The sequence below is a fragment of the Eleutherodactylus coqui genome, chromosome 2 (assembly GCF_035609145.1).
Source record: "Eleutherodactylus coqui strain aEleCoq1 chromosome 2, aEleCoq1.hap1, whole genome shotgun sequence".
Lineage (NCBI taxonomy): Eukaryota > Metazoa > Chordata > Amphibia > Anura > Eleutherodactylidae > Eleutherodactylus > Eleutherodactylus coqui.
Genome location: NC_089838.1, coordinates 147,748,228 through 147,870,556, shown reverse-complemented (window position 1 = coordinate 147,870,556; position 122,329 = coordinate 147,748,228). Strand labels below are relative to the sequence as shown.

At 43.6% G+C, this 122,329-nt stretch overlaps 1 protein-coding gene across 2 annotated transcripts; it reads right to left on the bottom strand.

Moving 5' to 3' along the window:
* Positions 1–1,398: 1,398 nt before the first annotated feature.
* Positions 1,399–62,819, bottom strand: PRICKLE1 (prickle planar cell polarity protein 1). 2 transcript variants are annotated; one of them, XM_066591733.1, is made up of 8 exons: positions 62,704–62,819; positions 9,641–9,816; positions 8,219–8,332; positions 7,033–7,170; positions 6,274–6,477; positions 5,510–5,696; positions 4,017–4,880; positions 1,399–3,333 (listed from the first exon to the last, which is right to left on the bottom strand). In XM_066591733.1, the coding sequence occupies exons 2-8, from the start codon at positions 9,764–9,766 to the stop codon at positions 2,474–2,476; spliced, it is 2,493 nt and encodes an 830-aa protein (XP_066447830.1). In that variant the 5' UTR covers positions 9,767–9,816; positions 62,704–62,819; the 3' UTR covers positions 1,399–2,473. The 2 variants fall into 2 exon arrangements, with proteins under 2 accessions (XP_066447830.1, XP_066447831.1); XM_066591734.1 differs by lacking the exon at positions 62,704–62,819 and adding an exon at positions 14,918–14,935.
* Positions 62,820–122,329: the final 59,510 nt, after the last annotated feature.

Sequence of the window (122,329 nt, the reverse complement as noted above, 5' to 3'; positions counted from 1 at the left end):
TGTGATACGGGCGAGTGCCCCGGCCAGAACCAGGTCTTATGACCGGAATCTATGGGTCAGGGGACCTGCAGTCAGGTAGGCACACTCGCCTGTATTACAGACAACGTGTAGCTGGAATACACTTGTGTCTCACTGTTCTTAAATCAGACAAAAATCTGTTTTTCCAACTTGTCTGCTTTTAATTATCTTAATAGGAAAATGATCTTTCCTATTAATTACTTTTTGGGGGGTTGCGGCTGCATAAAGCGTACACGATCATAAACTCTATAGTCTCCTAAGGACATAATTAATGTGAACAATATTTGAAAGCGCTGCGGAATAAGTTGGCGCTATACAAATAAAGATTATTATTATATTATTATTATAAAATATACAGGAAGAGATTTATCAAGTGAAAAGGACATAAAAAAAAGTCAGATTTTGGTGCAAGACCATTTTTCACCAAAATATTCTGTTTAAAAATGGCCATTGCTCGTGGCACTTAAGTGGACGTGGCCTGATGGGAGAGAGAAGCTGCCCTGCTCCATCGGATTTAAGCAGAAGTTACTATTGCTCTCCACCTTATCTTCAGTGTATGAACGGCAGGAACAAACACGGATCAAAATGCTTTGTCGATCTGTGCACATTTACTGTTGCCCGAAAATTGTGTATTGTTAAAGGACCATTCTAAGTGAATTATGCTGCAGTATACCAGACAGTAGTAATGGACAGTGTATTGCGGTATCAACCTCACACATTGGGGGACATTTAGGAAAACCTTATTATCCAAGAATGCAACTTTAGTCTAAATGACGTGTGCCTGATTTATGAACCTTGTGCGCCTGTTCTAAAGGATTTACACCTGGTCACGTCATTTTTTCGGTCTACGTTTGTGGGTGTGGTTTAGGCGGCGCAGCATGGTAGGATACATTACATAGAACTTTTTTTAAAGTTTCATAAAAAGTCGCACACAAACTCCAGTGTGGAAGATGCAACTTTTTGGCGCACACTTTCACACCATGGAGAAAGGTGGTACTTGCACCTAACAGACTTCATGCAACAGTTTTAAGAATTAGGCGCATCTTCGCCATACGTGGCAACAAAACTGCGCATACAATAACACTCTCCCTTGTTCCTAATCTCAGACAATCCAGACCTGCCACGCCTTGTAGTTCAGCTGATGAACTGTGTTGCATCTATGGCCACAATGTTCACTTTTTATAAACCTATTCCTGCTGGAGATATCCTGCCCCACACTTTATGGGGAACAGATAAAAATGTGCAAATCCAAAAGATCATATAAAAAATAAATAAATAAAAAAGTCAAACCCGCTTTCCAGGAATAGAATCGCCGTTAACAGAAACATAAAATCTCCCAGAATTCCCCTAATTGAAATAAAAAAAACAAAAACAAATGCAGAATGTTCTATGTTTTTTTTATTCACAAAAATGTGTTAGCCTTTTAGAAATATCAAACAAGTGATTTATAGAATCTAAAACATATCCGACACAAAACTATTGCTGTTCCAACAACTTTTCTCTGCTAGTCTGCTCTATAAATAAAATCTATAGGTTACCGAGGTGCTACAACCTACACCCCTGCAGTGCCCCCTATAAGGCCCAATAACTCAGGAGACGGGTGCGAATACAAAGACATATTCTTCCCAGATACAGTTGGGGTTTGCTTGCCAAACATTTTATAATTGCAAAACCCACAGAAAGCAAATAAAAACTTTTTCTGTTGGACCCCAATTCAATGAAACTTTGCAGAGAATATAAAAAACACAACATGTTCTACATTTGCATATACAATATATACACTTATTATATGCACAGTTAAATTAGGGCTAAATTTGTTTAAAAACACATTATAAATAACTTGCAGCTAAATATTTCTACACTTCGCATGGCCTACAAGACTTCAGACAATGTTTGCAAATGAGAGAATCTGGTTCTGCCTGTACGGGTCCGTGTAATCACCTGGAACAAAAGAAGAAGTCTTCGCGTGACGGGACATACACCTCCGATTTAGTCGTGCAAAATACAAACTATTACGAGGAAACAAGCTGCATTCATATGAAAACATATCATTCAGAAGTAAATGACGCTAGTAAGCTACAAATGGAAGTGTTAAAAATGACAAGATGTCTGCCTTATAAAAGGAGTTCCAGGACTTTGGTTCGCCAGTGTGATGGATCTATAGCACTGGATGAAAGGCATATGGTGCACCGTCTAACTTCTAGCCTCAGTATTGTGTGCAAAGCAATAAAACAAAGCAAACCTGAACTGTAAACCTGTGATGGGCTAAGTAAATCATCTGCTATACGCAATATTTTCAATAGCAATTACACATTGCAAATACCAGCCGGCCTGTTTTGGTACAAATGGCAAAGCATTAACAAAAAGAAAAGAAAAAGGAAAAAAGTTCAGCAGACCTATAAAAAGGAACTGTCTCTGTGGATTGAGAATGGAGAACGAAAGACACTTACAAGTCTTAGGAAATTATACAGTTTTTGCCTTTGTGTCCCTTCTTTTTGGATTTAGTGGTCCTTTGGCCAAAATGACTACTTGATAGTGCAGATGTGGGACTGGGCAAGTCATCTGTAAAATACTGATATCTTTGTGGTCGTGGCTGAGGAATAGGTTGTCCAAGAAAATACCCCTCCTCTTCCGAGTCGGAGGAGGAAGAGGAACACGTTGAACACCAAGAGTCATCATCCTCACCGTAAAGACCAAAAAACTTATCCATAATTTGGCTTTGCAATCCATAGTCTGAAGCAGCATTTGCATACTGCCCAAAAAGTTCACCGTTTTGAATATAGGCTTGAAGCTGTTGAGGAGACTTGCTCTGAAAGACTCGGTCATAATCCTCTGAAGTGTAACATCTAGGTTTCTCCCGTGCGGCAGGTACTTTTTGGTCTGCTGCAAGATGGAGTGCGTTTTCAGAGCGCGATTTCCTGCTTTTCCTACGCCGATGATGGCGAGGTCTTTCGTTGCGTTCCTCAAAATTATAAACCCTTCTCCGACTCCTCTCGCTCATTGGTGGCTGCCGGACTTCAATGCTACCATAATCTCCATTATCAATTACATCATCTGAAAATTTGACTTGTGGTCTTGTCTGTGATTTTGACCTTCTCAGGGCAGACATGTGAACAGGTTTTTCTTCTGGAAGTGGCTTTTCCTGGCAAATTTCCAAACTTAGACTTTTCAAAGATTCAGCACTCCTGTTCAGCATAGAAGAATTAAGAGTTCCCATATTGCTCATTTTCTCACAATCCCTTGTGTCCAAGTCTTGAAAATTGGGATACGAAAAGTGTGAAGAATGTGGTTTGTTTTCCCCATCAATTGAAGCTCCTAGGGAATAGAATAGATCTATTAGTCTAAAGAAATAATCACACCATATAAATTTACAAAACAGGGGAAGTTTACAGACAAAAAAAAAAAAGTTCTCGAAAACAAATCACTTCCAAGATCAAAAAGTAAGTAAAACTATTAAAGCCAGCAAGATTTAGATTAGAGATGAGCGAGTATACTCGGTAAAGGCAATTGCTCGAGCGAGCATTGCCTTCATCGAGTACCTGCCCGCTCGAGATGAAGCGTTCGGGTGCTGGCGCGGGGGAGCGGCAGTCAGCAGGAGGGTGCGGGGGGGGGGGGGTGGGGGGGGGGGGGGGGGGGGGGGAGGGAGCGAGAGAGAGAGATCTCCCCTCCGTTCCGCTCTCCCCCGCAGCCCCCTGCCCGCCGCCGGCACCCAAACGTTTCATCTCGAGCGGGCAGGTACTCGATAAGGCAATGCTCGCTCGAGCAATTGCCTTTACCGAGTATACTCGCTCATCTCTAATTAAGATGCTTTCTTTCTAATTCAAAGCAAAATGCTCATATACCTTTTTTGGAGAAAATGTGCATTTTCTAGTAATTGCAATTACTTTGTACTTTTAGTTTGTAGTTGTTGTATACATGATCTTTTATAAACCAGCAAAACATTTGATCCTTGTCGGAACTATAATGTAATCTACATAATACAGAATAAAAGGCGTTACCTGTGATGTTGGACAATGCCAACGAATCCATAGAGTTGCATATGTTTTCAAGCTGTGGTTTGATATTATCAGACAAACATTCCAACGAGTCTTTATACCAGGGTAACTTATCATGTTTGTAGCCAGATGTTCCATGATCCAAATCCAGCTCCTGTATCTTCCTGCTGCTGGCTGGCCCCGGGTGACTGCCGTAAGCAGAGTCTCCAAGACCATCTTGTGACTGCGCCCAATACATATCAGTCTGATACTTTTTACTTGCCAAACTCTGATTGCGCCCGCTTCTTTTTAAGTCACTACACATTTTGATATTTTCTGAAATCCATTGTTCAGTAGATCGATTATCTTCAGTAGGCTGCTGAAAGAGTCCTTTCTCGCCAAACTTTATAAGTAATTGAGTCATGTAGTCATCATGCTCAGCCCATTCTTCATGATCCTCTGGAGTGTCCTGCTCATCTCTTCCTTTCCAGAAGTCATTATGAAAACTGGCACCTTGCCTTGATAAGTTGAGGTCATCCATCTTACGAGACAGTGTATCATCAGCATTGCCAGACAGTCCTGGGAACTTGTAATTTAATGCTGGAGACAGCAAAAGCGATTGCCTACATTGATCTGCAGATCTGCTGCTCTTTCCCATTCTTACACTTCTTCTGGACTCTCTAGACCTGGCAGACTGAAACGCTGAGTCAGAGGAATCGGAAGCGTGGATGTCTTCTCCCAAACTGCAGGTTTTTGAGCAATAGATTCGGCCCTTTTTTGGCAGAAAAGGGCATCCAAGTAGGGAAACTTTGCATTGTGCACAAGAAAAACAGCTTTCTGTTGCATGCCAGTGCTGGCCGTCATAAGTCATCTGGGCATGGTCAACACCTAGAACAAACAAATGCAAGAGGATATCATATTAGGTTCTTGTTTCAAGACTAGAATTGAGAACAGCAGAGTTAAAAGTGTGGTTAGACACATTATATATAGTTACCAAAAGCAGGGCACCAAATAATTTGCATACATATGTGTATTTCTATTACAATGGTCTAATCAGCACACTTAAAAATGGTTCTATTCTAGTTCTCTCATCAGAACACTTCATAAAGGCCCATTTACACCAGCATATGATCGCTAAAAGATTGCTTAAACGACAGTTTGAGTGACAGCTTTGAGCGATCATTTTTCATAAGTAGCTACTCAGCTACTTAAATACCAATTATGTATGCAAATGAAGCCTTCCCTGAAGGCAGTTAATGGCAGGAAGGCTCTTATCTGCTCTCAGATCCTTTGTTCTCCAGGGTGAAACAATGCTATCAGCACTCCCCGTGGAGAACTTCTGATAAGAGTGAAGGACGATTTTTAGGTTGGACTGAATTTAAGGATCAACCAGAAATGCCTGAAAAGTGGACGATGGGCGCACATTTACACGCACCGATTATCGCTAAAACGATCGCCGATTAGTGTAAATGGGCCTTTACACATTACAAGTGGTTACAAGAAAAGTTTCACATTACCTATATGTTCTCCACAGGATTCACAGTATTCTGCATAATGGGATTCGAAGCAGCCACAACAGAAGGGACGACCATCCTTCATGATATATCTCTGTCCTCCAAGCACAGTCTCACACTCATAGCAACAAAAATGTTTCATATGCCAGTGACGCCCTTCAGCTTCGGTGCACTCATCAGCAAATATAATCTACAAGGACACAACAGTTAGGACCACAAAAATTAACATATTAGAAAGGGTTTTTTTGTGGAAAATGCTACTGATTACCTATCCTAAGGCTAGGTCATCAATAGTTGATCGGCTGGGGTCAGTCGCTCGGGTCTCCGACCGATCAGCTGAGCGGGCGCATGCCGTCAGCGCCGCAAATATACAGAGGTCGGTGCAGAAGTCTCCACACTGACCTCTGTCTAGTGGCCGGTGCTTGTAACTGCAGGTACGACTATCACTGAGATCAACGTGAGCTATCCCTGCAATTACAAGCACCGGCCACTACATAGATTTCGCCTCCAACCTCTGTGTATTTGCAGCACTGACAGCATGCGCCCGCTCAGCTGATTTGTCGGGGTCTCGAGCGACTGATCAACTATCGATGACCTATCCTGAAGATCAGTCAGTAATATTTTCCACGGAAAACGCCTTTAATAGTTTAATAATTACATTCGAACTTTTGTACAAAGACCCAATATTTACGTAATGAACATCTGAAACAGAAAGAGCAGAACAAAGTTGTTTCTTCAAGAAATGTATTGTTGCATGGGTTATATACCTCATCACATGCTGAGCATCTTGGTTTAAGTAGTTCAGCATGGTGCCGGCCACAGTGTATTTTTCCATCTTGGTAGAAGTAGATTAGATCGACCAGTAGCTCGTTACACGTGGAACATACGAAACATGATGGATGCCAACATATCCCAGGACCAGCCCTCGAAACGAAAATGGCTATTTCACCTCCATTAATCTTGTCGCCGCACTAGAGAAGAATAAATGAGTTGTATGAAAAGTCTGCTCTATACGATGCTGATAGAAAGTTGGCACATGTAATGCCGTACACATTAAAAGGAAAAATACTACTTCTGACATAAAACTTACAGGAATTTAAACACCCATTTAAAATCCAAAAAGGGAGAAAAGTCCAATAATCCCCAGCCATAAACTGATTCCAAACCAAAAAAAAATATTGCTAATGTAAAGTAGATATTTAAAGGACCACTTAAGCTGGTTTTCATTATTTGAATGTGGTTTTAATAAAAAAAAGTTAGCCATCTGGCTACAATTTGACACTTCTCCCATAAAGAAAGCACAAGTCTGTACAGGCACGAGGGATGTACACGTACACCGGCAGACTAGCTGGAGGGAATTGTTATACGAGCCAGGGTGAATGGAGGGATGACACTACTGTGGAGGTTCTTACAGAGACGCTGCCTACAACATGACCGATGTCATGCAGGCTTGCCCTGTTCTTGTATGTTCTGTACTGCGAAGAGGACATAAAATGTTCATCCTAGATAGAAGACATTCCTATTACCTGCTCACACACAGCATGCATCACGGCCCTCGACAAGATTTTAATATTGCCTCTCCCGAGCGCCTCTTTTTTACGCTGAGTACTGAACAACATCAGTTCCTTCTTCTCTTCTTCACTTAACGACTGGCAATAACGTACCTATGGAAACAAACCATTTTGTCAATACCCGTTATTGGCAGACTGGGGAATTATTTGACACTTGACTGGCATTCTCCAGAAGAGTAAACAAACTATATAGCTCTTACAGGTATACAATGAAAAATACGGTATGAGGCTATAAAATGGTACAAACGGAGCTAAAAGGAAAATATATTAACATTCAAGTATGAGGAAGGAGAAAACGCTTACATAGAAAACAGTGTAAAAATGTCCAGAATGTAGGATAAAAGATGATGTAAAGTGCAAACTGCAGTACAATGGAGCTTCAGGGCACGTTCACACTGCCAAGCCACAGCAAATTACACCCTTTCACATGAAGGGGTGAATTCTGCTGTGGATCCACACCAAAAAGCGGAGTCCAGAGCTACACCAATGGTGCAGATTTTGACGCTTTTTTGGAGCAGAACTTGACACAGATTTTGGTGTAGATTTTCTGTACCAATTTCACTACTTCTGAACGTACTCTAAAAAGGTAACCCATCACGTATGATAGAGGCCATAAACTAAGGTATAGTGCTCATAGGACAGCAAACTGAGTCCAGGGGTGTACTTTTTATACTTACGCAGCTTCCTATTCACTTACTGGTTCCGCTGGAAGGCAGTGCTCAGTCTGAGTGCGACGCTTCTCTTCACTCAGTGCATCCACACTTCCATATACAAAAGTGTGTTGTGCACGCACTGACTGAAGAAAGTCCTGCTCACAGACCAAGCTCCAACCTCCAGGGGGGCAATAAGTGAACAGGGAGCCAGGTAAATCTAAAAAAAGGACACCCTGGATTCCATATTCCCGGTCCTATAAGCACAATAGGCAATAATAACAAGCAATAATAAGGGCTCATTCACACGGATGTATTGTCACCGCGCATTACACGGACGTATTTCCCGTGCGTAACAGGCGGTGAATGGAGGCAAAAGTCTATGGACTTTTATTCTTCCATTCACACATGCGATGGAGCTGCTCATGTGAATGAGCCCCAGTAGTCAAGGCATCACGTTCTACAGCAATATCAAACACGTTTAGTCTTACCTCATTATCATGCGGGGGGAGCTGATAGAGGAGCTGTTTGATGCGATACTTTTCACCTACACTGTTCACATAGGGAACTTTTTCTTCTGGCAAGCAGGCAAAATATAGCTGAACCTACAGAATAAACCGAAACGATTTGTGTATGGTGAATGGGAACAGTTGAAGACATTAATGCAATGTATGCCATTTATTTATAGGACATGAATATCTGCTGTAGAGAATGGACGTCTTTGTATTCCAGATGCATTAAAGAGAAGGTAAACTGGAGGTGAAATGGCCAAGAAAAGCAAACAACGCACATTAGGATTGAGGCAGCTTTAGGGTTTATGTGATAATGAGCACCAGATGAGCCAACTCAGCACCAGTAGACGGGCAGTTTACACCCAGCTGCTGAATTGCTTTTCTGGAATGCAAGTTGCAGCGCCTATTAGAGGGCACCATAAATTATGCCCATTTAATGTGGCCATTATACCCACCTCCTCTACCACTAGTCATCAAGTCCATAGAAATTCCAGCATTTCTACCTACAATTACTTTGCATAACGCGAGAAGCCATCTAGAAAACGGCCCCTATAAACAGGTTTAATTTGCCTCTTGCATTTTACACATTGGTGAGACAAAAGAGGCTTTGTCAACCCCTGCTGGTAGGTTCATCCCGAGCCGCAGCTTTCATTGCTTCCATCTGAGCTTTTTCCAGAGGACCTGAAGTCAACTTCATGGGAGGGGTCAAATCCAAACATGTTTTAACCAGATGCCAGGTTCGACTAAAGAGGCACAGTTTAACTACATCCTTTTCCAAACACTATGCCAGATAAGCAGTTCTGTCCTTATGTGCTTAACGCTAGGTCATAACATTACAGGGCAGCCTGCTTATCTTTATTCAGAGGTTTCGCTACTGTGTGGAATTACTAGACAATGGAAAAACATACGGTATTGTAATATAACCTATAGAATACCTATTAAAAAAGGCTCGGCACTACCATCTCCAAGCCTTACGTATGAACATATGGAGTGTGTAATAGAAAATAAGGTAAAAGTCTCCTGGTGCAAGCATAGAGTCGTGACCAACTCCTAGAGTGACGTCACATTGTGACGTTTTCTTGGCAGACTGTTTTTGAGGGGTGGTTTACCATTGCCTTCCCTAGTGATCTTTACTCCCCAGCAAGCTGGGTACTCATTTTACCGACCTCGGAAGAATGGATGACAGAGTCGACCTTAAGCCAACTACCTGAAGCTTGATAACTCAGTGGCTACCATGCGGGGATTGAACCCACAAACTTCAGGTTGTGAGCGAGAGCTTAGGACTGCATTCTGCTGCCTTAACACTCTGCGCCACATGAGGCTCTATAATATAAAATAGTACATACAGAAAAAGGGTATATGTTGTCAAAAACACATGGACAGCCATCACTTTGTTCCTACCTGTTCAGGACGAAGGCCCGGTGGAACCCAAGTGTACTCCTCCATAGCACAACCAGAATCATCATCCGATGTGGAGCTTCGCTGACACCCGTAAGTGAGCTTGCTGACTTTCTGCTCCATCGCCATAGGCAGATAATAGAATGTACTAGTTCAAGAGGATTCAGTCATTAATTGCTCTAAGAAAGAAAAAGAGACAAAAGAAAAAAAAGTCAACACTTAATTTAAATCCAAAGAGCGTCATGCTGAGATAATGTTTTACAGTATATTTACTTTAGAAGAAAATCTATACCCATGCAGCTATGTCAGAGGCCCACTTTGAAATGTATACATGCCATTCAAGGCACCAAAAGCCAGATCCTCAGATGTCACCTCTGAAGAGGGGACCTCAGTGGTCTGGAAAGTTCATCTGCAACATCAGCAAGTCATTTTCTCACCGGTTCACGGGTGGGAAATTCTACAGGCCAAAAAACAAGGCTTTGGGGAGAAATTCTGGCAGAATGACATAAAGCTATAGTAAAAATACATTTATTGAATCATTAATACAGATGTTCCCAGTTAGCTTACAGTGTATAAAGCTGTACTACATGCTTTATTTGCCAGCACAAAATTACTTCAACTGTATCTTCTAAAGATGAAAAAAAAGGAGCACATAAGCGAACCTATAAGAGTTTAGGGTACGATTGAGAGCACGACAGATGAGAACAGTCCGGCTTATCGGGTGATAAATACTCTAGTTCCCATATTTAAGTTTGATACAATACAACATCATCGATCCAAACACTGAAGATGTCCTTAGTACATATCTAATCATAGGAGGACGAGGCATCAGGAACTTGTCAGCGGTCTCCAGTCTTAGCATTCATGTATTTTGGAAAGCTTCATTAATACGCTCAGGTCTTTCGCCCCGATGAATCATGCCAGTCATATTTCACGCCTAATCAGGATGCAATTCGAGCGGCGGGAGTAACAGATTATAACCACCGATGAGCCGGAGTTCCTCTTTTGCACAGAAGATAGAGAGCATACCAACAAAGGAAGCTACAGTTTAACCCTACAGGGATTATAACCTTTTGACCCTGGATAATACAGAACATTGTGCTGATCTTTCCACTAGTAACAGTAAAACAAACGTTCCCTTCAACAGGTGCAGATCTACTAGTCACACTAGCCAACTGTTCACAAGTCACTTGTAACATCAACTAACCTCTAAGCCCCTACGCCATGACCAGCCTCTAAGCCCCTACGCCATGACCAGCCTCTAAGCCCCTACGCCATGACCAGCCTCTAAGCCCCTACGCCATGACCAGCCTCTAAGCCCCTACGCCATGACCAGCCTCTAAGCCCCTACGCCATGACCAGCCTCTAAGCCCCTACGCCATGACCAGCCTCTAAGCCCCTACGCCATGACCAGCCTCTAAGCCCCTACGCCATGACCAACGTTTACCTTCTATTCTGCAAGACACCTTTCAGAAAAGGCAACTGCCTCAGCGAACCAGAGTATATGACAGTTACGTCCTCCAAGTTATTGCCACTCACATCCAAAACGATAGTGCATATAGAAAAGTACTAGTTCTCACTAACCGGAGTATTGCAATCCGCTTCGTACTTCTAGGCAAAACTTATACTGTTCTCTTGCTGGACAAATTTAAAAACTTGAATTTGGTACTCTAATTGCCCAATAAATTTGACTACAGAGTTAAAGAAGAAATTTAACAATATTGGCCAACTTGACCAGCTTCAATAATTCAATTCAATCAAATCAAAATATGAAAGTCCTTATTTATGGATTTCCAGAAAGCAATGACTCATCAAGTATAAGTTACATTTGGAAAAAAGAATCTAAACCTGCTTAAAATTATAAAGAGGGAGTCACTATACGGGTGGGATGGGAACCAAAGCAAAGAGTCCGAAATTTTTTATATGAAAATATGTTTTTTTTTTTACTGAGCCAATTCAGATTTCTGGGGGATCCAACGGTGGAGACATCACCTTGGCAAAGGCAGTAAAGCTCAACTGTGTAACGTTCTTAGACTCCGAAGCGGTTATAAAAGACGGTCTTATCCATATGAAACATGATGGTTTAACCAGACTGAAATATTAGCATCTGCATACAGTACAGACACTGTGATACACACATAATGGCAGAGCTGTCTCCACAGCTGCTCACTCGCAGGTCAAGGCTTAAGCTTTCCAACAGACATCTTAAAGACTCCACCACACATTCGGGATGCAATAGGCAGAGTCAAATTATTCTACAGATGAGTGAGAAGCATTACTTCGAATAAAAATACACCGTTCAACTACCAAATGTTTTTAAAGTGTTTTCATTACAGCCATGGGATGTAAAATATATAAAAAATAATAAATTCAATTTAGAGGGCAAGCTGTTAACACGCAGTGAAGGGGGCTAGTTGTGTTATAGCGAAAAGGAAAAAACATCTCTAAAGCAGATGTAAGAGAAGTGTGCTGAAAAGATCATAAATACAGCGCTTTACAAGTATTACTGGACGGGGCTGTAAAATGTAATGCGCTTTAAAGGGACTCCGTTAAACTCATTTTCTAGATTATCCATAAGGAAATGTGTATTAGGGATATTCCTCTACTGGTCCTAGTAAAGTAGTCGGTGACCAGAGTTATTTTGTTACCGATGGGCTACATTCACCGGTTGAGTGCAGTATCGGGCTGAGAAACTTGGCCCAATATCGCACATGCCAATGTGCGTTTTTCGCACAGATACGAGGCATTTTTCATTCTAAACCGCCTCACATCTCTTCTGTGAAACTGCAATCCTCAGGCTCAAAAGGATCACAAGAGTTTCCCCATAGGTTTCAATGGGAAACATCACATCACACCACATGCAATGTCTTTTAAGGTCCCATTGGAACCAATGAGCGAGTTGTTCCAACGGAACGCCAAAAGATGGAAGGTGCTGCCATTTTTATCCTTAAATTGGTTTTTGTAACCATCACACATTGCAAGGACGGATATCAATAACTGAAAAAGCAGAATTAAAAAAACGGCCCTAATGAACAAACTACAAATGGAGTATTGCCTAGGAACCCACTACACGGAGTAGTCTGCCGAACTGAATTGTGGGTGCTGCAGCCGTCATACATATAAATGCTTTTACAGTTGTACATGTTCTTCAAAGGAAGTGGTGAACTGCTGGCCATGTCAGTGACAGTCAGCATGCAGAAACCGGCACGGCAGCTGTAACAACTAATCCGATAGAAGGCTATTTTAAAGGCAAAAACGGCAAAGTATAAACAAGATTCTGTTTTGTGAAGTGCATGCTGGCATTTTCTGAATACCAGTAGTACCACGATGGGTTAATCTTCCAGCTTAACTTGGGGGGGGGGTTGAAGATATGTTCGGGTCAGGATTTCATCATTTTACAAAGGGGCCAAGAGTTCCATCTGCAAACAATTCTTATTGATCCAGGTGGCGTATACTACCAAGACAGCAAAACAGTAACATTCTGGACCTCACAGACACAGCAAGTTACTGAATAAAGGAAGCTCTATGGTGCCTTCAGAGTATACAAGTTAGGGCCATGTCAGGCAGTCCAAATGACCGAATGGAAAGCAGGCATTACCACTACATTTATGTGCCCGGATCCGAGTGCATATTGAAACTTGTGACCCGTTACCAAGTGGACGGCCAATCATGCTTCAGAGGGCCCTTTTAGAAGAGCTGAGTGACGTCATCGGTGTCTCATACACGCTGTTTATATAGGCAGATATATAGTTTGCTCATTCAAACGAGAAATCGGTCACTCATTCACAGAATAAGCTGAGCGCAAAGTGAACAATTGTTTGTCATTCGGTCTAAACACAAGCCAACGACTGAACGATCGTGGTTCACTTTTGCTCATGTGAACAATCATTGTTCCATTATGCATTTCCAATCCATTGCCCTTGTTGAGAGCTCCCTAACCATCACCTATGGAATCTCACTTTTTATAAAGACAGATGTCCAAAACAAACCATAGAAAGGCCAGTGTACGCCATCCCAATAACCCCATGTCCACCCTACTGATTAATTTTTCATTTACAACTAGGCCTCTTGTAATTAAGCTGTATAATTAAAGACTTGTCCTCTAATACCTTGTAGTAAATCATCCACATTTCCACTTCAAAAGAAGGAGTGAAGTTATAGAAGTCCTGACGCCAGGGAAGAGGTGGGGCAATAGAAAGATTGATTTGAAAACCACAACAAGAATTCGTTAAGCCGGCAACAATAAAACTTTAAGTAGCCATCATTGCCTGGTTTCTGGGATCTGTCCTGTGATGACCTCTGGGAAGCCACAATCCGACTGCCCCACGGGTATTTACATCTCACACCGTCACCTGCTGGACTGAACAACACCCTTTTGTGTTTTATATTATGGGACTCATTAAAGCAGGTTTTCAGGAGAAGGGGGCATCCACAAGTTAAAGGCCACATAATAGCCCATGGGGGAGAAAAAAACAAAACAAAAACACAACAAAAAAAACAAACAAACACAACACTGTATAAATCCAAAACACAATCATGGTTCTCCATAATGAACATGGTGAGAAATTACCACTTGATTAGCAATATAGCACATAAATGGCATTCCAAGGCACCAGAGCATTAGCGGATGGTGAAAGCCTATACCAGCAATCCTTTTACATTACCAGAGTGAACAAAATCCATGCTAAGAAGACTGATGAAATCCAATATCAGATAGACCATCACATACACAGATTACATAAAACATACTTCTATGGAAGCTTTTGTGTGGCCAGACGGAACGTATCAGGAAACACATCATTCCCATGAATACACTGCTGAAATTTAAAGCGCCCCCAGACCACCTGCAGATCAGACAGGCCAGCTGACAGCCAACCTGCACACGCTACATACAAACGCAATGCTTGTTCCATAAAAGGGATCAAATGTGGGGCCATGGTGTGTGTCATCTAGAACAGAGGCACAGCCAGCGGACCCGACCCTCTGCTACAGCTTCAGGCAGCAACATCCAATTAACCTCACTTATAGAGCCAGCAGATTACGTGTCTGAGCGCCAGTCATATGAAAGCCGCAGGATGGTGATAGTACTCTCGTGCGGTATCTCCATATGATCCTAGATTTACTGAAGCAATATCAAACGCTAGGTTATAAAAATCAATAGCATTAAGAAAAATTGAAAAGAGGTGGATAAATTCTAGAGAAAAAAAACTAATAAAACACTCAAAATTACAAAAAAAAACCAAATCTATTACTTAAAAAGAAGCCAAGTCCTGCCCTTACCTCTTCAGTGGTTAGATGAGAGAATAGTCCCAGTGATGTATAGCACACAAGTCCTTTGGAGAGGCTTCAGCAGCAGCTATACACATAACTGGATGTGACTGCACTTAGTTTGTTTCCATTCTGAGTGAGCTCTGCAAGCCATACCTACCTGTACTTAAAGGGCCAGCCCCTCTATTTATTCATGCTGTCACTGGCCCAACCCCCCATTCAGCCTTTTGATTACACAAAATTCCAACACCACAAAATCAGATGGCCAGCAGGAATTCCAGCTGCCTTTACCCAAAGGCCATATGAGCTCTTCTCGGTGCATCAAGGCAGCAGAAGCAGTCCTTGGCCTACTGTAGGATCAGCACATGAACAATAATCGTGCAGTGTAAGCAGCCAAACGATAAAGGGTAATTCGTTCACTTATTGATCAAGCATGAGGCCTCATGCCCAAGGCCGGGTCGGATTCCAACTGCAAAAATCACGCAGTGGGATCAGACCCGGCACCCCCCAGGAACCCAACACTCACTCTCAGGATCCGCCGCGTGCGCCTCGCCCGGTGAGCTGGGACGCATGCGCAATGCATGATGCGCCGGCACTACGCTAACACAGATTCTCATAGTAATTCCGCAGTGCCCAATGCGCGGAATACTGTGGGACGGTCGGCTTCCATTGACTGCAATGGAAGCAATCCGTGTGATTTTCCATGCAGAATAGAACATGCTGTGATTCTCCTGTGAGTGGAAAATCGCAATCGATTTCCGCTTGTGGGCAGGGGAGACTTTTAACCTAGCATGTCTAAGGAGGGTCATTGCTGTAGAATTCGCGGCGAGCGTCTGGCCGCGAATTCCGCAGTGATAATCCGTCCATTGGCTCGTTCGCTAATCGTTCAGTTTAAATACCGATCGTTCACTCATTCAGTTACACAGCGAATGTGAACGACTAAACAATTTAGTGAGTGAATGATTTACCTGTCTGTATAAACAGGCAGCATAAGCAAACCTTAGTTCATCAAATGGAATCCCTTTAAATCCACAATGACTATGAGGGTCTAGGCTCTTGTGTAGAGCCAATATGATACAGGGATTAAGGTGCTGTTAGAACAATTTGTTGACCACTATTGTTCCAACAAGTGAAAGTGAATGATAGTCGTTTGCTCTAAATGTGAGCCGATGACTGACTCACTACTTCAAAATCATGACTTTTTGCTTGTTAATTTAATGCAGGTGTAAAAAAAAATAAATAAAAAAACAATTGTTGGCTCATTCACTTATCATTCAGCTTAAGTAGTGCTCATTAGAGATGAGGAACGTACTCGGTAAGGGCGATTTCACAATCGAGCACCGCGATTTTCGAGTACTTCACTACTCGGGTGAAAAGTACTCGGGGGCGCTGTGGGGCGGGGGGTTGCAGAGGGGAGTGGGGGGTAGCAGCGGGGAACAGGGGGGAGCCCTCTCTCTCTCCCTCTCCCCCCCACTCCCCGCTGCAACCCCCCGCTCACCCAGAGCGCACCCGAGTACTTTTCACCCAAGTAGTGAAGTACTCGAAAATCGCGGTTCTCGATTGCGAAATCGCCCTTACCGAGTACGTTCGCTCATCTCTAGTGCTCATGCATTCTCACGCACACACAGCGAATGTGAAAGACTGAATGATACTGAAAGATGCTCATTTGAAGGCGCCAACGATGTATCTGCCTGTCTAACTAAACAGCTCTTTCGATCTCGTACACTCGCTTGTTCACCCGCCTCAATTCACAGTAAGCAGTCTTTACAGTCTACACTGAAGGGCTCGGCATTCAGTTTTTTGCATACAGAAACTAAAAACTGGAAAAAAAAGCTTCTTCAGTCGCTGCATGCATTTACACGGGACGATTATTGTTCAAATTCCCGCAGGAGCGCGGGCGTCTGAACGATAATCGTTCTGTGTACAATGGCCATTACTCTATACACTATCTGCAAAACTGTTTAATTAAAAGGAAAGCGCCCGTCAAGCGTAGCCTATTGTTCACTTTAACATTATACCTTCATAGCGGGTGATTGGAGGGGGTTGTCATGCCTCTCAAATGCATGGTTCTTGTCAGTGGTCCGAAATCTACGTAATTTGCTAGAATGTTCTTTGACTCAAGAGTGTTGCATTTCCAAAATGACGATGTGAGTGCATGAAACTAGAAGTGTCAATTTTATTTCAGATCGGCATAGTCGCAAAACAAGTTTCCTTAAGAAATAAAAAGGGCGAGGGTTCGTTTAAATAAATAGTCGTCGGAGATTCCATTTAGAACCCCAGTCGCCGATTTCCACTAGAAAAAAAACGGGTTAAATGGTGCTGTAAGCTGCGTTATTTTGTCCAGCAAATTCCATCAAAATGCCAGAGTTCTTGCTGGAAACCAAACAGACATTACAGATTCCCTTATAAAGGCAGAGTCCAGGAAAGCCTGACATGTTGTGGTATGCCCATTGCAGGGACTGAGGCAGCAGTGCAGGACTTCTATCTGTGCCAGCCCTCGGCTCCTACAAAAGATAAGATGCATCAGGTTTTCCTGAATGGTCCCTTTATAAGCAGAGGAGCAGCCCTTGGGCATAGCTGTGCTTCACATGTTTGGGGTAAGCAGAGGGAGGATGGCGGACCATAGACACCTGCAAGGCAGCACTGCATATCCAGTAGAGTGCATGCAAATACTGTTGGCTACTAATTTACATATTAGTGGATACAAGGTTTCCACAACTCTATGCATTAGTCCTTATCACATTAGCCCTCTTCTAGATCACCTTCTTGTTTCCTTAGTAGGAAGGAGAACAATTTGAAAAGTTATTCCTAAAAACACACAAAATTTGTTACATAAACTCCATGTTTTCATCGCTCAGAAACGGAAGGCGATGCACAGAATGGGGGCATTTTACACCTGTAATTACGATAAGAATTTTCTCATTTACAATGAATGGCCACATTATATCCATGGTCGTCTATAATTAGCGATAGAGACTGTTTACCTTCCTGGCCAGCCATGAAGGGGAATGATTGAGTGCCATTCCTTCGGCAGACTTCCTGCGCTGGCTTCTCGGGACATAAGTCAACAACACAGAAGGACTCTGCTGGTGGTTTCCAGTATCCAGTCATTTACAGTGCTCAGCCTTGTAAAAATCAAATGCGGCTTCAATAATCCGGGCAAAAAACACATCACAAAACACTTCGCACCACTGAAGCTGTAACTAGCGGACAACATGCATATGTATGGTGTTTTATGGGAACAGGGATTATTCAGGCATTTCCTATAATAACCTTATTCAAGGAGGTCTATGTATCTCACACCGGAACTCTTAAACTGCTACCAGAATACTAATCGGCCAGGAGTTACAAGCTTCCATGTCCACTACAGTAAAGGAGCTCACAAATAAAGCAGAGAACAGCAATAGTAAAAACATACTAATGGCAAGAAGAAGAAAATCTACAAGCATGAATTTTGGGGTTTGCCCATGGTGTGTATGCCTGTCTACAGAGTCCGAATAAGGAGGCAGCCTGCAACAGAACTGTATCCAGACACAAACATCTGACAAATAGGACAATTTTCTATTTTCCTCATGTAAGTAGCACACACATTTCATAGCGCTGTAGGCAGATTGTCACAGTGTATATTTACATATTCGTATGTTATTGGAGTGTGGGAAGAAACCAGAGTATGAAGAAGAACCCTACACAAACACAGGGAGAACATGCAAACTCCATACAGATGTTGTCCGTAGCAGGATGAACCCAGAACCCCAGCGCTGCAAGGCAACAGTCCTAACCACAGAGCCACCGTAGTATTCATTTAGCTGAACCGGATTTATGGCCATACTATAGAAAAAATAAAAGTTTGATTTTTTTTTTCTTTTCTTACCAAAGCATACATAGGGTCTTTTCTGTTCACATTAGGTTTGGGTTTTTTCATCCTTTTACATTTGTAGGAATATGGAAAGCTAGAAGCATCATACAAAACTGTAATATTGATAATTCATTAAAAACTAATGCTGAGCAAAGAACTTACGAAGGCCGAACTGAGTAAAAGACCAAAACGCTTACACATCACTAGTCAATAATCTTCCATGCTACACATAGAAGGAAGGTCCCAGGAGAACATGCGATTATACCAGAAACCCCTTCGTTGACTGGGTGAGTTAAGGCCATACAGGTCTTCTATACAAGGTAAATACCCCCCCCTCCTCCACCTTCATTTTACAGTAACAGAGTGGAATGTGGAACTATTGTGTGTACAGAGGAACACTGGAGATTCCACATCCTTCATAGCCGGTAGACCCAAGGCATGATGGAGGGGAATGGAAGCAGATGTGGGCTTTTGCTTGCACATTTATAGTTTGTGTGCTAGATATACAAATGGTCTTCTACCCAAACAAGCAGCAGGTCCCCTCACAATGGTGCACACCTGCAGCTTATCTACAGCACTCATTCTACAAACCTCAATAAATGCCTGCCAAGGCTTCAAAAAGGTGCAGGATGCACAAAAGACGGCAATCGCCATCATTACTTTATAGGAAGGGATTTGATCAATGACCACAAAATCTTATATGAACATCCTGTATATCACTGACCATAGAAACTAGTCACCCATAAAATCTTTGGCTGACCACCTACAGAAGTCACAAAGGAACGGAATATCAAAATATTAGTCAGCTGACATCTTGGATGACGTTCAGCTTGTGTGTATGAGAAATATTCAAGCCAGACAAGTCTTATCAGTTCATGTTGAACATAAAACACATTAGTGCCATGAAGGGACTACGAAACATCAACTTAATGAAAACCCTTAAAAAGGTAAAGAGTGGATTAAACAAGAAAATGGTGAGAGAGTTCTCCCCTTTCATTAGCCTGTTGCCGGAATAACTATACCATAGAGGTCTGTTCTTCATGTGGATAGACAGAGGTTTAACCACAACGCAGACACCGGCCAAGTCGTTGTAATGAATACCAAGGCCACCTCCCAGAAATGCTACTCAGAAAGAAGGGAACAACACGAGAGACTTCTTGGTGACTAATGTGAGTCTGCTATAGTGCCAACCCCAAACAAGTGAGCTACTGCATCATTCCTACTCCGGCATTAAGTGTCCACATGGGCCAATATGAACGCAGGGGCATCAGAAATAGCTTCAATCAAAGCCACAATCTGCAATAAAATCGCATGCAGGTTTTGATGTGCAGCTAGACTCCCACCACGACTGCACATCATCGTGAATACACAAGTGTAGGACCAGCGTTTTATAGCTACAGACTGCCGTCACAATCAATATTTGATAGCAGCTGGGAGAAAAGAAGTTGGACATCCATAGTTCATTCCAATTTTTTACGTGACCAAAAAAAAACGACACATTTTAACACCAATATTTATTGAAGTATGGCCTATTGTCAATGTCATAGGAATAAGTGTTTAACCCTTTCCAATCCAATTTGTATCCCGCTTTTCCTAGGGGGCTTACTCTTTTTCTGCTGTTATACAACGGCGCTATCTGCTGGCTAAAGCCAGTACTGCATGAGGTGACACGTTAGATAGGCTCCAACAGCAGAGAGGCTGGCAATATACAGTAAGAGAACCCCGACGGACGTCTACCAACATCAGTGCTGTACAGCCTTAAATCATGTCTTCAGACGTCAGACAGTGGATTGAAAAGGGTTAATAATTGGGGGAAATTTCCTGCATCAGGAAAGTCTAGGTCCAAAATGTACACATTTACGTATATACCGGTACATGCACATACTGTATATATAAACACACACAAAACCAGGAATACTAGACTGCTGGAAATCAATTCCCTGCAATTCGGCAGTCTTGCTTTTCTGGAACTTTAATATTGGTTCACATAACTAGTAAGGCCGCCTGCATTTGAACGGGTCTGATTCTGCATGCGGGAGCCCACAGCGGAATCTGACCCACGACAGCAGCCGGCGTCCGTACGTACCCGTTTTTTCTTTATCTGTACTGCGGATGGCTGCGGCGAGCTGCTGTCAGACATGCGCAGTAAAGATTTTATTTTTTTTTTAAATGTTTTCTTCCTGCACCTTCGCTGGGCAATGACGTGGAATCTGCAACCTATCTGCAATGTCAATGGTGGAAGGGCTACGGGTCGGATGGCTTCTATTGGACAGCTTCAGTGGAATTTATCCGTGTGGAATCCACACTAAAAGGGAAAATCCTGCGATTTCCCCTCTATTACATGCTACGGAAAAGCATACGAGCGAACGGTATTTGCAGCGGTTCCACGATGTGGACGCCGACTGCGGATATCGCAATGCAAATCTATTAGTGTGCAGGCGGCCTAATGGTATATACGCTGACAGTTAAGATAGATTAGGCAATTCCAACATGTGTTACTAAAAGTTTACAATTATTAGTCTAAATTGCTGTAATTAAATAAATAAGCGATAGAAAGACCCATCTAAATGTACTTTCCAATCAACAAAACAGGCATTGAGTGTCTGGAGGAAAAAAAAAAAAGAAGCAAAACTTTTACTATTATAGGTCACTGCTATCCATAGGAACGCTCACCACTTAACTACAGGAACTATTTTAATAATCGTGCTTCTAGACACAACTATTATCGTTCAAAACAAATCACCCAAACAAGAAAAAGTGAATGATAACAATACAGTCTATACGCAACCAAAAGACAGAATAAGAATCGTTCACTTTTCCGTCGTTCATTTTACACAGGCGTGAAAAAAAAATAAAAGAATTGGCTTGTTCACCAATCGTCCGGTTTAAACAGCGCTCGTCCTCATTCACTTATATGGGGACTGAACGATTCGTTTCAAAGAGCCAATGATGCATCTGCCCATCTAGGCTGAGCAAAAGCGAACGAGTTAGCGGCGACATCACTCGTTCAAAACAGGAGTTGGTTCGTTCAAAAGGACTCTTAAGACGATACTAAACCATCGACTAAATAAGCATCAGCAACACTCATCAATATAGGCAATTCAGCAGTTTTGTCATCATAGTAATTGAACCAGGACGGAATTCTCAGAATTACATGGGTTATGCTGCATTATATAGACAACTATAATCAGCAAAATGAGCTAAACTAAACGAGATCATTCACTTTAAATGCAGCCAACGAGCAAGAATGATGCGGTTCGTGTTAGTCATTTAGTTTCAGCTGGTATAAAAGCCAGCACCGGCTCATAAGCATATTAGTTTAAACACTGAATGTTCAGGGTTTCACATAGCAATGTGAAAAACCGAATGATTATTGAAGAACTGCACGATTCTCAAAATCGTTCAGTCTTAACAGGCTGCCTAAGCTCAAGCGAGCTGGCCATGAAGCCATCAGCTGGTTCGCCAGGGCAAACGAGAATCATGAGATGTGTAAAAGGGGCATTACTCTGTAGCTCGACCCTTCACAGGATGGGATATAATAATGTTCTGTGCTATCAGGATGGTGTATTTAGACTTTGAATACATTTACAATGGAGGTTGTGTTAAGATAAGAGACCAATATTTTTTTTAATTGGTCAAGATAACTTTCTGATGCGGAATATCACAATCACGCTAAAATGTGTTGCATCTATACATTATACTTCCTGACCATTAACCTTAAAATGAGTCTATTCTAAAGCAAGAATCTAATGTCAGGGGACAAGCCTGCTACCATTATTTCGGGTGGGCAGGCATAAAGGTAGTGCCACCCAATTAGCATTCTTGCAGGTTTCCTTCCTTCCTTGAATGTGTCACCTTTATACAAAAGGTCCATGAAATAGGTTACATTGTATGGGCTCTGCAGCAAGATGTGAAGTGGCTACATAAACTGACACATTGCTCTTAGGAATGTCTCCCCCATTTGTAGTGAAGGTGATCTGACTGGAAGCAGGTGGATGTGTGCCTAGGATAACAGGGTTTTAGCAGCTTTTTGGGAGATTTGCATTTGTTAAAGAAACACTCACCTTCCCATAGTATAACAATAGCCCCGTCACCAGACCCTAAACATATACACAGACATTACAGATCCCCTCCTTTAGATCACTTCCCTTCATGTCAGGTCTTGTCTCAACATGTCCAGCTTGCCATTTATGTATTGGATAAAGCAAAGATCAAGGTGCAGAGCTCAGCAAACCAAATCCCCAACAATCAGATTGTACAATATCTCTCCAGAAGTGGGAAAAGCTGCAATCTTATTACTGAGAACTCCCCATATGCATCCGAGCTGTCCTCTATCAAGTTCTTAAAAGTTTATACTCAGCTGTGCGAGTTATGTTTAACCAATTCTGGGTGTTATTCCAGCACTCTCAGGGGATGCCATCTAGCGTTCCATAACCCCTCTACGGGGAACTGTAATAATCACACGAGTGCTTACACCTAGTATTGTGCAAACTAACACTTAAAAACTATGGACACGATTAGAGGCAAAGCTCATTTTTCCCCCTTAAATATAATTATGGGCCGCCAATGTTGCAATGGGGGTTTAGTTTAAAAATGTGCGCCGTATATATGCACTGCATATATTTGCACTCATTGTATATAGACACCGCGGTCTAAATTTCAGCAGGATTTCGTCATTGAAGCTGGACTAACCGCTCAGTTTCCCTTTACACTTTTCTCCTAAACATTCTTATTGTTAATTTATGACCATAAGAAACTTGTTATGGGCATAAATTAGCTGCTAAGAATACACAGGAGAGAATTGATAAGGGCTGTAAATTTAGTGTCCTTTTACATGGATGACTGTCAGGCTCTTAAGCAGTCATCCCATCGTTAAACGCTCCTGCGCTTTGACATTGGAGCAATGATAGAGGAGCGAATTATGTGGGGTGAGCTGGAGATCACTTCCGCCCACCCGTCTCCATTCGCAGTCAACAGGCCGACATTCATAGATGAACAACTGCCTATTTACATGGGTCGGTCGGCCTTTGATTTAGCACTCAGATTCCCATTATTGAGTCACTGACAGCATTTACATTGAGTGATTATCGTCCAGATCCCTAGGATCCAGTGAGAATCTGAATGATAAGTGATCACTGTAAGAGGGGCTGAGGGTCACTTCACATGTGACAACTGTCGGGTGTCCAATTGTCCTTCCAGTGTCTATTGCTCTTGTTCTTTCATGCAGGGGCTATAGTCGTTTAGTGAATGTAAGCGGAGCGCGCCAGAGATCTCTCCCAGCTGCCTGCCTCTATACACCGTGAACAGGTAGTCATTCAAAGACAAAACAACTGCATGTTTACACAGTGAGAAGTGTACTAGTCGCTTTTTCAGCAAGCTCAAACGAAGCAACTGAGTGATTTCTCGCCCAGTAGCCTGTTGGCCGTTTACATCTACAGCTGAAAAATAGATTGCTCATTTGAGTAATTCCTCGTCGGCCAGCTGTCCCATGTATAGCCACCCTAAGCAGTTCGTCCAGATTCACTACTCAGATCTAGATTGTAGTATCTATATACAGCGATCAAAGCTGCAGAAAACTGCTAAATGTCTCACTAAACCCCTTTGCAAAACAGGATTGTCAATATAGGCATTTAAAGTGAAAAAAAAAAAAAATTATCCCCCCCAAAAGGTGACCATAGCCTTTAACACAGGTTTCTATTTGTTGATTGTCTATTCACCCCATACAGAATGGTGCAATGTAATATCTATGAAGCTTGACAAGACCTTTTTCAACAGCTACCACTGGGGGTATCAAGGATCAGATAGGAGAATGGTTTACTTTGAATAAAAACAGCAGCCAGGATATCAGTCATCTGCTCAGGACCCCTGATTTACCGAAACATTTGGTTTTTAGTAGAGCCAAATATGTGGCAGTCCAAGAGTTGGCCAACACTTTTTGGGGGCTACAGTTATCCTATGTCTATGGCCACCTTATAACAGCACGTACTGCTGAACTGAAATTGGAGAGAAAAAACAAAAAAAAAAAACGACTTATTGATATATTTAGTAAATCCCAAATTGTCAAGACCTTACAACTTTTACATGCCATAGGAGCCTTGCTTCCCTCAGACATGGCTTTCATGTGAACCATTCACTTACCTTGTTAAGAAAAGGCCTGACGAAAAACGTGTCTATATCAAGATTTATACAAGCGCTTTGGTGACCCAGCTCGGGTCTTTATGAAATATCAGTGACCGTTAAATAGCTTCCAGGTTACTAGCCCAGCACTAGCCATCTGCTCAGAGCAAACAGTCAGCGGTCCACAACCAAGTAAAAGCAGTAAAACCATGTGAGAATGTTGGTCCTTCCTCGAATACTTGACATGCCTTGTACTGGCTTCTATCGCACTTTGTCTAAAGCGTTGAGTCAATGCCGCATTCGCTGTACATGTTGTCTGGCCACATTAACCAGGTGGCAACCTGCCATGTAGTGAGCCAGACTATGCTCCACAAAGGTACACTTCTTTGGCTGCAGTAATTAAAATCTATTTTAAGCCAAGTCCGTTCTTACATGTTATTCTGAATTATACATGTCGCATTAACCAGGTCTCTGTAAACTCGTACTTTAGCATTTGAGGGTGAGGTAAGTGGGGGCAGCATAGTCTATTCCCATTAACATAGATGGCTAGGAGTAGTAAAGAAAAGGATAAAAAGGAGGCACAAATAATTAAAAATTGTAGGAATTCCATGTCACAAGAGCAGCATAAACATACAAAAATGTATGCAGTTTTCAGATACTGGGAAGATGGGAGCAAAGGGCATGTTTAACACCAGCCACAAATACTTCTTGGAATAACTGCCCTGGGGATTGTTGGTAAACAGACTGGTGATGTCAGGGTATATATGACAAATCAAGCAGAAGAAGAAAAAGTAAAAATTCAGTTTGGCGTATAGGGAAAAAACAAAAAAGAAGCTATAGGCCCCTTAGCTAATCCTTGATGCCCTCGTTCTGCCTGTACCCGACGCCCCTCGCCGCTTCTCTCTTCCAGCTCCAGCAGTGTTGGCATCCAGACTACAAAAGAGCCTGTGATTGGCTGAGCGGTCACATTTTCCAGATGTCGGTGAAGCCATTGCTTTCTCGCTGCAGCTGGAAGTGAGGGCAGCGGGGAACCAGGCACCGTTAAGAGTAGGACTTGGTTTTCATGCATTCTAGACAGATTTTCTAAATTTTCTTTCCTGCAAGGATAACCTCTTTAAGCACACCATATATTGAGAAACCTAGAAAGATTCCAACATTATGGTGGAAAGAAGCATCCACCGCTTTGCAGACCAATTTTTATAAAATTGATATATCCTGCTGCTGAACACTGGCAAAAGTTGAGTATCCATTGATTGATTTACTACAGCGAGCAATCGCTACATTGGGAAAACCTACTCAACGGTTTGGTCCACCTTTTTGGATGATCACAGCTTTCAGACAAAAGGGAATAGATTCCACAAGGTGGCAAATATTCTCCATACTCAATCCATGCAAGTCATAGCAGATCCATCAGCTGGTGCACATTTTGTGAATAAGTGGAAGCTTACCTCCCCTTTCCAGTATATCTCAAACATTCAGTGTCTCAACAGTGAGTTTGGGGGACAAAACAGCATGAAGAATTCAGTCCTGTTCCTCCAACCACTTACTAGTGATATAAGCTCAATGACACGAGAGCATTGCCCTGCTGAAAGATGGCACTGTAGTCGGGGAAGGCTTCGTGAAGACATGGATACAGATAGTTGACTATCAGGTCCCTGTAGCATTCACCATTTAAGGATTGTAGTATGACGATAAATGGTCCTCGACTATGCCAGAAAAACACTCCCCAGATGAGGACACCGCTACCACCAACCTGTTGCACCATAACGGTGTACCCATGGGATACGACCTCATGCTGTTTACACCAGATAAGGACCCTGCCATCTATATGGTTCAGCAAGAAAAGAAATGGCAGATGACCTTCAGCTGTGAGTCCAAGGTCCATTGATGTGTTTACTAGGCCCATACGAAGAACTGTTGGCAATGACATGGGGTCATCAGGGGCACCCTTTCCGGTCTTCCACAATTTAACCAATCGATGCAATGTACGCTACATGGTCAGGGTGGAAATTGGTCCACTGTGGTAGGTCGTTGCCAAGATACCAGACATGCCACCAGACTTTTGCCTCTAGAATCAACCACACGTGGCCTGCAACCGTGTGATTGTCAGAGGTCTGTCCATGATTCAACCAGTCTTGATACACTATAGATTACGGCACAACTATCACGTGTTACCACATTACTGAACACATGTCATGCGCCAGCTGTTCCTGAGGCAGCGATCCATTCTGGACCACTGCAGATAGGCCGGAGTTGTGGTTCTTCCAGCATGCTGCAGCTCCTTTGCATCAACTGATTGGCTGAGATGCTGGACCCCCAATATATTAACAACTTATCCTAAGGATAGGTCATCAATGTTACAAGACTGGAAACCCCTTTAAAGAGTTTGTCCAGGACTTCAACTATTCTATCCTCAGGAAAGGTCATCAATAGTTGATCGGCGAAGGCCTGCCTCTCAGAATCCCCACCGATAAACTGATATCTGGCTTGCTGTCATTGTGGACAGAGCCAGAAGCATACAGCTCTGTCTATAGAGCAGCAGCTAAAGGCCCATTGAGATGAGACAAATGTCGGGCAAAAGATGCCCGACACTCATCCCTGCACATACTCGCTCTCGTGAGCCTGCACGGGAGCTAGGATCGCTGGCTCACAGCGAGGCGGCTGGAGATTTCTCTCCTCACGCTCCTCTCCGTTGACTTAACATAGCGGCTGTTCAGTACTGAACGGCTGCTGTTTACATAGAGCGATCAGCGATCTGCTCATCGTCCATTGTTTATGCAGCATAAATGATGAACGATGAGCTGAACGATCATGTTACGTGAATGGAGAGGGGCGGGGGAGTGAGGTGAAATCTCCTGCAGCCTCCCAGCCCCACTGCTGGCTGCTCTGTGAGCGAGCCAGCACTACTAGCTCCCGTGACACAGCACAGGAGCGAGGACACACAGGGACGAGTATCGGACATTGTTTGCCCAACATTCATCCCATCTAAATGGACCTCAAGGCTGGTGATTGCAGGCACACCTCCCACTGAATTCAATGGAAGCTGTGCCTGCATTACCAACCCAGGCTGCTGCTGCACTATGAACAATGCTGTCTGCTTCCAGCTCTGTCTTCAATGACAGTGGGCCAGATATCAGCTGATCGGTGGGGATCCTGAGTGGAATACCCCTACCAATCAGCTATTGATTACCTATCCTGAAATTGGGACATTACTATTGATGACCAGACAACCACTTTACTGAAGGAAGTGCTGGGATAGTTTCCATTTTTGTGCATTTCTAAGTTTAGTGTTTCTATACAGAGAAACAACCTGATCTTCCCCTACTTTACTGCTGCTGTATCCTTTTTCTTCAGCATGAGGTCCGTGGAACATCCAGACCATCCAGCAATTACAGACTAAATTTGGGATAAAAGACCAGAAGGAGTTCCATACAGTCAGCTGCCAGGGTGTTTATTTTGTATGGTTTTTTTTTTTTTGGGGGGGGGGGGGGGGGGGTTAATTTCCCTTTATAAAACCTTACAGCGCACCATTTTGTCTGGTAATGCAGAGTAGACTGAAGACATGTGGAAGCATTTACAATAAGAGAACTAAAAGAATTATCCACTACAAACCAACAGATCTTCAAAGGCCGGCTACTTAGTGGTCCTTTTGATTGCAATGAGATGTTTCATAGGAAATATTTACAACTTGATCCAGTAGTAAAACGAAAAAACAAAATATCTGAAAATCTGCTCTTCTAGAACTTTACATACCTTGCAATAGATTAGCATGCCAATTCCTAATAAAACCCACACATGTATCTCTATGACCAACCTAGTAATTCCATTTCCTCAGAACATTTTGGACAACACCCACATCTGTTAGTGATAATACGGACAACCAGAGCACCACGAAAAAAAAAAAAAATACCCAGATACTCCGGTTTAGCAACAGCAGTAGTCCGCTAAATTCCAGTTTGGCACTTGAAACTTTGGTATAAATTTCATAGAGGATATAAAACTGCAGCTTAGCATATAACTACTTTTACAGAAATATTGAGCTGTTTAGCTGTATATTCAGACTACCAGTTTACATTAGCCTTATTAAAAACACATGCTTCCTGAAGGGGGCACAAATCCCTTCCAGCCACTTCTGATGAGCCTGAACTCTGCTGTAAGCCAACTGCAGGAAAACGTCAAGGTGGGAGGCATGGCCGCTCAGATATCCCTTTCCCATTTGTATTCATGTAACCCCCCTGTAAACAAGCCCAGGTTCTGTCTGCTAAATTGAATATTTAGTCTAATAATTATTTCTATGCATGCAGAAACTTTGCATTCCCCACTGTCATGTCTGGACAACCCGACCGGGTTACAATGTGCAGGCCTGATAGAAACCCCATCTGGTAATCTGATTATTTACTTGATACAGTTGAGAAATAAGCTCATGACTTGTACAAAGTTTTGGTGACAGTTTCAGTTTTCATCAGTCTTCTTGAAGGCAAACATTATTCTACTCCCGCTTTCTTTATGTGCCACAGCGCCCTCTACTGTTGAAGGAAGGGAAGGCTACAGCTTTAAAACCTAATTAACCAACAGGAGAATACCCACCACATAATTCATCCAAGCTGCGAATACACGATTTAGCAAATTGAAACTCATACATCATCTAATAAAAGGCATACGACACGTGATGAAGTTAATATAATACATGGCGAGCTCAGTTCGTAACTTGTTACAGTTGATTAAACAAATATTAGGTCATGAAAACGCGATGCATGGTGAATTCCATAAATCAAAATCCTAACATTTATAAATGTTCAAGTTATGGTGGAGGCCAAAAGGTGGAACTTGGAGAGATGGAAATAGACCTATTAATCTTTTTATTAAACGAGAGGCTGGCTCTGGCCTGCTACAGAGTCTATGGAGCTATTGTTTGCCAGTCCTCCTCAAAAAGGTGGTTCACCATGTAATATCACACCAGCATGACCAAATCAATAAGAGGTTTGTTAGTGGTCCGAGCCCTCCTGTATGGTAGCCACAAATAAAAATTAAAGTCTCCCAAGTATAATCAACCTCATTATTTCACAACAAAGCAAGCTGTATTTGTAGATTTCATTCCTTGACAACCAACATCTTTAATGGCTGCTGGAGACAAAGCATTACACATACGACCAATGTTTGCATCCTCCAAATACTAAAACTTAATTAAAATGGATTTTTAAATGTATTCTTTATGAGTGCAGCAGTTTTTCCCTGGCTGTTCCAGAACATTTTAGCAGCAAAAAAAAGTTTTGATGTTGATTTAAGAATTATATTAAAAGTTCTACAACTTTTAGTTCAGTAAGTAAATAAACAAAATTGTATTCTGTCCTCATTCATAGCACATCTACCCCAGATGAATTAAAGGGCGTCTATAGATTTACTTCGATTGCTCCGCATTACATACTTGACTTGCATGGGCCTCTGTCCCCAATAGAGCTCCCAATCTGACTATGCTTTTCTGAAGCACTTAGGCTACCAACACACAGACGAGCGTGTTAGGGGGCCGTAAAACACGGCCTGATATCGCACTTGTGAGCGTGTGATTTGCCTGCGGATGCGAGACGTTTTTCAAAACTACATCGCATTGGTGAAATTCTGATCCTGTAAATGGCAAACCACGCATTGCACGCTCATGCACGTTGCACAGCATGAGACAGCCATGCAATGCATTCAAGGTCCCATTGAAATCAGTGGGCAACGCGCTTTATTAGTTAAGGAGAACAATTATATTTGCGAGCTTTAGGAGCACGGAGGCCCTTCATCAGAAAGGTTCCCAAATGAGGAGCTGAGAGAAAAGAACATTTGATAGTGTTACAATGAGATATTTTACATTGATTGGATCATTAAGATAAGCCAGAATAATAAAACTAGGTTTTCGAAGGGTAAAAGGTGATGATGGAAGAGTTAAGAAACCGGGACTCAGCCTGATGTGTGCAAGTGTCCATGTAATGAGTGAAATCCAGGCATTAGTTTCAATCCTTGTGTTGACGAGGTCTTAAGTTTGAATTCTCAAATTTATCTGTCCTTGTTCTTATAAGCTAACTATCAATATTAAAGTGATCTTCTGTGCCTGGAGAAATAAAGATGGCCACACCAGTTTATCCAACTGCCTGATGCACATTGTACATTGTTGTTAGCTGTTTAGTCGTTCACGACCCTCTGCGACTCTAAATGCTCCCTCCCTCCCTCCATGTCTTTTGGTTTTGCACAGCTTCTTTCAGTTGTGTGATATCCATGACAGCATCAGCCGTCCGCGAGTCTGAGCGCGGTCATCTTGGCCATCCGCGAGTCTGAGCGCGGTCATCTTGGCCATCCGCGAGTCTGAGCGCGGTCATCTTGGCCATCCGCGAGTCTGAGCGCGGTCATCTTGGCCATCCGCGAGTCTGAGCGCGGTCATCTTGGCCATCCGCGAGTCTGAGCGCGGTCATCTTGGCCATCCGCGAGTCTGAGCGCGGTCATCTTGGCCATCCGCGAGTCTGAGCGCGGTCATCTTGGCCATCCGCGAGTCTGAGCGCGGTCATCTTGGCCATCCGCGAGTCTGAGCGCGGTCATCTTGGCCATCCGCGAGTCTGAGCGCGGTCATCTTGGCCATCCGCGAGTCTGAGCGCGGTCATCTTGGCCTCCAGTGATATATCAGGTCTTATACGGTTCAGGACTTCTCTGTTTGTTACTCTCGCCATCCAGGGCATACGCAGCAGGTTTCACCAGCTCCACAGCGCAAATGCATCAATCATCCTATCAGCTTTTATTCCCCCACAGTCCAGCTTTCACATCCATACATTGCTATGGGGAAAACAGTTGTTTGCACTATCCTGCGTTTAGTTGCTATACCGATATCTCTACTATTCCAAATTTTGTCCATGTTTAGCATTGTGCTTCGCCCCAATGCCATCCTACATTTTATCTCTGGCATAGATTCTCCAGCGTGGTCAATTTTTGAACAACAGAAGATGAAGTCTCGCACGGCTTCATTCGCAATTTTGATTTGAATTCAGCAATTTTTTGCAGTTGTCATGCTTTTTGTCGTCTTTAACTTCAGGTAGAGGTCCATTTTTTCACTTTCAGTTTTAATCTTCCATATCAGCTGCTTCAGACCTGCTTCTGTTTCTGCAAGCAGAGTTGTGTCATCCACATAATGGAGATGGTTGAGGTTTCTGATGTTTGAGGATTGTGATGCTAATGCACACTGTACATTAGTCTCTGTCCAGGACTGGGCAGTCAGAGCAGCATGTAGTATCTTATACTACCAAATAAGGTACATAGAACAATACTTCTGCAGCGCCACCTACTGGATGGCAGCATTCCAGCAGATCAATGTAAGACCTTCTAAACAATTCTTTATAACCATGATTGGGATCATTTTATTAATTGGGAAAAAAAGAGTTTTTAACGTGGTATTCTACCATGTTTTTGTGCAGTGTTTTCGTACACATTCTACAGCACGTCTGTGAAGCCCCATTGAAATCAATGGGAGGGTTTTACAGAGTTAACATTTAAAAAAACGTCACACTGAACGATGTAAAAAGCGGGCTGTGTGAGGGCAAGATAATGGGCAGGCACTATTCAATCCTTTCATTAAACATATTTTGTAAAGCCCTGATGTAACAGATTCCAAATATGACAAAACACAACCAACCTTTTCCCTTTACCAGAGAATTGATGAATTTTGGGTGGTGAATATGAAATGAAAGCAAACAGCAATATCGTCACCATCTCTGCTGTGTGTTTGTCTTAAGATACAAGTGTAACCATCTCTCCATGTCACACAGCCATGCACACAGGGCTGGAGGAAGAATGGCCTAGCCCCACAGTTCAGCATCTGGTTAATTGCAATCATTTACTTTCATTCAGAATAGAAAACATCTGCTTAATGATAACGCAACACTGTAATTACTGTGGGGAAAATGTGATACAGTCAGCATAAAAACACAGGAAGGAAACACGTTAGACCAAAAGAAAAAAAAAATAAAGTTTACAAACTATTCAATACTTCCATTCTGAAACATGCGCTTCACAGCGGAGCGCTAGAACTAATAGAAGTATTCTATTTCTCTATGTTGCCCTCACAAGGAAGAATGGCATATTTTATCATCCATCATCAATGCATGTGTATAAAAGCCTTTAAAAAACAAACCTAGCCTAACATGCATGCTTTTACGTGGACATTTTAAACCCAAGTACCCCTCCCCCTGCCAAAAAAAGAAGAGGAAAAGCTTTTTATAAATGACCATATCAGTAAGAGCTTAATGATAGACAATCAGCACTGTTAGCAGATGTCAGGACTCCCAGATAAGAGGGCAGCTTTTGTTGCAATTCAGACATTGCTTCATGTACTTCCTCTTAAGGAGTCAATGCAATCTCCTCTGCCTTACTACAAGTGATGGCCAGTTACTTATAAGAACTGTCCATATCATTTCCATCTAGATGTTCATTATGTATTAAGCTTGAGTTTTAGTAGTTCTGCTTTGATAACCATTTGTATTTCCTGGCGTAAGGAGGGAGGGGAGTGACCACAAGGGTAATAGTGCATCTTGCCTCCACCGAAACAAGGGGTGGAGACACACGTGGGCCAGGTACAGTAGTAGGTAAGGGCCTGGTGAGCAGCAGAAAAGTGGATTGGCTGCTGGACACATTCCTGCTGACAGCTGTACACGCCCCTCTAGCATGTACACTCCCCGCCAGACTACAATCTCCACTCCTAGCGCCTGTTTCACAGTTCCTGGCTGCGGCATCCCATCTTATCTCCTGGCGACCCTGTCACTCTCCCCCCCGCCAGGGTTGCCATCTCCACTCACCACCCTCCTGTGTCTTTTCCTGCTGGTCTCCCATTATTCCCTTGCCGGCTGCAACTCTTCCTGGAGGTCTCCCTACTCCCCTGTGGCCTCCATTGCTGTGACTCTCCCCACCTCCCATGTGTGCTGCAATCTGTTATGCCATCCTCCGTCCCCGCTGAAGCCGCCCCCCCCCCCCTCTCACATGGATGGAGGCGCCGACTACTGTCACTCCTCCATGTGGCGCTCTGCTGCCTCCTTGCTCATAACGCCGCTGGTCACGACCCTGCTCTGCTACCTCCTCTGTGCATATAGCTTTTGTAGTGAAGCCGCTCCTCCGTCCCCATCATACTTATGGTTCCTGCGGCTTGCAGCTAAGCCACTCCTCCGACTACATTGTGGCAATGCTACTCCTGTAACCCTAACCCTCCAGCCATGGCAAACCATCACCCTAGCCAATCAGAAGCTTGGGGGCGTTACAAGGGCGTATACATTCAATCACTGTCTCCACTCATACTTCTGGTGGAGACAAGATGCACCAGTACCGACCTCAAGTACCAGGCATTCATATATGCTTTAATTTGCTCTATATTATGGCATGCTATAGTAAGTCTTCCTCAAGGTGTCAATTTTAGAGTTGATCATAGTCTCTTGCACTTATCACTTGGTAGGCAGCAAAAATGCAAATACTGTTTAGTCTGGAAGGTCTTCATATCTACAGTCCAAAGTTGTAAACTTACTTATGTGCACATGAAAAGGTTATCGGAAGCATTGACTAGCAGGCAGGTAAGTGAAGACAACTATGTGACAGCAGGGCTGTCCTGTCCATGTCGGTAGGTTTCCCCTAGGGATACTGTTGGTTTGCACCTCCGTATATAAATCTGTCCGCTTACTGGGTGTCAGACAGCTCCCTTCCCAGGATCCCTGCAAATCTCAAACAAATCTGTCCTCCTATTGTGCTACAGACAGTTCTAATATCGGAGAGTTTTCTGCAAAGTCCTTTGCTTACATAAGCAGATCTGTGCAGCAGAGACAAGGTATGATATCACTGCACAGCTATTCATTCTTGACCAGACAAAAAGCACGCAGCCGTGTAAGGTCACATGAATATGTTGCTGCCTTGTCAAGGCTGCCAACTCTTCTTCCTGGAAAGCTGCCCGTTTCCATCTCTCCCAGAGGTCTGGATCGTCTCATGGGGAGGTAGATTAAAAGGATAATGGTATCATAGGATTTAACAGGAAAAAGGTGCCCAGTTACAGATCATCTACAGCTGCAGGGCAAAAGAAAAGCTGCCTGACAGATGCTTGGCTCCCTTGGTAGAAGTCTATCCCATGTGTGTCACTGATTGCCTGCAAAGTCTTCATGAACACACACCACAATATTGGATTGGGTTTCAGCAAACAGAAAAGCCACCATTCTCATACAGCGACACAAAAGCCGCAGTATAACACTGGACCACCATGAGCGAGCCGACCATCGCCATGTACCATCTTGGCGTGTATGCGTGCACAATACCTGCCAAGATAGACCATGCTGCGATTTTTCTGTAATTTCCGCAACATGTCCGCCTATGCGATATTGGTACGGTGTATTATGCTCACAAAACGCTTGTGCGAGACAGCCCTAAGAAAGCCTTTATTTTGTATTTAGGAAAATTAAGCCATAGCAGACTACTTCAAAAGTCGATGTAGAACACGTGAGTAAATGGTTAATAACACATTTTTAGAGTACTGAAACCAGATTTTCTTATGAAGTACTATAAAAAAAACTAATAACCATTTTTCACCATTCTATTACCTATGACATGCTATAGTGATTCCAGGTAATATTGTGTACCAGATTGTGACTCAATACAATGTACATTTAAGATTAGGAGCTTTTCTTCATCTCTGACACACTTAGGGCCAATTCCCACGGACTGATTTCACGTGGCAGAAATCCACTGCGTTTTCCCACAGCTATTCGGTTCTATTGAACTTAATAGCTTTCTGCCTTTCAATGTTCACGCTGTAGAATTCTATCGCGCAATTCCGCAGCGTGAAAGAAGAGCGCGCAGCTGGCTTCCATTGTAGTCAAGGGAAGCAGTCAGCCATGCGATACGCTCACTCTGAGCACAGCAGAAGTATCGAGTGATTATGCGTTACCGCCCACCACACCATGCGCGCCGGAGAGGACTCACGTGGTGGATCCGGAGAGTTGAGTATGGGGTCTTTTGGGGGCGCCATGTCGGACTCAACTGCGATTTGCCGCTGGAAGAGTCTGACATGGCCATGGGGCCTTATAAATAACAGCATTGTGGAGAACATTATACAGCAGTACAGATGTGATTTCAGCAGCTGCAAGACAGTAAATCACTTACTATTAGCTGCAACACATCTGTGAATTTCTGCATCCCCCACTCTAGCAGCTTCTTCTCCTTCCACCCCCCTATGTAGACTTCTATGGGTAAAAACACACCCTGCTCACTTCCTGTTAGTCGGTGTCTTACTAGAGACAAACTTCACTCAAGCAGTTATGAACAGCAAGTTATAAAAGGAAGCGACACCCCAAATGGCCAGCACTATAGAGGAATCCTTCAGAACAAAAACTATTTTAGGTAAATAAAGTGATTTGCGCTTTTGGTAGCCATTACATAAGCACAAGTTTAGTCAAAGTTGGGCACATGAGTATGTTTTGTATGATATGAACACCATTGAGTAGAGGCTGTGAATGGCATATAACAGCTTTCCTCAATAATGGAACCCATTTCAAAAAGTACATTTGAAGAATAACTAGTTTACATTTGTCATGCTGGCAGGAGCTACATTGTTAAACGGATTATCTTAACGCTACTTTTAGAAGGGAAACAATAGGTTTACGTTTGTCTACATATGGCTTTTGGCATGTTCCTACTTAAACTTAATTGGCAATACTTTAAGCTTCCACAAATGTCATGTAACATTATCATAGCGGCTAATTCTGTTTATTCTAACAAAGAAAAAAAAAAATCTTTCCACAATACTTTCTCTTTTCAATTCACTTTTTTTCTAAGGTGTTAATTCAATCTATGCAAAGTTAGAGACACAATGAAAAGTATAGCTTTTCAAGGGAATGAGCGGCCCCATCAGTGACTGACAGCCGCTTCTATACGTACAGCTATACACAGCTGCCAGTCACCAATAGGACCGCCCATTGGACTGTTCAGTTCAAGATGTGCAGAGGTTTAATTTGAATACAAGTTCTACTGAAGCTTTCCCCATAAAACTATATATCAATCTACTTGGCTCCTCCTGTTCCATAACATGCCTGCAGTTTGGACAGCAAGTTTGAGCGGACACTTGTCCTTAAAGTCAAAAGTGAAGCATCCATTCTAATGAAAACCCCATGAAAAATAGTTGGACATGTATAAAAATACAAACACAGAAACAGATATATTTGTTAATACTGGTAATGTAATACTTTGGGGGACTGCATAACAACTCTAAAAACCCACGAGTGGCAATCTAAAAGCCTATAGGTAGTTTAACTGATTGGTAAAAGAACCTGTAGATTTTTGTAGGACCTGCAGCATGTGAATGGTCTACTGCTGGTCACTGATCAGACTCAAGATTGCTTGTGGTTCACAGCTATGTTCCGATTCCCCAATATACATGAATGTTCAGCTCAGTCCAGCTTATTTCAACAGAAGGAAATGGAGAGCGGCTGACAGATACCTATGGAGAGCGGCTGACAGATACCTATGGAGAGCGGCTGACAGATACCTATGGAGAGCGGCTGACAGATACCTATGGAGAGCGGCTGACAGATACCTATGGAGAGCGGCTGACAGATACCTATGGAGAGCGGCTGACAGATACCTATGGAGAGCGGCTGACAGATACCTATGGAGAGCGGCTGACAGATACCTATGGAGAGCGGCTGACAGATACCTATGGAGAGACTCCTTTCCACAGAGACAAATACCAGGCAGCTTAAAATCTATTGGGTGGCCATCAGAGTATGCACATATACCCAGACTGTCAAGTAGACCCAGTAGAAACCTACAAGAGCTAATAGCTACAGAACAAGCAGAGTGCTCTTCCCATAACTCAGACTTTAATGGAGAAAGCAGCAAGCAAGCGTAGCCACCTCCCCAGTGAAGCCGAGGTGTACTTTGTATTAGTAAATGGGAGCTATGGGCACTCCAGAACTGCTTAAGATCAGAAGACAGCACAGTGTGAAGGAGTCCTTAAGCTGGCTATAAACATTCGATGTATAATGGCTCAACTAGCAGATTTTGGTGGGCTTAGGTGATCTAATATATGTTGGGCTAACTCTCCCCCCAATGGCAGATATCTGAGGATCATAAAGCCAATTGCCATTGGCAGGATCCTTCCCAACAGTATAGAGAATGCTTACACAGTATATATAAGATGTGTTTATGTAGAGCATCTTAATATTTAGGTTTGGCTGTTCAGGGCTCATACTTTTATAACACCCGCATTATTCCATGTGTTTCATGCCAAAAAGGATGACCTTGGTAATTTCTGCTCTATGAGAACGCAGACAAACAAGAAAACCATCTTTTTACCAAGTGTTTTTCATCCACTTTACAGAAAAAGTTGAGTTACGCCACCTAGTGTCAAATGAGTTAAATGCAATTTATCTCTTTCATCTGAAACAAAGAAATCTATATACAAAAACTAAAGGGGTGAAGGAACCAGTGACCCTATCTGGGCATGCATCATTGTTGTGCCATCAGCTACAACAGTAAGGGAAATGGATTGTAACGTCAAGCAGTCACCAGCAAAGGCCAACAATATGCTGAAGGTCATTAATGCAGAAAGCTGTAATTCATTATCCTTTGTTGAATATAATTAAATGGTGTACCCAAAGGCTACCTCATGCTGGCTACTTTGCTGTGACCTCACTGAGGTCTAGATGGATAGATAAGCACAGAGGAAGAAAACACACATTAGCTTTTTTCCTTCGAACAGTAATTGCCCAGCATTGGAAGTCAACAGCTGAGGAATGTAAAGTTAGAGAAGGAGATAAATGGTAGAACACAAACTCAGAAGTTCTACATTTCACTTTCAGGTTCTTAATTTACAGGAAAAAAAATACTGAAGAGTTTTAGTAACACTTTTTCACCCTTGCTTTACAAAGACCATTCCAAAAGCTGGACACGGTCAATAGAAAACATAGAAAGTTGTTTGGACAGCCGTTGTAACCAACACACCTTAATATTTGGCTCTGCAAAACACTTAGTATCTCTGATACCATTACTTAGAGGGATGGAGAGAAAATATAAACAGTGGATATAAAGAGTCCACACACCCCTGTTAAGGGGCCAGGTTTTTGTCATTTTTTAGATTTCAACCTTCAATGTGACCCATTATTTGTCCAATTCCTTTTAAAAACAAACTGCCATCTTTTAGGGTGGATTAATAAAAACAAAACCAAAACGTGGTCGCGTTAAGTGTGAGCACCACCTTATATTTGTGGATGTGGTTGTGTTCAGAACTTACAAAATCACATTTAACATGTAATTATTTACAGGGATTACGATTTATACCAAGTTCAGCTGTTCTAGTAGGATTTTCCTGATATTTTCTTAGTTGGAGATTACAACACATCAAAGGGATCGGATTGAGGAAAGGCATCAGTCAGGAGAAGGGGACCAAAAAGTTTCCAAAGGATTACGCATATCATGGAACACAGTGAAGACGCTCATCAAGAAGTGGATTACATTTGGCACAACAGCGACATTACCAAGAACTGGATATTCCTCAAAAATTGGTGAAAATACCAGAGGAAAATTGGTCTGGATGCCAAGAGGCCGACAGTAACATTAAAGGAGCTGCAGGAATTTCTAGCAGTGATGGTTGTGTAGCGCATGTGACAACCATCGTGTGACAACCACTGTGTGTGTGGTGTGTGTGTGTGTGTGTGCGCGAGTGAGTGAGTGAGGTGTGTGTGTGTGTGTGTGTGGGGGGGGGGGGGGGGGGGGGGGGGACTGAAACCTTTTCTTACAAAAGAAAAACATCCAAGACTGACTATGTTTTGCCAAAACCTACATCAAGTCAATCAAAAGCGTGTGGGACAACGTGTTATGGTTTCCAAAAGGTGTTCGGTACAAATCCAACACTGCGCATAAGTAAAAGACCACCGTACCCACAGTGAAGATGGTGGAGGCAGCATTATGCTTTGGGGCTGTTCTTCTGCTACCGTAACTTGTAGACTTTTTATATTCACTGTAGAGGATCGCCAATTTTGTCTTCCAAAAAAATGAATTCCCATCAGGTTCTGTTAAACTGGCTAAAGCAGGCAGACTATCTTACACATCTCAGCAGAAGTTACAACGCTTCCTTGCTCAATTGAATAGTTACGCTATTTCTAGGAAGTGAAGACTCTATAATTTGATGGCTTAAAATCTGTCCTTTTAGGTTTTCCTTAAAATTACAAAGGGAGGGTTAGGCCTGACACTACACAAATCCTCCCAAAAGGTCAGTGGTATTCACCAATACAAATCTCACATCCATGCCTAGCTTAAATATTAGTTTTAAAACTTAAAAAAAGTTGAAACAAATTCTCCCTTTCAACTGCATTAAATATGTGCATTACCACCACCTATAAAATAATGAGGCCATCCCCAAAATATTGCATAGTACCGGTATCACCCTGCCACCATACGGGCCCTCTGGGAATGAGTCAGTCACTGTTATTTTCTTCCTTTTGGGCTCATCCAGCAGTTTCATAGATTAAATATCTAGCGGCTATATACTACAAGTAGTCACATTTTTTGGAGGAAGCTACATGTACAAGCATCTCTTTAACATGTCCTTCACAGCATATGAATGCCACCTCTGTGCCTCCAAGAAGACGGTAAAAACTTTTCCATTTAAACATTTCCATGTTGTACAATATCCAGACGTCAAGTCTCACGTCAGAATCAGAGCTTCGCAGTCAAACATTTGTCAAAGTACGACATATTCTTCTTCACCACCTTAATAAGAACTAAAAAAAAAAGTGAAAAATGTATAAGCAAAACATGCGAGGGGGCCCAAAGGAAAACACTTGTGATGAACTGGTTTAGTGCTTTTCTGTCACATAAATCCATTGCAGCTTTATAATTGCTATAAGAGATGTTTCTGTGTAAACACGGCGATAAAGAGCCAAAACTGTTAAATAGTCTTCAAAGTACATTATAGAAACCAGATCTTATTTTATAAAGGAAATATAACTGAGGCTTTTCAAGGCTGCAAGAGGGGGAAAAAAAAGGGAAGGCGCAAATGGATAGGAAAACCTGCAAGACCATAGGGATGGCTTGCAGTCGGTAACCATGGGGGCACATAGGCCTGCGTAGGAGCTTAGAGGCCATGTAACCGAACCAGCTATAAGCATTAAGATCTGTGCTTGTTTACCTCGCCTTCCACAAAGGATGATGATCCTTCATTCATCCCAAGCTCACTTTAATAGTGTTGTCAGCACATCCCCCGTTCAGATAGCGAGATGTGCTGTCAAGAACAAGATTTCTTTAGATTTTGTTTGTACATTTATCGGCTGCTCACTGACCAGTTCCTTTAGGGCAACGATAGGGGACAGGAGTATTCGAATGAACTCTTGTTCACAATCATTGTCTCGTGTAAAAGAGGCTTTAGGATCTGTTCACACATCACATAACTGTTGCAGAACTTTGGCTGCGGCACGCACACCAAGATTCGACAAAGTACAGTACTATGGATGCCACCGGAAGCTAGGGGTTTGACAGGAGGAATGTCCCTGTCACACCCCTAGCTCCCGATTGGCTCAAGAGGTGAAGGTCCTGCAAGGAGCAAAACAGCATTAATGCTGGAAGCGCCGTAGTGAGTGAGTGAGCAGGCGTCTGTGTGTGTTAGCCGCCGCTCTGCTCCAGCGCTGTTACCGCAGCTCACCACCTGTCCCCCAGCCCTGCTGCTGTGGGCTCCCAGCTGTCCTCCTTCTGCTGTCTGCAGCTGGTGCCTACAACTCTAAGCCCCCCAATGATGTTGGCTCCCTGCTCTCCTAAAGCAGTGTGCGGGGGACGCATGTCAGAAGGTGTAGCGCGCTGCTGTAGATTGACAACCTCTGTCAGATTGTGGAACCCCGATGCTGTGTCCTCCCTGTAGCCAATCACTATGTAAAAGACACCTGGGGGATGGGGGAAGCGGCTTTGCTGGCAAAGCCACTTAACTGTGCGTTCCCTCATGACGACCCCCCCCCCCCTGTGCGCTTCTACACAGAGCGGGGTGTAGCCTTCTGGCCCACCAGAGGGGAAGGGGCTTTCAGCTGGAGCGGGGGCCGGGAAGGAACGGAGATGCAGGCCGGGCTGGATTGCAGCTGCAGCATTACCTTACTGGGTTGGCAGGACCTGCAGCCAGCCCAACTCTCCAGCTACTCACGTACAGGGCGCGTCAGCCCCCTATCAATCTTGACTCCACCAGGACTTCCTGGTGGCGTCAAGATACAATAGTACCCAGTACTACACATGAATGGGGTTTTTAAAAGGGACCCTCCAGTCCTGGACAAGGATAGCTGAATTGCTTCTCTAAAAACCTGATACACTATGTACATTAGTATGCATTGGTAATCTTAGATTGGGTTCTCACAGGGCGGAATCCCGCCAGAAATCTCACGGTTTTGCCGCAGCGAAAAACCGCAAGATTTCCGCCGAGAAAGCGCAGCTTCAAAATCCGTGGCACTTAGCTGTGGGTTTTGGAGCGACTTGGCTGCACGTTTTTCCATTGTAGCCAGCACTCAAACAGAGCTGCACAGCTGCAAAAAAAAAAAAAAAAAAAAATTAGATATGCCAAGGAATCCGTGCCGCAGCGCCGGCTTCTGCCAACTTTGCCACGACGGATTGGCCGTCTGTGTGGACGATACTTCTGGCAGATCTCGTCCACATGGCTGGCTAATACCGGGATTAGAGGCCGCAGGAGGATTTGTCGCAGCAAAATTCTGCACAGAATTTTCGGGACAAATCCGCCCTGTGTGAACGCAGCCTAAGACACAGTACATTACATCATACTGCATTCTGACAGGCAGTCTATCCAGCCACCCCACAGGGATGGCTTGATAGGCATTCTGCCATGACAGCCCTGGGGCCTTTCAGAAGGAGCCCGGCTGCCATGACACCTGCATGTCTCTGAATTCCATGCTGCATGTAGGTTTCCGGAGTAGACAGTCAGCGTTGTGTGAACAAGATTTTTGCAATTCTCGTCCAGTTTGCTGCTCAGGCCCAGGTTTAAAAATGCATGCAGAAAGTCCGCAGCAATTCAATCCCTTGTGAGCCCAGCCTAAAGAGAACCCATCACCTCTCCTGACAGCCTTGTTGTAGTACATACTTGTATTCTTTACAAAGTAACATTTCTGAAGAATATTTCCTTAGATCTATGCTGCTTCGTTCCTCAGTTATCTCTCCTAGAAAAATATGACTATGTATAAGGCAACTGACAGCAGCACAATGTAGTCCTGTGTCATCGTAACCCAGAAGATGTGAATGAAGTCAGCTTGGGCTCACAAGTTTCTGCGAGCCAACAATTGCAAGGAATCCAATCCTTCTGGATTTTCTGCGATTGGGTCACTGTAACTTGTTAGCCACAACCCAAGATCATTCACATCCTTATATGAAAGGGCCACACTACAATCTTTGGTCATGCAACTGGTCGTGGCAAAAATCACCATGCAGACATAGCCTAAATTGACAATTGGGCGTTACCAGTTTGGGGTGGGTTCTCACACAGTCTCACGCTATCAAATCAGTGGTAACAGTGTAGGGTCACACAAACCTCTACAGAGCAAAAAGGGTTAACACCCCGTTACCAATTTATCTATAATTAACTGAGAAATAACAGCGAGAGTACAACAGAGTTCTAAGAAATAATGCTTGAGAATGGCGAATCCAAGTATTCACTGAACTTCAACATCGCTCTATAGAAGCTAGCTGGGATTATGAAGACAGCCAAGAACGACTGCGCTACACCATTCCGGAAACTCTCATAGAAGTCAATGGAAGTTATGCAAACAGCATAGCAGAGCTTGTGGAGTTACGGAAACAGTATATGGGAAGACCTTCAAATAGTTTCTATAGTCCCGATCGCCTCGTACAGCCGGGTCGGTTGTTGCGCAGAGCAAAACAGAAGACCAGTGTGGTTCCTAGAGGTGGGATCAGTACCGGACTTCTATGGCCTATCCTGTGGCTTGACCATAGGAGTCTGACCTGAGAATATCCCTTTAAGTAAATGTATCCTAACAAACCTACCATGTAGGCTTTGAACTGTATACAGCCTGTTAGACCTTTGCATTTAGCATCTTTTTGTGTGATCTAGATAAGCTGAAGAGCTACGGGGACACACCGCTTGTTTAAGGTTTCAGAGCGGAACATTCCCTCATCCAGGACTGCTTTCCTTATGTTATCCTAAGTAGAAAACCAGCATTCCTGCAGTGGGATGGTAATGCTAGGCCTCTAGAAATGGCTAAAGGCTCTGCAGCTGTTAACAGTGAATCACACATTCGCTAGAACCAAAATATGTCTGGCCAGCTGTAAGAGGGGAAAAAACTTAAACCGTTCAAGTCCACCTTATATCTACTTCAGAAATAGCCCTGGTCCTATTACTTAACCCCCTAAGGACCAGTGGGTTTTGGTTATAAAAGGAAATTTTAGCTACCAAAAATTATTTTTGCTGTGTTTTTTTTTCCGTGACATAGTGCTATATTTTTATGAATTTTCACAGAATTTTTATTTTTATTTTAACACACTTTGTATAACAATTTTATTTTAGCATCTATGTTCCCCATGACGTCATACAAGACTTCTGGGGGTCACTCACTTCCTTCACTTTTCCATAGGAGAACCCAATTACATAGTAACATAGTATGTTAGGCTGAAAGACAATAATGTCCATCCAGTTCAGACCGTAAACAGGGCAACACATCCTCTGTAGGGACAGTAGTCACTGGCAGAGGTGATCTGGGTCTACCAAGACCCTGTAGTTCTGCCATGCCAGTGGCACCTGGCAATCACCAAGTCAAATAGCAGAAGTGGCACTTCTACTTTCTCTATTCACTACATAGCGCTCATTGAGCTGCAAAGACAGATTATAACTGCTTCTGCCTTCTCCTCCGGGTCTTCGGCCATGACTAACAGACAAGGACCCAGTTTGCTCCTGGTATATTGTAAGAGGTTGAATCCTGCACCATATACCCAGGTTAAAAATTTAACAAGAAACAACTAACTGATATGACAAAACAGTCACAACAGATTTCTTCCAGAATTTTTTGGAACGTCTTAAAGTGGCTGAAGACGGAAGCAAAAACCTTACAGCGTCCTGCTCAGAAGCCACCACCACAGAAGACCCAGCCGGGACATAAGGAAATACAGCCACTACATAATCATATGTATGAAGCTAAGAGAACAGCTTTCTCCATTACCCAACATTTAACCTGTTATTTATTCTGAATTTTAATCATTATGTTGCAGAAATTAACATCTTAATGTGCATAAAAGTCGTGCTTTACAACTGCAATAATTACAATTTAACATTTGTTTGCAATATACTTATTGAGAAGACAAAAGTGCCATTTGGAATTCTGCTATAAACTACACAGGCCGTAATAAACCAGTCACCAATAAACACACTGCAGGGGGCTGGATGGAAGGTACAGATGGGTTTGTCCTGCGCTTCTCTCTTGTATTAAACTTCAGTAAACAAAGACTACAAGTACCAATTTGCCTTCTCCTAAGGCGAGACACAGGGAGTATAGTTTAAACTTTGGCCAACACCATTTGCTGGTCTTTGTATGAGTGTTATCCTTGCTTTAAGGCCCTTTTACATAACGAGTATAGTTGAAAAGCAGTAATAGTGGTGTGTAAATGTGTGCTCATTGTGCACTTTTCGTCCATCGCTGAGTTCAACTTAAAATCCATCGGGACTGATAAGGGGGACCGCACGCCGAGTGCTCTGTGGGCAGCGCTGATGACATTCTTTCAGCTGCTATCCCGCTGGAAAATAGTAGTGATGAATTTAGAGAGCAGACCATCCGCTGTTCTCTAAATACATGCAATGGGAGTTCTGTAGAAACTGTTTGGGTAAGAATACAAGGAGAGAACAACAGAAAGGACACTATTATAGGCATTTACTATAGGCCACCTGGACAAGAAGAAGATATTGATGAACTGTTTCTACATCAGATGGCCAAGCTCTCCAAAAAGCATGACATAGTGATTATGGAAGATTTTAACTATCCAGACATTTGTTGGGAATCTCTCTCAGGTAAAAGTAATGGATACAACAAATTCTTATCTGCTCTTGGCTGACAACTTTATCTTCCAAAAGGTAGAAGAGAAAACAAGGGGATCTGCTATCTTGGACCTAATTCTTACCAACGGGGAGGGAATGGTTGAGGAAGTACTAGTGGCTGGGACCTTAGGAGGCAGTGATTATGCTATCCTTGAATTTTGGATAAAAAGGGCAGGAAGACCTGAGAAAACTCAGACCTGAAGGTTGGATTTCAGAAAGGCAGATTTTAATGGACTCAGAAAGAGGATAGAAAGAATCCAATGGCTGGATGTTCTTAAGGACAGAAATGTCCAAGAAGGTTGGGAAATATTGTGAAATTAGATTCTTAAAGCACAATCGTTAACAATCCTAAAGGAAGGAAGAATGGGAAGCATTTAAAGAAACCAGGATGGATGAACACAGAACTTGCACACAGCATGCTTGATAAAGGCTGCTTTTAAGCCGAAAAGCGGTGCATACCTTGAATAAACCGTCACTTTGGAACCTTTGAGAACATCTCTATCATCTGTCTATACTACATGTCATCTGGGATTAAGGGGGGCCGCGGACCAGGCACCCCTACAAAGTAAGTCATCCTTTCTTTCCATACCACTGGAGCATCAGGTTTTTTTTTCCTTGTTGTCTAGCACTTAAAAAAAAAAAAGACAGACAAACTGGAGCAAATTCAGAGAAGAGTTACCAAGATGGTGAGCGGTCTGCAAATCATGTGCTATGGAGAACGGTTAAAGGATCTGGGAATGTTTAGCTTGCAGAAGAGAAGTCTGAGAGGAGACTTAATAGCTGTTTACAAATATCTGAAGGGTTGTCACAGTGCAGCGGGATCAGCCCTATTCTCATTTGTACAAGGAAAGACTAGAAGCAATGGGATGAAACTGAAAGGGGGAGACATAAATTAGATATTAGAAAAAAACTTTCTGACAGTGAGGGTGATCAATGAGTGGAACAGGTTACCACAGGAGGTGGTGAGTTCTCCTTCAATGGAAGTCTTCAAACAAAGGCTGGACAAATATCTGTCTGGGATGATTTAGTAAATCCTGCACTGAGCAGGGGGTTCGACCAGATGACTCTGGCGGTCTCTTCCAAATCTACCACTCTATGATTCTATGAAATGAAACTAGTTAGCTACTAATGGTCTGATTAGCCCATTAGTAGGGAATGCAAAATGATCGCTCAAAACTGTCAGTTTTTGACAAATGTTGAGTGATCATCTGTGTGTGCAAATGGACCTTTACTCAAGACTATAAAAAGGTCCATTTAGACAATGATTATCACTCACAATTCGCTCAAAAGCTATCTTTTGACCGATAATCGTTGTGTCTAAATGTGCCCATCTTTCACTGTTCAGCCGAACAATGGTTTTCAGTTTTGCTTGAAAACAGTCTTTGAGCACAACAGCTGATGAGCAGGACCGCAAGCTGTGTTCTGCCGCAGAGAGCTGATTACAGCTGATAACATTGTTACAGCCCTACCAGAAGAACAGCTGATAAGCAGGACTGCAGGCTGTGTCTGCTGTCTATGGTGCTGAATTCTCCACGGGGAGCCTGTGGCTGAACAATGGAGCTAGTTACAGAGCTCAGACTTCCTGCTGAGTTCTATAACAGCTCCCAGAAGCTCATTTGCATGGAAATGAAGATAATAAAGTATGAATAGCAATTAGTGCCCATTAGTACTTTATGCAAAACGATGACTGATATTTCAATCTTTTGAAAGATATCTGTGTGTGTAAATGGGCCTTAACTACCATTAGCCTCAGGTTACAAATAAGCCCTAGCATATTCCTGGAGTAACACTTCACGCCTCCGGATTAAGTCGAGACTTTACCATAGGCGAAAGAGAAGCTGCAGCCATAAATAATTGGCCGGGTACTGGAGGTTTCCTGCCAGCTTACAACATGGCAGTGACAGAGCTTAGCTCCCAGTCTCAGGGCCCTTTTACACAATTATCGTTCAGATTCTCACTAGATCATGCACATCTAAACAATCATTCAGTATAAAACGAATGATAAAACTATGAATGATAAGTAAACAAATTATTTGTGCAGAGACATAAAATCAAGTCAAATCTAGATGCCCATCTACGAACAACAGCCTGTTTAGTACGAATGGAGGTGGGCGGCTGAAGAGATCTCTGGCACGCTCCACCTCCATTCACAGGGCGAGCACAGGAGCAATAATCACTGGGCACTTACGTGCATGACGATTGTTCCGTGTGCAAGAACCATTACAGTCTGACCTTTCAACAAGCGACCTTAATGAAGGAGAACATTTTACAAAGAATTCAAAAGAGAAGTTGTGAAGTGGGGCACACTGACACTAGACGTCTGTTAATGGAGGTCACCAAGTTAAAAAGTAGCCATTGATCATGTCATTCACTGGCAGTTGCTTACTGATCGTTGCAGAAACAGGGATTCAACAGGATGAATTTTTCCTGTTTGGTAGCCGAATATTTCCTCCTGCATGCGCTTGAGCCAAACAATCTGCTGATAGTTATATCTGTGAAAACCTTGAACCAACCATCATACTAAGAAAACTTGAGGGCCCTTTACACGGAGTAATCACCACTCAAAAATCATCCCAGGTCAGTGCAAAAAAAGTTATTTACTATTCGTTCACTTCTCAGCAAAAACAAAAAAACAAAAAAACAAAACACTGGATCGCTGGCTTTTCGCTGTGCAAACATTCCCCGATTCACAAGGAAGGTGAAGCTCTGAGTGAGAAGCCCACAATTCAGCGGTGAACTTGATCAGCCCAATTGCTCTGCATAAGCGCCAACGACCTTAGTGGCGACGTCCGTGCTCGTGCACTCGTTTAGACAACGGTCATCCTGTGTAAATAGGGCCTTAGTAAGGATATTTCTGTCAATTGGAGAATGAGTCACTACACCCACGACCACCATTAAACACGTAGCTTTTTCTTTTTTACTTTTTTTTTATGCCTAAATATTGCCAGATTAAACAATTTTGATGTAAATGGCGACAAGAGTCAACATAATTTCTCTATACATTTAACATCTTAAAGTTTAACTTCAGTAACCCCCTAAACTTGTCAGAAGTACCTTGGACTCAACTACACTACAAACTAGAGTCCTTAATTGACAAAACTATTTCTCACCCTAGATGCCACAGGGGAAAAAAAAAAAGTGAATCACCATGGGGTCTGCCTTTAACCCTCAGGCAGAGAGTTGAGTAATGTAGCAGATTTTCTTCTTTAGTCAGTTTTTTACCATGACTACTTTCTCACTACTGCACCTTCTGGGCAGTGCCAACAGTTTACAAAAATGGGCACCATGCCCACATTATGTAATAGAAACACTCTATACAGGTCATCTGCTTAAAAGAGAAAAAAAAAAGTGTGGTAAAATACATCAGAGGGAACCTTACAACAGACTTTATTAAACTCTAAAGCAATCAGTCTAGCAGGGAACACTTGAAAACGCTTTTGGCTTGCAGCTGTCTTGCGCTGCCAATAATGAGTGTAACTGGAAGCATTTCAAACAGAATTGTTGCTAAAGTCAAATGAACATAATTGTGATCTACAGGATATTTGCTTCAGATAACAAAGGCAGCGGAGAGAGAAAAACATCTGCACAAAATAAAAGTTCAGACACACCAATATTATGGATCATACAAGCATACGCACTTTGGGAGGGTTTTCATCGTTTCGCAATTATTTCAGGGAACCTATACTGTTGTACATACAGAGCAGTGGGCAGCCCGTTATAGTGCTGGAGGAGGAGATAGATATACCGAATATTATACCACAAAACTAGATCCCTGGTCTATGTTTAGGAGTCCAATCGGCAGTCATATACAGTGATCAACAGTTTCAGCATCTCTCTGCAGTCATAGGACCGCCCACTGGACTCCTAATCACAGCAAGCAGGGATTTAAATGAATACATGACAAGTTATACTCCTCTTTTCCTACAAAACCGATCGACCTGCTCGGCTCTTCTTGCTATACAACATGCTGCCTGCAGATGCGGAAGTGGAATCACCGGACCAACGCTCAATAGAGGCTGCCAAGGGGTCTGTGCCAGGGTGAGCTGACAGCACCATGTATTCGGAGGTGAGGGCAAGAAATATAGCTACTAAAATCAGCTGCAGACACTGCCGATTCCTGGTAAAAATCTGCACCTACCGTGTAGATTTTGACAAGAGCTTTTAATGCAGAAATGCTGTGGAATTTGCAGCAGCAGAAATTTTGTAGTGTTTGCACCCCATGTGAACTTAAACCAAAAGGGCACCAGTCATGGCATAGAATCAACAGGGTTGGCTGCAACACTTTAGATCCACAGCCCCACATATTATTCCCATTTTGCCTTTTTCTTTAAATATTCACCTTTTCCTGGATGAACTCTTCATTGTAGTGCTCCCGGCTAATGGCCCATTTACACGGAGAAATGAGCTAAAAAGCAATCATTTGAGCGATAATCGTTGTGTCTAAACGCGCGGCCATCGTGCACTTTTCGGGCACTGCTAGCTGATCGTTAAATTCAGTCCAACCTAAAAATCAACGTTTGGCCTTATCAGGAGTTCTCCACGGGTAGTGCCGATAGTATTGTTTCCCGTCGGAGAACAAAGGAACTGAATGCAGATAAGAGCCCTTGGGCTTCATTTGCAGCTAAGGCTTCATTTAGCTAAGGCTTCATTTGCACACTAAATTGCTATTAAGTAGCTGAGTAGCTACTTGATTGTTTATGCAAAATGATCGCTCAAAGCTGTCCCTCAAACTGACGTTTGAGTGATTTTTGAGTGATCATCGCTCTGTGTAAATGGGCCTTAACTCAAGGTGTCAAAACGGATGGCTCCCCACCACTCACTGTGAATAGGTGACACCAGACTGTCAAATCGAATCCATTGTCACCCATATAGTGAGCAGTGGGGAACTCCCACTTGACACATTTAAGTGCCGACTCCCAGCACACTCAAAGAGCTTGCTCAGGCGAGGAGTAAAGAGAAAAAATATATATATAAATTATATATAGAGAGTCAGTGGAATTGTGACTGTAGAGTGTTGGCCGTTTTGCAGTCAACCTTGCTGATTCTATGTCTTTTCTTTAATCTACCACTTTTTACCTCCTGTAATTCCTAACAATCTGGGATGGGCAAGATATTGTGGAATTTGGAAGCCAGTTAGACCATGCCAGGCGCCAGTTTCACTTTAGCATCCCACAATAAGACATCCCATAGATAAACCATAAAACAACCCATAAAGTTAGGAGGAAGCGGCAGATGTCTAGGTGTATTGTCTCCTGGGCTCTTAGGCGTCATTTAGTTCTGTTACTGCCTTGTAGACATCTGCAAACATAACATTTCCCATTTACTACATCATGCTTCCAGAACATCAAAACTGAAGAAACTGTTCAGGTGACGGAAGTCAGACGAGATCTTAGAAATGGTGGCACTTTAAAACAAAAACAACTGAAACAACACACAGTTTTTGATCTGCCGCCTCCACCAATAAACTCAGAATACAGGAAGACATGCTTGGCCGGCCAAGGATGTGATCACTTTTTTCCTTTAAACATAAAACCACTAAAAAGTTAAAATAAAGAAAAGACTGCAAAACAATCTACAAAAACAAGCAAACACTGGACATAATCTGCAACAAACTATAGAGAATAGACTATATAACATGGGGTGATCACCAATACCCAAACAGATCTTGGAAACAGAGCATTACATGAGCCTTGAAGTCATTCCTTTGTGTTGACCAGGATTTCTAAAGCAGCCCATATGCTACATTAATTCCAATGGACCCCGCAGATTTTGGTGGGATGTATGAAAAGTACTGCGCATAGAGACCTCATGACTTTCCTTCAACAGCAAACGTTGGAGCAAATGAAAACTGGGCATGTCAAATCCATTGTCCACTGAAGTTGATGATCGACACATAGATGCAATAAAGAATCTGTTGGGAACTCCTTATTTGTAACTGCCCGTTTACGTTCAACAATGGGCGTTCAAAATTTGCTCAAAGTAACGAAAGTAAGTGATTATCGTAACTTCTAAACGCGAGCTAATGACTGAATGACTAGCGAGAATTGTGCACTTCGTGGTCGTAGTTTCAGCCGGCATGAAAACCCATCAGCAGTTCGTTTGATTTCGTCACGTCTAAACGCTTCCCGCTTGATGCTTCACATAGAAATACGAGCTCTGACCGAGAAGTGATCGACTCTCAGCAACGATCTGCCCATCTAAACAATGCGCACAAGTGCGAATGAGTTACCCAGGACATCACTCGCTTGTGCGCCCATTAAAATGAGAATCAGCTCGTGTGAAAGGGGCATAAGGTAGCAGATTCCTTTTTGGTCACTGAAGTGCAAGCCCTTGATGTATAATCTGAAATGGTGTGGTCAATATGACATTTTATCACGCGGCATACTTTCCTATGGTGGTTGAGCCAGGTTTAGAATCGTGCACATTTATTGAACATTCGATTATTGTTAAACAGTAACATCAATTACTGGATTGCTTATACGTTTTAAATGACCAAGTCAGGTGACATTGTTTTGATAGGGGGTAAACCAGTCCCAGCTGAAGTAATGATCTGCTCCCGGTGCATAAAGGCATTAATTATGTAGCAGACACCGCAGGGCTTATAATCACACAAGGGCTGGCTCTATGATTATACTAGGATAAACCGTGCATTACATAATGCAGTCTATTGAGAGATGGGCACTGGAGGGTTTCGAGCAATGCCCTTTTTTTTTTTGCTTAGGTTATGACTTTTGGGACACAGCAATGTAGGGATATAATGGACTGCAGTCTTCTTTATAGGGCGGATGGGAGAGTAGGAGTCCCATTCCACGAATAACGCTGCACTCCAAACTAGACTGGTTTTATTAAACTGGCAACCCAGAACAGTAACGTTTCCTACAGTATAGAAATGTGAACCTTAATCCAATATGATTACCACTAGTATACAAAAAAAGCTTTTTTGGGGAGATGGCTGTAGGTGCAGAAGGAATAACGTCAGTCAGAAGGTGCCAGCCCCAAGTGAGCCAAGTTTATGAAGAGGCATGTGCCTTTTAATACATTTCGCACAAGTCACACCAACAATTTCTCCTTTTAGACTGACGTTTCATTGCCAGTCTTTATACATCTGCCCCAATGTGTAGAGCTGCTAAAACAACTTTTAATTAACCATAAACGCCAAATTCCTTTTAAACAATCTTTTCACAATTGTAATCCCGTTCCTGAGATGTGACCAGTTTTAGTTGGATTCCAGCCTGTAAATATTATACTACTGTAGACTAATCTAAAGATCCAGCCTGACATTTGTTACAGCGGGGTTTACATTATAGTCAGACCTTCAGATAGTGGCTATACAAGCACTCCATCGTGGGATGCTCCGTGTGCTACGATATTACTATAGCTGTAAATGACTGACAGCAGTATCTACAACTAATATTAGAACAATGGTATCTGCACCACTTAACCCCGGAGGCTGCTATTGGATTAATGGCATCTAAGGCCCATTTAGACACAATGATTTTCGGTCAAAAGTCACTTAAAGCAGTCTTTTGAGTGATAACCGTTGTGTCTAAATGCAGACATTGTGCAGTTTTTGTGCACGAGTCGTTTTAGTTTTCTTGAATTAAGCAATGGCCTCTTATCAGCGGTGCAGGCTGTTATCACAGTTGGCAGCACTGATAAGATTCTTACAGCCCGTGTCCCGCTGGTAGTTCAGCAGGACACCAGCTGTAATCGCGGAGAACAATACAGCTGTTTGCTTATGGAGAACAGCAGTATTGTTCGCCGGGTGATAGCGGTGGCATCCCGCTCTGCCTGTGCATAGCTCTTTAGTAGCTACTTAGCTACTATAAACTATGCAAAGAAGATTGCTCAAAAGTGTCACTCAAACTATCGTTTGAGCGACTTTTGACCAATCATCTGTCAGTGTAAATGGTGTCTAACCAGCCCTTACTGATGCACACACACAATCAAAGATAAGAGCTAGTAAATCCAGACGGCACAGACAGAAAACAATACTTTCTAGATAATATACACAATAAACTTGTCAACAATTTATGCCAACATAATTGTCAGTCATTTGGCAAACAGGTCCACTCAAATATCGGAGGAGTATAATCTGAATTAGGACTCATTCACACGACCGCGATTGTGGCACATAATACACATGCGATGAACGGCCGCGTGGTGAATAGAGTCAATGAAAGTACATGGACTTTCATTGATGCTTTTTAGATTAGTGTATAGATACGTGTGTGAAAAATATTGCAGCATGATCTATTTCACTTCTTATCACGCAGGGACTGCCCTATATTTTTGTATGGGTTGCGTATGCAACACTGTCCATATGCAGTACATTGCATATGGGGGACGATACAAATGCACCCCCGCTATGAGAGAGCGGAGAATCTAAAGAAAAAAAAACAAAAACACAAAAGTCACGCTGCGCATGACATGGTAAGTAAGATCATGAGGTACGCCATCGGGCGCAGTGCACTATCTGCCATATGTGATTATCGCTGAAAACAAATGGCGATGGGGGTGCCATGTACATGTGGCCACCAACAAGGCACTGAGCGAGAAATCGCTCACTTGATGATTAGCTCACCTAAAAACCAAGCCACTATTGGTCCACTATGCAGTCATTCTTCTATGAGCGACTCCTGTTTTCAGTAAATGGGTGAGCGGCCAGAAGAGATCTCCAGTCCGCTCTGCCTCCATGCTCTATAGATGACCATCGCTTCTGTGTGAAGCAATAAGTCAGTTGGGTGGCTGTTAGGCACTTATACACCTGACAGAAGTTTCATGTAAAGGCACCTTTAGGCCTCGTTCACATGAGCGCTGTTTGCACGCATTAGAGACGTGCACAGAGAAAGCTCTTCTATTATAACCAATGGTTTCCTATAGAAGCGTTCACATGAGGGTATTTTGGTTGCGCAAAAAGCTCGTACCTATTAAAGATAGGACATGAGCGGCAAACTCACAGCAAAGGCCCGTGGTGCAAGAAAAGATAGGATCTGACCTCTCTTTGATGCGAGCTTTCCATAGACTTCTATGGGAGCTGGTAGACACATCACGCATCTTCAAATAGCTGGAATTCATTTGGTCACACGATCTTTATCGCAGTATAGCTGTGATCTTTTCACACGCCTATACTTCGCACCAACAGCGCTCGTGTGAACGAGCTCTTAGTGATAGAGCTAACAGAATGGTAAACTTCTGAAGGAGTCATCCATACGTGGGTAAACTTGAACACACAACCAGTATTGCTGTCAGTCTAAGGACTCCTTCACATTGGCGCTTTTGGGTTCAGCTTTCCTGCTCCACAATGGAGCAACACTGAGCGCCCAAACAGAACCACTATACGCCAGAATCAACTAGCAGTGAACGGACCCCACTGATTGGACGTTTGGTTTCCAGCCAGGATTCCAGCATTTTTTTTTTTGTTTCCTTTTTAAAACAGAACTCAGAGACGAGGTTCCAAGTCAAGCCTCCAACGATGATGTGAACTGGCCTTTACTCTTGTCCGATACCATCGTGAAGAAAACTATATTCAAAATTATGGAGGTTAACATCGATATATCATATATCCTATGCATTAGGTCACTGAAGTCTTTACAAATATATGTGCAGACATACTATTGCTCATAAGGCAGTTTCATTTTTTTCAAAACTTTGGCTAAACCTTGTCCAAGTTATATACAATCCAAAAAAAAAAATAAGTAAATCGGCACCAAGAAGGAGTTGCCATTTTGCTGCAAAAATTGACATGTAGTTACATCTTTGGCGGATATGCAAATAACTAGAGTTGTGGTGTGATTTGATGAACAATCTTGCCATCCGAGGCCCTAAAGGTGGTTCCACACTTGACTTATAAGGTGGCTTTCAGAGGCTGCTTGTGACCTCTTATTCTGCCCATGTAGAGCTTGTTGGCCACTATGGTGCAATAGAAGTGATTTCACCACGTTAAGAGTCCAAGAGTGATGTATTATTGGAATGTGAGAAGCTGGATGGTCGTATCGACAAACTGCCCACAACTTGGGCTTTTCTGACCAGACTGATAGTGGATGTGTGAGGGCCGACCGGGCTCGGGACGTCATCGACAGATCACCAGTAGAGGACAAGCACGAGCAGCTTCAACTGTTCTGTTGTCCGACATCCAAAGACAGATGGCATCACCGTTACAGGCCTCTGTGTCTGTGGGAATCATTTCCAAGTGCTTGGCTGAAGGACATTTGGTCTCACAGAACCCATTACTTGTTGAAAACCACCCAGTGTCTCCTCCGTTTGCAGTGGTGTCATGAACAAAACTGGGCTGCATAGAATGGAACTGGGTTGTCTTCAGTCACGCATCCAGGTTTAGTTTGGACAATCTTGTCTTTTCTGTTAAGCGGCACACTGACCCCATTGCTAGTGTGATGGTCTTGGCAGGCCATTACATATGACAGTTGGTCACTCCTAGTAGTGGTACGAGGGACAATGACAGCTCAGCGATATGTTCAGAACATCCTGCAGTCACATGTGTTCCTCTCATGGCGGCTTCCAAGAGGCATTTTCCAGCAGGATAATGCTCGGCCGCACACAAGAAGCATGTCACAGGAATGTTTAGACAACATTGTCACACTTCTGTGGCCTGGCTGGTTGTCAGATTTATCGCCAATAGTACATGTATGGAACCATCTAGAATGTAAATTTCGACAGCCTATGAGTTTGTATGATCTAGAGCAGAGGTGGACAATTCCAGGCTTCAAGGGCCCAAACAGGTCATATTTTTAGGATATCCTATAGTAAAAGGACACATGTGCCAATGTCTGAGGCACTGAAAAGAATTACATCTGTGCAATACTGAGAAAATCCAGAACACATCACCTATTGGGCGCCCCTGATCTAGAAGCTCAATTAAAGCAAATGTGGAGCGATATGTCGCAGGATACCACACAGAACCTGTGTGCCTCCATGCCAGCCATATCACATCTTTCATCCAAGCTAATGGCAGACCTAGAGGGTACTAGAGTCTCCATGCCCACCCGTATCACATCTTGTATCCAAGCTAGAGGCGGCCCAATAGAGTACTAAAGCCTCCATGCTGCCCGTATCACATCTTGTATCCAAGCTAGAGGCGGCCCAATAGAGTACTAAAGCCTCCATGCTGCCCGTATCACATCTTGTATCCAAGCTAGAGGCGGCCCAATAGAGTACTAGAGCCTCCATGCTGCCCGTATCACATCTTGTATCCAAGCTAGAGGCAGCCCAATAGAGTACTAGAGCCTCCATGCTGCCCGTATCACATCTTGTATCCAAGCTAGAGGCGGCCCAATAGAGTACTAGAGCCTCCATGCTGCCCGTATCACCTCTTGTATCCAAGCTAGAGGCGGCCCAATAGAGTACTAGAGCCTCCATGCTGCCCGTATCACATCTTACATTCAAGCCAGATGCAGCCCAATAGGGTACTAGAGCCTCCATGCTGCCCGTATCACATCTTGCATCCAAGCTAGAGGGGTACAACTGGGTACTACAGCCTCCATGCCTGTCCATGTCACATCTTGTATCCAAGCCAGAGGTGATACATATGGGTACTAGAGCCTCTATGCCTGCCCGTATCACATCTTGCACCCAAGCCAGAGGCGGCCCAAGGGGGTACTAAAGTCTCCCTTCACGTTTTCAGTTTTCTGCAATAAATTATCTATTTGCTCAGACATTGCAAGCACTTCTATCAATCTTACAATCACACATAACAAGTTTCATTTACTTCCTACAACTCCTTCTAGGTGCTTGATTTTTTTGGGGGTGTTTTACAATGACTGTACATTTGTGCACGATTACACATCTGTCTGAAAGAAATGCTGCTTGTCACCATAGTATCCATCAGTGGTCTCTACTGTCTAGTATCAAAACAAATATGGATAGAAAATACATTTGGTCTCTGAATTTCTGAAACAATTAGAAGATAACAGGAAAAGTATTAATAAATATTTGGGCACATGTTGGTCTCAGCTGTTCCCAGACCCAATATTAATAATCATTAGGAATGCTGTCAGCTAGCAGATAGTTATAAGGGCAGCAAGCTATGTGCTCTCTGAATTAGGCCTCCTGTCCACGAGCATTGCGAAATCCCACGGCGAATCACCGCCATAGGAGCCGCCACCCAGGAGCAGGAGCCAGCAGGCAGATCTGACAGATAGGCTGACCGCAGAGAATCGAGGCAATTCGCAGCACGCTGCGAATTGCCGGCCGCAAGCGGAGAATCGCTATAATTCTCCACTCGCGGACTGGGGGGGGGGGGGGGGCTTTCCATAGCGTGCATTGCATTCCCTGTGGCTGGATTATCACTGCGGGGAACACAATTCTAAAACGCCCGTGGACAGGCAGCCTTACATGGCACTAAGGGCCGGTTACACCAACCATGCTGCCGATCCAGGTTTAGTTAAACTGATCAGCTGTTCAACCAATACTTTTTGATTTAAGACTTGCAAAACCAAGTTCACTTGATCTGTGATCAAAAGGTTGAACCTTAAAAAAAGTACATCACGCACCGAGATTGGCAACTGTAGTTAGGTGATCTTCCCAGCATTCATAGCGACTGTAATAATATGCTGCTACCAGCAGGAAATGTGGGTGTAACTTCACCACCCAGGGAAAGCCTATCAGTCTAGTCTGCTGTCTCGGATTTCGGCTGCTAAACTAAATTAATCTACTTTGAGCCACCAAAATATCGGGGGATCAAATTAAACCTAGATTTGAACCAAGATCACGACTAAACCATGCGGGACAACGTTTTTCTACTTGATCTTAGATCAACACTTGTTGATCTCAGATCCAAAAAACTTTGGTGCAGCCATCCCCACGACATTCACACGTTCACTCGTTACATTTCTGCTGACATGAACATTTCACGACGAAGAATTCATAGTCCTAAAAAGGAGTAAAACAAAATATGTGGGATTGCAAAAGGCCCCATGATTAGCCAGGACTGCTCTGGCTGCTACTAGGGAATTTGCCATAAATAATTACCTTCGCTATGAACACAAGCCCAAAGAGTACAGAAGTCACAGACTAATGAAGGTTTACGTCTCAGCCCTGTTCCCTATGGGACATTGCTGAGAACAGACTTTCTAAACAAACATCTGCCTCTAATCTTAATAACGCAACTATTAACCATACAGAATTATATTCCTCCTTGTGTGGATGATGCTTGTTCAGAAAAACTCAATTCCTATTATGATCTTTAAAAAAAAGAAAAGAATAAAAAAAAACAAAAACACACCAGCTTCCTATACATCAGATTATAAAAACGTGATAAACTGTTTTCCTTGTCTAGGCTTTCTGTAGCAGAACAGATTGCATCTGTCACTGGAGGTATATAAATTGCTTCACCCCCCCTTAACAGAGTCCTTTAAACACTGCTTGGTTCAACCCTAAGAACAGACACTAGAAACCATAGACAGGAAAAATGTGGATAGCATTGCTGTGCAACCAGCTACTTCCAGGGTTCTCTACCAGCCACTAAAAAAAAGCATCATGTCATATCAAGAGTTTCTAAATGTGAAGGTTGATACAATTCATGTATCTAAATGTGTTAAAGATGATGTAACATATGTCCCAGCCCTACCTAGCCAGCCTCTCATCCCACAAAACCCATCAAGAAAACCCTTCTAGCGTTTCCTGGCTCTGGGCCTGATTGCAGAATCACTGTAGCATCACCCACATCCTCTTCCATCAGACCCCCAGCAGAGGTATAATGACAGATCTGTCCACGGGGCAAAGATAGTCACCAGAGTACACTGTAGACTAAATTGAACCAGGCATGACAGGATGATTAATGGTCCCTGTTTAATACCTCCAGCAAGAGTAAATATTGCTTAAGAGAGTAGACTCAATCATTCTCATCCCACAGTTCTCTTCACAGGCAGACAAGTCCCAAAATCCACTACAAGTACTATAATCCCAAGGAAGTGGGCTCTGAAAGGCAAGATCCCTAAAGTCTCCAACTATATAGCAATTTAAAAAGTAGTGTCTGCCTATATGTAATAAAGATGGCCAAACGAGGTTGAGGTCTCCCAGTGGGCTAGTAGATTTTCTTTACAATGGCAAGGGGCTGAAACATTGACACCTAGTTAAAGAAAATGGTGAAAGCAAAAGCTTATTGGGATTGGACCAGTTGTCACCAAAGTGAGAGAACAGCTGAATTCCCACATCTGGAGTCTCATTTGGGCAAACGCTCTGAAACTCACACCCTTTTATAACATTGGCCTGCTAAAGAGACAGATGGAAGCTCTCTGCACTAAAACCCCACTGAAGTCACGTATGCAGATACAGAATCAAGCCTGCACATAGTACTGTTCTAGATACATACGTCTGGAAGTGGTCCCACATTCTGTACACCCGGAGAAAGAAGCACAAGTATTGTACTGGTATGTACAAGTTTCAGACGTTGAGAGCAATGGGAAGCAGAACACATCGAGAGAATGGCGCACATCCACCCCTGCTGCCCCTCCTTACTCCTCTGGCTTATAATCAATCATGTTGTTCCAAGACTTCACTAGCGCTAAGCGAAAATCAATAAAGGAATTAAAATGCATTATCCCCACTGAGAGGTCACAATGTGCATAAACATCATAGAACGCTCAGATAGTTATCTATAATTGGGGAGGCTGGATCCAATCAACACACAATACAGCCAGAGATACAAAGCAGCACTCAGCTGGGAGGCTCTACTCGCTCTTCACAAGGGAGCAGCCCCCAAAAACTTTGGTACCCTATTAGAACAAAAAGTAGATTTTAGATTATTTTGTCACTCTAAAAAGGTACCTTTACACAAGGCGATTATGGACTGAATTCTTGCAAGAGAGGCGAATTTGGGCGAGAATCGTTCTGTGAACACCGACAGGGTACTAAGCAAAGAATCGCTCACCTGTCAAGAGTCGAGTGGTTTTTAGCAGAGCTTAAAACCAAAGTGTTGGGCCGTGTAAACAGGAGCTGCTCAATTTTTGAGCGACTCCCATTTATTGTGAATGAAGACAGGAACAATCCGCGCCATTTAGAGAATGACTATCGATCCGGTGTAGAGCATAGAAGGAACAGCCGTACCGTGGAGATAACCAACATTACCGGATGACCAAGCACGGACAGCACTCGTGACGCAAGCGTCCTTTCACACCACAAGATACATTAGAACGAGCAACCAGTGATGACGCAGAAATCGCATATTTTCGCTTCATGTAGCGTTTTAATCATTTATTTGAACATACCCACAAGCCTCTAGTCAGCCTGGCGCTGCTTTCTATTCAGCAAGTTGTTACAATGTCTCCATACACCAAGGGATTTGCAGCAGATAAACCATTTTTTTAGATCTGCATGAAAGATCCAATCCACAATAATCAACAATATCGCTGCAGGCGTTTACACTTCTTACGCAGATCACTCGATCTAATAATTACTCCAGCGATAACGGATATCTAGAAGAGCCCTATTACACGGTACAACCTGGTTGCAGAAGCCCAACAGGTCATCCCAGGAATGAATGTACCAGAGCCTTGGCACAGGCATGATCACCACTAGTGAATGGAAGCGAAGTGGGTCGCAGATCGTTTTAGCCCGCCTCTATTGACAGTAAGCAGGCAGTCATTCATAGGTTAACGACTATCTGTTTACACGGGCCGATCAGTTGTTCAGTTTTATGCATGCAGGAACCAAACGAATTCTTGTTCGCCGTTTAGTCGGGGCACGCATTTAGACAGAACGATAATCGTTTGGATTCTCGCTGGATGCGGAAATCTGAACAGTTTATCGGCCCATATAAAAGGGCACCCAGTCTGCATGGCATCACGCGACGTAGCTACTCCATTCTCTCCCGCAGACGACAATTGCGCAGCGGTCTTGTACGATCACAAGAGTCACATCTGAATTCAGTCCATAGTCACCTAGTGTAAAGGTACCTTTTAGAGTAACAAAATAAGTTGCGCTGCGCCTTCCTATGCGATGAGATGCGGCGCCTCCGGTTCACACAATGGTCTGCTCCGCGCCGGCCGCGCTTCTGCGGCATCTGCTTTTCCTATCTAGAGGGGCTCCAGCCCAGCATTACCGCGAGTCTTCTAGAGACTTATGTCTCCTTTATATCTCCTTGGGGAAAAAGAGTTTCCAACAAGAGAGGATTTTCCAGCTCATTCCCTCCGACACGTTTCCAGGACACGGGATTACATTGATTTCTGAGCGTTTTCACACAACTTGGCCATATAGAAGAATGACAGCCAAGTACAATAAAACAATCCACATTCTTCAGCCTTGAACCTTTTAAGAAATCAGCCCCCGCTTCCCTAAGGAAATGCGATTTATTTGCTGTAAGATCAGCAGCTCCAGTCTCTGCTTATCACTGGAGGCTGCAGCCCCGGGAGAACAGCCTTGTGCCCCGCCGGCCATAAACTAGTCACTCCAGACCCACAGCAGCCGATCGCACCACTCATTCTATACAGCCCGGGCGGACAACTCAGGCAGGAGCGCTGTATCCACGTGCGGCCAGCAGGGGGAGCTGCAGAGCAACATACCGCGGGACTCTCCGGAGTGAAGGGTTAATGTAGCAACTGGTGCCCAAACTGAAGTAGCCGGGTGAGGGTCTGCTGGGGTCTCGGTGACAGAAGCTCGGGGTGGCGGACATTCCTCCCGCATCCCCCCGCAGGCAGCAGCCGTTCACTAGCACCGGCAGCAGCAGCACCAGCACCGACAACAGTTACGGGACCTGTAAAAAGCGCATTCCTAGAAGTGAGGCGGTAACTAGCGAGTACTTACCGCTCCCCGTCGGTAGCGTCCTGTCAGCGGCACATTGATGCCGTGGCGCCCGGGCTCCTAGTCTCCAGCCGGCTGAGGCGCACTGCTATCCCCGCCGTAGGTGAGCTCTCACTGACTACTACTAGTGTGCGCCCGCTCCCCACACTGCTAACATGACAGGGCTCTCCTCGCCGCTCATTGGCTGCGGCGCACGGCTCTCAGCCAATCAGCGCGCAGACTGATAGGAGACCCAACGCAGTCAGGTCTCCCGCAGCTCTCCGCGTCCCTGCAGGGGGTGCCGTCCGAACAGTGCGGGGGCTGTGAGCCCAGTGCAGACTTGTCACCGTGCGGTCACCTCCAGGAATGTCGCCGGAGTGCAGCGGTGCAAGACTCCTAATTACCTTCTTATGTACGGCGAGAACGGAATGCCCCCACGCGAAGGAGCAGGAAGGAGACTCGTCCTTCTAGATCAAACACAGTGATGAAATCCCAGTAGAAGCCACCTAGGTTACATCTTGTGGAATGTTCCAAGTGTAGGTTCAGAGTTCTTCTACTTGAAAAGTCGTGGAATTGACTTGCTGCATTGAGTTACTTGTAGTTCTCCTGAGTACCACTGGTAGTTGGCCAGTTTCAGGCAGGTATGTTGTAAGTTTGTGATGCAGGTCCCTGTTATAGACCTGAAAGGCCACTTTTTAGAGAGGTATGTGTTTAGGGCTAATGTAAGTCTATAGGAGTAATCACACGGATGTATTCTTTACGTCCACATTTTGAAAACCCAGTATGAGCTATTTTTTGGGTGTGTTTGTCTCCATATTTGTATTATTTTGTGTTCGACAAATACGGATTGGTAGAAAATAATAAAAATACGGAGTCAACTACAGATGAGAAATTAATGACATACAAAGGTAATGTCTTTTGAAACACATCCGCAATATGGATCCACATTACGGACATGTTTTTATATATTCGCCTGCAGCCAGTCTTACAGATGTCAGCAGTGTTTCATCTGTTTTTACCTCTATATGTTTTATTTTCTGCTGGGCAAATAGTAATCCTGCCCTGCACTATCAGGTGATGCACTTTTGGCTTCTTTTTCTGTAAGTTATGTCTTTGTACGTTTTTTCCCTCACCTCTGGGATTTTATTTGGGGCGCTTTTACACTGGCGAGAAAATCGTGCGATTTTCTCCCACTGCGAAAGTGAGTGAAAACGCATGATTATGAAACCAATGAATTTCAATGGTTTCATTCTCATTTGCAATGTTTTCACTCCTGCGATGCTGCAAGAAAAAAAATTGCAGCATGTCCTTTTTTTTTTGCAATATCGCCCATTGTTTTCAATGGGGCGGTTTGCAGCAGCGCCAGCCCCATTGAAAGCAATGGGAGAAGATGGAGATTCCCCTGCTGCAGCCGTGACAGCTGCAGCAGGGCATTCCTTCATCCAGGGGTTTCACCTTGTTTTCAGTGGGGCTGGCGGCAGCAGCATCGGCCCCACTGAAAACATAGTGAGAACATCGCGAGTGTGCAAGAGCTTTTAGTTAATAGTGAGATAGCGTGGGTTCTAATGGAGGCATGGTGGCCTTGCCGCAGCCCGTCAGCTGATGTGTTTTGGCCAAAACACTAACACCCGTATTTATCAGTATTTTTTTGCGTGTGGTCTGATATAGATGCTGAGGCAGCCTGGGGTGTCATGCCAGTGTGGCGCACTGTGGCGATGCAGGGCAATCCACTGCTTTGCCAGTATGGGTAGTAATCCTGTATGGTGTGGCACACTTATCTATGGCTGACATCTCTGGTATCAGTTGACATGCAGACTGTTTTGTCTGCAGTCACCCTTCCCACAATTTGGCGGAGATGAAACATTTTTAGGGATGAACAATTGCATGAATGATTATTCATCCCTCATATATTCTGAATCCGCCTGTGTGAAGGCCAGACAAACAAAAAACAATGTTGTTGATCGGTGCTGGTTAGGGTCCTTTCACAGTCTAATATTTCCGCAATACGCACCACAAGACAAGAAAAGTTCTGCACCAAAATCTGCACGGCTTCTTGTGGTGTGTGGAAATATTCCACTCAAAAGCATTCTTAAATGTCTCAGATTGAGCTGTGTGGAGTCTTTTGTCCCATTTAGATGGGGTGAGAGCTGGCAAAACGACTGCATGAGTGCTGACGTCACCACTAAGGTCGTTACCACATGTGCAGAGCATTTAGACAGGCAGCGTTCACCACTGGATAGTGGGCGTCTCGCTGGCTTCTTGCTCACCGCTTCAACTTTTATGTAAAGCGCTGAGTGGGGAACATTTACACTGAGCGAGAATCCTGCGATCCAGCAATAGTTTTTATGCTGACTGATAGTCAGCAATAACAAGAAGTGAACGAATAGTAAACAACTAATAATTACTAGAAAATTATAGTACCAGTGTGCTACATGGTACATCCATTATGATCCCCACACATTTCACACACAGCTTTACTACATCCATCCTGATTCCCACACATCACACTCACAGCTCTACTACATCCCACCTGACCCCACACATCACACACAACACATTACACACACAGCTCTACTACATCCATCCTGACCCCACACATCACACACAACACATTACACACACAGCTCTACTACATGCATGATTCACACATGCACAGCTCTGCTATTCCACACATTACCAGACTCCTGGATACAGTGATCACCCCTGGTCATGTGACTCCTGACTCCACCCACACATGTGATCACATGACGGTGATGTCATCACAGACCCTGGTAGCTGCTGTCGGTTTATCCAGTACACCGTACTTTTTCCCAACTGCACAATGGCCCCTCCCACAGCAGTGATGTCACCACAGGTCCTTTAGCCCACTGAATCTCTGTGGTGGCGGTAAGTCAGTGTCTTCTGTCAGGACCGCTAAGTCGTGTCTGAAATAAAAACAACTTAGTTGTATTCTCATTTTGTTATTTTTGTCCTCCCCTTTTCAAGAGCCCTAACTTTGTTTTTCTTCTGCAAGTCAGGCTCTGTGTTTTATATATGTTGTAGGACCTTCAATAATGTCACCATGGGCGGAGCATGAGAAAGCACTCACATACTAACTGACAAGTGGTTGTTAGTAGTTTGATTCTTTTGCAGTTACGCATAACGATTAGTGCTCAATTTTGTTTATTTGAACAAATTTTGAGCGATAATTGTTATGTGTAAACGGCCCCTAAATCTGTAAAATAGTGTTCAAAGGGATCTAATTAAAGAATTCCTAAAATAAAGTGTGATCTGGAGTTTTCAGATAGAAAACCTGTGGAAGATACATGTACATATAATCTTCAATCTTTCAAGCAAACAAATCCAAATGTATTTTATCAATGTGTCCAACAGCCTTCTGGAAGGACGCCATACATAAGTAGATAATTTCTTACATATTAGCATGCACTTTATATTGCTGGTGTAGGCATTGCGCAAATTTCCAAGACACGGATAACATTTCCTTCCTTGCCTCAAATGCCATTGTCTTGCTGCTTCTTCTTGAAAGACAGTAATGTGCACGGCTGGCTTAAGGTCTACACCATGTTCACTTTTCAACATCATTTTATAGTTCTATATATAATCTATATAAAAGTGTAAGAACTTCATAAATACATCACATCCAGGTTTTTTTGTTATACTGTACTGGTCCTGATTTATAGCCTGTATCCTAATTCACAATTCATATATATTACACTGATGAGCAGGCTGCCTGCATTTTGCTTGTGCAGAAAGCAGCAAGAAAGTAGAAAACTCACACCAGAACAGCTCCGTGAATGAATATGCCCCAAAACCAAGCTCATAATATAAATATAGCACCAGACCAAAGCTCATAGCATAAACACAGTACTAAAACCAACCTCATACAGTAAACACAAAACTGGAACCAATCTCATAACATAAATACAGCACCAGAACCAAATTCATAATATGAATACAACACCACAACTAAGCACATAACAAAACACCAAAACCAAGCTCATGATATAAACACAGCACCAGAACCAAGCCCATTACATAAATACATCATCAGAACCAAGTTGACATCATTTAATGGCTGTGATTGGTTAACCCAGCGCCGGCTTTCATTGGCTGACGTGAGACTGGATTAACCAATCAGAGCATTAGCTTGCTGGAGGTGGGGCATTCGATCCCTGCATCCAGAAAGCAATGCTCTATCGGAGTGGAGGAGGACGTGACAGCCTGCAGCAGCGCCACAGACCATCGCTAGAACTGAAACGCCGGCGATAGGTGAGTATTAGACCCCCCTGAGCCTCAGTTTGCAAGCTGCTTGACTTGCAAGCAGGCTCGTAACCCGGGTTTTTGCTCTTAAATCAGAGCAAAAATTCGTGAGAGAGCCTGCTTGCAAGTCAAAAAACTCACAAGCTGAAGCTCTCGCATCCCGAGGTGCGACTATATTTAGAGAACAGTGGGCGGTCTGTTCTCTAAATACATTGCTTTTGTTCTGCTGTGGGCTGTCAGCTGCATACAATGATATCAGCGCTGCCCGCGGAGAACACAGCATGCCGTCCCTCTTATCAGGAATGATGGATTTTATGCTGAGCTGAACTCAGCGATGGACGAAGAGTGCACGATAAGTACATGATGGGCACACATTTACATGCAATAGCTATCGCTCTAAAGGCGTCATTTGGATGAATTTTGACCGATTATCGTTGTGTTTAAATCAGCCTTGACTCTGCAACCTGCGATAGTGCTTTTCAAGATGTGTAAGCTGCCCATGCCATAAGCCCTAATGCAACCCCACACCATCAGAGATGCAGGCTTTTGAACTGTACACTGATAAGAAGCTGGATGATCCCACTCCTCTTGAGTCCGCAGGACATGGCACCTATGGTTTCCCAAAAAAATTTCAAATTTTGATTCATCTGACCACAGAACAGTTTTCTTTTTTGACTCATTTAATTTTAAATGAGCTTTGGCCCAGAGAAGACGCTGGCATTTCTGGATTGTGTTCATATGTGGCTTCTTCTTTGCATGATACAACTTTAACTTGCAGTTGTGGATTACACGGCGAACTGTGTTCACTAACAATGATTTCTGGAAGTATTCCTGAGCCTTTGCATTGATCTGCATTAGATAATCATACCTGTTTTTAATACAGTTCTGCCTACGGGCCCATGGATCTCGAGCATCTAATATCGACTGTCGGCCTTGTCCCTTGTGCACATGAATTTCTCTAGATTCTCTTTGATAATATTATGTATTGTAAATGGTGGGATAATCAAAGTCTTCACAATTTTTACTCTACGGAACATTTTTCTAAAATAGTTTTTTTGCCATCTTTGCTTCTGAGAGAGTCTGCCTCTTTAACGTGCTCTTTTTTATACACAGTCACAAGAAAGATGAAATGGCAGGCATGCTGGGCGATATGATGCCAGGAGTTCAGAACGGTAATGCTGCAGCCTCTAATCACCAGTCAGCATTTAACTGACTTCTGCTATCAACACATACAAGGGGCATTGTTTGTTTTATTGCTTTCAATCATTTGAGTCTAATTTTTAAAAGTTATTTTTTAACCCGACATCCCTATAAATTCTTTAAACCTTTACTGATAAGTGTTGTTCTTGAGACCTTCCACCATTTTTGTAGCCCATCTATGGACTTCTATTTTATCAATGTCTTTCTGTAGATGAAGTCTCCAGAACTGAACACAGTATTTCAGATGTGATCTTACCAGAGCTCTATACATCGGGATCACAATCTCCCTCTTTCTACCGTTTATACCTCTAGCTATGCAGCCAAACATCCTACTTCCCTTCTTTGCTGCCTGGTGGACTCATTTGATGGTGTCAGAAATCAGAGCTCCTAAATCCTTCTCTCCTAAAGTCCCGGATAACACAGAGCAGCTAATGTGATACTCATTCCGAGGATTTCTTCCACCTAAGTGCATTGTTTTACATTTGGAAACATCAAACGATAGTTTTCATTGTTTTGACCATTTATCCAGTAAGGCTAAATCTTTCTCCATGTTCAAGACACCATCAGGAGTATCAACCCTATTGCACACATTTGTGTCAGCAAATAGACCTTACCTGTCAAACCTTCTCCTATGTCACTTACATATTAAACAAGAATATGACCCAGAACAGACCCTTTTGGTACACCACTTGTGACACATCCCTTTTCAGAATACACTTCGTTAATAACAACACTCTGATATCTATCTGTTAACCAATTGTAAATCCACCGGACGATCAAAGGATTAAGTCTAATTTTCAATAACTTATTTATAAGCTCCTTATGTCGGACTGTATCAAAGGCTTTACTAAAATCCAGATAGGTGAAAAATCCACAGCCTTACCTCAGTAAAGCCATGCTATCAAGGGTCCAACAGGTTGTTGTTTTTAAGTAGTCAAATATCCTGTTTTTCAGGAGAGTTTCCATTAGTTTAACTACTAGATGACAACTATCTGGCTTATGGCTCCCGGCTTCTTCCCTACTACTATTCTTGTAGATGGGTACAAAATTGACCATTTTCCAGTCATCAGGAACATCAGCTGTTAGAAGGGACTGGTTAAACAAATCATGTAAAGGTGCAGCAATCACAGATTGGAGTTCTTTAAGAACTCTGGGGTGAACACCATCTGGACCCATCACCTTATTCAGCTTTAAACATGCAAGTTCAGCATGCTCAGCACAGGTTGTTTTCCTATGGGGCACATCCTTTATGCATGTTTAGCTGTTCACATCTGTCATAGATACAATAGAGGCTTTCAAAACCCTTTTTTCTCATTCTAATCAAGAAACAATAAAGAACCTGGGGCAAAATTACCATCTTATTTAAGCTTATGCAGGCAGCTATAGATAGGTACATGTTAATATATCCAGACAGCTGATACAAACAGACTGTAAAGTTATCTCCTTACAGTTAAGATGCTCATACGCTTTCAAGAACTTTCGGATGAGCAATTGATCGGCCAACAACTGTGTCCTCTGACTCCCCCATACACATAAATATTAGGCTAGACCTAACTTCTGCTCAGTGTCCAATTTAGAGAAGACAATTGCAACTTTTTCTACTCATTCTAATACTAGAGATACATTTTTGAAAAGGATGTATTGATGATTTTATATGTCATACACAGAGGAAAGTAATTTTGTAAATCAATATTGTGTTAAATATGTGCATAAACATCAAGTAGCTGTTCTATGTCACCTCAGTGTGTTATGTATAATGTATTACGTTATATATTATGTATTATGAAACATCAGATGCACAGCTGAGACAATGTCAAGCCATTTCTCATTTCTACATTGGACAATGGAATGATACTTTTCATAGGTGTCTATGGCTAGCGCTAGCGTAGAGCAGAGCTATTGCTATTACAGGTCCGTGTATATTGTACTGATGCTTTTATTGGTCATACAGTTTTAGCATTTATATTCATGTGAAGCTGCTGTGCTCCATGAGACCTGATTTAAGTTCATTTCTCTTGGCTGTTTATACTGTAACGCAGTGTTCCAGCTTGTGGAACTATACATGATGTTCATGTTAGTCGACTACAGCTGAGTACACTGAAAGCCAGACACCTGTTTATTTATACTGGCAAGGTTAATCCTTTGGTGAGTAACAACAGCAGTTAATCGACCAGTTTTTTTTTATTTTAATGAAAATGCATTGTTGTAGGTGCCATGTTTTTCCTCAGTTGAATACATGTCCGATGAAGGCATGGTCGTACCTCAAATGAGCTAATGCAGAGTCTATCCGGATAACCAGGCCACATGTGCATGAAGTTTGCTCATTTCCATGTGTGCGTGGGTGTCATTCAGGTTTTCTCTCAATCTCCAAAAATATGCATACAGTTATTGGCTTTCTATAAAAGAATTAGTCCTAAAATGTGTGAGCGTGTTTGTGAATAGGACGTTACATGGTCAACACTACTGCAGCCAATTGGCACTATATAAATTTGGTTTAATAAGTAAGTACAGTAAGGTTGAATGCACACAGGTGGAAATTCTACGGTGAGATTCCAAGTGTAATATCCGTCGTTGCACGCTGCCATAGGATTGCATTGGTTTATGCAGTCCTATGCAGAGAGCTGCGATTTTGATCACAGGAAAACTCGCGCGATAGCAAAATCGTGGTATGTTCTATTACAGCATAAGCCTCGCAGAGGCTCGCACTGCCGCATCATCGCTGACATGCCGACTCTGCACTGTGCAAATGCGGCTGTGCGCCAACTGGCACATCTATAGAGTGAAGACACCAGACAGGTAAGCCGCGGGTCACTGCAGGGGCACAGGGTTACATCCCGCTCAAGAATCTTGCAGTCAGAATCCGACCCATCCGTCTGCATTCGGGCTAACTCTAGTTTTGGTACACTTTCGAGAATTTGATTGTTAGGAATTGCCTAATATATTTTTATAAGACATACTATAAAGTAAACATAGCAGCCAGAGGAGTTCAGAATTGTTTGCGATTCCCCTGAGATCTTAATTGTTGTTGACAGCCATTGGGCTGCATTCAGATGGCTGTAACACAGCTCTCATTTACCGTCATACTTCTAGAGCCATAAACAGGGTCTGATCTCATCATGTGTAACTGGGTAAGCCCTTTCAAAATAGGATTGAATCCTTTTGTGTATAATAAAGAAAGTATTTTGCAAAGTGGTCTCATCCCATTATTGGCACTGAGCATACAGCATTTGCATGAATTCATATTACTTCTGTTTTAATGCAGCCCTAGACCAATTTCAGATGGCCAAAATATGGTCATATTATAGGATATATATTACAGAAGGAACACAGAGATCACATAAAGTTCTACTGATCACCAGGGACCCCATAGGTACTTAGCTTTATTTCAGTAGAACCATGTGGGGTCTTGTTGTGGCAGTAATATCAACTGTAAAGTACACCCTTATAGCCATCTGAAATGGGTTGTAAGATGACCATACACTTGAGATAGCTGTTAGCTGAGAGCATGCATGTTTATTTCAGTGGACAGAGAATAGTAAGCCACAGACAGAAACGTCTGGCAGTGGCTTGTCTCCCACAGAAATAAATGAGGGGCTAGTTGAAATCTCTTTCCCTTGACATCTGCCAGTGGGGAAAATCCGGAGTCCCCAGAACACACAACATAAAAAAACTGGTTATTCCAAACATGATCAAAAGTATATCTTATTCTAAAAAGCTTTTGCACATCAGCTAAGTATCAGCAGAGTATCCACAGCAGCAAGAATTGCACCAAAAGCTGTGGATTCTGCCAGAGATATTAGTGTGGGAGTGCTGCTGATTTGCTGCAGATTTTACCCTTTACATTATGATCTCATAGGCTCTTGTATAAAAAAAGACCAAAGTATTATAGAGTTGATACCTTTATTAGCTAACCAGAAAAACTATAGTTGTCAGAGCAATGCAAAAGGTGAAATCCCCGCAGAAAATCTGCAGCATAAATTGACATGCTGTGGATTTAAAATCCCCACCACAGGTCAGTTTACACTGCAGACTTTTTCTGCAGTGTATTGGTTGGGATTTCTTGACATTAAAATCTGCTGCATTTACGCTATGTGTGGACATACCCCTTAGCTGCAAAGAAAACATATACCGATAGTCAGGTTACCTGTATGATTGGTAATTTCTAAAAACTTTATAACTATTCAACATATCAGACATGTCCTGTTGTTGTGAAATTGTCACACTGGATAGTTTCTAATCTTTAAAGGGGTTCTGCCGGTATTCAAAATGATTCCCTATGCACAGGATAGGGAATAACTTTTAGCTTAGTGGGGGTTCGACAACTGGGAACTCAACCAATCCTGAGAACAGCGGTCCTGAAGGTCTCAACTTAAATGGAGCAGTGGATGAGCATGTGCTCTGCTGATCCATTAATTTCAGTTAAGCTGAAAGATATAGCCAAGTCCAAGCGTTTGGTTATTTCCGGCAGTCCTATTGAAATGAATGGAGTGGCAATATGCATGCTCGACAATCGTTGTATTCATGGGGGATATTTGGGACCCCTGTTTTCTGCATAAGTTTCGTTCCTAGTTGTCAGACCCCTACTGACCTGTGGACTAAATTTATTCAATTCGTAAGTGTAGTTTTACACATTCCAACTATCAGCTGAAAAAGTGCTCAAATAAGTGATTTTGACCAATTGTTGTTCAATGTAAACACAGGGCCCGGCAGGGTAATGTAGGAGAAGATGCTCATTAATTGCTAAATGCTTTATTTCAGCTCAGTGAAATGGAGCAATTAGTGAGTAACTTCTCTCTCAGTGTAAACAGACAGTCGTTTATCTTTGAACGACTGTAGATCAAGGCCAGTCCCGGGTTAGATGGCACCCTGTGCAAATCTTTTTTGTTGCCCTTCCCATACCCCCATTATAGTAAGAAACAGTAGGTAAGTAGTTTGGGGATTTCACCTCATGCAACCGAGGCGAGATGCAGCTCTACCAGCCAAGCACAATGCCGCAAAGGGGATGGCTGGCAAATTTTAGAATGGGACAAGCACAAATTACTGGCAAAATTATGTGGTCACTGCAGATGGGCATAGTCTGGCCGTTTGTAGCCAGCCCAGCTATGCCTTTCCACCCTTAACCTGTTTACAAATATAGCACCAGAACTAACATCAATACAAAAATACACTACAAGAACCAAGCTTATAACATGAATAGAGCATTATAACCAAGCTCATAACATAAATACAGCACTGGAACCAAGCTCATAACATTAATACAGCATCAGAGCCAATCTCATTACATAAAAACAGCACCAGAACCAAATTCATAACATAAATACAGCACCAGAACCAAGCTCAGTACATAAACAACATCAGAACCAAGCACAGTACATAAATACAGCACCAGAACCTAACTCATAACAAATCAAGTTCATAACCTAAATACGGCACCAGAACCAAGCTCAGTACATAAACAGAACATCAGAACCAAGCACAGTACATAAATACAGCACCAGAACCTAACTCATAACAAATCAAGTTCATAACAGCACCAGAACCAAGTGAAAAAGCTTCTGCTTTCCATGCAGAGATTGGATGGGGGCTCAGATCGCAGCTAGTGAGTGTGTTAAGGAACTTAATCCTTTTCAGTAGCTAGAGTTTTAGGACCAGGGCTGGTGGTACCTCCTTCATCTAGGTGGAGTGATGTGCCCTATGCGGTCACATACCCCCAAGGCCAGCCCTGCCACCTGTTTACAGTGAATGGAGGCAGGCGGACGGATGCGTTCTCTGGCATGCTCCACCTGATTCATTGATAGAGTGATTTTGACCAATCATTGCCCCATGTACACACGGGACTCAACAGGGTTCTGAGCGATAAATCACTCATTAGTTGCTAATCATTTTGTTTCAGCTCAGTGAAACCAAGCGACTTCTCACTAAATAGGCAGTGGTACATCTTTGAACGACTGCCTGTTCAGAGTGAATGGAGGTGGGTGGTCTTCATTTACTGATCAACTATCATTCCTGGGAGAAAGACTGTCATTCCTATGTGAAAGCGCAGGGGCATAATTGCTGTACAGGGGACAACTGTTGGGTGCTTCTGCTCCTAACTGTTGTCCCCTATACAGCCACCCTAAAACTGGTCATAGACATAAATGCCCTCTTGCCATCTTATCCAATTAGCATATCTATATTTTGTCCTATTATGGCTCTCATCAGGAAAGATATATACATGAAAGGATATTTACAATAATATCCACAGTTTTCTCCAACGATATTCATTGATATCATGGGAAAAAAGCATGCCCTCCATGTTGTTTGTCTCTGATTGATATCCAGAACAGTCAGTCTGTATTGTCTTTATATGCTGATATCAAACACACCAAACCACATTTGTCTCTTATGAACCACACAAAGCTGCCACAAGAAGAAAAACAATCTGTTACCTTAATTTACCTCTGTGATCAAAGATGTAAAAATATAAATAGTGAATAAAAGCCTTAGACTAATGGTGTGAGAAATAACAAGGCTGCAGTTCACTGTCTGACTGAGACAATAGAGAGACGATAGAGAAGAAATGAGGGAGATGGAAAAAGCATCAAATTCTGGAAGGCTTTATGAAGAGTACATACACACATAGGATTGTTCAACTGTGGATCCAAAATATATTGGCTTATCGATTGGCGCTGGTTATCGCCGTTAACATGCAACAGAGAATTGGTAGTATGGGGACAAATAACTAATTAATACTACTCATCCCTATAGAGATTACAATGAATAGTAGCGCATCCCCTAGTTACACAGGGAGACAAGTGACCATTCTTATGCCAGTATAAAAGATGTCATCAGCTGACGAACAAGCGTTTGGACATACATGCCTGATCACCAACTCGTGTAAAAGAGCCTTTAACCCGAGTCACCAACTACTTGTGGCTTTGAAGGCAATTTCATGTAGAAAAGGCTAGATACACCAACACTGCTGAAGAGTGCCCGTGTGTATTAAACTTGATCCTGCAGCAACCCTAGGCCTATCTATGGGCTATTTTCTATTTAGAAAACATGCCAGTACCAGGGTGCCAATGGCACTTTTGTCTTACTTGCAGACTACAGGCAAACCAAAGTACATCCATTACTATATATGGTGTTTATAGCTCCACTTTTTGTGTAACCACCTTGAGTGACCCTTGACTTTTATTGTGATCTGGCTTGTTCTTTGACCTTGTTCCCTTCTCTTCTTTTGTGTTCTCAAGCCTCTTTGGTTACCAATTATCTGCCTGTTCTTGAATTCAGCTGTCTGACAGTTTGGTGCCTCACTGTCCCATATGGAGTTTTCTTCACAGCACATGGAGGAACTTTTGTTGAAATCTTATTGAACTTAGCTGCTACACTGTGGATTTTCCACTTGCAAGTTTGACTAGAAAATCTGCAGGGTACCCACTGTATATGGATATATAGTTGTTATATTGGTTGCCATCCAGCTTTCTTAGGATCTTTGATAGTAAATCTGTCCTGTTCTGCATCAGTATTATTCCCTTACCATAAAAGTGGGTTACAACACCTATACAAGGTGCACTGCCTGACATTACTAGCCTAAGTAAAGAGGACAATTAAAGAGAATATATAACCAGAGATTAGTGCTCTGGGCTTGACCATATAGTACAGGATATACAGTATATGTATGAACCTAGATGACTATGCATTGACCAGACCTGACTAATAATAAATGGCAGTGACCTGCAAAACATTACTTATATTATATTCATCTATTCTACCCATCCCTACAACAGTACATAGCAACTCATCACTGTTGGATGCATTACACTAAGTGAACCAGCCTTGCTTATGCTGGAAATGTGTAATTTTCTGTATTGCCTTATGGATCCTGCCTTTGATATATTTATACTTTTGCTAACATTTTTGAGAACGATTTCTGGGACTGGCAGACATATAATAATGTATATTCTCACATCACATATTCACTTACTGGTACCCTGAGTAAAAAGAACACGTTTAGTAGATGTCGTGCAGCCTGAGTACACTGATTAATCTGAACCAGAGGAATGCAATCTAGGATTTGTGAAATCACTGATGCAAAGCATTAGCTTCAAAACAGCATATTTTTCATTTCTATACTTACTGTCACCCAGAATTACTTCTACAGATATGTAGGCAGGCGGAAAAAAAAGAAAAATCACATTTCCAATTTCCCTTGAGCAAACGGTATTTGTAACCAACTACAATAAATTCTATTTAGGAGGAGAAGTTAATTGGTACTTTAGTATATGAATGTAAGAGAGGAAATAGAAATCAGAGCTATGCTAATGGGCATGAAAGGTCACAAGATTATCAGAGGGAGTGCCAAAGGCATTGAAATATGTGGACTTATTAGGGCTCCTATAGATTAGTGTCAAAAGCAGACATTTAGTGAATGGTTTTGATGCCATTTAGCTGACATTGTCTCATAATTTATAATGCAAACAGAAACCTTTAAATAAAAATCCCTAGGTACTTAGCACATAGTTATGTCAAAACAATCATTGCCTTTCTCCCCTGTTTGCTTTTCCCTCTCTGGACATCTCCTATGTATGTTGCAGTCACATCCATGCAGTGCAGCCTCCTATCTGATGCTTATCAGGCACCATCTTGATGCTAAGATTTCTTCCTGCTCACTTTCTCTGTGGTCTGCTAACACATCACATGACCATCTCTGTCTGCTGGGAGGACATTGCCATTATATTCTGAATTCTACAGTATTTTCATCTAAATAAGCTACAGACCATAAGTATACAATCAGGAGGATGAGGTGTGATCCCCTTTTTTATGACTGTGTGCCAGGAGCCTCTAATCATCAGCAGTAACTATAATAGGAGTGTCTGTTCCCCTTATGAAGAGCTCGTGTTATAAATTCCAGGAATTTTCATATAGAAAGGAATTACCAAAGGTTATACTAGCTGACTTATATATACTGGGGGGATAGCAACATAAGGAATGAAAAGAAATTCACCAGAGTGTAGGGTTTTGATTACAACATCCAAATGTGGTCAGTGCTTGTGAAGACATTCATTTGCTTCCAGGCACTATATGCATGCAAGGAATGGTAAACACTGGTTTTATATTGATAGCATCTACCAAGCATTTTTTAAATCTTTCGGATCATTGTGGTGTTTCTCTATTGATATTGAATTAATAATTAACATTGTAGTCATTCAATTGGTCATTTAGTGGCAATTATACATTCACTATCTTGGCCACCTCATTGAACAAAATCTGCACTGATAGGTTTTAGTGTTACATGGGGTAATAAAAAAATCAAGCTTAAACCCTTACTTTGAAGTCACATATGTAGTTTCCGGATAGTAAATAGAATATTGTTACGATAGGATTAAAATTACTAGCAACAATTGAACTCGAGCCCCAAGGACATTACCCAGTGCAGGCGTACCTGTCTTTATACTTTAGGTACAAGTTTATGTTTAAGAATGCCTTTATGGGGACCTATGAGCATAAGATTTACAATATTTTGGATTTATAATGGTCTCTTTATAAATCATTATGAAAATAGATAAGCCAATTGTTCATTGAATGTTTGAAAATAAACTCAATTTTCTATATTTCTATAAAGTATACAAATGAAATCATATTTTAAATCACATAATGTGATATTGAGTAGTTTCAGTCATTTTTCATGAATGGGTACATGGGTATCCAATGACCTACTGACAGCCAAATCGAGGGGCCATTACTCCCTACTGATCCTCCTCGGCCTTTCAGCAGCATTTGACACTGTTGACCACAAACTCCTCCTCAGTATGCTTCGCTCCATTGGCCTAAAGGACACTGCTCTCTCCTGGTTCTCCTCCTACCTATCTGAGTGCTCTTTCAGTGTCTCCTTTGCTGGCTCTACCTCCCCTCCTCTTCCCCTTGCTGTTGGGGTCCCCCAGGGTTCGGTCCTCGGCCCCCTTCTTTTCTCTATCTACACAGCCCCTATTGGACAAACCATTAGGAGATTTGGCCTCCAATACCACCTGTATGCTGACGACACCCAGCTATACACCTCTTCCCGTGACATTTCTGCACCTTTCCTCCAAAACATCACCGACTGTCTGTCCGCTGTCTCTAACACTATGTCCTTTCTCTACCTAAAACTAAACCTCTCTAAAACTGACTTACTGGTATTTCCACCCTCCACTAACCGACCTCATCCTGACATCTCCATCTCAGTGTGTGGCGCCACCATAACTCCTAGACAACACGCCCGCTGCCTTGGGGTCATATTCAACTCTGATCTATCATTTACCCACTACTTGCAATCTCTTGCCCGAACATGTCAGCTGCACCTCAAGAACATCGCAAGAATCCACTCTTTTCTCACTGTGGACACGTTAAAAATGCTTACTGTTGCCCTCATCCACTCCTGGCTCGATTATTGCAACTTGTTGTTGATCGGCCTCCCCTGCACCAGACTCTACCCTCTCCAATCCATCCTAAATGTGGCAGCCAGGCTCATCTTCCTGTCCAGCCGCTACTCGGACGCCTCTGCCCTGTGCCGGTCACTGCACTGGCTGCCCGTTAAATACAGAATTCAATTTAAACTCACTACCTTCATCCATAAAGCCCTCCACAGCGCAACACCCCCCTATATTGCCTCCCTCATCTCAATCCATCACCCAGCCCCGGCTCTCCGTTCTGCTAACAAAACCAGACTGAGCGCCCCTTTTATTCGAACTTCTCATTCCCGCCCTAAGACTTCTCCAGAGCAGCACCGGTCCTCTGGAACGCACTACCAAAGGGTACCCAAGCAATTCAGGACTCGCAGAACTTCAGGCTTGCTCTAAAAACGCACCTCTTCAGGGAGGCATACCGCGTTCCCTAAACAAACCCCTCTGTACTCCGCCTGATAACATGCTTCCTGACCTACTGACTGCAATCCCTGCTAGCCATCATAAACCGCCCCTGCAGTCATACTGTTTCTGCCGTCACACGGCCAAATGTCTGACCATTGTCTATGTGTATAACATCGCTCACTGTCCACCCCGCCATACCGTGCACATCTCCACCCTCCCATACCGTGCCCATCTCCAGCCCCTTTACCTTCTGTATCACCCCATTACCTGTAGTATGTAAGCTCGTTGGAGCAGGACCCTCACCCCTATTGTTCCCATCAACTGATTACTATATGTAACCGTGGTTCTGTAATGTTTGTACTTTTGTCTTTCTGTATCCCCCCCTGTCTATGTAAGCGCAGCGGAATATGTTGGCGCTATACAAATAAAGTTTTTTATTATTATTATTATTAATAATGTGTAATGAACTAATAACTCATTCTCAATTCTACAAATGTCCTGCAGATTTTTGTATTTCAGCACCCTTTGACGTTCGAATTTACAGGCATAAAAAATAAATTCATTAAATGCACTAGTGCATTCCAATACATACACTACAAGTGAAATATTTTCCAGGAATGCTCATGTAGTGAAGTGAAATTGGAAATTTGGTTGGGCATTTGTTGGGGAAGCTGGTCATATGTGAAATTAGTGCTAATAGCCTTTGGGCAAATAATGCTTGCTGTGCCTTAGAGTGAGTGATGACAGCAGCAGTCATGACTGGGCGCACATGGAGCTTGGTGTTTCTCCGCAGGAATTCACACTTTTTGTAACCACACTTTATATTAATCGTAGGCAATTCTGTGCATTGTTATCATCTTGCCTAAAGACTGTTTGAAGATAGCCATGATACATATGCTTACGGCGCAATTCGTTTTTTTCTTTAAGATTCTCATTTATGCTTTTTGAATTGTGAAAACTAACCAGTAACAACGCACCATAATCACTGGAAGTTCTGGCAGCAAATACAGAAACTGAATAAGGAAGTATCAAATGTTATAAAGTGTACATACGAATAGCAACATTTAAGGGACAAGAATTGACAGCTTCGTTAAACATTGACACTTTAAAGTTAACTATCCAAACACACAGCATCTCATTGATTACATGCAGCCAAACCAACTCTCATTTGCTATGCAAAACTCCTAACAATTGTGGTTAATAATCTAATCTAGGGGTCCAGATATTCTAAAATGTATTGTGTGCGACTTGGGAGGTGTATCTCAACTGATATAATGGTAGAGCCATGGAAACCTGTTTTGCGCAATGGGAAAGAGTTGGGATCTCTGGATTTTCTAGTATAAGATAGTGGCGTAAAAGAGTATTAGTATAACGTTATTAGGTGAAAGAGTTTCTAAACATATTGAGTGGGTAATGTCCTCAACCAGTGTCAAGAGATGTTGGAGAGCACTCACCATGAACTTTTAAAAAAAATAAATAAACCGCTATTTACCCCTAATTTGTGCATAACTGGACATTTCCATGTGTTTGAGTTTATTTCAAAGTGTAGAGCAAAATAAACTACTGCCTGACAATGCTGGTAGTGGCTTAAAGGGTTTTTTCCAGGCATATTTTATTGATAACCAATCCAAAGGATAGGTCATCAATAGCTGATTGGCTGGGGTCTTCTGTATGGGACTCCAACTGTTCAGCTGTTCCAGTGCCTGCTGTTACTGGCAAACACAGATCTCTCGGCCCCCGTGTAGTGGTTCAATGCTGATAATTACAGGTGCAAACTCTCATTGATTTTAATGGAGATGTGCCTGTAATTCCCAGCGCTGACCACTACACAGAGGTCAGAGCAACCTTTCTCCACTCTGTAACCTGTGTATTTTACTGGTGACAGCAGAAAGCAGGACAGCAGATCGTTCAGGATCTTGAGCAGTGGACCCAGGCCAATCAGCTGTTGATGACCTTTCCTAGAGACAGATCAAAAAAATCCTGAAAAACCTCTTTAACTCCTGCAGGAAAAATCAGCATGTAGAAATGCATGCTGTAAGATTACAATGACAAATATTTTCACTTTAATTTTTTTCCCAAAAAAATTATGTTTTTATGTAAAAACTTTCCATTAGATGTCACTGAAAAGTAAGTTGATGGTAGGGAATAGTAATGCAATGTAGGATGGTAATGTTGAATTTGACAGTTATTTTTTCCAATCTTATTGACTCCCTTTCCTTTTAATAGTGATAGCATCAAAGCTTTCAGGTCTGGAAAGAAATGTCACCCACTAAGCTGTATACCATGACCATGTTTTAAAATGTCACTTTAAATGGTTTGTCTATATGCTGATGATACGTTATTATTTCTGGCGGATGCAGGTGACACCCTGTCAGCCGTACTATAATTGATTACGGACTTTGGTACACATTCTGGTCTCTGTACTAATTGGTCAAAGTCACATAATCTTATTGATATGGTCAGCGGTCAATGGTTTACTGTGGGATATACATACCACTGTGGCACAATTACTTTTTTAACTTGCAACCCTACCAAGTGCCCCTAGATGGAAGGCTAAGGGAATGTTCTTCACGGGAGATATTTGTGTAGGAGTAATTCAACCTTTCCAACAGTTAAAGAAAAACCTACTGACTAATAACATTCTGTCCTATCTTCAGCTTAGATATGTGATTCAATGTCAATACTGTATCCAAAGAATTCCTTTTCTATCTCACAATATCTTAGAATCATAGATCATAGAATGGTTGGAAGGGACCTCCAGGGTCATCTGATCCAACCCCCTGCTCAGTGCAGGATTCACTAAATCATCCCAGACAGATATTTGTCCAGCCTTAGCTTGAACACTTCCATTGAAGTAGAACTCACCACCTCCCATGGCAACCTGCTCGACTCATTGATCACTCTCATTGTCAGAAAGTTTTTTATTGAAGCTCACAGTTATACAATAATTTCCATCGTATCGAAGCTCACAGTTATACAATAATTTCTGTTCTGTATAGTAAGCTATTGTCTTTTCGTTACAGAAGGACCTATCTCCATACTCAGGCTTTTAGGTTGGTGAATGTGGGGAGTCTCATGGATGAGGGGTGATCTATGGCCCTGACCTCTCTGAAGTGGGTGTCTCCAAATTATTATCAGAAAATGCCTCGTGTTTATTTTGCATCAGTCGTATGTGACTAATATGACTAATAAGCTTAATAAATGTAAACCCCATTATATTTACCTATGCCTGGGATGCAGGGAATCTTTTTTTTCCCATCTACTCTGGTCATATCATGTACTGAGAGGCTTCTGGGAACAAATCTGTAAATGTCTTTATAATGTCATGGGTGTCATAGTACCAGACAATCGAAAGAGCAGCTTACTGTTTATTTATCTGGAGAAATTCTCCTCCCGAACTGATTGTGTCTTTCTTTGTGAGACACTATACCATGTCAATATGGTCTCAATACTTGAACAGCCATCACCCATTCCAACTTCTGAGACTCTCTATGTCATGTTTAAAGTTTTATAAAGTAACAGTTATACTTTAAAGCAATTTCAGATTGTGAATGGATGCTTCCCAGCAATGGCCAATTTTATTTTTCTTGTTTTTATGTACATGTCTTATGGAGATCTGTATAATTGTGGACTATTTGGTGATTCATAGTCAAAATTTAATTTGGAAGCATGCCAGACCATAAAAATTTATGGTTCAATAAAAATTCATTGTATGTAATTGTACTGGTTTTGTTCTATAGTGAAAGGAGTCATTGCTCATGAGTACAGATAGCACGATGATTAATGATTCTTGTTTTCATATCTTGCATTAGATTTGTCGTCTATTGTCCACAAGAACATGTTCTGAAAGGGCTTACCTAATTGAAAACATTAATTTCTGACACAGTAAAAGTGATCTATAGAGAGAGATGGAAAAAATTCCAGCATTTTTCTATATTACTATTATCATCATACAATGATGCAAGTATGATTCACAACATAATGAATGCTATTACTTATTCTTGTTACTACTTATTACTTTTTCTAGCACAATCAGTATATGGTTTTTGGTGAGTGTTTTGTCTTTTAGATGTTATACCCCATCATAAATCCTTTGGGTAGATTCAGTCCTGTGTTCAGTTTCAAAGATTTTTATACATTTGTACTCCAACACTCTTCTTTTTCTTTGGGATTTGAAGTTGCCTCTTAGGCCGCCTGCAGACGGCCGGGTCGGATCCCCTGTGAGAATTCTCGCAGCAGGATCCAACCTGTGCCCCTGCAGTGACCAGTGCGGGGCTCACCTGCTCCCGCACCTCCGACTCTGTGATCTGCCGGCTAGCCGGCGATGCGCAGAGCGGAGCCGGAGCGCCGGGAGTGACATTTCTGTGTGGGCCTCTGTGAGACCCGCACAGAAGTATTTTCACCGAACAAATCACGGCCGTCTGCATAGGATTGCGTTTTGTAATGCATTCCTATGCAGCCGGGCACGGGCGGAAATTCTGCGGGAAATCCCACTGCAGAATTTCCGCCCGTGTGCACGGGGCCTAAATGTAACAATGCTCATATGTTGTACATTTTGTCTTTGGCTATAAAAATGTTCAGCCACATGAAACTCGGTCTTTCTTTTATTAATTCCTCATCGTTGCTTTAAGTTTTTGCTCTGTTTCTCCAACATAAAACTTGGACCAGACTGACGTCATGAGCATGCGCCACGGTCAATGTGGCGCTAGCACATTCAAAGTGGAACACGGGACATCTCCAGTGGGCAGAGCTGAAGGCATCACGCAGCAAGAAAGGGGGCATTTTTCTTTAGTTCAAAATGCAGTAAGAGAGTCTGGATCACAGGCAGAGGTGAACAGTCTATTGGTCGGTCTACTGCAAATTAGCATATGCCACGTGAAAAGTTTATGGGGTGATATTTCAGGAGGGGAGCAAGATTAGAGCAAAATAAAGATATGTCAGAATTTTTCATGTTGGCGAATATGTAAAAGCATATTGCTTTACTAGTCAAAAATTAAGGTGACAGACTTCCTTCAAAGGGAACCAGTCACCCACTATAAGCACCATAAACTTAGTTATGATCCTTATAGTATAGGTCCCATTGAGTCCAGACATGCAATTTCTATAATTACTGAGCTCCCATGCTGCCACCATGGGGAATAAGCGTTCCATCTAACAGTCTGACTCTTCTCATTTGGTCTATTCACGCACACTCTTCTGTTCTCTATGTGTGTGCATGTGTGAGCCCAGTGAGTATAGAAATTGCAATCCTAGGCTCAGCAGGACCTAACCTTATAAGCACCATAACATAGTTGATGGTGCTTTTGGGAAATGACATGTTCCCTTTAAGTCTCATGCTCACGGATTAGTCTGTATACCGACATAGCTTTGTATATTTCTGCATGAAATTGGAAGCAAACAGAGGTAGAGGATGAACCCACAGGCTTCTATGGGTCCAACTTTACAGATCCTAACAACACAAATCTGTAAAGGCCCATTTAGACAGGATGAATATCGGGCAAACGAGGGCCGACACTCGTCCCCGCACATACTCGTGCTGCTGCATGGGAGCTAGTATTGCTGGCTCACAGCAGGGCGGCTGGAGGAGATTTCTCTCCTCATGCTCCCCTGCCCCTCACTATTGACCTAACATAGCGGCTGTTCAATACTGAATGGCTGCTATTTACACTGAGCGATAAGCTCATCGTCCATCTTTTATGCTGCATAAACAATGGACGATGAGCTGATCGCTGATCGTTCAGTGTAAATAGCAGCTGTTTAGTATTGAACGGCTGCTATATTAAGTCAATGGAGGGGGAGAGCGAGGAGTGAAATCTCCTACAGCCTCTCCGCCCCCTGCTTGCTGCTCTGTGAGTGAGCAAACGATACTAGCTCCTGTGCAACAGCATGGGAGCGAGTGTATGCGGGGACGAGTGTCGGGTATCGTTTGCCCAACATTCGTCCCGTCTAAATGTGCCTTAACCAGCTACGTGTCCATGAGCACAGATTTATGCATACATTGCAGAATTCTTGCAGAAATATCTGCAACCATCCTATTTATCTGAATGGGGCTTCCAGCAAATCATGTACTTGCTGCACAAACAACCCCTTCAGATGAAAGGAATTGATTTGCATTCACAGAAATTTCTGCGGCAAATCTGCTGTATGTGACTTTGCTCATGTTGGAAAGCCAGAGCCTCACCAGAGGTGCAGTCTTTACCACTCAGGGCTTATTTAGATTAATGTGTTTCTCTCCGCTTATGTGGCCATGATATTCACATCCGCATAGCGGGACAGAATAAAACCACCTATTTCAATGGAGTTCAGTGGTTGCGTTTTCAGTAGCTCTTTTCTCAGATGTTAATACTATGGATGAGAAAAGATAGGACCTGCCCTATCTTACCGGCGGCACGTAGTAAATACTTTGTGCAGGAAAGATCGGACAGGACCCCTGCGCTATGGTGCGGAGTTTGAACGGCCAGCGAAAGGAAAGAAATTTTCCTCATTCAGGCACAACTACGCTCCATACCGGTGAGCATAGCTGCACATACGGCCTTGCGAAACTACCCTCATAGTATTGTCCCATTTAGACGGGACGACAGTCATCTACACGACTGCATGAGTGCTAACATTACCGTTAAGGTCATTAGCGCTCGTGTAGAGCATTTAGACTGATAGACTTTACCGCTGGATCGCGGGCTTCTTGTTCAGCGCTTCACCTTTGATGAGGGCGGAGCGTTGACACTGAGCGAGACGTTAGCGAGTTTTTTTGCTGACTGAAAGTTATCGATAATGAGAAGTGAACAAATAGTAAAGGTTTTGATGCATTTAAACGGGATGATTATCACTAGAGATGAGCGAGTATACTCGCTAAAGGCAATTGCTCGAGCGAGCATTGCCTTTAGCGAGTATCTCCCCCGCTCGAGACTGAAGGTTCGGGTGCCGGCGCGGGGGAGCAGTGAGTAGCGGCTGTCAGCAGGAGGGAGCGGGGGGGAGAGAGGGAGAGAGAGATCTCCCCTCCGTTCCGCCCCGCTCTCCCCCGCCGGCCCCCGAATCTTCTGTCTCAAGCGGGCAGGTACTCGCTAAAGGCAATGCTCGCTCGAGCAATTGCCTTTAGTGTGTATACTCGCTCATCTCTAATTATCACGTAATTTCGTTCATTTGAACGAAATAGCCATTGGTGTTGTCTTTGGTGGGTGTTTTACCTGTGCTCTTTTAGGGTATATTGAGATAGCTGAAATAGGTATAAGTGTATTTATGCACACATTTGCACTTTATATTTGCACGATGAGTGTTGCATGCCCTATGTATTTGGGCGCACTCACATATTTCAATAGGCAATTACGTTTAATTCATTTAATATGTGCTATTTTCGTCTGCAATACGCACAAAAATTCAACATGCTGTGGGTTTTTTTGCACAATAGAAATGCGTGTGCAAAAAATGCTCATGTGACCAAACCAATTGAAATGAATGGTTTCTATTCACTGTGTATTGCATGCACAAAGTTTGCACACATTATACGCAGTGCAAATGTGTTTGTGGGAATAAGCCCTAACTGGTGAAAATTCAACGGCTCACATCTACAAGCTGTAGGGAAAAAAAAATCACATCTGATGTGCACAAATTTAAATCCATTGCATGTCAATTTCCACTGCTGATTTTTGACATAGACTTCCCTGCTTCAAATCCAGGGGTGAAATCTACGTAAAATTCGCACTAAAATCCGCAACAGCTTTTCTGCTGCGAAAAATGAGCTACATATGGATGTGGTCTTTGATGAAGACTGGCTTCACATGGGCACTACATATTTTTGTGCAATGGGCATTGTGTTTTTGCATGTGCCTGTGTGTTTTAATGTATTTTTTGCACGCACATATTTGCTTGCTCAAAAAAACATGCAAACTTGCTCCCATTCAATAGGCAATTTAGTTTAAAAAAAGTGCTATGTTTCTGGTAATACGCATGAAAATGGAAAATGCTGTGTATTTTTTGCGCCAACGAAATGTGTACGTAAAATATGCTCGTGTGAACTAATCCATTGAAATCAAATTTTACGCTGGGCAATGCGTTTGTGTGAATAAACTCTGAGGCCACATTTACACAGCCGACAAACATTCTTTTGAATGGAGTCATATACTGGCGGCATGTCCTATCTCTTTGCATTCCTCGGAACGCATCGCCTGCTGATTTCATTGGGACCTTTAATGCATCGCATGGCTCTCACATGCCGTGAGATGTGCATGCGAGTGTGATGCTAGGTTTCCCATCAAAAGCAATGGGAAACATTTCCGATCCTCTATCGTGTCTGAAACTCGGCCAAGTGGATTGGAATTTAACAAATGTGTTGTGAGCTGTTTTTAATTGAAAATTGCTTCACATCCAAGGGTTAATCGCATGTTCACGACCGTGATATTAGGCCAAGTTTCTCAGTAGTGATGAGCGAGCATACTTGCTAAGGGTAATTGCTCAACCGAGCATTGCCCTTAGCGAGTACCTGCCCGCTCGGGAGCAAAGATTTGGCTGCCAGCAGCGGGCAGAGAGCTGCGGGGGAGAGCGGGGAGGAACGGAGGGGAGATCTCTCTCTCCCTCTCTCACCCCCGCTCCCCCCTGCTGACTGCCGCAACTCACCTCTCACCTGCGCCGGTACCCGAACCTTTTCTCCCGAGCGGGGAGATACTCGCTAAGGACAATGCTCGATCGAGCAATTGACCTTAGCGAGTATGCTCGCTCATCTCCATTTCTCAGCTTAATATCGGTCTCGCCCATGTATAGGTAGCCTAAGGCCTGATATCGTGCTCGCCAACGTTGGATTTACCCACTGATGCGAGTCGTTTTTCAAATTGACTCCCTTCCCTTCAGGTAAAATAGGATTCCTCCGGCGGGGCATTCAGCCACTGTGGAGGATCAGCAAGTGTTTTCCATTGTTTTCAATGCGACAGCTCGCCTTGCACTTGCCTTGCACATTGCACGCTATGTGATGTGTTTTCCTGTCCCATTAAAAACAATGGGTGATGTATTCCAAGGGAACGCCCAAAGATAGGACATGCCCCAAAAGAATGGGGTTCATATTCGTGAGAGATTTGTGCATTTCACAACGCACAGAGCTCACGTGATTTTCTTGGCCGTGTGAAAGCGGCCTCAGGCATATACATTGCTAATCTGCAAAAGATTTCCCACTGCGTTAAATCCACAGCAAATCCACAAAAAAATCTGCAGCAAAAAACACACCAAATTGTGCAGATTTGCCACAGATTCCACTCTTTCTGTTGAACTGAAACATGGCTGAATAAATGGAAATGCTGCAGATTTATACTACGCAGTGTAGGTCAATGTATTCAGTAAATCCATGTATGGAAATCTCATCCACATTGCTTGGACTGCAGCGTTTACGCTATGTGCGAACACACCCTTGGGGAAAATGCTGATTTCACATTAAATAGGCAAGGCAGCATACAGTAATTAGTCTTTAAGTCGCAATGCCTTGCTTAAATTGTTAATAACTGTGCAGGTAAACCGAGGATAAAGAAGCACGTCATTAGGAGGATTATGCAATTTGGGTGGAACCTCTTTTTGGAACAATAGGAAATATTTTAGGATACAAATCAGGATTGCTTTAAAGTAAGGTTTACAGAATCACTGAGTATTGTCATCTGGGATAATCAGCTATGTGTTTCAATGGGTTCATGCATCTGGCCAGTTTCAGTTGAGTAAGCAGATAAATGTAGTGTTTAGCAATGTTATTATTCTATTCTGTTTGTAACTTTGTAACTGTTATTGCAACATAATACATTATGGTCGCAACTGAAAACAATTCTTGAGAAATTACAGTATTATAGCATTGATCAACTTTATGTGATAATAAGCAATTAGTTCAAGGGTGATACCATGTTATTAATCTAACTTTGAGTAAAGACACAGACTGCATGCAACAAATACAAACCACTAGACAAAACAAATTACAAAGACGATTTGTACTCAAGGCTGTTGCACTGAGGTCACTAAAATAGCATAATTTTCTGTGTCAGCAGAGAGACAAAGGGCCCGTTCTCATAGACATATCTTCTCAGAATGACCACCATTCTTCTACTATGCATGTGCTGCTCACGAGTTGCTCAACAGAATGCACCATGGACCCAATCAAAATGCCATAGGGAGTATGCAAACTATTTAGGTTTTGCATATTATCAGGAAAGAGACCAGCGGAGTGTAACTTATGCCATAAGAGGTTAATATTCACCTTTGAACAAGTTAAAAAAAAAGCACAGGCAATTCAAGCACAGAAAGCACAATGCGACAATAACACAAATACTGCTGACACATCACCCTGGAATACATATAATCATCCACAAATATACAATTCTACAGTAAACAATGGCCAGTGGTTGTGAAAGCTGTCCATCACAATGACACTGAAAGGCTTGCTGTATTATACTTTTAATCCTATTGCCACCATTTACTGGTCATGGACCTAGACATCAAAAGCAAGATTATAAGGTCACTTAGAATGTGCCGCCGCTTAGTAGGACAATGACCGCTGCAGCATGATGTGTAATAATACTAATGCAGCCGTTTTGTATCATTTAACCGCTCCCAGATTCTATGTGAACTACGGAACTTTACATTTGCTGGTGTTGAGAGTTCTTACAAATGTGACTCATTTATTTTGCAACCAGCGGAGACAATACAGCTGAATAGGTAATACTTTATGCATATAAGGCACATATTTCTACTTCTCAAACCTCACATTTAACTGTTCTTAAATAAAAAATAATATGTTCCAGTCTTCCTAAAAACAACATAGCTCACAAAAACCAGCGCTTACATTTTCGTGACTTGGTTCACGTTGTATTAATTATGAAGCCAGTCTCATTGCATGTGACTGACCCTATGTTCCTCGTGAAAACCTTCAAGGTTAGATCATTTTTATAAAAGTGCTGTAAGGTCTTTGGCTTAAAACTTGAAGAATCTACTTAGAAAATTACAGTGTTTTCATTCAAGAGAATGATTCCAGCCAGGGATATTAATTAAAGAAATATATGCTTGCCTTTTGCAAGAGTTTCTATACTATGGGTTAAAAACTGTTGGAGTACCTTGAAGCACTGGCGTAACTATAGAGGGTGCAGGGGATGCGGTTGCACCCAGGCCCAGGAGCCTTAGGGGACCCATAAGGCTTCTCTTCTCCATATAGGGAGCCCAGTCCTATGAATAAAGCATTATAGTTGGGGGCCCTGTTACAGGTTTTGCATTGGGACCCAGGAGCTTCAAGTTACACCTCTGTTTAAGGAGTTAAGAGAAGTTGGGGGGCCCCAAGATAAACTTTTGCAACCGGACCCATGAGCCTCTAGCTATTCCCCTGCCTTGAAGTGTGAAATCCTTCTAAGCAAAATACAATAAGTGGCAGCTTCCAAACAGTGGTGACCAATGACAAATGTAGATGATATAACGAATGGTTACGTTATTAGAGACACTTTCACGATTGGAGTTTTCCTGTATGCAAATTAGACAAGTGATCTCAGAGAGCAGCATAAAAACAAGTGAGAAAGTTTTCCATATCTGGCAGGTGCAGTGTGAATCCACACTACAGTGGAAGAATCGGGCAATCTGAGGGACTTCGAATGAGGTAATCAGTGCTAGACTAGAGAGGGACATACTTCAAAAACGGCCGACCTTGTGGGCAATGAAAGGACAGCTGTCACAACAAACTCCAAGCCTACAGTGGGACTGTATCATTGGATCCCGGCAGCAGCGGAGGGGTAAGTATAGCTCAGTTTGTTATTTTACGTGAAAATTGTGCATGGGCAACTACTACACTTTTCCTTTGTACCAATTTTAATGCATCCCCCTCAAAGTTCAGAATATAGAAGGATTAGTATGCTAAGTCTTGAGCATAAATATATAAAAATGTAGCATTCTAGATATGAAAAAAATATAACAAAACAGTTTGCAGAGTCATTTACATCTAAACATTGTACAAAACAATGGAATTTGAAACATTAATGTTTTTCTCACTTTTTTTTTTGTAAAAAAGCGTACTTAAAAAATGTAAATTGCACCACCCATGTATTTGGCACAGTAAAAATGTGGGCAGAATATAGACAGATTTTGGTATCCCCTAAATAAACAAGTGTGTAAGTTAAACAAGGGAAGAAGTTAAATATTTAAAGTGTATTCCTGTGGGATCTTTAGAATTATGCAGCCTAAGCAGAATATCTAGGGAGTTAATAGTGTGGTTGTTATAATAAGTAACGTCTGTCTATGACACATCCCAATTGTGTATTGACCTAAGGATGAACAAAAGTTCATCTGTTCATAGGTTGATATTCAGTGTGTCCAAATAAAAAGGAAAGAGTTATAAAGCTAATTATTTATTGCACAGGATCGGGAAACATAATAAAGATTTCTTAATTGACGCCGTTGTAGACTAGTTTATTGGTGACAAAATCATTGTATAAATCTAGTTGGGTTTATGCATACTGAGTATTTGCGGCTAGACTGGTATCAATCTTAATAAGTTTGTGTAAATGAACAATTGATCTGATTAAAATTTGTCAAAACATTTATCTAGCTTGTTTGACTGCACTGTGTAAACTGTGATGTGAGAGAAAATCCCATTATGGGCAATTGGTGCATAGTAGAGATGAGCGAGTGTACTCGCTAAGGCAAACTACTTGAGCGAGTAGTGCCTTATGCGAGTACCTGCCCGCTCGTCTCTAAAGATTCGGGTGCGGCGGGGGACGGAGAGCGGCAGGGGAGTGCGGGGAGGAATGGGGGGAGAGCTCTCTCTCACTCTCTCCCCCCCGCTCCTCCCTGCTTACTTCCGCAACTCACCGCTCTCCCCCGCCGGCACCCAAAATCTTTTGAGACGAGCAGGCATGTACTCGCTTAAGGCGCTACTCGCTCGAGTAGTTTGCCTAAACGAGTATACTCGCTCACCTCTAGTGCATAGATTTTCAAGAATATTTTTTTTCCTATAAATGTGTCCATAATACAAAATATTCCTGTGTGTAAACAGCAAGTTAGCCAACAAAGCAATCAATCATCCAGATATTGGCTTTATTGACGCTGACAACTCAGTCCAATGCTATACATATAATCATATTTAGGGTGGCTTTACACAGGCGTATTGCAAAATATGCTCACTACTCTGCAACTTTTTTGCGCAGTGAACAAAGATACAGAGGATAAATACTGCTGGTGTGAATGCTTGTATACTGGGATTATGATGGAGGGAACAGAGAAAGAAGCCTTGTCAAATTTAACGTATATAGCAGCAAAGCAGACAAACAAAATACACTTTGGCATGAGGAATATTCGTACAAAGTCACCAGTCCAGCCACTATGAACTATTTGAAGAGTTTATGCAGCTAATAGTGGGGTTTAAGGAATTCAGTTATGCTGTGGCAAACGGGGACAGCTCATCAAGACACAAGCTACACTCTGCGGCATACTGTTCTCACATATCGTGTCTACTAGGGATTGCAGTTTATTTAGTTGGTGTGTAAGGTCTTACCAGCACTGGATTGGAGCCCAGGTGTAGTAATCGGTCTGGATTGCAGAGTAGTCAGGAGGAAGCCAGGTCGTTAGCAGGTAATCATGGTTGCAGTACAGAGGATGTGGCAGGAAGCCTAGTCAAATGGAAGCTGGGTCGTTAGCAGATGGTCACGGTAGTAGTAGCAGAGTAGCAGTGGAGCTTGATTACAGGCTGGGAGATTAATAATCATGCACTGAAGGAGTGGCAGGGCTAGGCTTATATAGGAAGTACAATCTGAACAGGGGCGGGGTCAGGACCAGGAGGTAGGAACTAGGTAACTGGGAAATAATAATAATAATCATCTTTATTTGTGTAGGGCCAACATATTCCGCAGCGCGTACATAGACAGGGGGAATACAGAAAGACAGAAGTACAAAAATTACAGAACCATGGTTACATAGTAATCAGTTGATGGAAACAATAGGGGTGCGGGTCCTGCTCCAACGAGCTTACATACTACAAGTAATGGGGTGATACAGGAGGTAAAGGGGCTGGAGATGTGCACGGTATGGCGAGGTGGAGAGTGAGGGATGCTATACACATAGATAATAGTCAGATATTTAGCCATGTGATGGCAGAATCGGTGTGACTGCAAGGGCAGTTGATGGTGACTGCATGGATTGCAGACAGTAGGTCAGGGATTAAATACAGAACAAGGCTAGGTTTTTCAGCAAGAGAACTGTCCAAGTCCTGAATAGCCTAGCGGAGAGAGCTGCCAACTGGAATGCAAGAGGTCATGAGTTCTTTCGTTAATATAAAATAAAAACAGGGAAACAGCAAATACACACAACGCGTCAGCGGTCTCAGACGTCATTCAAAGTCACCAGTCCAGACACTTAATTATTTGCAGGCCATAGACAGCTAGCAGTCATTTTCTGCAAAGTACAACACTCTATCAAACAGAAGAAAAGCAAACTGGGCTACAGGACTTATATATAAAAAAAAATCATACGTCCAAAAAGAAAAGACAGAAATACACACAAGTATAAAAACACATTAAATAAAAAAATACCCACATAATATGAGTCCCTGATAGCATAATACAAATCCATATAAGTGTATATCATTAGGTGTATCTAGGGCAATAGCCATCAATGCATTTCTAGGTTAACCCCTATCAAAGAGGAAAAAGCAAAGTGCATGTAACATATAAGGCAAAGAGTTTTAAATACCTATAAAGAGTATAAAGCTCCTTCTAAAGAAGGCTGGTTACAAATTGCACGTCGGGGGTCCATTCCCCACACTGTAGTGGAACTCTGAGGAGCTTTATACTAATCATAGACAGGATGCACATCTCATCCTCTCTGTATGATTGCAAGCCCCAGTATGCAGAGGGAATCCCTGTGACATTATAACTATCATCACAGGGTTCCCTAGCAACCCCTTATAAGAAAGCAGCACTTAATGTCAGTTACATCGCATGCTGCAGCAAGAGCTGCAGTCTGCAGTTCCCTGCAGCACAGGAGCGATCAGCGGTCACATTACTGATCGCTACCGTGTGCAGGGACCTCCTGATTGTGGTGTTCCTCTAGCATGGGATGGATAAACTCACAGGCTCTGATGCATGATTTATTAGCAGGACCTAAACCAATCAGGTTCCGATGTCTGCACCTGAATAAGAGGCTATTAGTTACAGCCATAGCTGGAAATGCAGTGAAGCTGAAAGCCAAGTGCAAAAAGCAGGACCATAAATTTACAACAGCTCAGCAAACTGGCATGCTGATAGCGTGCATATATTTATGTGAGGCGGTCGGGAAGGGGTTAATGCAAATCTATTAATCACTTGAAAATGATGCACATTTAGGGAGTAAAGAGGGAAAGATACATTTAAGTCAAAAGTAGGAACTGTCTCCCCTAAAAAGTGATACTTGGGAGGTATAACTACTGAGGATGCTGCCGCCATTAACCCCTTCATTGCCCTAGGCCATTGGGAGGGCAGACATCAGTATCCATGTATCTCATATCTATCTATCTATCTATCTATCTATCTATCTATCTATCTATCTATCTATCTATCTATCTATCTATCTATCTATCTATCTATCCTGTCCTTAGCTGTACTTTAGCTATAGTTGTACACTGTGATATAAGGTGTTTTAACAAATTCCTTACCTAATATAATCACGTATTACTCAGTATGGTCCTTCTATGTGCATAGACCTTAATTTTAATTTTTGGATAAGAGTACATTTTTTCCTGCTTCTGTACTTACAGGAAAGTGATGCTGCAATGCCTTTGGTATGCACACAGCTCAGACTGAACAGAAAGCTGACATCATTGATAAGAAAGCAGCTGTTGGGTGATTTGGTCAGTACTGTGCCACTTTCTTCTTCATCACTGAGAAACAATATATGACATATGTGATTTGCCATTATGTATACATTCCAACTGCTTCCAAATTGAGCTTACACGAAGACCTGAGGTATGAGTATAACTATGAGTAGAAAAAAACATGAATAAAACTTAATGTAAAACTCATTGGAAAGGTAAATAAAAGCAAAAATGACATAAGTTACAACACACGATGTATAGTAAAAAGATCATTTATGCATGTAAATGTATTAAAATATTGGTATCTGCCAATTAAAGGCCAAACAAGCACAACTATATACTATATAAATTCACTAACAAGCACAACTATATACTCAGACACTGTCATAAAAAACAGCTGTACATTGTAACTTGGAGTATATGTTCAACTATGGGAAGCTTATATATATAGAAAGTCAACTGCCAAAGCAGAAATTTTATATTACATTGTTCTAACTATAATCCCTTCTTTTCTATTTATAGAAAAAAACACGCATCGCGTGTAGAAAAATCGTGTGAACAGTTGTATTTGCACTCGCATGTTCTATCTTTTGCAGGTGCCATTTTGTAGCGCTTCTAAAAAACATACATGTGAACACTTTCACTAAAAAGCATTGGTTCTATTTCCTTAAGTGCGGTTATTCATGTGCTAAAAAGAACGCTCGTCTGACCGAGCCCAAGATTAAAACAAACTGCCTCTATTGCCCATAACAACCAATCACAACACAGCTTTCAATGCCTGGGGTATGGCCACACGGGTATAAATGCTGCAGATTTTTCACAGTGGAATCGCTTGAGGAAAATCAATAGAGTTTACAGTAGCTGAGGAGTGAATTCGATTTTAACAAATTTCATCCAGATGTTGCGGAAAAAAATTAATGTGGAAATTGAAGCAAAATTGATTTGTGGGGTAGATTTTAAATGTTTTCCAATACTTTACTTGACCACGTGATTGGCAGGTCCAATGGAGGCATAGGAGAAGGTTTGTATGGTAAAGTTTGTATGTTTGCCAATGAAACAGATGTTTAATAAGGTTGATAATCCTGGTGATGTCTGTTATGCGGAAAATAGTTTAGGTTTACTAATAAATGGTCAAAACAATGGAAACTGCAGTTAAATGTTGCCAACTGTAAAATAATGCACTAGTGGATAAGGAATTCTCAGACTTAATATTTGACTGTTCAGTGTTGGAACTTTGCAGACAAAGGATTTAGGGGTTCTAATTTCTGACATCTTGAAAGTAAGCCTACAGTGTGCTCAAGGAAAGCAAGTAGGATGCTTGGCTGCATAGCTAGAAGTTACTACCAGTAGAAAGAGAGAGATTGTGATCCCAATGTATAGAGCTCCAGTGAGATCACATCTGGAATACTGTGCTCAGTTCTGCTGACCTCAACTTCAGAAAGAGATTGATAAAATACGAGTCTAAAGACGGGCTACAAAAATGGTGGAAGGTCTTGAGAACAAAAAGTATCAGAAAAGATTTTTAAAAACTTATACGGGTTGCCTGGTTAAAAATTTACTTTTAAAAATCAGATCCAAATAAAAAACAATTCTCCTTGTCTGTGTATACAGTAGAAGTCTGTTGACCACTATCTGACAATCGGAGGCTGCAGCGTTACCGTCCTGAACTCCTGGCATCATATCACCCAGCATGTGAGTCAGTGACTGGAGGCTGTTGGTTTGATGAAGCAAAATAATATATAATAGTAAAACCGTACAGTCACCAGGACATAGACGGGACAAAGAGCCTTGAGAGGAGACAAGACGTTAGCCTGAAGCGAGCCAGATTCAGTACCATAACTTTTACAGATACCAGATGTAATACTAATGACTAATAGCTATGACTAGGAATCATCTATTGAAATGCATAAGAAGCATCCAGCAAGTGCACATGCTTTATAAAATACTGGAATAAAGTTGTTTTTTTGTTTTAAATTTCAATTTGGAGACACCCTCTTTATATGTCCTGTTCATAGATGAACCACTGTCTGGTTACATGGGCTGATAGTTACATGAGCTAAAAGCCCAGTGACTCCAACAAGTGAGCGATTTCTCACTCAGTGCCCTGTTGGTGGTCATGTGTAGATGGGACGACTATCACCCAAATTCTCTGTCTAAAGGTACCTTAAGGTAAGGATCAAAAGTCAGGTTACTGAGTAGCAGAGATGTACAGCTGACCATATACAATATATAAGATTTGAAGTTGCCATTAGATGAAAATACCCCAAAAGATTCCTAAGGAAATAGAAAAAAAGCAATTACCAAAAACACTGCAATGATTGATTGTGTATTATTTAGCTGATCATACTCTAAAATATAAATTGTGATTGATTATGAAAGGGGTTTTCCAAGGGCTTGAAACTGCTCCACAACCACTCTGTTCTTCCTGGTTGCTGCTGACCTGGACATGTGACAGCTGCTGCCAATCACTGGTTTAAGAAAGTCACTGCTGTGACCAGTGATTGGCTGCAGCAGTCACAGATACTGGTTATCAGCAGCTAGGAAGAACAGAGTGATTGTGAAGCAATTTTAAATCAAAAGAAAACCCCTTTAACCAGAAAAATCTAACACGACAGTTGAACATTTTTACAGATTATCTGTTGTTGATTGGTCACAAAACAGTATAACCTTTTAATGACTGATAAGTAGAGATGAGCGAGCACCAAAATGCTCGGGTGCTCGTTACTCGGGACGAAATTTTCGCGATGCTTGAGGGTTCGTTTCGAGTGGACACATGCAGTTACAACTCCGTGTGGACCGACAGCATGGGTGGCTCCCTGGAACCCACCGACGGTACATAAATATATCCCATTGCAGTGCCCATCACAGCTGAGGTAATGTCATGTTTAATGCAGGTGGGCTTCGGCCAACACTGCATGCCCCAGTCAGACTGGGGTTCTTTAGAAGTGGACACATGCAGTTACAACTCCGTGTGGACCGACAGCATGGGTGGGTGCCAGGAAGCCACCGGCGGTACATAAATATATCCCATTGCATTGCCCATCACAGCTGAGGTAATGTCATGTTTAATGCAGGTGGGCTTCGGCCCACACTACATGCCCCAGTCAGACTGGGGTTCTTTAGAAGTGGACACATGCAGTTACAACTCCCTGTGGACCGACAGCATGGGTGGCTCCCTGGAACCCACCGGCTGTACATAAATGTATCCCATTGCAGTGCCCATCACAGCTGATGTAACGTCAGCTTTAATGCAGGTAGGCAAAAAATTAATTGGATTACACTGTAGGCGAGGGCCCCAAAAAATTGGTGTACCAACAGTACTAATGTACGTCAGAAAAATTGCCCATGCCCAACCAAGAGGGCAGGTGAAACCCATTAATCGCTTTGGTTAATGTGGCTTAATTTGTAACTAGGCCTGGAGGCAGCCCAGTTAAAATAAAAATTGGTTCAGGTGCAAGTTTCAACGCTTTAATGAGCATTGAAACGTATAAAAATTGTTTACAAAAATTATATGACTGAGCCTTGTGGGCCTAAGAAAAATTGCCCGTTCGGCGTGTTTACGTCAGGTTTCAGGAGAAGGAGCAGGAGGAGGAGGATGAATATTATACACAGATTGATGAAGCTAAAAGGTCCACGTTTTTGATGGTGATAGAGAACAATGCTTCCATCCGCGGGTGCAGCCTGTTTAGGTATCGCTGCTGTCCGCTGGTGGAGAAGAGAAGTCTGGGGAAATCCAGGCTTTGTTCATCTTGATGAGTGTAAGCCTGTCGGCACTGTCGGTTGACAGGCGGGTACGCTTATCTGTGATGATTCTCCCAGCCGCACTAAACACCCTCTCTGACAAGACGCTAGCCGCAGGACAAGCAAGCACCTCCAGGGCATACAGCGCGAGTTCAGGTCACGTGTCCAGCTTCGACACCCAGTAGTTGTAGGGGGCAGAGGCGTCACGGAGGACGGTTGTGTGATCGGCTACGTACTCCCTCACCATCCTTTTACAGTGCTCCCGCCGACTCAGCCTTGACTGGGGAGCGGTGACACAGTCTTGCTGGGGAGCCAGAAAGCCGTCAAAGGCCTTAGAGAGTGTTCCCCTGCCTGTGCTGTGCATGCTGCCTGATCTCCACGCCTCCCCTGCTACCTGGCCCTCGGAACTGCGCCTTCGGCCACTAGCGCTGTCGGATGGGAATTTTACCATCAGTTTGTCCGCCAGGGTCCTGTGGTATAGCATCACTCTCGAACCCCTTTCCTCTTCGGGTATGAGAGTGGAAAGGTTCTCCTTCTACCGTGGGTCGAGCAGTGTGTACACCCAGCAATCCGTAGTGGCCAGAATGCGTGTAACGCGAGGGTCACGAGAAAGGCATCCTAACATGAAGTCAGCCATGTGTGCCAGGGTACCTGTACGCAACACATGGCTGTCCTCACTCGGAAGATCACTTTCAGGATCCTCCTCCTCCTCCTCCTCAGGCCATACACACTGAAAGGATGACAGGCAAGCAGCATGGGTGCCCTCAGCAGTGGGCCAAGCTGTCTCTTCCCCCTCCTCCTCATCCTCCTCCTCCTCCTCCTCCTCAACGCGCTGAGATATAGACAGGAGGGTGCTCTGACTATCCAGCGACATACTGTCTTTCCCGCCTCTGTTTCCGAGCGCAAAGCGTCTGCCTTTATGCTTTGCAGGGAACTTCTCAAGAGGCATAGCAGAGGAATGGTGACGCTAATGATTGCAGCATCGCCGCTCACCATCTGGGTAGACTCCTCAAAGTTTCCAAGGACCTGGCAGATATCTGCCAACCAGACCCACTCTTCTGTAAAGAATTGAGGAGGCTGACTCCCACTGCACCACCCATGTTGGAGTTGGTATTCCACTGTAGCTCTACGCTGCTCATAGAGCCTGGCCAACATGTGGAGCGTAGAGTTCCACCGTGTGGGCTCGTCGCACAGCAGTCGGTGCACTGGCAGATGAAACTGATGTTGCAGGGTGCGCAGGGTGGCAGCGTCCGTCTTGGACTTGCGGAAATGTGCGCAGAGCCGGCGCACCTTTCCGAGCAGGTCTGACAAGCGTGGGTAGCTTTACAGAAAGCGCTGAACCACCAAATTAAAGACGTGGGCCAGGCATGGCACGTGCGTGAGGCTGCCGAGCTGCAGAGCCGCCACCAGGTTACGGCCGTTGTCACACACGACCATGCCCGGTTGGAGGCTCAGCGGCGCAAGCCAGCGGTCGGTCTGCTCTGTCAGACCCTGCAGCAGTTCGTGGGCCGTGTGCCTCTTCTCTCCTAAGCTGAGTAGTTTCAGCACGGCCTGCTGACGCTTGCCCACCGCTGTGCTGCCACGACGCGCGACACCGACTGCTGGCGACGTGCTGCTGCTGACATATCTTGATTGCGAGACAGAGGTTGCGTAGGAGGAGGAGGAGGAGGAGGAGGGTGGTTTAGTGGAGGAAGCATACACCGCCGCAGATACCACCACCGAGCTGGGACCCGCAATTCTGGGGGTGGGTAGGACGTGAGCGATCCCAGGCTCTGACTCTGTCCCAGCCTCCACTAAATTCACCCAATGTGCCGTCAGGGAGATATAGTGGCCCTGCCCGCCTGTGCTTGTCCACGTGTCCGTTGTTAAGTGGACCTTGCCAGTAACCGCGTTGGTGAGGGCGCGTACAATGTTGCGGGAGACGTGGTCGTGCAGGGCTGGGACGGCACATCGGGAAAAGTAGTGGCGACTGGGAACTGAGTAGCGCGGGGCCGCCGCCATCATACCTTTGAAAGCCTCAGTTTCCACAACCCTATACGGCAGCATCTCCAGGCTGATAAATTTGGCTATGTGCACGTTTAACACTTGAGCGTGCGGGTGCGTGGCGGCGTACTTGCGCTTGCGCTCCAACACTTGCGCTAGCGACGGCTGGACGGTGCACTGAGAGACATTGGTGGATGGGGCCGAGCACAGCGGAGGTGAGGGTGTGGGTGCAGGCCAGGAGACGGTAGTGCCTGTGTCCTGAGAGGGGGGTTGGATCTCAGTGGCAGGTTGGGGCACACGGGGAGAGGCAGCGGTGCAAACCAGAGGCGGTGAACGGCCTTCGTCCCACCTTGTGGGGTGCTTGGCCATCATATGTCTGCGCATGCTGGTGGTGGTGAGGCTGGTGGTGGTGGCTCCCCGGCTGATCTTGGCGCGACAAAGGTTGCACACCACTGTTCGTCAGTCGTCTGCACTCTCAGTGAAAAACTGCCATACCTTTGAGCACCTCGGCCTCTGCAGGGTGGCATGGCGCGAGGGTGCGCTTTGGGAAACAGTTGGTGGATTATTCGGTCTTGCCCTGCCTCTACCCCTGGCCACCGCACTGCCTCTTCCAACCTGCCCTGCTGCTGCCCTTGCCTCCCCCTCTGAAGACCTGTCCTCAGTAGGCATAGCAAACCAGGTGGGGTCAGTCACCTCATCGTCCTGCTGCTCTTCCTCCGAATCCTCTGTGCGCTCCTCCCTCGGACTTACTCCAATTACTACTACCTGAGTGATAGACAACTGTGTCTCATCATCATCGTCCTCCTCACCCACTGAAAGCTCTTGAGACAGTTGCCGGAAGTCCCCAGTCTCATCCCCCGGACCCCGGGAACTTTCCAAAGGTTGGGCATCGGTCACGACAAACTCCTCCGGTGGGAGAGGAACGATTGCTGGCCATTCTGGGCAGGGGCCCAGGAACAGTTTCTGGGAGTCTGCCTGCTCCTCAGAATGTGTCATTGTAATGGAGTGAGGAGGCTGGGAGGAAGGAGAAGCAGCAGCCAGAGGATTCAGAGTTGCAGCAGTGGACGGCGCAGAATTCTGGGTGGTCGATAGATTGCTGGATGCACTTTCTGCCATCCACGACAGGACCTGCTCACACTGCTCATTTTCTAATAAAGGTCTACCGCGTGGACCCATTAATTGTGAGATGAATGTGGGGACGCCAGAAACGTGCCTTTCTCCTAATCCCGCAGGAGTCGGCTGCGATACACCTGGATCAGGAGCTCGGCCTGTGCCCACACCCTGACTTGGGCCTCCGCGTCCTCGCCCGCGTCCACGTCCTCTAGGCCTACCCCTACCCCTCAGCATGCTGTATTACCAGTAGTGCAGAAACAGAACGCTGTAATTAAATGTGCCGCTTATTGGCCTGTGGTTGGAGGCTGACTTACCTTACGGAATGCACAGCAGATCCAGGAAACAATTTTGCGCAAGGCTGCTGTAACGCTTAGCTGCGTATTAATTAGGACTACTACCCCCAGCAGATAGATACTGTAGGCAGCGTATAATATTATGTATACTGTTTCCCTCTGGCGGGATGACGGTGCTGATGTAACAGAGACAGCAGATCCAGGAAACAATTTTGTGCAAGGCTGCTGTAACGCTTAGCTGCGTATTAATTAGGACTACTACCCCCAGCAGATAGATACTGTAGGCAGCGTATAATATTATGTATACTGTTTCCCTCTGGCGGGATGACGGCGCTGATGTAACAGAGACAGCAGATCCAGGAAACAATTTTGCGCAAGGCTGCTGTAACGCTTAGCTGTGTATTAATTAGGACTACTACCCCCAGCAGATAGATACTGTTGGCAGTGTATAATATTATGTATACTGTTTCCCTCTGGTGGGATGACGGCGCTGATGTAACAGAGACAGCAGATCCAGGAAACAATTTTGCGCAAGGCTGCTGTAACGCTTAGCTGCGTATTAATTAGGACTACTACCCCCAGCAGATAGATACTTTAGGCAGCGTATAATATTATGTATACTGTTTCCCTCTGGCGGGATGACGGCGCTGATGTAACAGAGACAGCAGATCCAGGAAACAATTTTGCGCAAGCCTGCTGTAACGCTTAGCTGCGTATTAATTAGGACTACTACCCCCAGCAGATAGATACTGTAGGCAGCGTATAATATTATGTATACTGTTTCCCTCTGGCGGGATGACGGCGCTGATGTAACAGAGACAGCAGATCCAGGAAACAATTTTGCGCAAGGCTGCTGTAACGCTTAGCTGCGTATTAATTAGGACTACTACCCCCAGCAGATAGATACTGTAGGCAGCGTATAATATTATGTATACTGTTTCCCTCTGGCGGGATGACGGTGCTGATGTAACAGAGACAGCAGATCCAGGAAACAATTTTGCGCAAGGCTGCTGTAACGCTTAGCTGTGTATTAATTAGGACTACTACCCCCAGCAGATAGATACTGTAGGCAGCGTATAATATTATGTATACTGTTTCCCTCTGGCGGGATGACGGCGCTGATGTAACAGAGACAGCAGATCCAGGAAACAATTTTGCGCAAGGCTGCTGTAACGCTTAGCTGCGTATTAATTAGGACTACTACCCCCAGCAGATAGATACTGTAGGCAGCGTATAATATTATGTATACTGTTTCCCTCTGGCGGGATGACGGTGCTGATGTAACAGAGACAGCAGATCCAGGAAAGAATTTTGCGCAAGCCTGCTGTAACGCTTAGCTTCGTATTAATTAGGACTACTACCCCCAGCAGACACGCAGTAAACTGAAGACGGTCACAGGCAGCCCAAATATAGTATTTTTCCCCAATTTTTTGGAAAAAGCCCACTGCCTATATAGCCTGAATATCTCTTTCCCTGCCTCACCAGTACTGCCCCTATACTCTGAACAATGACTGCAGACTGCAGACGCAATGCTCTGCACGGCCGATATACAAAAAAAAAAAAATTTTGCAACACTGCTATAAGCAGCCTCAACAGTACTGCACACGGTCAGATGTGGCCCTAAGAAGGACCGTTGGGGTTCTTGAAGCCTAAAATCACTCCTAACGCTCTCCCTATAGCAGCTCCGGCACCAGCAGCACTTTCCCTGATCTCTGTCAGAATGCATCTGTGGCGAGCCGTGGGAGGGGCCAATTTATATACTCGGGTGACACCTGATCTCGCCAGCCACTCACTGCAGGGGGGTGGTATAGGGCTTGAACGTCGCAGGGGGAAGTTGTAATGCCTTCCCTGTCTTTCTATTGGCCAGAAAAGCGCACTAACGTCTCAGAGATGAAAGTGAAAGTAACTCGAACATCGCGTGGTGCTCGCCTCTAGTAACGAGCATCTCGAACACGCTAATACTTGAACGAGTATCAAGCTCGGACGAGTACGTTCGCTCATCTCTACTGATAAGCAAAACAAACTGCTACAAATGGATGGTTCAAATTATATTTATAAATGAAGATTGCCCAGCAGCATAAAATATATGTGAGAAACCTGGCAGGGGAGGAGATTTTTACCAAATGCCAGGCCACAAAAACAGGGACTGAGCCATGATCCCAGAGTTATGCAATCGAATAGAGTTACGGCAGCATACGATGTAGATAAAACACAAACTTTATTCCTCCATAATCCAACAAGGCGACGTTTCAACCAAATGTTCAGCTTGATAAAGACCATTATTAGGTTGAAACGTCGCCTTGTTGGATTGTAAAGGAAAAAAGTTAGTGTTTTATCTACATCGTATGCTGCCATAACTCTCTTCGATCAAATTACACTTATGTGACTTTGTTACAATAAAAGAGTAGCTGTGACAAGATTATAAGTGACAAGTAATATCCAACCAGGGACCAAAAAAGTTGGGATGCTGTGTAAAATGTAAATAAATGTAAGTAAAAAAAAGAATGCAATGATTTGAAAATCTCCTATATCCAATATATTTTATTCACCCGGACTCTTCTTCTGCAAAGCCATGCTGTTGTGATGGATGCAGTATGTAGTTTAGCATTGTCTTGCAGAAAAATGCAAGGCCTTCACTGAAAGAGACGTAGTCTGAATAGCAGGATATGTTTTTCTAAAATCTGTTTATACTGCTAGGCATTGATAGTGCCTTTCAAGATGCATAAGCTGCCCATGCCATAGGTACTAATGCAACCCCATACCATCAGAGATGCAGCAATTTTAACTGTGTGCTAATAAGAAGGTGGATGGTCCCCCTCCTCTTGAGTCCGCAGGACACGGTGTCCGTGGTTTCCAAAAAGAATTTCAAATTTTGATCCATCTGACCACAGAACAGTTTTCCACTTTACCTCAGTCCATTTTAAATGAGCTTTGGCCCAGAGAAGACGCTGGCTTTTCTGGATTGTGCTGATATGTGGCTTCTTCTTTGCATAATATAGCTTTATCTTGCATTTGTGGATTACACAGAGAACTGTATTTATAGACAATGTTTTCTGTAAGTATTCCTGAGCCCATGCAGTGATTTACATTATGGAACCATGCCTGTTTTTAATACAGTGACACCTGAGGGCCCATAGATCTACAGCGTCCAATATTGACCATCTTTTAATTATATTGTGCACTGTAGTTTGTGGGATATTCAAAGTATTTGCTATTTTACATAGAGAAACATTTTTCTGAAATTGTTCCAGAATTTTGAGACACAGTTTTTCATAGATTGGTGAACCTCTGACCATCTTTGCTTCTGAGAGACTCTGCCTCTCTAACATTCTGTTTTTATACACAATCATGTGACTTAGTAGCAAACTGACCATCCAGTTGTTTTTCATTAGTACCACTTACTTTCCAGCCTTTTGCTACCATTGTCCCAACTTTTGCTGCCATCAATTTCTAAATTAGTTTTTTTAATGAAATGGAAAAATGTCCCACATTCACCTTCTGATCTGTGTTTTATGTTCTACTATGAATAAAATATGGTTATATGAAATTTCCAAATCATAGCAGTTTTTTTTGTTTACATTTATGTACATTTTATACAGCGTCCCCACTTTTTGGGGAAAATGGGGTTGTATAAGACTCTAGCAACACCCCTGACAACTTAAACACTATTACCCCCATTGTCCTGTGACAATTTGATACCATGAAGACCCTACCAAGTTACAACAGCAGATCTTTACCTCTGGAAGGTTGCCTTTGGAAGGTTGCTTTACAGCATAACTTGAGTATGCACATATTATACCACATGACATTATACGTTGCAAAGCAGTTGTGAGAGAACACATAAGCTCTCAGCTATGCCTTAGTGCTCATAAATCACAGGATGTTTAAGTCCAAAGCAAACAATGCTAGCAATAATAACTCCACAAAAATCACTTGAACCATTCGGAGACATACTGGATACTGCAGTCATAGATTACCACATATGGCTGCAATTAGCCTCATAACTAAATTAACATTTCCCTGTGATGTTTGTAGAGATTTACTCTGAGTACTAAATCCTGCAGTACTCATTTTAATAGATAACATATTGGTCAGAATCACAAACAAGTGAGAAATATATTTCAGATTTTTGTAGGTATAGTAACTCATATTAGAAAAAAAAGCAAAAAATACTTTGTCCATTTAAAAGTTGGAGTGGCTTGTGATTCTGATCAGACTATTTGTAGGGGTGTGGGATTTCTTTCCAGGTCAAGCTTTATAGACTCAAATATTATTCAGGCAGGAGAAAAAAAAGTTTACCTGTCACTCTTTAGAGGTCTCCAATGTAGATTGCAGTCACTTCCATGCAGTGCAGCCTCTTGTCTGATGCTTATTATGCACCATCTTTATGTTAAAATTTATCCATGCTTAGTCTTCCACTATTCTTTGCTAGTGATTAGAGATGAGCAATCATACTCGCTAAGGGCAATTACTCGATCGAGCATTGCCATTAGCGAGTACCTGCCCGCTGGGAAGAAAAGATTCCAGGGAGAGCGGGGGGGAAATGGAGGGGAGATCTCTCTCTCCCTCTCTCCCCCCTGCTCCCACCTGCAACTCACCGCTTACACGCGCCGGCACCCTAATCTTTTCTTCCGAGCAGGCAGGTACTCGCTAAGGTCAATGCTCGCTTAGGGAGTATGCTCGCTCATCTCTACTAGTGATACCATGATGCATCCGCTTGACAAAGACCCATGTCGAGTCGAAACCTCATGTTTTTATGTGTCGCAGAACAAAGAAGATTTGATGTGAAATTAACACCTGTGTACTGCTGCCCTTCTCTTTATGCTAGTGGATGATTTGGGACTATACTGGTCTATAGGACCTTTTGGGCTATGCAAATAAATACCTAACTCAGACTGAGCTTGCAAAGGCTGTGCGGCTGGTAACGTGTCTGTACTTCATTATAACTGTGTGACAGAAGCCATGTGGTCATCAACAGTAATGGTGTTTCTTTGTCCCCTCTAAGTAGCTTGTGTAGTAGGGGCCATTACACAGGAATTATGCTTGCAAGAACTGACCATTGTAGAGGAACATAAAACCAAATAAATTTCAGGTGGTCAGAATGAGATCACATGACCCACCTGAGGAGAAATACTCCAGGAAATGTTAATGTTACAAAAATATATACGCTTCCATGTGCTTTTTTGTGGGTCAGAAAAACATATTAGGCTATGCTTTTCCATCCCACAAAAAATGTTCATAAACATAAGGGAGGTTTACGTAGTCAAAAGTATGCTTTTTTAACTGGGGGGGAAAAAGAAGTAGAATAGCGGTCATTGACAAACACTGAATCTTAAGTACGGATATCTCCATGGAATTTGGCCTGGATAGTGATGGCATTGAAATACCCAATAGCCAAATAATAAAATGTTAGCAGCCTGAAGCATATAAATACCTTGCTATTTTGCATTTGGATAACATCAAGCACTGGCAAATGAAAAATGATCAGTAAGGAATACATCCAAACTGTGAGGAAAATACTGAAGTCGAAGCTGAATGGCGGGAATACCATCATAGCCATTAATATCTGGGCTATAGCCAACATAAGATAATTTGCTCGTATCATCGATACTAATCTGGATGCTTTGGATCAAAAAACAAGAAAACTGATGACCATTTACTATAGCTTACATCCACGTAGTGTTGTCAACAGACTTTACCTGCACAGGAGCAGACGACTGTTGCAAGTGCAGCAAATGGTAGAAGTGGAAAAATGGGCTCTGGCGTATTACACCAAAGAAAGTAAAGAATGGACACTGATTTAAAGGGGTTGTCCCGCGGCAGCAAGTGGGTCTATACACTTCTGTATGGCCATATTAATGCACTTTGTAATGTACATTGTGCATTAATTATGAGCCATACAGAAGTTATAAGAAGTTTTTCACTTACCTGCTCCGTTGCTAGCGTCCTCGTTTCCATGGAGCCGACTAATTTTCGCCGTCTAATGGCCAAATTAGCCGCGCTTGCGTAGTCCGGGTCTTCTTCTTTCCTCAATGGGGCTCCGTGTAGCTCCGCCCCATCACGTGCCGATTCCAGCCAATCAGGAGGCTGGAATCGGCAATGGACCGCACAGAAGCCCTGCGGTCCACCGAGGGTGAAGATCCCGGCGGCCATCTTCAGCAGGTAAGTAAGAAGTCACCGGAGCGCGGGGATTCAGGTAAGCACTCTCCGGTGTTCTTTTTTAACCCCTGCATCGGGGTTGTCTCGGGCCGAACGGGGGGGGGGGGTTGAAAAAAAAAACAACCCGTTTCGGCGCGGGACAACCCCTTTAAGTGAACAAACAGAAGCTGCTTAAAATACATCAAACAATACAAGAATATTGGAATGAAATTGAAACTCAGATTGCTAACTGGCACAGCAAAAAGCATTACATGGCCAGTTTCTGAAAAATCGAGGGTAAAGTGGTTAGGGAAAAGATTTGCTATGGTTAACATTGGGAACCGGAGGACTGATTTTAGCCGCACAAGAACAGATCGAGTCTAAAGCCAGGGTGGAAAAATCTATAATAGATGCAAAATGCCAACTATGTAAAGGAGCTGATGAAACAACCGCCCATGTACTCAGCTGTTGTAAAAAATTGTACAGATTGAGTAGAATAAAGACACAATTCTGGTTGAGATGATTCATTGGAACCTCTGTAAAAACTATCATCTACCCACAAGGAAGAACTGGTGGGACCATAATACCAAAAAAGTGGTTCAAAATAAAGTAGTAACAATACTGTGGAATTTCTGTATACAAACTGACAAATCTTGGCCATAACACACCTAATTAGACCATCTGTGGCTCATTGACTTGTTATACATGGTGATGGCAGGGTCAATGAGAAACAACAACAGAAAGTGACCAAATATGAAGACTTGAAGATCAAAATACAGCATTTCTAGCATAAGTGGTCCTAGTGATAACTGGCACACTGGGTGCCATGCCTAAGGACCTTGACTGGCACTTAAAACAACTCAATATCTACAAAATTAACATCTGCCAGTTACAAAAGACCCCACTGCCTGGGGGTCGTGCGACTTTGCAGCACCACATGCGATTTTGTAGCGCTACAAAATTGTGGCATCACCGCGAGAGACCGCAGCGATATCGCATGGACCAGCGATGCGATATCGCTGCAATTTTCGACGGTGTAAAGGAGGCCTTAAACTATTTACTTATATAGCAGTTTTTTCTTTATTATTAGTGGCCAACATATAATTTAAAATTAGTTGTCTTTTAGCTGGAACCTATTTTAAGGGACCACTGCTAAAAAAATGTTTTTATATATTTTAATTTGGATTTTATTTGCATTCTCTAGTCTTTTCTACCGATTCAGAGATTGATCTATTGACTAAACAATTTTGGATAAGCATCAGATATATTAATGGCTTTTATTCTCCAGCTGCATCGCACATCAGCTTGTCTATTTCTAATGGATTTGCAAGCTATGTGAGCTGTGTCACTAACAGTAGAGTCTGCATTCTCAGAAATGCTTTACTCGTAAAAATATTTGTGTTTGGTTGTTTCCGCTATCCTGACATTGGTATATGCGCTCATATTTAGTACCTCCAGGTAAAATAACTACTCCATCACCCAAATTTAAAATATAATTTATCATGAGCGTACTTATTTATACTTCCAGAGATATTAATGTTCAACTCCTGACATTTGACAAAGTGTCAGGACGAATAGTTAGTGACAGATTAGATTGCCAGACTAAAAGACTAGAGGTCCTGGTTACTGTTTTTGCCATCTAAGGTTTGTTATTCTCCCTTTAATTCTGAATGACCCATTTGTGGGAAAGTTCATGCATGGATATATGTTAGACCAAATTAAGCTCATGTTTTACATAGATAATGCTGGCAGTTGGGTACGCAATTAAAAAGATCATATACTAACTTGATTTTCTCTGTATCTGCTGTATTCACAGCTGAATTGGAGTCTGGTGTATAGCAGGGGTATATTTGTCGGGGTGCAGAGGTTGTGGTCATACGTAACAATATCACTAAGAGAGAAAATACATAAGAGTATATTTAAAGGGATTGTTCACTTACAACTTTTAAATATGAGTTCAGCGCTCTTAAAATAATAAAAGCAAAGGTACCTGCCTGTCCTCAGACTCGCTGATATGGCGCTAAAGCCCCATGGTCCTCTTGATCTTCCTTGTTAAATTGACACCACATGATCACTGCAGTCAGAGACCACAGTGTCACTGCTAATTCTCTTGGCACAGCGCTCACATCTTGGGTGCAATGATGCCAGGAGTTTGGAACGCTGACACTGCGGTATCTGATACAGCCACCTGGGGTCCTGAGGACCACGACACTGCAGCGCTGGATTGCCGGGTCTGAGGACGTGTAAGTGCCCCTGCTTTTATTATTTTAAAAGTGTTGGACTTATTTTTTAAAACTGGTATTGTCACCGGACAACTCCATTAAGAAGCCTGATACTGCTGCCTTGTAATTTCACTGTTACTATGTAGCAGTGGGCAGAGGGAAGACCCCAGGGGAAAGAACTGTCTTAGCCACCTAGGTTAGTGATGGGCAACCTTTTGAGCTTGGTGTTTCAAAATTCACCCAAAAAACGAGCATAACTCAGGTGGTGTGTCACTTCGAGAAAAAAAAAACATAAATTTGCAATATTTATAGTTTAAATAATAAAAATGTATAATTGTAATATATAACTGTATTTAATAAATGCAAAACACCCATAGCATAGCGCCTCGCCCCTCCCAGCTTCCCCCTCACTTATCTCAGTAATGATGAGCCCCCAGCAGTGACAGTGCCCCCCACAGAGGCCCCCAGCAGTGACAGCGACCCCTAGCAGTGACAGTGGCCCCCCACAGTGGCCCCCAGCAGTGACAGTGCCCCCCACAGAGGCCCCCAGCAGTGACAGTGCCCCCCAAAGAGGCCCCCAGCAGTGACAGTGCCCCCCACAGGGGCCCCCAGCAGTGACAGTGGCCCCCCACAGCGGCCTCCAGCAGTGACAGTGGCCCCCCACAGCAGCCCTTAGCAGTGACAGTGCCCCCACAGCGGCCCCCAGCAGTGACAGTGCCCCCTACAGCAGCCCCCAGCAGTGACAGTGCCTCCCACAGAGGCCCCCAGCAGTGACAGTGCCCCCCACAGAGGCCCCCAGCAGTGACAGCGACCCCCAGCAGTGACAGTGCCCCCTACAGCAGCCCCCAGCAGTGACAGTGCCCTCTGAGACCCATATACTTACCCCCTCAACCTCTTAAAAGCACCACTACTCCTCTGCCCGGCGCGCCGCTGGCAGCGATGATCTCAGGCGCACACCGTGACATTAGTGTGCTGCCAGACGCCTCCTCCCCCGGACCGTCGCGGAACCAAGCAGTAGGAGACGTCAGGGGAGGGGGGAGGAGGATCCCGGCTGCACACTGATGTCACGGTGTGTGCCAAGATCAGAGCTGCTAGCAGCGCTGCTTAGTGAATACCGGCAGGGGAGCTGCAGCCCCTGCCGGTATTTACCACTAACGGGGTGAACGGCTGACAGCAGCCGCGTGTCAGCGACAATGGCTATGCATGTCAGTGCTGACACACGTGTCATAGGTTCACCATCAGGGCCTTAGGTCAATAGCAGTAGTGGCATCTAGTTAATTAGACAAAGGGAGGGGGCTGAAGTTTCTGTGGGGTCTAACAAAAGCATCTAGGCTTTTCAGGCCTATATGTACCAGGCTGTTCCAATAGTAGACTATCAGTTTATTACTGACAGGAAGTAATGCTTTGGTATATTGAGTATAGCAAAGCATTATATAGGCAATCTAAGAATCACATTGTGAAGTTTCCCAGTGGAACTCAAAAATAATTAAATACAATTGAATACTTTTTTTTAAGCGCTCACATTAAATATTTTTCTTTCTTAAAAAGTGGTATTATTTAGCAAAGGTACTTAAAAAAATGAAATGAAAATTTCACATATATGGTATTACCACAATTGTTAATGAATAATTTATATGCAACCCAAAATGGTTCTATAAAAAAATATGGTCATGCCTACAAGAAAATAAGTCCACATATGGTTACATCTACGGAAAAATAAAAAAAGTTATGACTTTTGGAATGTAGCGACATGCAGTTTTCTATGAAATATGCTATTATTTTACAAAAGTAGTAAAACATAAAAAAGCTATAATACATGGTGCCTCAACCCATGGAATGAAAGTCATATATTTGTTATGCCGCACAATAACAACATCAATTTAAAATATAGAATACAATGAAGGAATTGTTTTTTTTTCTAACGAATGAAGGCTAATCACTAAAATATATGTACCTCCAAAATGGTGACGTTAAAAGATAAAACTTATCCTACAAAAAACAAGCCCTCATACAGCTATGTCAACAGAACAATAAAGTAAGGATTCTCTTAATGTGGCGCAAAAACTTTAAGGAAGGGGGTTAAACACTCCATAATGAAGTAATTAATATCTGTAAAAAGATCAAACAAATAATATTCCACAAAATTACAGTTCCATTGTCCATTGCTCTGTTTTCACCAGTTCCATACTTATGATTAGAGATGAGCGAACGTACTCGTCTGAGCTTGATACTCGTTCGAGTATTAGCGTGTTCGAGATGCTCGTTACTGGAGGCGAGCACCACGCGATGTTCGAGTTACTTTCACTTTCATCTCTGAGACGTTAGCACGCTTTTCTGGCCAATAGAAAGACAGGGAAGGCATTACAACTTCCCCCTGCGACGTTCAAGCCCTATACCACCCCCCTGCAGTGAGTGGCTGGTGAGATCAGGTGTCACCCGAGTATATAAATCGGCCCCTCCCGCGGCTCGCCACAGATGCATTCTGACAGAGATCAGGGAAAGTGCTGCTGGTGCCGGAGCTGCTATAGGGAGAGCGACAGGAGTGATTTTAGGCTTCAAGAACCCCAACGGTCCTTCTTAGGGCCACATCTGACCGTGTGCAGTACTGTTGAGGCTGCTTTTTGCAGTGTTGCACTTTTTTTTTTTTTTTTGTATATCGGCCGTGCAGAGCATTGCGTCCAGAGCATTGCGTCCTGCAGTAATTTTACATAGTCCACGGCCAGTAGTGGTGGTAAGGCAGGGACAGTGAAAGACATATCCAGTCTATATACGCAGTGGGCTTTTCCAAAAAAATGTGGGAAAAAAAATCTATTTGGGCTGCCTGTGACCGTCGTGACTGTACTGCGTCTCTGCTGGGGGTAGTTGTCCTAATTCATACGCAGCCAGCTAAGTGTTACAGCAGGCTTGTGCAAAATTCTTTCCTGCCTCTGCGTTGCCTCTTACATCACCGCTGTCATCCTGTCCAGAGTGAAACAGTCTGCAGTAATTTTACATAGTCCACGGCCAGTAGTGGTGGTGAGGCAGGGACAGTGAAAGACATATCCAGTCTATATACGCAGTGGGCTTTTCCAAAAAAATTTGGGAAAAAAAATCTATTTGGGCTGCCTGTGACCGTCCTGACTGTACTGCGTCTCTGCTGGGGGTAGTTGTCCTAATTCATACGCAGCCAGTTAAGTGTTACAGCAGGCTTGCCAAAATTCTTTCCTGCCTCTGCTGTGCGTTCCGTAAGTGAAGTCAGCCTCCAACCACAGGCCAATAAGCGGCACATTTAATTACAGCGTTCTGTTTCTGCACTACTGGTAATATAGCATGCTGAGGGGTAGGGTTAGGCCTAGAGGATGTGGACGCGGGCGAGGACGCGGAGGCCCAAGTCAGGGTGTGGGCACAGGCCGAGCTCCTGATCCAGATGTGTCGCAGCCGACTGCTGTGCGATTAGGAGAGAGGCACGTTTCTGGCGTCCCCACATTCATCGCCCAATTAATGGGTCCACGCGGGAGACCTTTATTAGAAAATGAGCAGTGTGAGCAGGTCCTGTCCTGGATGGCAGAAAGTGCTTCGAGCAACCTATCGTCCAGCCACAGTTCTGCGCCGTCCACTGCTGCAAATCCGAATCCTCTGTCTGTTGCTCCTCCTTCCTCCCAGCCTCCTCACTCCACTACAATGACACATGCTCAGGAGCGGGAAGACTCCCAGGAACTGTTCTCGGGCCCCTGCTCAGATTGGGCAGCAGTGGTTCCTCTCCCACCAGAGGAGTTTATCGTCACTGATGCACAACCATTGCAAAGTTCCCGGGGTCCGGGGGATGAGGCTGGGGACTTCCGCCAACTGTCTCAAGAACTTTCTGTGGGTGAGGAGGACAATGACGATGAGACACAGTTGTCTTGCAGTGAGGTAGTAGTAAGGGCAGCAAGTCCGAGGAAGGAGCGCACAGAGGATTCGGAGGAAGAGCAGCAGGACGATGAGGTGACTGACCCCACCTGGTGTGCAACGCCTACACAGGACAGGTCTTCAGAGGGGGAGGCACGGGCAGCAGCAGGGCAGGTTGGAAGAGGCAGTGCGGTGGCCAGGGGTAGAGGCAGGGCCAGACCGAATAATCCACCAACTGTTTCCCAAAGCGCACCCTCGCGACATGCCACCCTGCAGAGGCCGAGGTGCTCTAAGGTCTGGCAGTTTTTCACAGAGACGCCTGACGACCGACGAACAGTGGTGTGCAACCTTTGTCGCGCCAAGATCAGCCGGGGAGCCACCACCAACAGCCTCACCACCACCAGCATGCGCAGACATATGATGGCCAAGCACCCCACAAGGTGGGACGAAGGCCGTTCACCGCCTCCGGTTTGCACCGCTGCCTCTCCCCCTGTGCCCCAACCTGCCACTGAGATCCAACCCCCCTCTCAGGACACAGGCACTACCGTCTCCTGGCCTGCACCCACACCCTCACCCTCAACATTGTACGCGCCCTCACCAACGCGGTTACTGCCAAGGTCCACTTAACAACGGACACGTGGACAAGCACAGGCGGGCAGGGCCACTATATCTCCCTGACGGCACATTGGGTGAATTTAGTGGAGGCTGGGACAGAGTCAGAGCCTGGGACCGCTCACGTCCTACCCACCCCCAGAATTGCGGGCCCCAGCTCGGTGGTGGTATCTGCGGCGGTGTATGCTTCCTCCACTAAACCACCCTCCTCCTCCTCCTCCTCCTACGTAACCTCTGTCTCGCAATCAAGATGTGTCAGCAGCAGCACGTCGCCAGCAGTCGGTGTCGTGCGGCACGGCAGCACAGCGGTGGGCAAGCGTCAGCAGGCCGTGCTGAAACTACTCAGCTTAGGAGAGAAGAGGCACACGGCCCACGAACTGCTGCAGGGTCTGACAGAGCAGACCGACCGCTGGCTTGCGCCGCTGAGCCTCCAACCGGGCATGGTCGTTTGCGACAACGGCCGTAGCCTGGTGGCGGCTCTGCAGCTCGGCAGCCTCACGCACGTGCCATGCCTGGCCCACGTCTTTAATTTGGTGGTTCAGCGCTTTCTGAAAAGCTACCCACGCTTGTCAGACCTGCTCGAAAAGGTGCGCCGGCTCTGCGCACATTTCCGCAAGTCCCACACGGACGCTGCTACCCTGCGCACCCTGCAACATCGGTTTCATCTGCCAGTGCACCGACTGCTGTGCGACGTGCCCACACGGTGGAACTCTACGCTCCACATGTTGGCCAGGCTCTATGAGCAGCGTAGAGCTATAGTGGAATACCAACTCCAACATGGGCGCGCGCAGTGGGAGTCAGCCTCCTCAATTCTTTACAGAAGAGTGGGCCTGGTTGGCAGACATCTGCCAGGTCCTTGGAAACTTTGAGGAGTCTACCCAGATGGTGAGCGGCGATGCTGCAATCATTAGCGTCACCATTCCTCTGCTATGCCTCTTGAGAAGTTCCCTGCAAAGCATAAAGGCAGACGATTTGCGCTCGGAAACAGAGGCGGGGGAAGACAGTATGTCGCTGGATAGTCAGAGCACCCTCCTGTCTATATCTCAGCGCGTTGAGGAGGATGAGGAGGAGGGGGAGGAGGATGAGGAGGAGGGGGAAGAGACAGCTTGGCCCACTGCTGACGGTACCCATGCTGCTTGCCTGTCATCCTTTCAGCGTGTATGGCCTGAGGAGGAGGATCCTGAAAGTGATCTTCCGAGTGAGGACAGCCATGTGTTGCGTACAGGTACCCTGGCACACATGGCGGACTTCATGTTAGGATGCCTTTCTCGTGACCCTCGCGTTACACGCATTCTGGCCACTACGGATTACTGGGTGTACACACTGCTCGACCCACGGTATAAGGAGAACCTTTCCACTCTCATACCCGTAGAGGAAAGGGGTTCGAGAGTGATGCTATACTACAGGACCCTGGCGGACAAACTGATGGTAAAATTCCCATCCGACAGTGCTAGTGGCCGAAGGCGCAGTTCCGAGGGCCAGGTAGCAGGGGAGGCGCGGAGATCAGGCAGCATGTACAGCACAGGCAGGGGAACACTCTCTAAGGCCTTTGACAGCTTTCTGGCTCCCCAGCAAGACTGTGTCACCGCTCCCCAGTCAAGGCTGAGTTGGCGGGAGCACTGTAAAAGGATGGTGAGGGAGTACGTAGCCGATCGCACGACCGCCCTCCATGACGCCTGTGCCCCCTACAACTACTGGGTGTCGAAGCTGGACACGTGGCCTGAACTCACGCTGTATGTCCTGGAGGTGCTTGCTTGTCCTGCGGCTAGCGTCTTGTCAGAGAGGGTGTTTAGTGCGGCTGGGGGAATCATCACATATAAGCGTACCCACCTGTCAACCGACAGTGCCGACAGGCTTACACTCATCAAGATGAACAAAGCCTGGATTTCCCCAGACTTCTCTTCTCCACCAGCGGACAGCAGCGATACCTAAACAATACGTAGGCTGCACCCGCGGATGGAAGCATCGTTCTCTATCACCATCAAAAATGTGGACCTTTTAGCTTCATCAATCTGTGTATAATATTCATCCTCCTCCTGAAACCAGAAGTACTCACGCTGACTGGGCAATTTTTCTTAGGCCCACAAGGCTCAGTCATATAATATTTGTAAACAATTTTTATACGTTTCAATGCTCATTAAAGCGTTGGAACTTGCACCTGAACCAATTTTCATTTTAACTGGGCTGCCTCCAGGCCTAGTTACAAATTAAGCCACATTAACCAAAGCGATTAATGGGTTTCACCTGCCCTCTTGGTTGGGCATGGGCAATTTTTTTGAGGTACATTACTACTGTTGGTACACCAATTTTTTGGGGCCCTCGCCTACAGTGTAATCCAATTAATTTTTTGCCCACCTGCATTAAAGCTGACGTTACATCAGCTGTGCTGGGCACTGCAATGGGATATATTTATGTACCGCCGGTGGCTTCCTGGCACCCACCCATGCTGTGGGTCCACAGGGAGTTGTAACTGCATGTGTCCACTTCTAAAGAACCCCAGTCTGACTGGGGCATGCAGTGTGGGCCGAAGCCCACCTGCATTAAACATGACATTACCTCAGCTGTGATGGGCAATGCAATGGGATATATTTATGTACCGCCGGTGGCTTCCTGGCACCCACCCATGCTGTCGGTCCACACGGAGTTGTAACTGCATGTGTCCACTTCTAAAGAACCCCAGTCTGACTGGGGCATGCAGTGTGGGCCGAAGCCCACCTGCATTAAACATGACATTACCTCAGCTGTGATGGGCAATGCAATGGGATATATTTATGTACCGCCGGTGGCTTCCTGGCACCCACCCATGCTGTCGGTCCACACGGAGTTGTAACTGCATGTGTCCACTTCTAAAGAACCCCAGTCTGACTGGGGCATGCAGTGTGGGCCGAAGCCCACCTGCATTAAACATGACATTACCTCAGCTGTGATGGGCACTGCAATGGGATATATTTATGTACCGCCGGTGGGTTCCAGGGAGCCACCCATGCTGTGGGTCCACAGGGACTTCACAATAGGGAGTTGTACCTGACTGTGTCTATGAATTAAAAACCCCGGTCAGGTTGGGGCATGCAGTGTGGGCTGAAGCCCACCTGCATTTAATCTGACGTTAGCTCTGCTGTCCAGGGCACTGCAATGGGATACATTTATGTACAGCCGGTGGGTTCCAGGGAGCCACCCATGCTGTGGGTGCACACGGAATTCCCATTGCGGAGTTGTACCTGCCTGTGACTATTTATAAAAAAACGCGGTCTGACTGGGGCATGCAGACACCTTGACAGAATGAATAGTGTGTGGCACATAGGTTCCCCATTGCTATGCCCACGTGTGCAGCTCCTGATGGCGGTGGCACAGGATTATATTTCTCATTGCTTCTGTACAGCATTGTGGGCTATCGCCCCGCCCCTTTTAAAGAGGGTTCGCTGCCTAGCCGTGCCAACCCTCTGCAGTGTGTGCCTGCGGTTCCTCCTCATGGCAGACGCACTTATAAATAGACATGAGGGTGGTGTGTCATGAGGGCAGCTGAAGGCTGCGCAGGGACACTTTGGTGTGCGCTGTGGACACTGAGTCGTGCGGGGGGGGGGGGGGGGTTGGTCAGCATGTAACCCAGGAGAAGTGGCAGCGGAGTGTCATGCAGGCAGTGATTGTGCTTTGTTGGCGGTAGTGTGGTGCTTAGGTAAGGTATGCATTGCTAATGAAGGCTTTTCAGAAGTTAAAATTGTTGGGAGGGGGGGGGGCACTCTTGCCGCTATTGTGGCTTAATAGTGGGACCTGGGAACTTGAGATGCAGCCCAACATGTAGCCCATCGCCTGCCCTATCCGTTGCTGTGTCGTTCCCATCACTTTCTTGAATTGCCCAGATTTTCACACATGAAAACCTTAGCGAGCATCGGCGATATACAAAAATGCGCGGGTCGCCTATTGACTTCAATGGGGTTCGTTACTCGAAACGAACCTTCAAGCATCGTGAAAATTTCGTCCCGAGTAACGAGCACCCGAGCATTTTGGTGCTCGCTCATCTCTAATGCTTATCCAAAATTGTTTAGTCAATAGATCAATCTCTGAATCGGTAGAAAAGACTAGAGAATGCAAATAAAATCCAAATTAAAATATATAAAAACATTTTTTAGCAGTGGTCCCTTAAAATAGGTTCCAGCTAAAAGACAACTAATTTTAAATTATATGTTGGCCACTAATAATAAAGAAAAAACTGCTATATAAGTAAATAGTTTAAGGCCTCCTTTACACCGTCGAAAATTGCAGCAATATCGCATCGCTGGTCCATGCGATATCGCTGCGGTCTCTCGCGGTGATGCCACAACTTAGTAGCGCTACAAAATCGCATGTGGTCCTGCAAAGTTGAACGACCCCCAGGCAGTGGGGTCTTTTGTAACTGGCAGGTGTTAATTTTGTACATATTGAGTTGTTTTAAGTGCCAGTCAAGGTCCTTAGGCATGGCACCCAGTGTGCCAGTTATCACTAGGACCACTTATGCTAGAAATGCTGTATTTTGATCTTCAAGTCTTCATATTTGGTCAGGCCCCTCGCCTGCCCTATCCGTTGCTGTGTCGTTCCCATCACTTTCTTGAATTGCCCAGATTTTCACAAATGGAAACCTTAGCGAGCATCGGCGATATACAAAAATGCTCGGGTCGCCTATTGACTTCAATGGGGTTCGTTACTCGAAACGAACCCTCGAGCATCGTGAAAATTTCGTCCCGAGTAACGAGCACCCGAGCATTTTGGTGCTCGCTCATCTCTACTTATGATATTTTTCACTTAGCTTTTTATTTTTCTCAGTAGCGAAACAAAGTGTTTAGACAGAGCAGTCATATGTATTTCAAGCTGACCTTGCTCTATCTCGTTAGGTACAGTACCATCTATCAATGTTACTTTTCCCAGGGTAAACAATAACCATCAACCCACAAAATGGGTGTTAAATGCCTTATCTACGGGCCACCATCATAAGGACAGAGTCCCGTGTTCTCATTTTCTCTTCATTGCACTCTGCTACCACGTGAAGTGAGCAGAATTTTGAATACAGTGGCAGCTGAGCAAGCTTCATTCAATATATTGGATCCACTGGAGATTGCCAAGCTCTGCAGTTAACTTATCTCCTGCAGTCCCATAGAGTTGAGAGGCGCTGCAGCACACATGCTCAACCCCATAAGGTCCTCCTTCTATTGCTTAAAGGCCCTTCTATATGGCCTGATTATTGGGCACAAACATTCATCCTAATGTTAGTTTGCCTTATCATTGGGCAGTGTAAATCAGACAAGAGTCAACTGACGAATAAGCGGCACTTGTTTATTGGCTGATCTTTCATTTTCAGAAAATATAAAAATGTTTGCTGATTGGCTGTACAGTTGCCCATATGAATGGAGTTATATACATCCAGCCCATGGTGATGATCAGTTGTAGCTATGATCATTTGATCCCATAAGCAATTCTCAGCCCATGTATAGGAAAAGTAAAAACTCACCAACTGACATTCATAACATGAGGTTCAGAATTCAACCCATGTAAAAATACCTTTAATTTTGTGATAATATTTTAGGTCAGATGATTTACATCATTTTCAGTGTATAGGTTTGAACAGTTCTGCTAAATGTATGCCTTAGATACCTGTATACCTACAGTGTTGCATATACCCTGCATGGCACGATTTTTCAGGATTTTTAAGGATGCAGAATGATTTTTCAGGCTTTTTGAGTATGCTTGAAATATAAGCCCTGCTCCAAAAATAAGCCCTAGTTACGGTTAATAAAAAAGTCTATTTAAATAGTGTCCAGGCAGCTATACATGTAAAAAAAATGAAATCTTTTGGAGCAAAAATGAATATAAGGCACTGTCTTATTTTCGGGGAAACAGGGTATCTGTCATTGACTCTCGGAAAATATCTAAAGTATACAAAGCAGTATATTGAGGCTATTCCATAACTTTTCTTGCAGTATAACAACATATGCCAGCCAAATGAAGTCCAAAAAAAAACTCTTTTAGCCTTCATGGATACTTTGTGTATATATTGGGAGTTTTCCCAAAATACTTGTTAAATGTTGTGCAAAGACATGATTTGAACAGAATTTTAGATGTATATTTTAGGAGCATTTTGTAATATCTATGCTGATTGTACAGTTTAGTCTGAATCACAGTTATAGACTAAAAATTACAAACTTTATTGGAAAATATCTAAAAAACATGGGCTGACACACACACGTTACATATAGACAAACAAAACATCCAAAATTATCACAAAAGGACGCCTCATCCTTAAAAGGGAATAATTAGAGGCTGAAGATAATCGGTATTGCCAGAGGACAAATAGCGTTAGGACCTCTGTTTTATCAATCACAGGGGGGGGTTTTTTTGGGAAGTGACTCAAACTGCTGTAAGGGCATAAAAATAGTGCCCACAGTGGAATGATAATATTCGTAAGAGGTCACTTCCTACCAGAATTAGCCCCTATATGCTAGAGAATAGAGCGCACAGCGTTCCATAAAATGGTCTAGGTATCATACACTACAAGAACAACAGTTCTCGCTTGCGCGATGTATATAGCGCAATATGTGGTCATTCAATTGTAGTAGACTTGGCTCACAATATGGTCTAGGTATCATAGACTACATGAACAACAGTTCTCGCTTGCGCAAGGTATATGGCGCAAAGCGTGGTCATTCAGTTGTAGTAGACTCGGCTCGACGCGTTTCTCCACACGAATGTGGTTCATCAGGAGCACTTGGATTATTTTAAGAGGACAAAGACCGATCTGACTTTTTGCTGTCAGTATTTGTGATAAACAAGAGTTCGGTAAATATTAGAATGATGCGGAGCAATGATTTGGGAACAACAGGCAAACTGAATACTCTGCCAAAACGTATCTATGTCCCGGCAAATGGTTTATATTAAGATCCAAAATAGCCAGGATATCATAGTGTAGTTTTGTCCCTTAATTGAGGACAGTGGCAAGAGTAATGCAGTAGGCTAGATAGCCTCAAAAATTCTATCTTAGGAGAAAATTGTTTTTCTGCCAGAGGATAGATAGAGGTTAGAGTGGGTAACAAAGAGTTACTAAAAGAATTAAGACAGTCCCCCTGAGTAATAGGTAATAGAGTCTAGTAGCCCTTCTTTTTCCGATATGTCTGGGATGATGCAGACAATCCGGAGGGTCATAGACAGAGACAGAGGACAGCAATTCTACCAAGTGCCCGATAGGCATAAGAGGAGTGCTATCTAGGCCTGTAGATAGTTTAGCCTAACAAAGCTTTCCCAAAGCCCCCAAAAAACATAAAGCAAATAAAGCAAAAAGATAAAGCCTGTGGCCCTGATGGTGAGCCACAGGAGTAGTGTGAGGCTTAATAGCAGTGTGCCCATATATTGCTAGACTGGGCCATCCCCTGGGAGGGGATTCAGACACAGCCCAATCAATGAGGTCCGGGGAGTAGAGGGGCCGGACTAGGGTCATTAAGTGCTCCAACTTGGAAGTTCAGCACTTGGGAGATTCCTATTATGAATAGACAGGTAGCGAATCAGTGCAGAGAGCTAAGAAGCGTCTCTGATCGCTTACCTGGAGTCCCGATTGTTGTGTAGTCTCCGGTGTAGCTCCGAGCGGCAGAC

Coding starts and splice junctions, on each gene's coding strand:
- PRICKLE1 (XM_066591733.1), bottom strand. CDS start 9,766: ATGGCGATGGAGCAGAAAGTCAGCAAGCTCACTTACGGGTGTCAGCGA. Junction 6,478..7,032: donor TGCATGCTGTGTGTGAGCAG/GTAATAGGAATG, acceptor ATTCTTCTCTAG/TGCGGCGACAAGATTAATGG. Junction 4,881..5,509: donor ATCCTGTGGAGAACATATAG/GTAATGTGAAAC, acceptor TGTTTGTTCTAG/GTGTTGACCATGCCCAGATG.